This window comes from Melanerpes formicivorus, unplaced genomic scaffold, assembly GCF_026170545.1.
Source record: "Melanerpes formicivorus ecotype bairdi unplaced genomic scaffold, bMelFor1.0.p_v2 SCAF_3, whole genome shotgun sequence".
In the NCBI taxonomy this organism is placed as follows: domain Eukaryota; kingdom Metazoa; phylum Chordata; class Aves; order Piciformes; family Picidae; genus Melanerpes; species Melanerpes formicivorus.
Window position 1 is genome coordinate 23358721 of NW_027142355.1, and position 144179 is coordinate 23502899.

A 144179-nucleotide genomic window follows, 5' to 3' on the forward strand; every position below is an offset into this window, starting at 1 on the left:
TGAAATAACAGCTGGACGATGTCTGGGTTTTGCTTGCTCAGGTTTTTTCCTTAGTGTATGTTTTGTCTTAGTAGACTCTTATGATATAATACAGCCTGTTCCACACAGCATCTCTCATAATCCCAGTCCCCAGTGACATTATCATATTAAAGATTACAGCAACAGGCAGCATTATTGCTTCATACATGTGCAGTCATTTTCCCACAATGAATTCCGACAGGTTTTTATTGTGAGGGGCTTGCTCTGTGTGTGTGAGGCTGTTGGATCTCACAAGGTGTATGATTATTCTTAGTGCATTTGACCAGGACACAGGTGTGGTTTCAGTTTCCACCGTATCTTTACTGACACAGCTGTGAGCAGATGAGTCCACTGTTTTGTTGGTTTTGGTTTGGTTGGGTTTTGGTTTTGTTTTTTTAGGTTTGTTTGGGGTTTGGGGGGTTTTTATTTGTTTGTTTGCTGTTTTTTTTTTTTCTTTCTTCTCCAAATACTTCAGTTCCTAAGCCCCATTAATTTCAGAGCTCAAAAATCATGTAAAAGTTAACTTTTGAGCACAGATTGAATTTTAAGCACCTACTTTGGGTGTGCTTTCCTAAAATCACTCTCTGGAGCTGAAGAAAATAAGTATTTTCAGAGGGCAGCAACACAAGAGTTCATTATCTCCTTAGTCTGTAGAGGTGCTTTGTACACCCAGTATGCATCTTCAGTCTGGTACATAACGTTAAATGAAAAGGGGCCTATGTATCAGAATTCATCCTACCTAATTTTAGATATCTGAAACAGGATGTTTGAGGATGGCTATATATCCTCAGCTCCTCCTATTTAGTCAGCTGTAAAGAATCCAGCTACATGGTAATTAATAATTGATTAGGATCAGCCAGAGAAAATTAATAAGACAAGTACACTAATCCACTCAAAAGCTTCAATCTGATGATGTATAAATATCATCATAGCATTATAGAATACTTTTTGTTGAACAAGACCTTTAATATTCAGTCCAACCACTATGTAACTCTACCAAGCCTGGTGTTAAAACATGTCCCTTAGCACAACATCCACAAGTTTTTTAAATACCCTCAGGGATGGAGAATTCAACCACTTCCCTGGGGAGACTGCTCCAGTGTTTGAGAAATATTTCAGGGAAGAAGTTTCTTCTAATATTTAACCTCAACCTCCCCTGGTGCAACTTGAGGCCATAAATACACAGAATTGCTTGTACTGGACAACGGACAAAGTTACTGAGATGACAAAGTGAAGAACGGAGTGGGGCTGAGGGCAGGAAGAAGTTAATGGGTATATCTGAGATCTAAAGACATCTAGTATAATTATACCCACTTAAACAAATGAGAATCGTTGCTGAGAAACACGCCTTTGCAAGCCTTTATTTTGAAACCTAGATAATGATTTTCATATTCATTGACAAGCTTCATTAGCTGGAATTAGAAAGTATTGGTATTAGAGCCCTTATTGTATCCTTCCAGTACTTAAAGGGGCCCCGAGGAACGATGAAGACGGTCTTTTAACAAGGTCTGTTGTGACAGGACAAAGGGTGGTAACATAAAACTAAAAGAGGACAGATTTAGACTAGATCTAAGAAAGAAATCTTTGATGCTGAGGGTGGTGAAACACTGGCCCAGGTTGCCCAGAGAGGTGGTAGATGCCCCATCGCTGGAAACATTCCAGGTCAGGTTGGACTGGGGTCTGAGTGACCTGCTGTAGTTGAAGAGGTCTCTGCTGACTAGAGAGGTAGCTGTACTAAGTGGCCTTGAAAGGTCCCTTCCAACCCAAACCATTCTATGATAGCATTTATAACATACTCCACTCTTTCCTAGTCCCCACTATAATGTCAGGAAACAAAAAGGAGCAGACGTGTTTGAAATGCCTGTGTCAGCACTTTGATGGCAAGAACAAAAGTATAATTTCCATGGAGAACAAAAACCACTGCAAAAGCTTACACAAACAATAGCAAACACCCTATAAAACTGAACCAGAGAGAAGAAAGGAGCATACAGAGATAATTTGTGTGTGCGTGAGAGGGTGAATTTAGCTCAACTGCAGGCAAAAATCAAAGACAATCTCTGCATTAGTCGTAACAGTAAAGTGTGCACTCTGTCTAATTACAATCACTTTGGGGTTCTTTCATGGGGCTGTTTAGCGAGCATCCTGTCCTGCTGACAGATAGTTTATGCGATCCCAAAAGCGTCTACTTAGGGGAGGGCTTGCAAAAGAGATGAGGAGCCAAACGCTGAGTAAATGTTTGCTGCCCTCCTGTGTACAACCGCAAAAAGACACAGGCAAGGACGCAAGAGCTCTGATTTTATTTCTCAAGACTTTCAGCTCCTGGGAGAGTGTCTGTTATGTGTTTACCTCTGATTTGTGTCAGTGAATCATCCACAAGTTGATCCAGATTTCTGCTAATGGGTTCTGGGCCCTTGTTCTCCCACCATCTGCTTGTTGTATCCATGGCTTGTTGTATATTTTTATAGCATTTGTTGCTCCATGTGTGTAGTTGGGAAAGGGCTGCAGGTGGAAGGCTGTTCCTCAATTGAGCTCTGTGAGAGCAGCCACGAGATGGATCAGTTCAGAGCCAGTCCCGGAAGCTTCTGAGCTGTCCAGAAAGCACTGTGTCAGGCATTGGAACAGGCTGCCCAAGGAGGTGGTGGAGTGTATCAAGGGAGATACAAGGCCATCCAAACTTGGTTTTGTATATTCTCCTATTCATCTTTATTGTTTACCCTTGTAAATCCCCCGTTATTAATATATATATGTGTGTATATATATATATATATATATATATTAAAAATTTGCTTCTATTTCCAAACCAACTTCACATTATTTTTTGGTACATTTACCTCCAGTCTCTTTGAGGGCTGGGGCAGGGAGGATTTTCTCAGTTTCTTGCCACCATCAGAGCTCTTAACTCCAGTTAAGGCTCAAAACACCACACCCTTCTATGTATTGAAAGGCTGAAATAAGGTGTCCCAGGAGCCGCCTTCTCTCCAGGCTGAACAATCCCAACTCTCTCAGACTGTTCTCATATGCCAAGGAAAATGCCAAACCCAACCCTTCAAACCTTATTTAATCTATGCTATGTATTCACTTTCTACACAGCACACGAGTTATTACATTTAAATGTCATTCTCAGTGCCTGTGCAAGTGGCCTTTCTCAAATATGTATCTCTGCTTCTTGTGTTTATTGTTAAAAATTAACATCTTACTAAACAAAAAACCTCACAATCTAATCAAAGGATATTGGAGCACAGCAGAAAAAAAGTCATTACAGACTTTCCAGGTAATAAGTGAATATTTCTGTATCTGAGTTACACATAGAGCCATTTTGGAAGAAACCTGCAAAATCATTGAGTCTAACTTGTTAACACTGCTAGATGGACCCTAAATCACAGAATCATAAACACACAGAATCATAGACACATAGAATCATAGAATCATTTCAGTTGGAAAAGACCTCTGAGACCACTTAGTCCAACTATCAACACAACACCACCATCCCAAAATGCCATGTCTGCACATTTTTTTAACACCTCCAGGCATTGTGACTCCACCACCCCCTTGGACAGCCTGTTCCAATGCCTGACCACACTTTCAGTTAAGATAGCTTTTCCTCATATCCAATCTGAACCTCCCATGGTGCAATTTGAAGCCATTTCCTCTCATCCTATCCCTTGATACTAGGGAGAAGAGACCAATCCCCAATCCACTACGACATGTAGCTGTCGAGAGCAATGAGGTCTCCCCTCAGCCTCCCATTCTCCAAACTAAACAATGCCAGTTTTCTCCACCTCCTTCACCAGCTTCTTGTAGTGAGTTCCCAAATCTGAACACTCAAGGTGTGGTCTCAACAGTGCCGAGTACAGGGGGGAAATCACTTGCTCTTAGCTCAACACAAGTGAATTTCCTCAGACTAAATTGTCCTTTCTTACAATCTCACAGAGCTGGAAAATGAGGGAAAACACACAAAACATGTATGTACAGTATGCAAAGCAGATCTCTTCAGTTCATCCTTTCTTGAGAATAAACGTCTCCCTTTTGTTTACTGAACAGGTGGGGAATTCATTTTATTCAAGACAGGTCCCTCCTGCACAGTTTCTGTTTTGCAACATGAGCAAGTTTTGAACCCTTTGTTCTCAAGGTCCTGTTCGTGGAGTGTGAAAGTAAATGTTGTTTTCATCTGTGCCATCCTCCTTGGCTTCAGTTGATTAATTTCAGAGGGAAAACACATCACACAAATGACACAGCCCAGTAAAAAATTCCAAAATGACCCTAACAAGGTTGACTAGTAAAAATGACTTGCACATTTGGGGTCCTAAGTTTTCCTGTTTGATTCTGTGCAGTTAGGCTCAATGCAAGCATTTCATCACAAAGTTATCTAAAACAAATAAAAATAAAAATAGAAACAAAAATTAAAAACCCCACCCATTTTTGTTTTGGGGTTTGGCTGGGGTTTTTTTGCAGGTCTTGATGGCTACAGGCTCTCCAGGAGAGACAGGCAAGGGAGAAGGGGTGGAGGGGTGGCCCTGTACACCAGGGAGGCTCTAGACGTCATGGAACTAGAGATCAAGGATGATCAGGTTGAGTGCCTGTGGGTGAGAATTAGAGGGAAAGCCAACAGGGCAGACATCCTGGTTGGAGTCTGTTATAGACCACCCAACCAAGGTGAAGAGGTTGATGAATTATTTTATAGGCAGCTAGAGGCTGTCTCAAGATCACCAGACCTTGTTCTTACGGGTGATTTTAACCTGCCAGATATCTGCTGGGAACTTAACACAGCAGAGAGGAAACAGTCTAGAAGATTCTTATAATATATAGAGGATAGCTTCTTGTCACAACTGCTGTGTGAGCCTAGCAGGGATAAGGCTTTGCTTGACCTTCTTTTTTACCAGGAGAGAAGCGCTGGTGGGGGATGTGGTGGTTGGAGGCTGTCTGGGATCCAGTGACCATGAGATAATTGAGTTTTCAATATGCAGTCAAGCTAAGAGGGGCAGCAAGAAAACCTCCACTCTGGACTTCTGGAGGGTGGACTTCAGGTTACTCAAGGAACTAACTCAGAAGGTACCTTTAGAAACAGCCCTTAAAAATAAAGGGGTCCAGGAGGGTGGGACCTACTTGAAGAAAAAATTCTTGAGGGCACAGGAACAGGTTGTGCCAATGTGCCAGAAGTTGAGCTGCCAGGGCAGACGACCAGCCTGGATGAGCAATGAGCTTCTGAGCGAATTAAGGGTAAAAAGGAGGGTGTATCATCTTTGTAGGGAAGGTGAAGTAACCCAAGAAACGTTTAAGGATGTTGCTAGGTCATGTAGGAAAAAAAAAAAATTAGAGAGGCAAAAGCCAATTTAGAGATTTTACTGCACAAAGAGGAGGTACAGCTTGTGCCTTCAGTTGTTGCTCCATGACCCGTGATGTGGCCTGAAAGCTCTGCTATGTACCATCTACGGAAGCCTTAGGGACCCAGAGATAATTCTCCAACGCATCTCCGGCCCCAAGGTGGTCCAAATGATGGACCTTTTGGATGAAGAAACAGGATGAGTCATTAGCTGTATGTCAATCAGCTTTCAAAATTATGTTTGTCACAGTCCACTGTGGCTTGAGTCTTAGCTTAGAGGTCCAAATATCCTTATATTAGTAGTATTTCTGTGTTGTGCAATGTAAAAATTCCCTTTCTCTACTTCATCAGAGAAGGCTGAGCAAAACATTAACCACTCTGATGTATTGTAGGACTTCTAACACAGCTCACCACTGGCTCTAAACCAGCCCTGTGAGTAGTGTCTCTTGGAAAAATTTCAGTAGTAACTGCCAGCTGATGGATTGCCTTCACTACAAGACAAACCCAGCTGGTAGTGTTGTCCTGGTAGAGCTTTTGTTTATAGCATGAACAAAAAATGACTGTACCACAGGAACACAAATAGTGTAAATTAGTCTTTTCCCATAGAAGTCAGCAGAACAATACCCATTGAGAAAGTTTGCATCCTCAGAGGGATCATTTGATTTTGAACTTGGAGTTGCCTGCAGGTTGGCAGGTTGTTATAGACCTTTTTTTTTAAATGTCTAGCAGATGGAGAGGGGACAGAGTAAAGACAGGACACCTTGGAGCTGTTATCTTTTCCTACGGTCACAGCTCTTCAGAAATTTCTTATTACGACCCTTTGTCTGTATTCCCAGCTCTATGGTCTCTTGTATGTTACTATATGCCTTGTATGTCATCACTGCACAAAAGCATGAAAAATAGGGAAAGCTGAGATGAGGAAGGGGAGGTCATCCCCACTCAGCCTTAGTGCACATACAGAGGCATGGATGTGAGCTTTGCCCCAGCATTCCCTTTCTGGGTGATCCTGGGCAGGTTACTTCACTCTGTCAGTCCTTACTTCTAAGGTCTCTTCACTGGCTGGAGAGTAAGAAAGAAGTTTTCCCATGAGCATGGCTATTGGGTGAAAAACAACTTCAGCATCCATCCCTCTTAAAAGGGGTGTTAGTCTGAGAAGGAAACATAAAGGAGCATTTAGAGCGATGGGAACAGCAAAAACTGAACTCAGTCCCAACCACAGGGAGAACTCAAATTACAACCATGTGAGGTGCAAGCTGTCCAGATAGATTTTTCCACTCATGTTTGTATATATTAAAAAATGCATCAGCAGAATCTTATGGGATATTTCTCTACACTTCCCTGAATTATTTACAACACAACTTACCACATTCAATCCCTGCCTTGTGAAGTGCTTCTCCTTGGCTTTCTCTCCAAGCCATCAGTGTTACCACTCCTCTGTTGAGAGAAGCCCAGTATCTTTGCACACAGCTGTAAACATTTTTCCAGAAGAATTTGCCTGAATTCAACTTGGAGTACAGCAGAGTGAAGCAAGCCAGAAGACTCCAATTTGGTTTTTTAGGTGTGATACAGAGCTCAAATTGCAATTCTACTTTGAGGGAACCTGTCCTTCTGAAGAAAAACTGTTCCATAGTTGATGTGCAGACTTGAACAAGGGAAGAATTGAAGCATTCTTTTCTTGTCTCTAAAGAGAAAAATGTTCGTGGGGAGTCTTCCTTGGGAAACAGCTTAACTCCAGAGAGTAAAATATCGTATTCAATGTGCCAGCACATGCAACGGAAACTGGGGTTGTTATCAAGGCATTAGAAATGGTGATAGGACTTAAGCCCTCTTTATCAACCAATTTGGGATACTACTGAAGGATTTCTTAAATGTCTCAAAACGTGACTACAGAAATAAGGTGGTGGGTTGCAGCTCAGAAAGGGACCTTCTTATTTTTGAGAGTAGTTTAGTACACATCAAATAGAGAACCTCCGTCTTTCTCTTTAAAAGTGTCTTTTTCCCCAGGAAAAGGAAGCCCCTTGACTCTTGGACTGGTGTAGCATATCTCAACATGACAGGAAGGATTTTACCATTTTGGGAGTGATGGAGCAAAGATTGGCCAGGTTGTTCCACTCACAGAAGCACAACAATGGGGAAAAGGCAGAAATACAGACCCAGGATGAGTCCTGAAGAAATGGAGAGCCCTGAAGAAGAGACTGAGGGTATATCCCATTAATGCTCATAAATATCTAAAGGCTTAATGTCAGGAAGATGAAGCCAGTCTCTTCTCAGTGGTATCTAGTGACAGGACAAAGGCAGTAGGCATGAACTGGAACGCAGGAGAGTCCACCTAAACATAAGGAAAAAAATTTTTCACTTTGACAGTGTCAGAACACTGAAACAGTCTGGCCAGAGAGGTTGTGGAGTCTCTGTCAGCAATCAAAACACACCTGGATGTGTTCCTGTGGTTTACTCTAGGTGATTCTCCTTTAGCAAGGGGATTGGACTAGTTGACTTCAGAAGTCTCTTCTAACCCCTACCATTCCATCGTTCTGTGATTCTGTGGATGGTTTCTTACCCCACCCCTGTGCTATGGGCACAATGATTGCAGCAGTGGCCACACTCATCAGTGGTCATCAGCTCAAAGATCCTGGATGTGCCTTCAGTAGTGGCTGCTTTCCTGCCTGCTATCCCCAGTGTCCTAAACCAGTTCTCTTAACACCTGACACTACTAGTTTCCTTTATTTCTGGTAGAGCTGGAAATACGTGTATATGACTCTGCCACATCCACCAGGGACATCCAATGAGGGTGAGCTATAGGTGAAGGTTATTCAGATACTCAACAAATCAGCCAGATATATAAAAACAATTCTCTACATGTTTTCTGAGGGTAACTTATTCTACTTCTATCTCTACTGTGGCCTGAATAAGAAAAACTTGCTGACCAGGAGCCATAGGTGCTGGCGTATGCTGGTCAAGCATCAGAACAGGCTGTCTGGAGAAGTGGTGGCACCACTGTCCCTGGAGGTGCTAAAAAAATGTGCAGACATAGCAGGTAGGGATATGGTTTAGTGGGCGTGGTGATGTTGGTTTGACAGTTGGACTTGATGATCTCAGAGGTCTTTTCCAACTTTAATGATTTTATATTGATTCTATGATTATATACTCCACAAATGATGGAAAGCGGTGCCAGCATCTTCTCAGCAAATGCCTTTTCCTACACATGCAGCTCACTCTTCTGACAACTGATGTCAAATAGGGTTTATTGCTCAATGGCTTGCTCAAGCAGGCATTTAACAGGCTTTAATTCTTCACCAAGCTTCACAGTTCCCATTCAGGAAATATTCCTCCTTTTCACCCCCTATCTTTTCCTATGTTAAAGGCAGGACCTCACAGCCCACAGCGTCTGAAAGCATGAATGAATTGTTAACATCCTTCCCCACTATTTCTGGTAATGTATGCAATACTTCTTTTAGCTTAAAGCAGCAAAGTTATTAGTGACTATTCAAAACAGCCTGGCAGATGCTGTGTTAATATCACTTAGCCAGGGCTTGACAGGTGTGAACTTTGTAGCTTTCCAGTTGAACTGGAAGAGGTGGAGAAGGGACATAGTCCAGAAATAGAAGCAGCAGCGTTACAGCAGTAACTATACATGCCATGGTAATTTGTTTGAGTGGAGAAAGGTTACACTATCCAGTTTCCCACCAGAAAGGTATGCCTACTGCTGTCTGACTTTTATCAGACAATCAGGACAGTTACTTTACAAGCATAGTCATTCTGTGGTCAAATGGGTGCTCATTATCACCCCCAAATGCTTTAAATCACTATTCTATGCTGTCTGCCCCTCTCCACTGAGTTTGCAAAGCCTCGTTGTCACCTATCTTCTCCTCATTTGTAATTATTTTATTGCATTACATCCTTCAGATCTGCTTCATGCTGTGGTTGTCCCCTGTGTTGTTTCTCTCCTGATCAACTGTGCCTGTGGGGCTGCTGAGTCCAGGCAGCCTGAGCTGAGAACTTGTCCGGGCAGCAGTGGGATGAAACCTACTAAAATTAGTTTTATATTGGCTGACATCCCTTTCAACAGTCTGCCATGCATATTTGCAAGGTTACCATGTCTCACTTGTTGAGGACAGAACTAGTGTGATGTTCCTTCTCACTGCTCCTTTGTGGCTTCAGCCAGGTCTCAACTCTACCCCAGCTTTTCTCTGGTCTGGTGGCTACACAGACTTGGCTTGACCAGTGACGCAGCAGGTTGAGCTGTCACACACTGGGACCCTCAGTTATAAACCCCTGGTCCTGGCATTCTGACTGGAAAAGCTAGCCTGGAGTCAGTGAGACATCCCAGCACTGTGAGAAACCTATATCAAACACACCAAGAGCATCTTCTAGCATGTATTTTGAGACCATTGCATAACAATTGTCTCATACATCAAGAAAGGAGTAACTCAAGAAGGTTGTTTTGCCAGGGAGGGACACCAGTGCTAAACTGACCCTAGCTAAGGAAAACAGCATGAGAAAAAGTATCACATAGGTTCTTATTTGTTCCTGAGTGACTATGCAAACATGACATATGACATACTAGAAATCAGAATCTGATCAGGGATTATTCTGGCTAATGAAACCTGATTTCTTACAGTTTTGTGTGTCATTGGCCTCACACACTTCTCCTTTACAGTCATCCAGCTTTTTGTTCAGTCCTCTTGAAGCCTAACTTGGGAAAGTTGGTACTTTCATTTTCTTCCTACACCACAACTTGCTCGCTCTGAAATATCTCAGCTACCCTTGTGTCCACCAGCTATTTAGTTGTGAAGACTAAGTGTGTTGGCCTGGGGATGTAAAGAAAACAGATAATTCAAAGGGCTTGGATTCTTCCTGCTGTCTTCTGGGTGACTTCTCTGCATCCACATCCCTGCTTGCAGGATTTGTGGGTAGCACCTCTGAAGCTGCTGTTGTGATGTGAAGCTTCAGTCCACCTTGATGGACTGGGGATGGGATCAGATGTTTTCATAGGAGGAATGACAGCAGATATGAACAGTGACAAGCAGAACGTGCTTCCAACCACATTTCTGTCATAAATACATACATTAAAGGACTTTAATTCCTCTAGGTGGTTTCTGTGCAAGAGACACTCTTAGCTGACCTTCAGAACCATAAACTTTTGTTTCTCAGACCTTCAATACTTCAGCTAGATGCCTGGTCAGAAACATTTATGCTCCCTAGGATTTCCTTGTACATGGGAAACATTTAAATAGTTTGCCAAGAGAAGAGGCTGGGAGGAGTAAAGGAAGAAATTACAAGCCAAAAACTTCTGATTTATTTTTTTTCCTGGCTGTTTTTTAAGCTGAAAACCAAACCATCTCAACAAAGCTTGGGTTCCACCCTCTAATAAAGCACCTGAGTGTTGGCTTCACCTGTGCTTTCACCTTGAGTGCTGGATTTATCAAGGCTTCATGAGGGCAGTGCCTCAGGTTTAAAGCTCTTGTGCTAGAGCATGGTGCCAACCAGCAGCTGAACAGGGGATATCTAGAAGTTTTCTTACACCCATGGTGCCACGCACAGTCTGCACTGCAGTGCCCTGGCCTCTTTCCTGTGGCATGACCATAGGATGCAATACATCTGATCAGAGACGCATGGGTCAGGATGAGATTTGGTGCCAGGTTCAGGAGGTCATGAAGAAGGAAAGCAGCAAGTTTATCACAAGAGCCATGAAGCTCTCCATTTGTCATGTTCCACATTGGATCTAGACTAGGTCTGCAACTAATTAGTCTCCCTCAGCAAACAAATATTGGGCTCTCCTGAGCTCAGTCACAACAAAGTGAGAAACATCAACAGAGCTATTTCTTAAGCAGAAACAAAATTGTTGGTGTCCATTTCTATGTCCATGAAGGTCCATCTCCTTTGTGCTGAAGGACAGCAACACTAGGTGGCACTGATTTCATTACGTGGAAGAGACCAAAGACACAAAGATGGACAGAGATGCTGATGGGGTGCTCTTGATAAATGACTGTTGACTGTTGACATTTGGACTCCTAACCTCACTGTAGTGCCTTGTAGATAGCAGTGCCAGGAGAACAGAAACATTTTCTTCTCTTCCTGGGAGGATATAAATTATGTAGGAAAATCAGGGCTTTGTTCTTCAAACACATTTGTCTTTAAATGCTTGGTGAAGCCTCATAGATTCTTCTTTTACATGCCCTGTCTACTTAAAGCTAATAACACATGTGACTAATTTGTTGATAAATGTCTCACCCAGACTACACAGTGTTAGGTTTCCTGAAGCCCTTTGAGGTTTTGTATCACTGAGGACTTCGATATGTCATCTTCTATATCTCTGCTTTCTGTGGGATCAGGTGAGGTGGTTGCGAAAGAGCTTACACAGCTACTGCTGCATGTCAGGGTAATGCACTAGGAGGAAAACACTGCTTCACAGGGCATAAACTTCATCTGTGCTTTGGGTACAGACTCTATGTGATGAAGCAGCATGAAGCCATATGGGATAAGAGTAAAGGTTTGCTTAGCCGAATTCTAACTCCAGCAATGGCCAACAGACAGTGTATGAGGAGGAGAAGACCGAAGGACATCCTGATAATTTGTGGCTCTGGATCTTCAGCAGCTACCAGGATGATTTTAAAGTAATGCCCTGAATGGAATTTTCTTCTCTGGGTATGTTCTATCACTTTTTAAAAGCATGTAAGTGTTGACATCCCATGTCCTTTGGCAAAGCGTTTCACAGACACACTTCACACTGCTCCAAGAAACAAGTCTTCCTGGGTTTTTTTCTGAACTAACCAGACAGTAATGCTATTTGATGCTCCCCCAGGGTTTAGTATTACGAAAATCAGAGTTATTCCCTCTTCATGCTTTCTAAGTCTCTCACTGATTTATATCAGATATGCTCTCAGCTACCTTTATCCAGACAATATAATTCTTCTGTATGTTCAACAAAAAGAAACAATTCTACATGTTAGCATTTTGTCACTTTCCCACTGTTTGCAGTTGCAGGATGTTGCACAGCAGTACAAATACCTGAGCATCCATTGAAGTCACATGTTGGCACTTGCACTCTAAAGATGAACATCTGCATCTCTCAGGGTACTAAAAATATATCCCATTTTGTTCTCCATATTATATTTGTTTGCTCTTCCAGTGGTTTGATATTATTCCATCAAGATTTCTACATGAGGAAAACAGTCTTTGCTGAAGCAAAAAATTCTTCCTTCCAACACACAGACAAATCCCCTCAATGCTGATGCATGGTTTATGTGACAAAGTAAAATTCTCCTGTGTCACTGTTTACACATTAATATGAAGTACAGGATTAGGCTATAAAATGAATGTGCTGCTTTCAGTGTCTTTTTGTCAACGGGGATAAATTACACCATATGTCAAGTAGTGGTAAAGCCTTGGTGTAGAACATTAATGGAACCACCCTTTAAAACCCAGATACCATGGCCAAGAGAGAATAAACATTTGCTTTTTGATTGTAGGGCATTGCTTCCCAAAAAAACAACAGCTGGAAATTAGCAGAATTAATCGTGCTCAGAGTAAGTGTTAAAGGGAACCACAGGGACCAAATGCAGACTGAGATTTTAATGATATTTTCAGCTTCCTTCTTTTTGTGTGTGTGTGTGTAGGATGTGCAATCCAAAACCAGGCTCTGTAAGACCTGACATCAATCTCCCCTCCAGCCAGACTTGTGACACTGGCTCTTATCCACTGTCATATATATACTCCAGTCTAGTTCTAACACTCCTAGTTAGGGGTGAGTCAGACATTTTCAGTACAAGGTTTTTCAATAAGCATGAGATATGCAGGGGAAGACATATACTCTACTCTTAGAAGTCGGCCTAACTACCACAAGTGTACCAGCACATAGAGTAGCTACCAACAAGATGGAAACTCCCTTTTTACAAGGAGTCACATGGAAAAGACAAGGGGTAATACGTGTAGATTACTCCTGGGGAGATTCTGATTTGGCTTCAGAGGAAAATTTTACACTATGAAAACAGTTACACATTAGAATAATCTCCCAAGGGAAGTAGTGGATTCCCCTACACTGGACAGTTTTAAGACTCAGATTGACAGAGTGTTGGGCCATTTCGTTTAAACTATACTGTTACCTTGAGAATTTGGACCTGATGATTATTCCAACTTGCAGTCCTTGAAATTTAGTTCTTGCTAAATCAGAAATAGATTTCGGTTTGTTTGTGGGTTTTTTTCCTAACAAAAACTCCATAATGAGTGACTCAGCTTTTCTAAATTATTTTAATAATTTATTTCTTGAACATCAAAATATTGCTTCCAAATTTCAGGGAAAAAGCTCAAAAGACAATCCTGAAAAATAATTTTTTGAAAGAAAATATCCTCAGGAAATCCCAACAGACCAATTGTGACCGTTTGAGGCTGTCCCCTTAAGAAAGGGAATATTGTAGTTGGATGTTTGTAAACGAAAAGACGGATCTAAACTAATTTCATTGGTAGATTGGGAGGAAGCACCTTCTGAACTGGGAGTGCAGCAGGGTATCCTGGACATTCCTGCACTTTTCTGGTCAGTCTGTCTTCCCCTCCTCCGGTGGCTTGCAGCTCGCAGCTCCTGGGCTTTCGGCCAAGCCTGACCTTGAAACTGATAAACTGCAAGGCCTGTACTAACCGCTTTCCAATTAACACATAACTGCTTTCAATTTTTTTTCTCTTTTCTCTCTTTCTAACCCTCTCTGGGGAAAGGGGGAGAGAAGGGGAAGCAGAGGTGGGGAACCCCCTCAGCAGAGGGGGGGAACTCTCATTTCTGTGCTACTTTATTGTATATTTTTGTATATATTGTAAATATTGTAAATCCTGTATATTCCCCTGCATATCCTATATTGCTTTGTAAATATACAGCACCTACTGCTTTGCTAATTCAGCTGTGAGGTTTTTTTTCCTTTCATTTTCCGGGGGTAGGAGAAGGCGCTAGCCTTTCCCTTCCAACCCCTCGACACCAATAAGCTTGATTATTTTTTTATTAAATGTTGACCATCAGGAAAAACTACTTTTGCTTTGGAAACTGAAGGAACTGGATGGAGCTGATACCTGCACTGCAGTGAGCTGCTCTTCTGGATGGAGCCCTCAGCCCTGTGTCAAAGCCTGTTGTGATGCTGACCTCAGCATCCCACAAGCAGGACTGTGCTCTTCTGTTCCCTGCACTCCCCATGAGTGGAGGAACCATGAACCTGTTCTTTGCCTGAAATGCTGGGGGGTTTTCCAGCTCCAAAACCACTTCAAAGGACACAAAACACAAAGGGTACAGGTGGAAATAGGATTTTATTTTGGTTTATGTTGGTTTGTGTTATTTTATTTTTTTTATGCTTCATTGTCCTGGGAATCTAGAAAGATTCCTCCTCCTGTGTGTCCATCCCAAAGGCCACCTCTGCAGAGCATGAGTGATGGGTTCCCTACCCTGGGTCTAAAGAGCTTGCCTCCTCCTGCATGAGCGGCCCGAAGGCCACGTGTGGAGCACAAGAGTTCCCTCCCTGTCCTGCCATGGTAGATGGCTGCTCCCTCTGGATGGGCGGCCCGAAGGCCACCTTTGTGGAGCGGCCCGAAGGCCACGTGTGGAGCACAAGACTTCCCTCCCTGTCCTGCCATGGTAGATGGCTGCTCCCTCTGGATGGGCGGCCCGAAGGCCACCTTTGTGGAGCGGCCCGAAGGCCACGTGTGGAGCACAAGACTTCCCTCCCTGTGCTGCCATGGTAGAAGGCTGCTCCCTCTGGATGGGCGGCCCGAAGGCCACCTTTGAGGAGGAAAAGCAACAGGCACCTGGCTAGCTAGGGTGGTCTAGAGAGCTTTCTGTCACTGGCTCTGCAGCCTGAGGGCCACCTTTGAGAGGGACAAGCAGCAGTCCCCTGGCCAGAATGGCCCCAAAAAGGCCTGGCCAAGGGAATGTGCTTAGTGCTGCAGAGGAAGGCAAAAAAACCCCAGGGACACTTAATAGTCCCTTGTGAGGGGAAAAAAGCCTTCCTGCCCTAGCTGCAGGGCATGAGAGGCCATCTTCCTGGTGCATGAGCAGCAGGCAGTTACCCAGCCAAAAGGGAGCGGAGGAGCCCTGGCAAGTGGTGATGCTCAATGCTGCAGAGGAAGGCAAAAAACCCCCAGGGACCAGGGCCAATGTGCCCCGGGGGAAAAAATTCCTTCCTGACCCCAGCGCTGGCGATCGGCTACTCCCTGAGCATGTGAGCAAGACCTGCTTCCTCCTCCCACAGGCTTCTCATGCCTCCCAGGAGATGCCCAAGCCCTCTTCTCCCTCAGCCTGCAGCTATTCTCTCAGGGGCTTCTCAGAGTAGCCAAATGCCCCTGGCCTGATAGGCCTTGAGGACAAAAATCCTTCCCCTGCCTGCTGCCACTGCCCCTGCAGGGGGTGAAGATGGTGAGCTCTGCAGGGCTCCTGATAACACATTCCCTTCGTCTTGCTATTGCTACCCAGCTGAAAAAGCCTCAGGCAGCTCCAGCAATTGGTGGTTGTTCTCATCCTCAGCAGCCTGGTCCAGCCTCTGCTCTTCATCTCTCAGTCCTTACCAAGTCATACCACCTGCTCCTCCGGGACCTCCTCTGCGTCTGTCTGCAGACACGGGAGGATGCTCCCTTTTATACTGTCTGGTGGCATAGCACTGCCGTTGCCAGGTGGTGGCCCTGTGACATCAGGTGACAGCTCCCCATGCACAGCCCTGCCCACCAGCGCCCCGCCCAGCGCCTATCTGCCCAGCATCCTTCAGAGGAATCAATCCTTCGGGGTGCCGGCCCTGAGGCAGTCCCCGTGTCCAGGGTGCCCAGGGAGCTTTCCCTGCCCCAGGTGGCCACTTGGCACAGCTGCTGGACATCCCTGACATATTCTTTGCTGCTAGGCTTCAAGGATGTAGCTCATGCTGCTACTTTTCCCTCAGGCTGTGGCAGGAACCACCCCTGCATCCAGCTGCTCCTCAGCCCTTGAAGATGGGCTTAGAAGGGCATATTTAGTCAATCTCCTCTACCGAGGAGCAAACAAAGCATAAAAGCAATGAGAAACTTGGTTGTGATGGCCAACAAGATGGGCAGGAGATTGTAGAGCCATGGAATGCCATTATCATCCAGGCTACATAGGACCCCCAATATGGAGAAGAGGAGACTCAGGGCTGACCTTATTGCTCTCTACAACTACCTGAAGGGGGGTTGTAGACAGGCAGAGGTTGGTCTCTTCTCCCAGGCAGCCAGCACCAGAACAAGAGGACACAGTCTCAGGCTGCACCAGGGGAGGTTCAGGCTGGAGGTCAGGAGGAAGTTTTACACAGAGAGAGTGATTGCCCACTGGAATGGACTGCCCGGGGAGGTGGTGGAATCACCATCACTGGAGGTGTTCAGGAGGAGACTTGACAGGGTGCTTGGTTGCATGGGTTAGTTGATTAGGTGGTGTTGGATGATAGGTTGGATGCGATGATCTCGAAGGTCTCTTCCAACCTGGTCTATTCTATTCTATTCTATTCTATTCTATTCTATTCTATTCTATTCTATTCTATTCTATTCTCCACAAAGTTCTCCTTTCATATGATGATCACTAATATTCCACAGGCTCGTTCATATTGTGGTTATATTTATGGCAATGCAAGGGGCACAAGACTTTTAAACTTAACACCAGCCTTGTCTGAAGTGCATGGATCCCTTGTTCACATTATCTACTTTTGATTTCATTTACATGAAGAAGCACAACTATGCATCAGGGATGTTCTGTATGCTGTCTCACTATGACACCTATTTTGTGCCAAAACAGTGAGTTCATGCAACAGAGTTGAATAGATGGAGAAAAGTCAAAAAGGTTGCCTTAAGTTAAAAAAATAAGCAATGTGTTAGGAAAAAAAAACTCTTTATACTAATGCTCAGGTGAGTTCCACACTCCACTTGAAGCCTCCTTTTCTTTGAGAACATAGAATCATAAAAACACTTTAGTTGGAAGATGCCTTTGACATTATCAAGTCCAGCCATGAACCCAGCACTGCCAGCCCACCAGTCTAATGACTGCCATTCTCCAACTATGAGTAGAATCATCAAATCATAGAATCATCTAGGTTGGAAAATATCTTTCAGATCACCAAGCCAAATCCCTAACCCAGCACTGCCAAGCCCACCACATTTACATTTCCCTCCAGGGATGGTGGCTTTACCACTTCCCTGAGCAGCCTTTTCCAGTACTTGACAGGTTTTTAGGGAAGGAATTCTTTTTTCCTAATGTCCAACCTAAACCTCCCCTGGTGTAACTTGAAGCTATGTTTTCTTGTCTTGTTACTTGGGAAAAGAGACCAACCCACGCTTCACTACAACCTCCTTCCTGGTAGTTGTAGAGAGTGATAAGGTCTTCCCTGAGCTTCCCCAGAGATATTGCAAGTATCACCATAGGCAAGACAAAGATTATCTATGTGAGAATAAAAGGAAATGTCATTTGCTGAATTGTGTTGTAAGAATCTGTAATTTTCTACTCTTAAGATCAGAGATGCTGACTCACACCAGCCACCCCAGCTGCAGACCTTGGTCACCCTCCACAAGTCCTTTGGTCTGAGGCTGGATCTGCCTTTCCCGGTGACACAGTGCACCAAGTAATCCACATTCAACTCAAATCACAGCTTAAACTGTGCAGCCCTTGGGGCCAAAACTACTTAAGGAAAATTGATTCCTGGTGCAGCTTTCCTTTGCTCTTCTCTTTGTGCCCTCCCAGAATCTTTTAGAATTAAATGCTTCCATTTGACATAATCCTTTCATCTTTTAGAGGATGAGACCCTGCTATTACCATCCTCTGCTTGCTATATAATTATTATAACAGCTCCCTTTGGACTCAAGTTGTTATAACTGTCTTTTGATTAGGTTTTTGTCACTAGGTCTTTCAAACAATGACCGCACCCTGCACACAGAACATTATGTTAATTTATTTCCACAAACATCCAAGTGTCTCTCCTCAGCTTGACAGTGACTTGATCAGGTTTTGTGTTTGTTGTTTTGCACCTACTCCCTTCTTCTAACTGATGACCAGATGGAAATGATGATCCCATGCCTGATCACATTTTTATTTGCAATTTATGCTTATCAAAAGGTCCGACACATGCATTTAACCTACACTCCTGGTTCAGAACAGGTTCCTCAGACATCTGTATAATCTTAAGATTAACATTTAGCAATTAATAGTTTTCCCAGAAATTTTTTATGTAAGGGGGAAAAGAAATTCTTCTTGCTCATCTCTGAGCTCAGTGCCCATTTACAGGATGTTTAAGTCTGCCATTGGCTTCAGTGAGTGGCTGACAACTCTTGCAGCTGGGACCCTCAGCTCTGATGGAGCCACACCTGGAATATCTTTGATATTGGTGGAACACTGGAGCAAAGAGGTGTTGAACACTCCCTCTCTGGAGACATTCAAGGTCAGGCTTGATGGGGTTCTGAGCAAACTGATTTAATTAGGGTTGTCCTTTCTGACTGCAGGGGGGTTGGACTAGATGACCTGTAGAGGTCCCTTCCAACCCAGTGTGTCCTATGATTGTGTGAGTCTATGTTCTGCAAGTAAATCACACCCCATTCCTGCATTATCTTCTGTTATGAATGCTCATGAAGAGATTAATATGTTTAAGAAATGCTGTTTTCACTTACATCATCTTAAAAATGGTTAATCTGCTACATTCTGACCACAGTCACTTGAAGGTTGCATATTATTCCTTTATCTGTGTTTGATCCTATTTACTAAACTAAGATGACAAGTCTCTAACAGGTTTTAGCTGTTGTCCATCAATAACTCCAGGCTGTTGCAAGAATTTCAAGGTGGTTCATACTCATATTTGCACTTCAGCTATTCCTGTCTGGTGAAGCTTAGAAGAAAATCTCAAACAGAATCAGAATCCATATCCTAGACTTCCCAAGAAACCACAGAAAAAGATCTGTCTGAATTGGATGTGGGAGGTGGATTGAAGAAGCCTTTACTGCACCCCATATCAACAGTACTGTGCTGAGCCATGCTGCATACAGCATGGATCCAGGCTTGGCTGAGCCTGCAAATCTCTACACATTACCCTCTTCCTTCGCTATAAATACAAGTTCTTGACCTGTGGGAAGCAATCATCAGGTCTGGTCCTAGGACATGAGCTGTTGTGGTCACTGCATTTCGTATCACATTTTCTAGTCAAGCAGCTGTTATCATAGAACAACTTGGATTAATTTTCCCCAATAGAAGAAAAATAAAAGAAATTGCACTAATATCCTCCAATGGTCACTGCACAGTCTTGCAGCCCAAATCTCTTACCATGCCACTGTGACAACCACAGCTTGGTACAAAGATGATAGAAAACTAACCAGATGGTTTGGACATCTGGTGTCATTTCCACCAATGGAAAATTGCTTGCGAACGACTCAGTGACTTTGGAAAGTCAGGAACTCTCCAGCCACTAAAAAGTTGACATTCCCCTCACAAATGGCTGGAATGGATTTGCTACTTTGCTGTGCCTTGCACATCCAGTGCTGCACCCCAGAATCACAAACATTCATCTGTCAGGTGCGTTTGTCTTTGGTTCCACAATGTGCAAGCACACTGGACCAGAAAGGGAGGAATGTAACAAGGACATGCAAAATGGTCCTTGATAATTTTCAAGCCCTTAAAGGGCTGAAGAAAATGGTTCTTTTAACTTTGCTCACTGACTTGGATGAGTGAGGCGGCAGTTGGGAGGGTTTTTGCGATCTGCTCAGCTACAGAACAGAAATTGTGGCTGCTTCCTGGAAACGAACTATCTGCTGAGGCAAAACATGATGATTTCTTCCCACTTCAAACACTGCCTGCTCCGTCCTGCAGCTTTTGTTTTCAGAGAATCAATAGTAAGTCAGGTTGAAATAATTAAAAAAAAAAAAAAAGAAAGAAAAAAAGGGCTAATTTTGGTTTCATTGATATTTGGAAGCAAAGCTTGTCTGCATATTGGGCATCTCCACCAGTCACCAACATTTTCTTTGTAAAGAAAACTTTAAGGGTAGGAATTGTCCTTCCTTCTGTGTTCTAAGTTATGTAGAGGAACCAAGCAGAGGGAAAGGTGTAAAAAAAGCCCTAAAATGCCAAGAGGACATACAAGTACCTCTAGCAGTGAATGAAGTGTGTCAAGACCCCCTCTCTATCCCCAAGATCATTGGCATGATCTGTCTAGTGTCTAAACCAAGACAGACACACTAAGACAGACCGACCTTTCACATGCTAGGCCAGCATGGAGAAGTTACATTTGGAACAGTGAACAGATCTACACAGAGCTTGTGGTTAGGTACTGGAGTGGGAAGAATGCTTTTCTAGCCTATGAGTGAAAATTACAGAAAGAGCATGCCCATGTGCCTCTTCCCCATGGTTAAAAGTGGCTGCATGCTAGATCATGTTTACTTATCACACTCTGCTTCATCAGGGAGTTGAACTTCAAACAAACAAACAAAAATACTGAAGTCTCCTTTGTCTTAAAAGCACAAATAGAAAAGTCTGATTTTCATTGAGCTGCTTTACTCATGTTGTCTGTTTTACTCCTCCAAAACTGTAGGCCACACCCTTACTCTGCTGCAATTAAGGGGAGACCCCTGCAGCCCCCAAGGTTGAAAAGCTCACAAGTGTCTTTCTGCAGGAAACAAATAGCTGCATTTGGGTGTTACATTTTTCCACCTCAAACCAACCCTTGGTGGACCCAGAAGATAAAGCTTTGCCACAAGCTGTGATGAAGCTCATGTGACAATTTTTTTCTTCTGAGGATTCAAATGCAAACATTTGACACATTTGGCTTTCTAACCACAGAGACAATATCTTCTTCCTCTGGTCTCCGTGGGGAGGCAGAGGATGGAAGGTTTCTCACTCTTCCCTCACCTCCCCTGACTTATTCACACTCAGAGATTCCCAGGAAACAGGAAAATATATTAGAACAGAAACTTCCTGAGCAAGTAGTTTCCCAACCAGTCTCAGCTACACCTTAGGCCCTTGGTCAATGGGGCTCTTGCATATTCCCCAGGTATAGCCACCCTCAGGCTCAGTGAATCCAAAGCTAGACTCTATCTACTTTGCCCAAGTGAGGCCACACCCAGATTATTGTGTCCAGTTCTGAGCTCCCCAGATCAATCTGGATGGAGAACTACTGGAGAGAGTCCAATGGAGGGCTACAAGAATGATGTGAGGGGACTGGAGTATCTCTGTTATGAGGAGAAGCTGAGAGACATGGGGCTGTTTAGCCTGGAAAAGGGAAGACTGAGAGGGCAACTCATAAATGCTTATCAGTATCTAAAGGGTGGAGGTCATGAGGATTGGGCTGGGCTCTTCTCAGTGTTGCCCAGTGATAGGGCAAGGGGTAAAGGGGTACAAAGTAGAAAATAGAAAGTTTCATTTAAATATAAGGGAGAACTTTATTTTGAGGATGATGGAGCACTCAAAAAGGTGCCCACAGAGGTTGTAGAGTCTCTCTGGAGACTTTCAAAACCGGGCTGGATGTAACCCTGTGCAACCTGATCTAGGTGAACCTGCTAGCGGGGCGGTTGGACTAGAGGTCCCTTCTAACCTCTACCATCCTATGATTCTATGATCTGCTGGTTCCCATCTTCCCTCCAAATGCCTTCGCTGCAGGGAAAGGTAATGACGAAGACTGTTGGGGTCTGACAGGTGCTACTGAATCATCAAAAACAGGGTAAAAGGGAAACAATAAAAATGTGCACCCGTACATCTATTCTCTTCTTTTTTTTTTTCTTTTTTTTTTTTTCTTTTTCACTCATCACAGGAAATAGGCATCAAAGAGCTGTTCTGAGGCACCCAGAGAGAAAGGTGAAACAGAGCTGCTCTCACAACCAATTAATGCACTTTGTGATTCCTAATCTTCCACTTTCCCTACAAGGAAAATCAGATAATTATGGTACTTGTTTATGAGATGCTAAAGAAAAAACACTCTCAGGGAGGCCTTAATAATAATAATAATAAAACAGGTTGGAAAAGACCTTCAAGATGCCTTGTTGGATGATTTCAGCCCTGTGGGAAATTCTGTGATTCAGAGCTTTCCTCAGACCTTCAAAGATCCAAAACCTTTGTTCCAGATGTCCAGGAGAGGTGCAGTCTCATTAACCTACAAACAACATATGGGAAGACCATTCCATCTTATATTATTCTGTGGAAAGAAACAGTAGTCTAAACTCTCTTTGGCTAGCAAAGAAGCCAGATAATTTATCACTACAAGGTATTAACAACCATTAAGCCGTCATGCCCAAATCAGCTGTTGGCATACCACACAACCAGCTTTTGCATGCTCCTTGCAGAAAGATTTCACTTGGTTCTGGGAATTGTGCTCCCAGGGGAGTCTGGCAGAGCAGAAATAAGCGATTGCCATCACAGGCAGGATACTGACTCTCATTTTCAGGACCAAGTTCCTCCAGATCTTTACAGCCACCAAGACAGGTGGTATCAGTTCAGCCAAGTAGAATAAGAAGTAGTGACCAAGCCTGGTGGAATGGGGTAGTAGAAGATAGGTAGATGGGCTCTGGGTGATGAGTGAGAGTGTGCAAGGAAGAGGATGAAAGGAAAAATTGGGATAGCCAGGAATACTGAACATCTTGGACAGGATTCATTAAAGAAACTCCTTCCTCAATAGAACAGTAAAAATGTTATGATGTATTTCTGCCTTTTCAAAATGAAGCATTGAGACTTCAAGCAATCTGTTTCCTCTGAGAAGTTGAGCTAAGTGTGAACACTAACAGATGGAGGTTAAATACAGGGGAAATAAAAGAAACCACTGAACCTGGGGAGGAACAAAACATTTCAGCCTCACTTAAAGACACCTTCTCTGGGTGACTTTGTTGATTTCCAAAGAATATCCCTCCAAGAATTCTTCCCCTAAACTAATTTCTTAGTCCTTCTCCCCATTTTTTGTTTTATTAATTTCAACTAGTTTATGACTGCTTTCACAAATTTATGACTGCCTCAGTTCTGTCCAGATCTTAATTCAACTCAAGCTCCTTTTATTTGCTGCTGGATATGAAGGGAAGCAGCTGGGAGGTGAAAGCTCTCCTGCACCCAAACCTCAGTTCTCAGAGAGCATGAACAGGGGAGCAGCTCCCTGCACCTTCAGCATGGTACCTTACTTGGTAGAGGCTGGGTTTGGTTGCAGTTTCATTCAGTGTAATGCAGAGCATGTTCCTTGCTGCTGCACTATGTCACCGCAAGCCCTCCAAAGACATGCTTCGAAGAGCCAGAGTTAGCCCAGAAAGCTTTGGCCAAGGGTCATGACTGTGGAAGTCAGGTTTGGTCAAAAGAGATGTGGCTTATCTGCAGCAATCAAAAGAAACCAGAGACAAGACATCTCTGAGAGGTTCTTGGAAGATGTTTGTTCAGTAATGACTCAGAGCTAAGTAATCCAGCAAAGGCCTAGCTGCTTCAGGTCCTGGCAACTATTGTGCTCTTGGATCCACCAAGGTCATAAAAAAACCTCTTAGAAACACAGTTCTTCACGTACTCCTGTACCACACCCATATGTCCATAGTGGTAATAGAAGAGGAATAAGAGTAACAATAGTCAATGCTAACAGAAAGCGGAATGTCAAGTTCTAAGTATTACTGAACTACTAAGGATTGGTTGAACAGTTCAGTGACATTCTGGAGTCACTGGAGATTCCAATCTCCTGTGCAACAGCTGCACTGTGGTTGATAACAATATTGTTAAATAATTGTATTGTAAGAGTCAATGCATGCAGTTCTCCTCATGGGATGTGACAAATATTGAAAAGTTACTGGTATGCAAGAAGCAGCCAGACAAAGTGGTAGAAAAAAAATCCATAAAGAGGTATTGAATATAAAGACACAACTACAGGAAGTCTTGCTCTGGCCTACTACTGATTTGACTTGAACTCTTGTTCTCATGCATCTTCTTGGAAGTATTTAGGGGCATTTTAACCGTGTTGTTTCTGGATAGGTAATACTGGGACTCTATAATGAATCTGTTCAATTTCTGAAAAGTTTTGCAAAGCTTTGCACCCTGTGTTGGTTAGATGCCACTACAGGCTAACGCTCCACTTGCTTATTCCAGCTGCTTGATCATGTCTGTGGAGACGTTTATATATGACCTCAAGAATGAGCTGATTTGCCAACATGCTGATTTTTCACAGGTGTTCACCTAATTTAATATTACTGTACCACAGGATTTGTGTAGGCATGTGTATAACACTCTTTGAAATCCACATAATCCCCGTGGTAACCTCACATGGGGTGCTTTTTGGTAGTATTTGGCCCCAGGGACAACCTGAAACTGCAGGCAGGAATGGAAACTTCATTTAGCACCAGTGTGGATGGCACTAGAAACTTCTTACTACATACTCAGGTGTGCATGGCACTTCATGACAACTGTTCAGGTGTCACAGTTCTGACTGTGCTCTGAAGGAACTGTCTTCCAGTTTTTTCTTACTGAATGCTAACCACATTGATGAGGGTTAATCCTTAGTCTGCCAAAACTTTCTATTTCTGACTTTTTAGTTCCTGGTTACCATCACACTCTGATCTTCTATCAAGGGATCTAGCCTTCCACAAAGCAAGAATTTCTCTTCAGTCTTATATTGGTCATAAAGCCTTCTATGTTTTCAGCTTCTTTTGATAATAACTGTTTTAAAGTATCGCTCTCACATGTCTCATCTTGATGTGGAATGCAGTGCTCCTTCCATCCCTATTGCATGCTTTCGTAGTTAGCTTCCTCTGCCTGAGTTAGCTGAAAAACATAAAAAGCATAAAGTGTTTTACAGCCAGCTGCTATCAGAAACAGAGCAACCTTCTGACTGGTTTCCTTTCTGTGGCATACTTAAAGTGGCGATACAAAATGAACCAGTGGCTCTGCTCTCTGCTTGAAGAAGTAGGTTCTTTACAGTTTATAACCAGGGTCATCTTCCAGGCAGTGCATTACTGCTTTTCATTAGTTTAGTTTACTCCTTATACCATGAAATGTTCATCAATCACTCCCAAGGATTGTGGCAGGGTCCCACTTCCTCCAGGGTCTGTTTCATTTATTCCATGTTGTGGAACTGGGGTACTTCCAACACATGAGAATTACTCTGAGTGTTATAGAGTCATATAATGATTTTGATTGGAAAAGGCCAGTTTAACTCTTAACCCAGCACTGTCAGTTCACCACTAAACTATGTCCCTAAGCACCACATCTTTTTAATGCCTGCAGAGATGGTGACTCCAGTGCTTCCCTAAGCAGTCTGCTCCAGAGCTTGACAAGCCTTTTGGGGAAGAAATTTTTCCTAATACCTGAGTGCAACCTGAGGTTGTTTCCTCTTGTTCTGTTCCTTGTTATCTAGGAAAACAGAGTGGCCTCCAACATACTACAATCTCCTTTCAGGTAGTTGTATAACAAGAGGAAATGGCCTCAAGTTGCACCAGAGAAGGTTTAGATATTAGAAGAAACTTCTTCACTGAAAGGGTTCTTAAACACTGGAATAGCCTCCCTAGGGAGGTCACTGAATCACCAAACCTGGAGATGTTTAAAAGGCAGAGATGGGGGGGGGGGGGGGGGGGGAGGGGGGAAGGAACTGACATGGTTTAGACTAGACTAGAATAGAATAGAACAGAATTAACCAGGTTGGAAAAGACCTTCGAGGTCATTGAGTCCAACCTATCATCCAACACTATCTAATCAACTAAACCATGGCACCAAGTGCCTCATCAAGTCTCTTCCTAAACACTTCAAGTGATGGTGACTCCACCACCTCCCTGGGCAGCCCATTCCAATGGCCAATCACTCTCTCTGTGAAGAACTTCTTCCTAACATCCAGCCTAAACCTCCCCTGGCGCAGCTTGAGACTGTGTCCTCTTGTTCTGGTACTGGTTGCCTGGGAGAAGAGACCAACTCCCACCTGGCTACAACCTCCCTTCAGGTAGTTGTAGAAGGCAGTAAGGTCTCCCCTGAGCCTCCTCTTCTCCAGGCTAAGCAACCCCAGCTCCCTCAGCCTCTCGTCATAGGGCTTGTGCTCCAAATCCCTCACCAGCTTTGTTGCCCTTCTCTGGACACGTTCCAGCAAGTCAACATCCTTCCTAAACTGAGGGGCCCAGAACTGGACACAGGACTCAAGGTGTGGCCTAACCAGTGCAGTGTACAGGGGCAGAATGACCTCCCTGCTCCTGCTGGCCACACTGTTCCTGATGCAGGCGAGGATGCCATTGGCCTTCTTGGCCACCTGGGCACACTGCAGGCTCATGTTCAGCCTGCCATCAACCAGTATCCCCAGGTCCCTCTCTGCCTGGCCACTCTCCAGCCACTCTGACCCCAGCCTGTAGCACTGCATGGGGTTGCTGTGGCCAATGTGTAGAACCCAACACTTACATGTGTTAAATCTCAGGCTGTTGGACTCTGCCCATCTGTCCAGCCTGTCAAGGTCCCTCTATAGAGCTCTCCTACCCTCTAAAAGATAAACACCTGCCCCCAGCTTGGTGTTGTCTGCAAACTTACTGATGATGGACTCAATCCCCTCATCCAGATCATCAATAAAGATATTGAACAGGATGGGGCCCAGCACTGATCCCTGGGGGACACCACTAGTGCCTGGCTGCCAGCTGGATGTGGCACCATTCACCACCACTCTTTGGGCTCGTCCCTCCAGCCAGGTCCTAACCCAGAGCAGAATGCTGCTGTCCAAGCCACGGGATGACAGCTTGGCCAGGAGTTTGCTATGGGGGATGGTGTCAAAGGTTTAGCATCAGACTTGGCAAAGTTAGATAATGGTTGGACTCAATGACCTTAAAGGTCTTTTCCAGGCAAAATGATTCAATGCTTCTAAACAGTAATTGCTTCAAATAAATTGTCTGTGTTGCTTTGTTTTTCAGTTCATAGTATCTTATCATAGAAGAGCTTGCCAAAAGCAAAGTTCTATTTTACCCTTTATTTAGGGGTAAGCTAACTGAACCTACCTGAGGGGTACTGATCATATAAGGTGGTTTTCAGTAAATGTGATGTGTCTACCTCTCTGTATTCATCCCAGTATGTCATGAATATTGCTTCCAGGATAATAGCTCCCATTGCTGATGAAAATAAAAGTAAAAATGTAAGCCACTTGGTATCTTGATTGGCTTGTTACTGTTTTGTGACATGAGATGCATGACATGACTCCTGTTGCTACATATAACACACATGCACATGAGATTGCCCCTGGAATGATGTCTAAGCTGCCTGCCAGCCCTGTCAGTCAAAAAAAATCAAGGCCTGAAAACCTCTAGAAAGTTTGCAAAGCTGAGGACTTGTTTCATTCCTTCAAGTCTCTTCCAGTTCCTCAAGCCCTATGTAGCTACTCTTTGAAAGGATTCTAGCACATTGTCCAAGACCAGGTAAAGTACCAGTGTTTTGTGAAGCTTCATTTTTGTGGACTCAACCCAGGAACTTCTGTAAAGCTTTGGTTTTGGGTGCTCAACACAAGAATTTTCAGAAAGCCTCACCTTCAGGGGATGACAGTGAGGCTTTTTTGATGTTTGTCCCTACCATGCAATTTCCATGTGGACACAAAAGCCTATCAGCAGCTCCAAGGGATTTCTGGAGGTCCCTGTCTTAAGATGACTGATAGGATTTCCTTCTTCTTGTCTTGAATTTCCAAGGTTTGAACTCTTGCTCTCTAGACATGTCCAGAATGAAATAGCTTGTCTTCAGGTGAACTTGTCTCTGACATTTCATGGTCAATTTATTTCAATGTCAATTTAAATATGATCTCAGTGCTGGTGACTGTGTCTATTTAATGTTGTCACTTCCTCTCCAGTACCATTTCCATCAGATGCCATGTTGGCTGAAACCTTAAGTCCATCAAAATTGGATAGATGTTTCTCATCTAATGTAATTGCTCTTATTTGTGCTGTTCAAAAATGCTTACAGAAAAATATAAAGCTAGACTTACAGGTGGTGTGAATTCAGAGAAAACATAGAAACACAATAAAATAGGATTGCAAGAAACTACTTCCTCCATCATCTGTCCCAGGCTGGCATCAACTCCTCAACTTCCCACGAGGTTCTGTAAATGTGCAGATTCACTTGGCTTGTTCATAAAACAAGTGATGGACCTTATACAATAGCAACCTGTTCAGAGCTTCTCAGTCACAGCTGATGAAGCATTAACCCCATTGTCTGCCCTAATTCCTCCTTGTTCCAGTTTAAACCCATTACTGCCAGTCATGTCCCTGTCATAGTAGCCAGTGAACATAACTCACAGTTCAGTATTTTAGGATTATAACTGCCTTCAGTATAGATCTTCTTTTAACAACAGTAGAACACATAAGGCACCACTTTTTCCTATAAGTGCTTATTATCCAGAAGGGAAAAGAAGGAAAGATTTAGTCCAAGAATGATGGAACATGGAAAGACAGCAAGGTAGTCTACTATGCTATATTACTTCTCATTTAGTTAATAGCTCCATCCTGCAAACACTTGAATGAATTTATTCCAGTAAGCTTGTGGACATATAAATAGTGGCATCATTTATTCACAGAAACATCTTTCTTTCTTTTTAAATACTATGAGGTATAAATAGGTTCCAGGACTGATTTATAAGCTCAAACAGCTGAAGTCTGAATTTATCCTCATATTTCCATAGAAATATGCTGAGAAACAGCCTTTCTTTGAATTATTGCATTAAAAATTAAATAAGAAGTGTATCCACGCTTATTGAATACTACCATGAGTAATGGGTTACCAGAATTGCCATTGTCCAGTCAATTTTAGAGATTGCATCTGTTTTATCTGGCATGTCATGCTGTCAAACAGTCCTAAAAAATTCACATTTGACATCTGCCTCAAAAATAAATTCTCTTTAAGTGGTGCATTTCAGGAACTTGTCAAATAAAACATGGTCTAATGTGTCCCAGTGATGTTCAAAATTATGTACATGCACATATACATGCACACACACATACATATGTGCATCTGCATACATATATAGAATCATAGACTGGTCTGGGTTGGACGGGACCTCTGAAGGTCAGATAGTCCAACCCCCTTTGCAGTAAACAGGGGCATTCTCAACTAGATCTGTTTCATACATATATATATGTTGACTTGCTGGAGCATGTCCAGAGAAGGGCAACAAGGTTGGTGAGGGGCTTGGAACACAAGCCCTATGAGGAGAGGCTGAGGGAGATGGGATTGCTTAGCCTGGAGAAGAGGAGACTCAGGGGTGACCTTATTGCTGTCAACTACCTGAAGGGGGGTTGTAGACAGGCAGAGGTTGGTCTCTTCTCCCAGGCAGCCAGTACCAGAACAAGAGGACACAGTCTCAGGCTGTGCCAGGGGAGATTTAGGCTGGAGGTCAGGAGGAAGTTTTGCACAGAGAGAGTGATTGCCCATTGGAATGGGCTGCCCAGGGAGGTGGTGGAGTCACCATCACTGGAGGTGTTCAGGAGGAGATTTGACAGGGTGCTTGGTTGCATGGGTTAGTTGGTTGGGTGGTGTTGGATGATAGGTTGGACTCGATGATCTTGAAGGTCTCTTCCAACCTGGTCTATTCTATTCTATTCTATTCTATTCTATTCTATTCTATTCTATTCTATTCTATTCATATATATATATATATATAAAATTTTTTTGTAGTTTGAAAGCTGGATTAAGCCCCTAAAAACTCTATTCACTGTTTTTCTGACCGTAATGGAAGAGATGAGTCAATCACCAACCCAGTGCCTGGCCATGAATCTCTTCTTCCAGAAGCTAGCACAAAGAGAAATGAATGATTTGGAGTTATACCAACATGAATGCAGTGCAACCGAGAGAAGAATAATATCCCTCTGTCCATGAAGCTGAATAAGCTTATTTTAGTTTCCTTTATTCCCAGGCTTTTCAGCTGGGAACACTTTTTTTTTTTTTTCCCCTTGAACTTCATATGGTACAACTTGAAGCTACTATAAAAACTTCTATTCTTTTGAAAGTCAGGCCTCCTTCTTCCTTTGTAACATCTGTAACCCTTGACTCTCATGAAAAATGTGTTCCTCAATGGTTCCTCACAAGGATGATTAATTCAAAGCTGGTTTTTACTTGACTTTGTTTTCTGTGACATGGTATATAAGCAGCATTGGCCTCATCTTATTGAGGCACCACAAAACAAACAAATTGAAGTGCATTATTTGCATTTGCTGCAAGCACCTGTGATTGCCCATAAGATCAGATTTATGGATTACTTGTCTTCATATCCTGCAGAAACCAGGGGCCAAATCTTTTGTATAAGCTCAGCTCTGATTTATCCAGCCTGTTTGGATCCAGTTCATCCTATGGCAGCCAAAGATGCCAGCAGATATTCAGAGATCAGCTCACTCTGATCACTGTTTTTTATGCTGTACATTAGCAATGTCCACTGATGCCTTCCTCCAGTTACATCCCTGTATCTCTCAAGTCTTTTTCTAAGTGGTTGAGATATGCCCACTATGTGGACCATATGCAGCATCACATAAGCTTATCTCAGGGAGGACACATAGAATCATAGAATCAACAAGGTTGGAAAAGACCTCAAGAATTATCAAGTCCAACCTGTCACCTAAGACCTCATGCCTACTAGACCATGGCACCAAGTGCCACATCCAATCCCCTCTTGAACATCTCGAGGGATGGTTACTCCACTACCTCTCTGGGCAGCCCATTCCAAAGGCTAGCAATTCTCTCTGTGAAAAACTTTCTCCTCACCTCAAGACTAAACTTTCCCTGGCACAGCTTGAGACTCTCCCACAAACCTTTGCTGTGTACCTACAAAGACCCTTCAAGCATTCACATTATGTTGGCTTTATTGGTGTCATGATGGATCTATCACAGAATCATAAAACCAGGGAACAGTTTGGGTTGGAAGAAACTTTTTAAATGATCAAGTCCAACTGTTAACCTAGAACTGTGAAATCCACCACTAAACCTTGTCGCTCAGTACCACATCTACACACATTTTAAAACCCTTCAGGGATGGTGACTCCACCACTTCCCCAGGAAGCCTGTTGCAAGGCTCCATGAACCTTTTAGTGAGGAAATTCCTAATATCCAACCTAAACCTCCTCATGCACAAATTGAGGCCATTTCCTCTTGTCCTATAACTTGTTCCCTGGGAGAAGAGACTGACATCTTTCACTCTCTCCTCCGTGTCACAGTCAGCACATGGACCAGCTGACACTATTTGAAAAACAAAAGTTTAAAGAGGACCTGGAACAAATTTGAAGCACATTCAGAAATGCAGGACAGGCTTAAATGACGAAAAAGATCTTTTCACAATCTTATGATGCATATGTCTGGCAGTTGGTGCGCCTCAGGAGCTGACTCCCAGGCTGTGTCTGGGCTGAGCCAAGGAGACATGGAAGAGGAGACTGGCCAGCTGCACCCTTTCCACCCCATTTGAGCTCAGATACATAGCACATCAGACACAGGAAATCATTCCTCAAGAACACAAAACAAAATATACACAGCTGTTTAGTTTCACTTTAGCAGTCCCAAAAGGCACCCAATTATTAAAAGTGTACCATCTCAAAGGCTGGAAAGAGGAGGTACCTTTACAAGAGACAAAGTTGGCAGGAGCCTAGTAGATTATGTTCTCTGTCCCTCTATCACAAACCTAGATCAGTCCCACTCAGCAAACATTTGCCCATATTATTTTGAAAAGAGAAAGAAATCTTGGAGTTCCCATCCCTTCTCCATGAAAAATATTCCAATGCATCAGTAGTCCTAGCATTAAAAAGCTTTTTTCAATGTCTAAACTAAAAAAGATGAAAAGTTTAACAGGATTTCCCAGCCACAAACTCTGCAGATCTTTTCCTGTAAAAATTCTTACCAAAATATATTAATTATTGTTATTTAAAGTCTACTGCAATTTGAAGATTCAAGTTAGGGTCAGGACAAAACTGAAGCAAGCCATCAGTCCAAACTATCAGTCAAACTACAGCCATCAGCCAAACTGAATCAATCTAGTCTTCTTGGGATACCCTTCACTCAAAGGCAAGGTCAGCCCAGGAATTCTCTGGGGATATCTTTCTTAAAAAGCAATGATTCATAGAGAGACTAGAAAGTACACCCAAATTTCTATTGCAACCAGCCTTTCCTGCGATTTCAGGACGAAATATCTTGCCCTCAGCAGACTCAGAGAAAAGATACACCTCTTTCTTTGTCACTGTTGGCTTATTTGAAAGCTGTTGGCATATTCTGCTTTGCTGCTCACTTCTTTTGATATAGCATCCTCAATGAGTTCCACTACACCCTGATCCTTGTTACCATCCTCTAGCCTCCTCCTGAAAAAACCTTAGAGCCCAGACGGCACTCAGTGAAGTCAAAGAGAAGATGACATCTAAATGGTCCATCCTTTAAATACAGGTTTCCCAAGCTGCATTAAGACAGCAGCTTTTCCCTTCACATGGAGTCTGTTCTCGGTGGGACTTGTCCATTGCATCCAGTCTGGCTGTATTTTTATTGTTCAAGCAATAAACCAAGCTTTGGTTGAAAGCATCTCCCCAATACTTTGGCTTCCTCTTCAGTTCTTGCCACCTTGTTTTCTTTTGTTTAACTAAATATCTCAAGATGATTCAGAAACTCACAGGAACCCAAGGGGATTTTGACCACTGAGATGTATTCGCTGTAGGAGTCCTGGAAAGGGCAACAGCCTTTGCAGCAGAAAGCATGAAGCTGTGTGTTGCACTGTGTTTCAGATTTTGCTATTTCTTCCTGCCTGCTGCTCTGTTTCCAACAGATATTCTCATCCCTGGAGCAGAGTTGGCAGAATTAATTGCAAGACTGGTCCTGATCCTATGAAATAAGACATCTGTACTATTCTAGCAATCCCTTTAGTGAAAGTCACTGGTCAGATGTGGGGCAAGGTGTTGAAAACAGCAAGAACTGTTACCTTCTGAAGAAGAGTCATATCACAGAATCATATCGTCAGGCCTAAAGTTTGTTAGCATGAGGACACCACTATGATGCTGTTGAAGGTGCAAAGTGGAATCAACAGAGTAAAACTAGTAACAGTTTGCAAATGCACATTCTTATTTTGATGCAAATGATACTTACATGTAGGCTAAGTCCATGAAATCACATTAAAGAAAAGCCAAAATACATCAAACTCTCAATGAAAGAAATGCATCTTCCTACCAACTTGTCTTGACAAGACCATATTAGGTTAATTAGCTCAGTAGTCAACAGCATTGCACATCCTTTAACTTTTGCATTGAGCTTTTCAGTCATCTTTTCTCTCTTCAAAAAACAAAAAACACTACTGGGGGAAGATGTCAGATCTTGTATGACTCCAGACATAAGTTACATAGGTGACTTTCTACTTACAAACCTCTCTCTCGAAAAGACTTTTAAGCTGGTCTTCTATATCCACATTGTGGGTTTTGTTTCCCTCCCTAAAACAGTCTTCTGCTCTAATAAAAGCATTAACTCTCACTACAAACCTTCCATTACTTATATCCTCAGGACAGAAGGGTTACAGAAACACTCCTCTTAAAGAGTCAGATGAATAATACATTAAAGAGGACTTCTCTGTAAACATGTCTTTCATGTCTTGTGTTTGCTTACTTGTAAAGAAACATGAGAGAGCTTTGCTTTACAGCTCAGGAAAGGTGCAGAGAAGGATGACAAAGATGTGCAAAAGTAGCCTGAGGAGGAACAATTAAATACCCTTGGACTCATTTCCAGGGTGAAGAGGTGGCTAAATGAGTATGAGAAAGGTCAATCACATTTCTATCCCTCACCTAAATGATTTTCTGGCTTTTGACATCAAACCAAAGAACCACAAAGAGAATTCCCATAACTGCTCTCCTGGCCCTGAAGATTTAAAATGGAAAAGGGACAGGAAATAAGCTCAAGGAATGAGCAGCTTCTTGCAGGTTTCATGCCCACCAGCATATCCTCATCTCATATCCCAAGGTATAAAACATTTGCTTGTAAGGTTCCTGCTCTGAAGCATAACTCTAGCAGACTTCTTTTTGTGACCTGAACCTGGAAACAAGAAAGTAAATGTATTGAGATAATAAAGAGAATGCAGATAACCATGAGAAGAATCAGGGCCAAGAGCAATGTAGTCTGGATGTAGCAAGGAACCAATCCCAGGAGGGACAACTGGTGTCTGTTTTGATTTAGCAGTCTAGATATAGACTGTGCACCAATTTGAGACATATAATTGCCAGCTATGTTTTCATGGGAAAGTTGCTGCAGGAGGTGGTTACAGAGAAGGAGGCCCAAAAAACCCTTTCAGCAGCTTTCATGCAGTCTTCCAGCATCTAGACGTCTCACTGCTTCCTCAGTCTAAAACAATTCCTCTACCAACATCAAATATTCATCTCATTGAGAGGGAGGGAGGCCAGCCAATGTGTTTGGGGAGAGGAAGAAACCAGCATACTTGACTAGAACATGGGAGGTGCCGAATCATGAGAGGTCATGGTAAAAGTCATCAGTGAAAACACAAAAGAAGAAAGGATGTTATCTCCACTAGACATAATTAAGAGCACTGCTTGGATGTCAGAGAAACCATCAACTTTTTTTTTATTCTTTTTTTTTTTTTTGCATTTCAGGAGGATTTTGCTGCAGGATTTTGGCTTATACCTGAGACAATAATCTTATTTCTAAGGGCAAGCACAGACTTGGAAAGTGGAAGGGAACCCAAACCATATCTTGTATTTTCAGTGAGAATCAGACAGTTTTTTGAGTGAGGGAGTTTGTGTGATTCCATTCCACAGACTGTCAGAGCTGAAGACTAACAGACTAGCTGAAGACTAACTGCAGGCTAGAATCAAAAACTGTGAGGAAATACCTAGGGATGAACAATTCAATTAAGAACATGAATCATATCTTAATCGACCTCTTTATTTCTGTACTTCAGTGGAATGCTCCTAAAGCAATCATTAATCAATCAAATTCTCACGAGGAAGAGTCAGGGCTTGTTTCACTTACCTAAGTGAAGCTTAGGTGCCTGGAGACATCTGAGATGGCCAGGGTACCTGAGATATTCAGATAAGACCCATGTCTTTCTGTATGCATGGCTAGCAGTTGAGCATGATAGCATCATACTGAGGCAGGTCTAAAATTGCACTAGGCACAACAGAGCCACTGTCTGGCACCCTCAAAGTCCAGGCACCCTGCTACAAAATCAGTTCCATTTTCTGTGAGGAACATGACATTTAAGTGCAATCCAGCAAGTGCTAAGCCTGTAAATGCCAAGAAAAGTTAAAGAGCAGTCTGGCACTTCACAGACAACAGGCTAGTCCCCAAAAGTAAAGTACTTTGCTGACTTTTATTTTAAGCTTTTCTTTAGCAAGATTAGCATGTCTGAATGTCTGTCCATTTTGTGATTCTGTGGATACAAATTATCACAAAACCAAGACATTAAGATCCCAAAATACTTCAAAATAACTCTCTGCTTAAACTGTTGTGTGTTTTACATGTTGTTTCCTTACAATTGTATTCCACTCACTAAAGGATTTTAGAAGCGAGAGAAGGATTCTATGGAAGGTATTCATTGGAACATAACATCTGCTATAAAATGTAGCTGGGGTGTATTAGAAAGTGTCCTGAAATAAATGTTCTTCATTAGACCTATGCTAATTCAGAGGATCATATAATTTTGAAGCAAGAAATTACACTCAAATAATATCTGTCTTATAACCAGAAAATGCCTCCAAGTCTAAAAATTTGGGTCTGGATCTAGATTTTACCATCCGTGAGGTGTCAAGAATTCCAGACTTGGGATCTTGATGAACAAAACATCAGAATCCTACATATTTGAATTACCCCAGGCAAAGCAGGACTGCCAGCCTTCCATCTTCATCATAGAGTCTCCTGCTTGGAAAATACCGTAAGATCATCAAGTCCAATTATAACCTAACATCTCCGTGCATCAAAACTTGAAGGTATTGCTTTCAAATACTAGCTTTTCCTACATAATCTTTGAATGTATTGCCAAAATTGAAGGTATTGCCTTCAAACACTAGCTTTTCCTACATATTCTTTGATGCCAAGCACACATAATACCAATTTGGCTCCTGTATGTTCTTCTGACTATGCAAACTGTGTGGTGAAGCTGCAAACAGTGGCTGTGCTCTGTCAGGTCATGGAGCAGAATGCAAGGTAAGACACTGGACTGTGGTGGGAAAGGATAGCACCACTGAGTTTCTTAGTGTCCAGCAGAGCCCTGTAACAGATATTTTTCCCACTGACAGTCTAATGTTGTGGTTCTGGCCACCAGCATGTTTCCTCCTGTCCTAGACCTCCAGGCACTTTAGGGATCTACAACTGGCCTTCTCCTCTCCCAGTTTTCTTCAGTACATTTTTCTCTCTGAGCTTTGCCTTTTAGGTCTTCCTTAGGGAAGCCAGAAGCCCTCAAACTCTATGAAAGGTGAGGCCACTGACTTTAGGATGACTAAGCTCACCAAAAATTACATCCATGGTAGAAATGACTAAAAGTGTACCTTTACTTTGATAGGCCTCACCACATCAGTGAAGACACAACCAACTGTCAGCAACAATGACTTACCTGGATTCCACAGCCCAGAACCATGTGAATATTTGGGCTCCTCAATCATAGCTATATTAAAAACAGTAGGAAGATGAAACCTCAACAGTTCCATGTCCATGATCCCTCATGGAACTGATTCCATACAATGACTATGACTAGTTCCATATTGAATGGATCATTCATCACCTCTCCATTCCTTCTAGGTATCTTTCATTATCCCTGAATCTAATTAGCTAGACCTAAAGAAATGCTAAAACAGTGAATATTGTCCCCTCTTAAATCTATGTACCATAATAAAGAAAATTAACTTGACCAGACCATTTAAAAGCTATGCTATTGAGTTCAGCACAAGTCCAGCTGATATGGGAAAACCTTTATAACCCAGTACTCTCTGCACCATCAACAATTATCTCCTAATTAAACAACAAAGTTCCCTTGCAATGCCCCAGTAAAGCATCATTGTTAAACATTTTGCCAACACTTAGTGGATTAATGTGGCTAATCAAACAACTTCCAGCTTGGAGTCAGGATCATGGAATGATACATGAAATAAGGAGTGCAGATCTCTAAAAAAATATTGAAGTCAAACCTGCTTGGCCCATACTAAAAGCAAGGCTTACTCTAATAGTCCATAGCTTTATCTCTAGTGCTTTGTTTTGTTTTGTGTTTCTCATCCCAGGGGAATAAAAACAAACAAACAAAAATTGTTTACAAAATCCAGTAACAATTGCCACTGAAAATTTTGGCTTTTCCATGAAAACATCTTATTGTACAAAGTTTTCAGGGGAGTGGTTTACAACAAGAGCTTTATCAAAAATCTCCCAATAAATTTTGCATCGGTGATGAAATCTGAATCCTCCAGCTTCACCTATGCAATGACTGGGAGGGCTTCAACCCATACTGAAGGTCAACTTCATCTATAACAGAGAATTTCTGCTGTAAGAGTTCATATACCATTACGTCCAGTAGAAATTAGAGATTATTTCTTTCCATCAGCAGGCTAACATGCTGCTAGGAGTGACCAAGCCCAGGTTACTAGTGATGTGGTTGTATCAATATGCCCAGATCCAGTCTAAGTCCAAGAAACTTGTGGGTTTGCAGGTTCAACCTGAACAGGGACCAGATTGGCAGTTTGTGATGCAGCTGTCACTTTCCAGTTGTTTTTTCAGCCAACACCCACCTTGAAGGATCTCCATCTGTATCATATACTTCAGATCAACAGCTATGGAAAGATGTGAAGGTCCGTTTAACCTAAAGAGAGAAGATTCTGAGCTGCAAATCCAGACTACATGTGAGGCCACTCATAGTGCACCTGTCTGTCTCCACTGACCCTGGATGATTAGCTGGAGTTAGATATAGCATCATAGAGTTGTTTCAGTTCCAAAAGAATTCTGAGATCATCAAGTCAAATCACTGACCTAACAACATCTAACATTCCAATTCTGGAGTAAGAAATTTCTTGTAACTCACAGCACTAAATACTATGGGTCCCTAATCCGCAGTGAGGAGTACATCACTAATAAAATGTTTATAAACTTTAAAAGAGGAGCCTCACCCAGGGCAAAGCATAGCATTGCATTAGTAGCAGGGTTGGACTATATGACCTCCCTAGGTCCCTCACAATCCCCATTCTCGTGAGTTTGTAATTGCTATTTTCTGTTTAGAGCAGCTGAGAATATGATAAAGCCTCTTTTAGGACATCTGAGATCCCTTCTTGGAACTGTGCCAGGGACTGTTCACATGATCCCTGATGACTGTGTTGACACTGAAACCCATGACAGCAAAGGGCAAAGCCAAATCACTGTTCCTCTACCCCAAGAAGCAGTAAACCAACAACCTGCCAGTGAAAAGGAAACTTAGAAAGAGACAATTAGGTGGTACAGCAATAAAAAGCATGCTAAGTGTTTTCATGTCCTAAGCTACATCTGAGGATGTGCAGAGGGTTCAGATTTGCGTTCAGATAAGGCAATCACAGCGAAACTGAAACTCCCTGCATGATAACTAGTTCTTATTAATGTCAAGGATGTTGTATGAATTATTATGATACCTCAGACACCTACCAGAAGCAAACATGTCCCATATTATGTTGCTTGATGCACTCCAAAAATACTCATGGAACTAGGGCTTATGCGCCCTAGGAGGTAATCATTAGATCACTTTTAATGTGAAGCAGGTGAAGACCTTGACTTTTCAATTCACCTTCCCCAGTGAGTTGAGCAATGGCTGCTCAGAGAATCACATAATGGTAGGGACCAGAAGGGGTTTCTGGAGATCATCTAGTCCAGCTCCCAAGCTCAAGCAGGGTCACCCAGAGAAGGTTGCCCAGGATTGCACTCAAGTGAACTTTTAGTATCTCTAGAGGAGGATTCCACAACCTCTCTGGGCAGCCTGGTCCTGTGCTCTGTCATTCTCAAGGAAAAATGAGGAAAAGCTCAAATAACTTTTTCTACATGTTTGGATGGAACATGCCTCACAGCCCCACAGTCCTTGAAGCAATAGCAAAAGCAAAATTGTATCGACTCTGGTTAAGTGGCAAGTAAATGGCTATGTAACATCAGCCTGGGCTGGTGCTGTAGTTCCCAATCCTCTCCACCTCCTGCTCCACATATTCAAGAGTATCTCCCCAAATAAAGACATGCAACGTTTGAAGGCTATGCTAAATTGTCTTTAGCTGCACCTCTGTCCCATCTCTGCAATATTCTTCATTTTTCCCTTGTGTCCATAAGTCTTCTCAACCAAGGGGCTGATGGTGACTCAGAGAAACTACTGAGGCACTGAAGCAAGGATTAAAGACTCAGGCATGGAAGATTCATTCTGCTCACTTCCACACTTCTTTCACATTAGAGAGGAATAAAAATCTGTGCAGGTGTAACATCCTAAAAGAGCTTCTCTAGCTCAGTCGCATCATTAGTACTGCAAACTGCGTCCCCTTTCTTCCGATATCTAGGTAAGTGCTATAAGAATAGTTGCAAAACCAACAGTGAGACTGGTGCAGAATACAAATGTTCACTTGTATAAATACTCACATAGGCAGATGGGACACAAGACTGTTCTGTTACTCTAGATCTCCTTTGTCATCTGGGCATCTCTTTTTATATCTCTAAACTGCTGCCACCTCCTGTTTGCCCTGCTGCTGCAGATGACAAAGCACTCTCTTTGGTCTTAGGTGCAAATACCTGTGGTGATATCCTGGGGTGTCTGGGGGTGTGGCATGTGTATGTAAGTGTGTGCCTATATATATGTATATATACGCAGACACATATATATACATATATACAGGTATGTATATATATACTTTATAGATGATGCCACTGCTAGAGCCCTGCAAATAAGCATTTCTGCAGATTACACATGGATATGACTTGGCAGTGTCAGGTTTATAGCTGGACTTGGTGATCTTAAAGGTCTTTTCCAACCCAAATATTTCTGTGATTCTATATGTGAATGCGGATCAGTGTCTTGCCTTTTGTTGCTTGTATGCCTTTAGAATAATGCACAATGGTTTTCCTATTCAAAGTTTCCTGGCTCTTAAAAAGCATACTTTTTTTTCACTAAGCTCTTGTGTTATGTTACTCTCTTAGCAAACCCCAAACAAAGACCAATGTATGTAACCCCTGGTTCCAACTGTTTCATTACCTCAACTCCTCCCACGAACATATTCCACCTGTCCCCAATGACTCAGAAGAAACAACCCCTTTCACTGTCAATGAACTAAAATAATTCAAGTATTTCTTCTGATCCAGACTTCTAAAGTGATTTGAAGTCTGTCTACTGTTGTTTAAATGAGCACAAGCCTGCTCAAGTCAATGAACTTTTTCTGATTTACAAGGAGCTGTCTCTTCTGCTTCTCCATCTTGACAAGCTGGATCTGAATTAGACTGCCAGTTCCTCATGAAAGTGAAATTCACCATGAATTTTCTAAGCCATAGTTAAAACTGTTAGAGGGAATATGTGCTGCCTTATCATCACAGTTACTGTTTAGCATCCATACTTCACTAGCAAACTGATAGCAGCCATGGTGAAAAGCTATCACGCTAGAGCACATTCAGATCTGTAAAAGTGACATTTGGTGTCCCAAACAGCTAAAGATTCAAATAAAAAAGAACTGAGGGATTAGTGGGACACTACTAGAATCAAATTACAAAGCCAGATGTAAGTCTTCAATGCTAAGTGCACTGACATCACAAGAAGACAGGGCCCCGTGTACTGCCTGACCTTCCAGCTGCAATATGGAGCCGATTGCCCATTACTGACCTAAGAAATAATATGAAATGAGAGTTTGTGCAGTGACATTTTTAAACATGCATTGACTTTTAGAGAAAGCCCACAATGAATATTAAACAAGCCCCTACATTTCCTAGGGTTGGTGGGTAGAACCTGACTTTCCTTTCTCAGTTATGTGTGGTGACCTTTTAAAATCATTTTTGCCACTGCACGATTCCTCCAGTTCTTCAGCCTTATTCATTTTGGGACTTGAAGAGAATTAAGTCTCTAGCATTGCTAATAAATAGAGCCTTGGACTCTCTCACCTGGAAAAGGACTTTTGACTAATGCCGCTGTGCATGGAAGAGTGCTCAGAAATTATATGAACATTTGAGTACAAACCAGAGGCACAAATGAAAAGAATTGCTGGTTTCAATTGTTATTTCTGAGGTATTTAGTGTTATAGCACCTTGATGCCTTATACAACACCTGGATTAAGTGCAAATCTGCAGGGCTGTACTGAAAGATAAACCACAAAGCCTACTTATTAAGTAAGTCCTACTTAAGCCTTCAAAATAAACTTCAAGTACAACTACAGACACTTAGCTCTGCATTGGGGACCTTCTGTGATATAGTTGTTTAATTTCAGGGTATGTTTGAGCTTTTTCTTAGATATCCTGAAGGAACTCACAGGATAAAGCACTTTGGATCAGACAGCAGAAAAGTGATTGCAGTTTTGTTTATCCTCTCCATCTTTTGATTTTCCTTTCATTAGCAGGCACTTCTGAGTAGGTTTCCGGCCATCTAATTCTTTCTAAAGCTCTAAGAATCAAATGAAGCCAGATGTTAAAAATTATCCATATATAGTCACATTCATCACTGTCTGGAAAGTGGAGCATTCAAACAAAATGCATTAGAGACAAAATAGCCAGAGAAGCTACTGTGATGACCTGCTTTTAATAATAATAAGTAAATGTTCCATGACTGGGTAGTTGGAATAAATGTGTGAGGCCCTTGGAGCATGGCTAGGAGATCATCTACAGGGAGAGATGCTCTAGGGTCTTTTCACCCTTTTCTAAACAGAGATATGACTAGATCATAAAGTACTACCACAGCTTTCAATTGTTTGTCAACACACAACAACACTGAAGATGCAGCAGCCCAGATTTATTGTATGCCAGAGGTCCAGAGGACTTTCAGCCAGTTGTAAGGTTATTCTAGAGTTGCATTTTCACTGCTGTATTGATGAGGACAATATATAAATAAGATTGTGATCTAATATACACATACTGCTTTCTTGAGGTGATCAATCACCCCTTCCTTCCACACATCTGTACTGCCATAGAGAAACTCCTTGAAATAGATACAAGAGCTTGTTTCAAATTAGTTCAGGCATTTCCACACTGTACTGAAAGTCAGGCAGCAGAACTGACATCCCTCAAACCAACCCAAGTGAGGCAACATCCTCTACATTCACACCTACCCAAAGCAAATGTCTTCACTGTGTGCTGTCCTGAATCATCACCACACTGTACCCATGCTCTTCCTGTCCCTCTATCACAGCCCTCTCATATGCCTGCACTTCATGGCTTAGGGTACTCAAGGTCACCTACAGCACTACTCTCAGTTTCTCTCTCTTCTTTCTCCTCTGGTCTCATAATGTGAGTGTGGAGGGTTTAGTGCTTCTCTCTACCCTGAGAGACCCCTTGATGACAGTGAACATAAAGATCTCTCAAAATAGAATTGTATTTCTTAAGTGTTGATGGAGTGGCCTTCACTCATTCATAGGAAAGTAGTAATGAACAGTGAGCATACAGCCAAGCCACAGCCATGATATATTTGGGGATCTCCCTTTTATTTCTTCCCTCACTGAAATTCCATTTTCTACTCCTGCTAGCAATGCTGCAGACACTTGGGTACCTTAGTGGGTTATAACCCATTGACTGTGGCCAGTGACATAACGAAAAGACCATTGCTTATCTTACCTTCTTGATCCAAGTACCTCCTTCTGATCCTAGCTGAAATCTCTTTAGCATCTACCTCTGAGAAGCAGCTCTCCTGGCTGCCAGAGATAGCCTGAGAGCATTTGGTTTCTGAAGGGAAGCTATCATATTTAATGCCATCTAATCTTGTTCTCTTTCACACTGCTGAAAATCGAGTCCATCATGCCTCTTGCTTGGTGCCCAAAGCTGAGGCCATTGATGTTTCCATGAGCCATCACTGATGGTAAATGAAGTCACACCAGATATTCTCATAGCACCGAGAAGAAAAAATTTTGACATTTCACCTTAACCACTAAAAGAAAGCAATCCAGCAAACCCACTCCTCACCCGAAATATTCACCACAAGGAGGTCAGGTCTGGAACATTACTGTCAACAGTCTCTCCTCACCCCAACTCATGCTAACTCCACAGCAGAGAAGACAGATTTCAGGGGAATTTAGAAGGAGCGTGCACACCACAGCACCCTGCTGAGTAATTCATTATTAGTAAAATTGCACTGGGGAAAAACACTTGCTGCTGGTGGCCTTGTTTCTTGTGAACAGGCCAATTCAAAACTGTTAGAAGGCCAGACAGCTCACATGAGAAACAGTAATAGGACAAGGAACAACAGTTACAATCTAGAACACAGGATGTTCCACCTCAACACAAGGAGACACTTCTTTACCGTGAGGGTGATGGAGCACTGGAACAGGCTACCCAGAGAAGCTGCAGAGTCTCCTTCTCTGAAGACTTTCAAAACCCATCTGGGTGTGTTTCTGTGTGGCCTGCCCTAGATGATCCTGCTTTGGCAGGGGGGTTGGACTCTATGATCTCTAGGGATCCCTTCCAACCCCTAATCTGTGATTCTGTGAAACACAGGGAGAATTCAGAGAAATAAAACAATGACCTTCACAGGTAATTTTTTGCTCACGTCTGCTCATGGATCTGCCTCAGATAATCTGTGCTGTTGGGCTTTCCTCCCCCAGACTGGCCTGTGCAGAGGAGGGTCTTTACTGCTAGAAGTTGGTCCCAAGAGTTTCCTGCATCATATACTCTGCATTGTACACTCTGAAGTCCCAGTGGTAAATTGCTTTGAGTTACTGCAGGGTATAACCCAGAATCAAAGTTATCAGGCAGAACTCCTCAACTCCTTAGCATTACTTGAGACAGCTTTAATTTAAGATCCAGTTATAAATAATGATGCTTTATTGCTTGTTCTGACAAACTATTTTATTTGACTAGTAGGAATCTGTGACTGTCTGGTGAAGCTGCACAAATAACTAAAATGAGACCATTTCTGGATTCCTGTGAGGAGGGTTTAAATGTATTATGAAGGCATGATCATTAGATCAAATGCAAAAGCCCCTACAGCTGGGCTGCTGGAGCCCATTAAGTTGAAGGAGATGACTATGTCTCCAAGGAGAACATCTGCCCCACCCTGGCATGCATTGTAAACATCTTGAAATCAGGGAATCATCTACCCATGATATTTATTTCAGATTTCACTTACAGGGCAGTTTAGGTGTTGGTACAGACACCAGTCATGAGAGGACATCATGATGGAAGTTGTCAGCAGCAAGGCTCAAAACCCAGACAGTCAGATCTGAAATTAAAATAATAATAATAAAAAATAATCTCAAAAATTAGCACAGTAGAAACAGAAGATTGGTCAACCTCCCAGTCATCTTGTTTTTAGAGTACTTTCTAGATGGGTGCAAATTTCTATTCTGAGTACCAACACTGTTACCAAGACAAACGTGAGCCCACTTGAAATCCTGCTGATCTCTTAACCCCGGGCAATGACTTCTGCTAACCCAAACTGAATTTAAACTGAAGTCCTTTTGACTGGAAGGACAATAAACACAGAGGGTATACATTACTAAAAGACCCCAGTGCCATATGGTTCTCTAAAGAGATTGTGGAGTCCTCATCCTTGGAAATATTCAAAAGCTGTCTGAACATGGTCCTGGGTATCCAGCTCTAGGTAGCCCTTCTTGAACAATGAAGTCAGACAAGATGATCACCAGAGGTCCCTTTCAAGTTCAACCATTATGTGACTGTGATTTCAATGACTGCTACTAGATTTTGATTCAGATTTACCTGTGGAATTAATTATTTTTGTGAAAGGAGCTAGGAATGGCAAAAATGTGTGCCAGCAGTCCTGCAGTCCCCAAATGGAGCAGTTTATCTCCAAGGGCAGTCAACAGCTAATGCCCAAGCATAGGAAGAGGCTAAGCTTGGAGAAGGTTTCAACGTCCTCTATGTCAGAAACTTACTAGAGATGTTGTCTTTGTGCAGAAGTCAGTGAAGGGTCATTGCTCTCAGACATGCAACATGGAACTATTCTCCAGGACAGGAGACAACCTTTTGCACATAAATGACTTAGTATTTTCTTAGCAGCTTGAAAGCACCACATCTCTCATGGAGTGTCAGCTAAAGCATGTAGCTACACACCATAAGCCTTTTTGCCTGTGGAGGTGACTGGGAGGTTTTCACCCACTCCCACCCCCTCCACCTCTTTCCCACCACTGCTCCGTTCACTCAGCCCCTCATGTGGCCATGCCCTGTGAAAATGATGCTCATTAGAGGCAAAGGGCAACCCTTCTTTTTTCTTTCTTTTCCTTTTTTTTTTTCCAGTTTCACTTTGCTAGTTTTTCTTAAAGGCAGCCAGCTTTGCTACTCTGACTGAGAGCTTGGTGAGATGGTAAGTTGAGTCAGCAAAGCGAGGAATCCATAACCCGGCATGAAAAGGCAGGACACAAGCAGGAGGGAGGCAGAGTGTGGGAACCATTTTATGCATCTGCTTAAATTGATTATTTTGAATGTCACCAGGTCATGGCTGCTGACAAACCATAGTATTGAGCCCCAGATGACTGCATAGAGACTGAGAAAAAGCTTTGAACTTTTATAAAATCACAGTCAAACAAATGTTTTGGAGTGGGAACACACTTTGAGTCACATGTTTGATTGATACTTGTTTTGAGACTAACACTTGGAGGATACTACAGCAACACCAGTGAGAGGACCAGCATCATGATTTGTTTATCCTTTTAGCTTGAAAGGGACAATACATATCTCCAGTCAAAGAGTTTCAAGAAAGTAAAAACAGGCTGGACCCTGTAGAAAGTTTCTCCCATAATTATTCAACCTTTTCTGGTGAAGCCTAGGATATATGTACCAGCACACTGTATTTTGCAAGTGGTTTAATTTACTCACTGTATTTCCTGTCTTCTCCTGTGGAGGCCAGAGATCTCCCAAGCTGGAAATATGAGACAGACAGGTGGACAGACAGGAACTGATGGTTTGGGGACTGTGAGACCTGATGTGTAGTAGAAAGGATGAAGTGACATTTCTGGTCCTTTCCAAGCCCTTTTTAAATGAGACTGAAATGTAAATTTCATGTTAACATACAGTGCACACTTTGAACAAAAATGGAAAGCTTGGGGGGGGGGGGGGGGGGAGAGTCAGTTTTATTGTTATTGTAATGCCAAAAATGACCCAACCCCAACCTGCTACATTTTCTTCATTATTTTTCAAGCTCATTGACTCATTAACTGAGTTATAATTAATTCAAGGCAAAGAGGAATATTTCACATCCTTTCGCAGTAGTTATTAAACATGTTCCCTTTTTATTCTTTCCCCACACTTCCTCTAAATGAACAATAAATCACAAATAATCACCCTCCCAAACCAGCAAGAGAGGTCAAATATTTTGAGACTGAAACTCTTCAGAAAGACCCATTGCCCAGGCAAAACACTCAATCAGTTTGATTATTTTTTTTGTTTCTTACTGAAAATGTGGGTGGTTTTCAAATACAGGAAAGAAAACATGACAGCTTGTGGTGATATTTTCCACCAGAAAGATGCAGCTTTAAGGACTTTTGGTTTCCAAATACCTACACCCACAGGAGTGGCCTTGTCTGTTGTAGAAGACAATGCCTGATTAGATGTACTAGGCAAATTAAAGGACAATAATCATGTTGATGTGTGTTCCAGTGGAAGCACTATGTCAGCTGGGTAATTAATATGGCAGCTGCCTCCCAGGCTACAGTGTTGTTGAGATTAAATATGCAAAAACCTGCTGTGAAAAAGGAGGAGAAAACCTGTTCTTCGTGCTCCTGGTGGATAAGATCCAGCTAAATATGTCCCTTTTCATTGAAGGGGGGCTGGATTAAATGACCTTTAAAGATACCTTCCAACCCAAAATATTCTATGATTCTATAACAAGGAGGAGGGATAAATCACAGTGAGAAAGCATTCATAGAATCACAGGATGGTATGCAGGAGTTAGAAGGAACCTCTGGAGACCACCTAGTTCAACTCCAACGCTCTTGACAGAGCAGGTTCACCCAGAGCAAGTTGCACAGAAATGCATCCAGGTAGATTTTCACAGTGTCCAGAGAAAGAGACTCCACAGCCTCTCTGGGCAGCCTCTTCCAGAGCTCTGTCACCTTCACAGGAAAGAATTTTTTCCTGATGTTCAGATGGAACTTTGTGTGTTCCAGATTGCACCCACTGCCCCTTGTCCTGTTGCCAAGCATCACTGAATAGTCTGAACCCATCCTTTTGGCACACACCTTTTAGATCTTTATCAGGATTGAGAAGATCCCCTGTCAGTCTGCTCTTTTCCAGGCTAAACAGGCCCAGGTCTCTTGGGCTTTCCTCATCAGAGACATGTTCCTTTCACCCCATCATTTTAGGGGTACAGGTTATATGTATATATGTGTGTGTGTGTGTTTAGGTTATACATTAAGGAAATGCTTTGTGGGACTGAAGGACAGCTTTGGAACAGGTTGCGGTAGACAGATGTGGATCTGTCACCAGATATCTGGGTGGACAAGATGAGTAAATGCCCCTTTAGAAAGGGCTTCTGTTGAGTTTCCTTGGGGCAGCATCTGGAAGACAGAATTATTTAGGTTGGAAAAGATGCTTAATATCATTGAGTCCAACACTTACAAGGTGTCCTTATCTGAGACCTTGCCATTGCACAGTTACATTTTTTTGCCAGGAGATGACACAGGCTAAAGCATTTTTTCTGTTCATATGTTGGAGGAGCATCCCAATGCACTGTTTTGTGAGTGATACTCAGAAAGTAATCCTGAGCCCAAATATTTGCAGACCTGTAACATTTCCCATAGGCAAAGTGATCCTCCTGTCACCAGCTGCTGTGTCATTCTCTGTCACACAGGTGGGATCTAGTGCATGTGTGTGGGGGGAGGAAAATGAGGAAGAGATTGTGGGGGTGCATAGCAGCTAGGGATATGACACTATGATGCCTGAAGCTTGCACTCCTTCAGTCTAAGTGCAGGTGGATATGATGGCCCTCCAAACATCGTGCTTCTGTGCAAATTGTAGCAACAGCATCGGCAACCATCAGAGCTGAAAACTTGAGCTTGGAATGCGAATGTCTGGGACTTTAATTATCACCATTGCATGGGGTGAAAGAACCTCTTCTGCATGCTTGCAGTATGAACACCACATTTCTTGCCTCTCCAGTAGAGCAAACTTTGCTGCAGACAGCAAGGGTGGATATCTAAGATAATGGTGTGTGAGCAGTTAACAATGCAAAATCATTTGCCTCATGAAATGTCTTTTCCTCTCCTGACGATAAGATGAATTGTATTATACTTGCCTCAAATTGTTCTGGAAAATAAAGAACAACTCTTTGAATGCAGATAGTTTCCCCTGGTTTCCAAAATTTCAGAAGCCTTTCCCTTTGCCTTGCATTCCCTTTCTCTATTTGAACTCATACTTTACATCTAAGGGATCAGCAGCAAGGACGAACAGTCGAACCTCAGTGTATTCAAAGAATCATCCCAGCCTGCATGAAATGAATACTTACAGGTTCTAAAATTTCTATACACCTCATTTGGATGATCTTAAACAAACCCTCTCCTTTACAGGTCTGGCAGGTCACATGTTCTGCACCTCTAATGATATTTTGACCTTTTAGGGAAATATCATTAAAGGTTCTTCACCAGAGCCTTAGGATCCACAGAAGGTACTTGAGCATGGCCTCATGTCTGGCATTTCCTCTTCCTTCTTGTTGCTTCTCTCCCTGATTCCCAGGCCAGTTTACTCCCCCAGAGTCCACTTGTCCACAACCCCCATCATCATACCTAGTCTTACAGCACAGAAGGAAGCCACAGAAGCAGAGTTGCTGAGAAGGTCTCTCAGGAGATGTCCCAAGCAAAACTCCCGTCTGACATCCTAGAGCCCTGAAAGGGGTGCAACAAAAAGGTACCACCTGGCCAGCTTTTATACAACAACCTGGTCCAAGGTTGGCCTGCCTGGAGAGAGATGTTTCAAGCACACATGGCCAAGAATACAATATGATGGTACAGGTGAATGAGGAAAGCCTCACCAGTTGACTTGCTGCACCTGGTTCAGAGCAGTCCCTGGTATTGATACAGGCTGGGGGATGAAGGGATTGAGAGCAGCCCTGCAGAAGAGGACTTGGAGGCACTGGTGGATGACATGATCCAGCAACATGCACTCACAGCCTGAAGACTAGCTCTGTCCTGGGTTGCATCAAAAGCAACGTGGCCAACAGGTTGAGAGAGGTGATTTTGTCCCTAGGCTCCGGTGAGGCTTCACCTCCAGTGCTGTGTCCAGCTCTGAAGTCAAGACAGAAGGAGGACATGAACCTGTTGCAGCAAGTTTGGGGTGGGGGGGTGGGGGAGGCACAAAAATGACCAGAAGGATGGAACATCTCTGTTATGAGAAACAGGCTGAGAGAATCAGGGTTATTCAGCCTAGAGAAAAGAAGGCTCCAAAGCCTCCTGTGGCCTTTCAGTATTTAAAAGGCCATATAAGAAAGATGAGGACAGACTTTTCATCAGGGCCTATGGTGAAAAGACAAGACTAAACTACGAAGAAATTCAGACTAGATGTAAAGAAGAAATGTTTTACACTGAGGATGGTGAAATGCAGGCACAGGTTGCTCATAGAGGTGATAGATTCCCCATCCCTGGAAACATTCCAGGTTGGGTCGGATGGGGCTCTGAGCAACCTGATCTAGTTGAAGATGTCCCTGCTTTATGAAGGGTGGTTGACTAGATTAGTTTTAAAGGTCCCTTTCACCCTAAACTGTTCTATGATTCCCCTCTGTGCGCTTCACCACATTTCCTCTGCCAGCCATAAGAAGATCCTGTAGCATAGGGGGCGGGGTGGGGGTGTGTGTGTATATTAAAAAATCAAGTTCTTCATATTTTTTCATACTTTTTGGTGAGCATTTCTTTCCAGCCATGATTTCACTGTATGCAAAGGTCCCTTGCAGGACTGAACCCAGTGCTCACCTCTCAGCCAGCGCCAAGCCCCGGTGATCGGACCGTTTTGTGGACAAACCCGGGAGGAGCTCAAGGGGACCAAAGGGGTGGAGATGGCGACGCCGTGGAGCAGGGTGGTGCTGAGAAGAGGCGGTGAGGGCAGCCCCGGAGGGGCGGGGGTGGTTGTGGAGGGCTGGGCTGAGCTGAGCCTGGCGGGAGCGGGCGGAGCCGAGCAGAGCCGGGCTGAGCTAAGCTCAAGCAGTGCCAAAGCAGAGTTGAAGTGAAACAGGCTGTGCAACTGAACCAGGCTGTCTGGACTGAGCTGAGCCGAATCGAGATGAGCCGAATCAGGCTGCGCCGAACCGAGCTGAGCTGAGTCGAGCTCAACTGAACCAGGCTGCGCCGAGCCGACCTCAAGTGAACCAGGCCTCCTAGAACTGAGCTAAGCCGAACCAGGATGTGGCGAGCCGAATTAAACTGAACCGGTGTGGGCCGAGCTGAACTGAGCTGAACCGAGCTGCCCGGGCAGCAGGTATCACCTGCGCAGCGGTGCGGGGGATGCGCGGGTAGGGCAGGGCAGGGCAGGGCAAGGCAAGGCAAGGCATGGCAAGGCATTCAGCGGCGGGGCTATGGGGAGGGGGGCTGGGGAGAATCCAGCGAGACCCTTGGCTGCAGGAGAAGCCCAGGGTAGCGAGGAGCTCACAGATTATGTGCAGGGCAGAAGGGACACCCTGTGCCCAGCGGGACAGCGACAGTGATAAAGTTTGGGGCGCTGTTTGGTGCTGTTAGTATCTCGTTTTACCTGGGACGCTTCTCAGGATGCTCTGCTTCAGCTCTTTTTCAGTTATGGGATTTTGAAGCTTTCATCTTGACATCTAACCAATGAGGGTTTTGATTTGGGTTGGGTTTTTTCTCTTTTTCTTCTTTTTTTTTTTTTTTTTTTTGGTATTTTTTTTCCTTCTTTTTTTTTTCTTTTTTTTTCCCTCCCCCTGCCTTTTTTTTTTTTTCCCTTTTCTTTCTATTTTGTCTTTTTTTTTAAAATTTTCCCTTCTCAAGAGTTTGAATTCGTTCAAGCCCTACACCTGATATCCTTTATGAGAGTTTGTGGTTTCATAATCACATTTTCCTGCCTTTATAAAAGTGTTGTTTTTCTCCCATGTGCCTTCAGGCAATACAAACAAGGGGAAAATGAGAAAACTAGTGAAAACCAACTGTAACCAAAGTGTTATTCAATACAGTAAACAAACTGGAAAACAGAGAGGGAAAATACTTTCCCCAGTGAGGTTGTATGATAGTCGTTGGTCTTTCTCAGTTACAGCAGTAGACAATAAGACCGACAGAAGTTTGCCATGCTGACAGTTGCACATGAGGGTCTTAAACGTCTTTTCCAACCTAAATGATTCTGCTGTTCTATGATATTAGTTTTAGAGGTGATACTGATGTTTGATGATTGGACTTGGTCTTAGATGTCTTTTCCAACCTCGATGATTCTATGATTCTCTGATCTCAGGAGCTGGATGTCTCATTCTCAGATCAAGTTTGTAATGTTCTACCAACTAACTCTGTGCTGAGCTTGTAAGAGAAATGAACTTTCTCCATCCCTCCTCCACTGCATTTCCTTCTGAAGGAGAGGACTCAAAACCCCAGCCTAGCTACTCTATCTTGAGACATGTTGAATACTAATGAAGTGAAACTCTTTGATGTAATCAGATCCTTTTAAATAGTAACTACAATGCAATTAACGAACTTCTCAGCTGCACTTTAAACTCCAGTAGTATGATACTTTGCAGGGGTAGAAGCTTTTGACAGACTTTTTTTTCCCCCCTTTCTTTCTTTTTCTACTGATAAACCAACAGTAGCAAAGAAAATTACTTCAGCAGCTGAAAGCTGCTCAATTGAGTTAGGCTAATAGCAGATTATTTAGTAGGGTTACCAGGGCAGGAAGAGATAAAGTTTCACTGAACTTGCTATTGAAAAAAAAAAGAAAGGCAGGGGGAGGGAGAAACAACTCTGTGGTGCATAGGGAAATGTTCTGACTTTGGTGTTTTTGAACAGCCAAATCCTTCAGGTCCTGGACTTGTGTGTTGGTTGTTTCTTGTTTTTTTATATTTCCTTTTTTATCTTCCTTTTTGATTGAAGAAAGGACTCCACATCCCAGCTGAGGCCCCCAGGTGTTTTTTATTTTTTGGGGTGTGTGTTTTAGGGACCAGCAAAAAGCATCTGCTCCAAGATGTTTCCTGTCCCACCTGATTAAAGTGGAGCAGGGCTGCATTCTCAGACTCACCAAGCTATTAGCTGAATGTCTGATATTTGAGATAAACCTGGATCTTAGTGTGGCTTCCACGTTGTTGCCTCTGTCTCTTTTTTGGCAGCTAGACTGGACATGGGACTTTGACATCTACCAGCTTTACTTGCCAAAGCTCCCAGAGTTATGTGGAATCCTTCATCTTTCTTTCATGACTTTTTTGCCAACCCCTGTGAGAGCTTGCAGTGAATGAAGCAAATAATTCTCAGTTTGTGCAGAGGTTTCCACCTTAAAAGACTTCTTGCTTTAAGAGCATGTCCCAAAAAAGGCAACAAGGGTGGTATGAGAAGCAGCTGAGGAAACTCTGTTTGTCTAGCCTGCAGAAAAGGAGGCTGAGGGGAGACCATGTTGCTCTCTACAACTACCTGAAAGGAGACTGTAGTGAGGTGGGGGTTGGTCTCTTCTCCCATGTTACAAAAGATAAGACTACAGGAAATGGAATTCAGTTGTGAAAGGGGAGGTTTAGGTTGGATAGTATGAAAAATTTCTTCCTCTACAGGGTTGCTATGCCATGGAACAGGATGCTCAGAGAAGCAGTAGAGTCACCATCTTTGGAGGGCTTTGAAAGACATGTAGAAGGGATGTAGCCACAGTGGTGGACTTGACAGTGCTGGGTTAACAGTTGGACTAGATGATTTAAAGGTCTTCACCAACCTAAATGATTCTCTGATTCTATGATAAGAGGATGCTACAGTTGCACCGGCATATGCAATGCAGAGTTTAGGAAGACTTACTCCCTATATGTCCTTGTTCAAAGCCCTACTGAAGATTCAGATCCTTCTCCTGAACCTACTTTCTACATCTCATCATCCCCCCTGTGCCCATGCTGTTTTTGTAATCATACTGCTACTTGGGCTAAAACTCTTAATTTTTTTCATGCCAAGGAGAGCTGTGAGCAGAGGGTTATTAAACTGCCAGGGTGGAGATAACTAATTGGTATTTTTCCTGGCTTGGGTAATTTTTCCTCTCAAAGAAAGTTAGTTGACCCTTAGAGCTTCTCAAGGATGCAGTGTGTGCCTCTACTCTACATCAGAGATGGAAATTTCCAAGGAAAGGCTTGGAGGAAGAGATGAGGAAGGAGAGATGGAGGGAAGGAGAGTTCCAGCAGCTTAGCTTTCCAGTATGACAAGTTTTATTTTTCTTCCTTTTCCAGGTTAGTTTCTGTTTGTCCTCCCATTTTATTCTGAATAGGTTGATATGGTGAGTATAACTTCTGAAGGCAACTTCTTGGTTTATTCTCTTGTTGTCTGGGTTTAACTACAAAGGGCTTTGCAGCAGCCTAAGAAGGAGAGAAGTGCTAACCACCTTCCAGGCCTTTGTCAGGAGGGCTGCTCTATAGGAGCTTCTGCTTGCATTTTGCATGTGTGTTTGTGGATCTAAGTTAAAGAACAGGGCTGCAAATTTTGCTGTTGCTTCTCATGTTGCTGAAGCCAGGATTTGTGTAAGCAGATTGCTGTTCTTTGCCTGAGCTTCAAAAAGGAAGAGAAAGTCATTCAAGCAGTGTGAACATCCAAAACCTGTATGTGTGAAATCATCTGTAGGACTAAGCAGAGCCTTGGTCCTGTCATCTTAGGTACCCTTAGCTTCATGCACACGTCCCCTGCAGGGTTACTCACATGCAATCTGCCTGTTCTCACACAGAAATGTTCACCGGATCATGCTTGTGGTTGACATCAAAAGGCTGTTAGCCTGTGAACTCACTATGATCATTTATTTCCATACCATGCTGTTGGTCTTTGTTTGCCTAAACTTGCATCCTGACCAGAGCTTCTGACTCCTGGATGTAGGCCTGGCTGGAAGGAAGACATTAGCAAAGGCAATGTGAACTGCAGGCCCTTCTCTGTAGCCAATTGCAAAGTGGTTTTTATATTGTTTTCTTGTTTCTGTTAATTTTGTGGTTTATCAGGCCTGTTCAAGATATTTGATTTGACACCACAAACCAGATGACATCCAACAGCAGATGTAACATTTATTAGCTTTGATATGTGGGAAGTTTAGGCTCAAGGTGAGGAGAAAGTTCTTCACTGAGAGAGTCGTTAGCCATTGGAATGGGCTGCCCAGGGAGGTGGTGGAGTCACCATCCCTGGAGGTATTCAAGAGGGGATTGGATGTGGCACTTGGTGCCATGGTCTAGTCATGAGGTCTGTGTTGACAGGTTGGTCTTGACGATCTTTGAGGTCTCTTCCAACCTTGGTGATTCTGTGAATGAACAAATGTGTCAAATGACACACTTCTGGTTTAGCAACAGAGAATGTCCCTGGGTTGTATCTCCTCCCCCTCTACTCTGCCCTGCTGAGTCCACATCTGAAGTATTATGTCCAGTTCTGGGCTCCCCAGTTCAAAAGAAACAGGAAACTACTGGAGAGAGTTCAATGGAGGGCCAAAAAGATGCTGAGCGAACTGGAGCATCTCTCTGATAAAGAAAGGCTGAGAGACCTGGAGTTGTTTAGCCAACTAGAATACAGGAGGATCCATCTGAATATTAGGGAAAATGTTTTTACTATGAGTGTAGTGGAACAGTGGCCCTGGCTGCCCAGAGAGGTTGTGGAGTCTCCTTCTCTGGAGACTTTTTAAACCATCCTGTATGTGATCCTGGGCAACGTACTCTAGATGAACCTTCTTTAGGAAAGAGGTTGGACAAGTTATCTGAAAGTTCCTTCCAGCCCCCACCATTCTGTCATTCTGTACCTTGTAGCAACATCATTCCTTCAGAGCATATTGCTTGGGCAAAATGATGCCAGCTCATTTGGGGATATTTTTAATTCCACCTGTGCATAAGGATTGTCATAGAATGGCTTAGGTAGGAAAGGACCTTAAAGATCATTTACTCCAGCTTCCCTGCCATGGGCAGGGATGCCTCTCAAGTAGACTTGACTACTCAAGGCCTCATCCGACCTGGCCTTGAACACTCCCAGGGAGGAGGCATCCACAACCTCCCTGGGCAACTTATTCCAGAGTCTCACCACCCTTGTACTGAAGAATGTCTTACTAAGATCTAGCCTAAACCTACTCTTCCTCAGCTTAAACCCGTTCCCCTTTATCCTATTGCTAGACACCCCTATGAGGAGTCCCTCTCCAGCCTTCCTTTTCTACCTCGTGTTTGCTCCTTTTGGGCAAAAATGCTGACTGGAAAAGTGTACAGTTATATAGGGTGTACTGACGGCAGGATGAAAAGAACACCTTTCATGTAACTGTGTCTTGTCTCTCCCACCACAGGGCCACACGCATGGTTCAGGTGTACAGTTCAGTTGTCTCTCAAGTAAATTTCTTTATGTTCATCTGAATTGTAAAGAGCCCTGAGATTTAGAGATGCTGAGCACTACAGAGCATTTTTCTGTGGTGCTTTTTTTGGTTGGTTGGTTGGTTTTGTTTGTTTTGGGGGGCTGGTGGCTTTTGTTGTTTGTTTTTGTAAATGGTTATCTACACATCACATTTGACCTGTTTTGGGCTGGTTTGCTTCTCATTAATTAGCTGCCTTGATTGTTATGAATGTTAATATTCTTTGCACTAATTCTGAAGTAGTGAGGCACCTTTTCTTTGCTGTTGTTTTCAAGTACAAATTTACTTCTTGTCACCAGGTGGTGCAACAAGATGGTCAGAGCATATGTGTAGGAAATACTAACTCTAAAATACCAAAAAAAACCCTAAAATTTGCAGTTGGTAAGCAAATCAGAACAGGGACATTATGAATCTTGTGGCCATCTCTGTCTCATACTCAGTCTGATTCTGGTTTTGCTATGAATTATGTTCCATCTACTGAACTTATTTCATTGGAGAAGTGAAGGGAGTCTTGATGCTGAGACCATTTTAGTGCATCCTCACCCTGTCAGGTCAACAGGGAGAGGTTTGGTGGATACAGCTCATTATGTGAGCACTTTGTGCTGTGTCCTCTGCAGTGTTTTTCCTGCATGGTCATGTGTTTTAACCTACAGGTGCTTGACTAACACATTCCACCAGTGATATTTCTTTCCTTTGTTGGACTGTCTTTAGCATTAAGTGAAGGTCTGTGACCTGCTGCCCATTCTTTCCAATGGGGCAAGACACAGATCCAACTGGCAGCAGGTGTGGGCCACTGGATGTGCTTCTGAGATCAAGTCTGTCCTATTCTTTATTGTGAATCTGGAGTTACTGGCTATGCTACTGAAATAACATGGCTGAGCAGCATGCTGCAGTCAGCGTGACCATTTAAGTTGACACTTAGTGTGTGTGGCCAGCGCTCTGTAGGCACGCTTTGAGCAACAGTGTATGGCAGAGACTGTTCTCTGTAGGCAGGATAAACGAAGATCTTTAAAGGAAGAGAGATATAGCTGAGGGATGGATGTACTTTTATTCTTGAAAGCAGAGAAACTATCTTGGTCCACTCAATATAGGATGTGTTTTCCATGCACTGCTGACCCCAGCAGTACTGGCTTCACTTCACGATATCACACTGCCTAGTTTGAGTTTAGTAGGATCTTTGTGACTGTCATGGGGCAGGAAGGAGATATGTCATTGCCTTTCTGAAGAGATGGAGCCAGAAAAGGGTAACGAACTTAATGAATTGTCCTCATGTACTGCATATAGCAGATTTTGGAACTTGGCAGAGAGGATGAGAAGAAATGCTTCTCCCTTGTCACCAACATGGGCCTGCTTCTCGTTGCTGTGTCTGGGCCAAGTGTTGCAAGACTGTATCATAGCCCTAAAAAGACATCCATGAGGCATTGATGAGACTCTGTATTTTACCTTGGTAAACATGAGGCATTTAAAAGATTCAGTAACAGCAGCAGACAACTTATAACTAAGCAATACCTCTAATTCAAACAGATTCCTCGACTGTTGTGGATGAAAAAGTTAATATGAGCTGGCAATGTGCACTCACAGCCCAGAAGGCAGGTGTATCCTGGGCTCCATCAACAGCAGCATGGCCAGAAGGTTGAGGAACGGAATTCTGCCCCTCTGCTCTGATCTAGTGACACCCCACCTGCAGTGCTGGGTCCAGCTCTGGAGTCCTCAGCACAGGAAAGACATAGACCTGGTGGAGAAAGTACAGAGGTGGTCACAAAAATTATCAGAGGGCTGGAACACCTCTGTTTTAAGGACAGGTTGAGAGAGCTGGGGTTCTTCAGATTGGAGAAAAGAAGGCTTCAGGGAGACCTTAATGTGTCCTTCCAGTAGTTAAAGAGGGCCTATAAGAAAGATAGGGACACCTGTTGTGACAGGGAAAAGGGTGATGGTTTTAAACTAAAAGAGGGGAGATTAAGACTAGATCCAGGGAATAACTTTTTTGCACTGCAGATGATGAAACCCTGGTCCATGTAGTCCAGAGGGAAACATTCAAGGCCAGGTTGTTTGGGTCTCAGAGCAATTATACCCCTGCTCATTGCATTTGGACTAGATGAACTTCAAAGGTTCCTTCCAACCCAGAGCATTCTGTAATATTCAGGGACACCACAGTTATCAACAGGATGGCTATCACATTAATGAAGATGTCAAGCTTTGAGATCATTTAGCACTATAAATCCTCATAAACATTGCCCCAGACTTATGCATGTGCATTGGGAACAGAAAATCAACTCTTATTTCAGGACTAAACTTGTACATAGTTAATTTTTCACTTGGATCCATTCTGAGGAGGTTTTTCATGTAGTCATTTGATTTGCTGTGAAGTTTCTATGTGCTGGTGAGCCTGCTTCTCTTGTGATGTAAGTCAGGAGTAGCTGTGGTGGGGGGAATAATCAGTCTGAGTGAAAGAGGAGGCATTTTGGGTCTGATATGTTGAGAAGAGAAAAAACAGCTGAGGCTTACAGAGATTTGTTCTGGCTTGTGAGTGGGATTTAGGCAAGGTCATACCCTACTTATCCATGGAGACCAGAGAGACAAATGCTGATGCGGGAGTCACTGTTACTTGTCTTGAAGTGCTGTGTACATGTTGAGAGCTGAATTCACCTAGATTTTCCCCTCCCACCCTTACAGTAACACTTACTATTTATGTTTTGATTTGTTTTGTTTGTGAAACAGTGAAGAACACACATCCTTTAGCTTCTGTTTTCAGCTGCACTGTCCCCTCCTTCCCCTCATACAAATGGAGGGTGTTTATCAGGACATCTAAAGACATTGTTATTAAAACATCTGAGTAAACTAGATAGAGAAAGTCTCTGAAAGCAATTCTGGATCACTGTCATCCCCTCCATTAAAGGAAGGTGGTTCTCTGAAATGTATTTTTGAGTGAAATTGGAAAGGATGGTGGTTTTACCACTTCTCATCATTAGAAAATTAATTTATATGGCTTATGTCAAGGTGTAGCATTGTTTAGCACAGGACTTAGAGAGTTAGGTAACGGTTGAACTTGATGATCTTAAAGGTCTTTTCCAGCCAAATTAATTCTGACTCTACGTCAGTTTTTTTCCAGTTCCTGGTTACTAGCATTGTCTTCTTATTTATAGACCAGATTCAAATCCCATAGAGGGTCAAATAAAGATTTCACGGAGTTTTGATTTAGAGTCTATTTAGGGCCTGTGTACTTAGACAAAACTGTAGACCATCATTGTCTCCTCAGGTAATTTGTGTGTTTCTGCAACATGTGGTAGTTCATTTGGGTCTTGATGCAGATGAAGACTGATAAGCTGGTCTCTAAACTTGTCAAACTGCTAACAGGTGAGACACCACAGCTGGGAGCCATCCACTCTTGTCTCAGATGCCTAGGTGCCGCGCAAGACATCTCCACCTAAACTAGCTGTCTGGCCTCTTTCAATTGTGAGACATTTGAAGGTCACCAGGAATTTGACCCATTTCAGTCAGCAACATGGACATAATGGAAATTGAAACTCCAGCAAGTCTCATTCTTTTTGTCATTTATGAAGAGAGCCTGGGGTGAATAGTCCATATGCAGTGTACATAGAGTAGGTAGTAGAGTGAAGTTCTAAAGCAAGGTTTCAGGAATCCCAGCTATATATTGGTTTCTTCAGGCAGTCTCATATGCTTATAGACCTCTTTTGCTAATCACACAGAGGAAGGTCCTGGTGACAGCAGCATGGTAGACAGGAAGTATGTGGAATGAGCTTTGGACCACAGTAGTGATGTGAGCCTCTGAATTTAATCCTTTCAGGGAATGCCATGTATGCTTCCTGAAGTCCTGGTAGCCACCAATGTGCCTCTTTGTGGTACAGGTCCTTTTGTCTCTGCAGTTGTGTATGGTAGACAACAGCAATGCTATCACTACTTTAGAAAAGACTTCCTTTTGGGAGTGGTGAAGAGGGAGTGGTAATTGATTATAGGCTTTGTCATTTCTAGAGCAAAACATTGCATTGATTTCTTTGGTCCATCCTTGCTTTTCTGATCACAGTAAAGGGGCCTTAATTGCCTAACATGAATAATCAACTGTTGCATCTTTGCGAATGCTGCGATGGTTGTAACTGGTGCCATTGCGCAGAGGTGCCATGACTTTAGAGCTAGTCCTTGGTTGGGACTAGTCCTTTTGTGAGGTGTTCAGCCTTACTGGAGCCAGAGCTCCTTTATTCGTCTAGAAGTGTAGGTTTGAATTGAGCTCTGGTCTGACTAAGGAAGAGGGAATGGTATGTCACAGTTTATTTAAGGAGGCAGCTTGAGTCCAGAGGCATTGGGAGTGGGGAAATCATAGAGGTTGGTATCACAATAGTGTTGATGAGAGAGGACACAGAAGGGAGTCCTGAGACTGATGGGTTTTGGTGAAGCCATGGAAGAAAAGACTGATGGAGAAGAGAAAATGAAGGCATAAGCTACAGCTCTGCCATCTTCTGCCATGCAAAATATGTGTTTCTGCTTTTAAGGTACTCAGCAGAATAATCATGAAGCTGTAAGGGTGTGGAGAAGGCTGAATTATCTAAAATATCTGCAACAGTTTTCAATGTAGAGTGTGAGTTGGACCAGGTGCTCTTGGGGGTAGACCTTCTTTCAAATTTACTGGAAGTATTGCAGGGCGAAGAGAAGGAGGTTGAGAGTGTGGATCAGAGCTTATGCTGTTGGTGTACCTAAAATGAAGTTTTCTGGCAGTCAGGCATCCTTTTGCAGTTCTTAACTGCTGAGCCTGATAGAAAATGTATGGATCTGGAGAGGAGGGAAGGTAAAACACTAATTCTCCTTAAATACTCAGGGAAGCTCTGGAGAAACAGAGAAAAATCCTGGATCAACGCTATTTTCTTAAAATACATCTTCAAAGTCCTTTGCGTCACACAAAGGTAAGGTGTGGGTGTCCAGTGTGGACTCCAGTTACAGTCTGAGGCTCCTCTGTGATAAATGCATCTGCGTTTCTGGGGAGTATGTGGTAACACCAAGCACACAAGAAGCTTCATTCCTGACAGATGGCTAGACAGATATGTCAAGGATGATATAGACATGTCTGCCAGGAGGCAGAGGGATGAGCAAAGTGTTCTTTTCCAGTCCAATATTTCCATTACTCCGGGTCCAAAAACCTTTAGCAAATTTTTAGATTAAAGACACTGAATACTTCTACTGCTGAACCAGGTTAACCATAACCATGAAACTGTTCCTGCAGAAGGAAGGATGTTAATATGTCTCATTATGGTACTTCTTTCCTCCTTCCTTGAAATGTTTTTTAAAGGAAAAGAAAGTAAAAGAAGAGGTTCAGATGTTGGCACTGGCAAAAAGTTCAGTGCATAAACAACCATACTGATACAAGATCTTGGCCTACACCAGAAATAGTGTGGCCAGCAGCTGCAGGGAAGTCATTCTGCCCCTATACTCAGCACTGGTCAGGCCACACCTTGAGTACTGTCTCCAGTTTTGGGGCCCTCAATTTAAGAAGGACATTGAGATTCTTGAATGTGTCCAGAGAAGGGCAACAAGGCTGGGGAGAGGCCTTGAACACAAGCCCTATGAGGAGAGGCTGAGGGAGCTGGGATTGTTTAGCCTGGAGAAGAGGAGGCTAAGGGGAGACCTTATTGCTGTCCACAACTACCTGAAAGGAGGTTGTAGCCAGGTGGGGGTTGGTCTCTTCTCCTGGGCAGTCAGCACCAGAACAAGAGGACACAGCCTCAAACTGCACCAGGGGATGTTTAGACTCATGGTGAGGAGGAAGTTCTTTGCAGAGAGAGTTGTTAGCCATTGGAATGTGCTGCCCAGGGAGGTGGTGGAGTCACCATCTCTGGAGGTGTTCAAAAAAAAGATTGGACGTGGCACTTGGTGCCATGGTTTAGTAGTCATGAGGTGTTGAGTGACAGGTTGGACTTGATGATCCTTGATGTCTTTTCCAACCTTATTGATTCTATGATACGATGGTGAAGTTCCACCTGTGTCATTGAAAAAAAAAAAAATACACAAACACACAGACAAAAACTCCCAGAACAAAAACAAGCAAACAAACAAAACCCCCAACCAACCAAAAAACCCCAAAACCACCATAGCAAGAAGTCTGTGAATGAGTGCCTAAGTCTTATAGAAATACAGGAAATGCTGGGCTAAGGAACAAGAGGCTAAAATGGAAAGGAGATATTGTAGCTACTTCAAGATACTTTTCTTTCCCTTGCTTGAAAAGCTCTTGGAGAACATTCTGTGTGCAGCGTTTGAAAAACTGTTGCTTCGAGTTTGCCCTGTGTTTGTTAGCAGGCATCTAGAACCTGAAAAGAGGGGTCAGATTTTAAAATGATAAATAAATACAATGGGGATAGCTGTTTTGAAACCATTTATGTTGAGGTTTGTTCCCATTAGGGACTTGGTGGGTCTGCTCTGCTTCTCTTACAAGTTTGTTGGAATAATGTGGAGTCTAGCTTTAAAAGTCTTGCCTTTCCAGAGGGAGGTAAATTCATGTTGTCTACTGGAAAATAAAAGGCATATCTGAGAGAGATTCTCCTTTTGATGGGAGACTTTGGCTCCTTTATATGAACAAATTAAGAAGTGCTGAGGTGTGTTTTGAAGCAGACCTTCTTTCTAGAGCAACTTTCAGGTCCTGAAGAGGAAGGATGTATGGGGTCCCCACACACAGCTGTATTCCACTGACAAATTTTCAAGTTATCATAACTGCTCAACACAAATGCATCTGCTCTCAGATCAAACCCCACAGTCTGGGTCCTTTTCTCTGGACATGAGAGCATCAGTGGTAGAACTTACGTGATTTTGAGGTACAAGTAATCATAGTGTGGAAATAGAAATTCTAGAATGGGTATGTCTTCATCTATTTTAGAAGAGTGGCCAGCAGGTTGAGGGAAGTGATTCTGCCACACTACTTTGCTCTGGTGAGATGCAACTTGCAGTGTTGGGTCCAGCTCTGGAGTCCTTAACACAGGAGAGATGTGGACCTGTTGGAGTAGGTCCAGAGAAGGGGTACAAAAAAAAATCAGAGGTCTGGAGCGCCTCTCCTATGAAGAAATGATGAGAGAGTTAGGGTTGTTCAGCATGAAGAAGAGAAAGCTCCAGGGAGACCTTATTGTACCCTTTCAGTGATTAAAGAGACATACAAAAAAGATGGGGGCAGACTTTTTAGCAGGGCCTGTTGTGATAGGACGAGGGCTGATGGTTTTAGTCTAAACCATTTTAAACTGGTAACTTTCAGTGTTAGGTTGGATGGGGCTCTGAGCAATCTGATATAGTTCAAGCTGTCCCTATTCATTGCAGGCAGATTGGACTAGATGACCTTTAGAAGTTTTTTTTTCTGATGAAAACCATGCTGTGTCTTCTTTAGGATGGGATAATGCACCCCTACAAGGCTATAATGGGAGCTGGGCTGATAGCCCATGTGTGTGCTGCAGTTGTCTGCATATGTTCATGTGAATCCACCCTTAATCTCTTCAGCAGCAACGAGACCATGATTTCCCAGTCCCTTTATACCAGCCAAAGTGCAGTTGCTGCATACCATTCCTCACATCACCATTCCTGCTTAGTGCAGGCCCATGCATCTGTGCTGGGTCGAAGGAGGAAATGGATGCAGCTGCAAACTCACTTATCGAATAAAGGAAAGAACAAGAGCTAATTTAGGAGAAATCTGTTCCCTGATCCCAAACCCTGCACAAACACTGAGCCATGATGGCAGAGGTTGGGAACCTGCAGTGTGAGATGGGCTGGAAAGCTGAACCATGTCTTTGGAAACAGTCTGCATTTAGGTCAGGTTAAAGAAATTGCATGAGGAAACCTAAGAATAGAAAAGCAGAAATTCTCTGTTTTTAAGACCCAGCTAGACATGTATGGTTGTAGATCCTTTCTACAACCAGAGATGTGATTGTAGATCCTGTCCTAGAGTCCATGGATGTATGCAGTAACCATTGGTATTTCCAGCAGCAACTTTCTGCAATTCTCCAGTAGGATCAATGCCAACTCTTTCACAGCTGAAAACCTGTTCACCTGCATTAACTCCATTGTAGCTAGATCATGTAAAAGATCCAAAAGACTTGAGGCTCTGGTCTTGCTTTGTGCACAACATGTACAACAGGAAGAAGCCATGTGAATTCTGCAGTCCAAGCAGCCATGTTTGTGGGTTATGTACAGGGGACATGGTCCTGTTAGTGATACACACAACTTGCTCTAGACACAACGTGACAAAATTAGCCACAGACTTTTAAAGAGAAGGGCCCATTCCTGTGCCTTCCACTGGCCACAAAAAAGTCTGCAAGCTTCATTTAATGTGGCAGAAGAAATGCTTTGCCTGGGTCATTTATGTCTGCAAGCCATAGGAAAGTGTGGAGACCATCACCTATGATACAACATCAAGCTGTTCTGTGAAGTTTTGGGAGGCTCTTTAGTTTCACAGAGTCTCATATTGTACCAGTCCCATCAGATGCTGCTGGTTCTGCCTTTCCTCACTCTGTACCTTGACTGCCTTTGTGGGATGTTTCAGATAGAGTGGCTGACTATGGAGAGAAGAAAATTAAATGGCTATGCAAATTGCCTTCCTTTTTTATCCTCCTCTGATCCACACCCTTAGAAAGTATGAGAAATGTTGGGTGGCACCCAGAGGGGTTCTGAACTTTCTCCTTTGTGAACAGGCTAGTTTGATCTCATTGCAATAACAGGTGATGCAGGCACCCAAAATGAAAGTCACCCAAACTAGTTGTTTAGCTCCCCATTCCCTTCTGTGTGGAATACAAGGAGAGAGCAGGCAGAGGTGGGGTCTACAGCCATAACTGGTAATGTTCAGTGTTGCTCTTGAAATCGGCAGGAAGACCCTGAGGTATGTTAACTTATGCTCACGTGCAGGTCTCCATCAGCTATATAAACAGATCTTTATGTGGTCAGGATCTGCTTTTTTGGTTGGGAGATGCCTTTTAGGGGGTGAAGGAGAGTTCATACCCTTCAGCTATAACTCCTGGTTCCTTTCCCTCTTGGTGATGCTGATCCTCAGATCATGAATTCATTTTGCAGGCACAGTTTTGCCTCAAAAAGGAGAGAGGGTTGGAAATATTCCTTCTGACCTCTAGAAAATGAGGGGTTTATTGTATCAGGAGAAAAGCATCTCAAATCTAGAAATACTTCCCCACTCCTCTCAGCTGGCCCTCATTCAGTACTTTGCCATCTTTCCTGCATCATAGATGCATCCGTTTTCATTCAGCAATTCAGAGATGACCTTTAAAGTTCCCTTCCAAGCCAAAACATTGTATGATTCTGTCAAATCCCCTGAAGGCAGCTGTTCTCAACACAGTTCTTCCACTGACTAAGAACAGGAGTTCATTTCTTCTTCCCTACTTAACCACAATTGATTAAGCATATTAAGGAGTTTATAACTCTTTCTAATATCTGGAATGATTTCCACGTGTTGCATTCTTCTCTGGAGTGGGCAAAGCTCCCCTGTACCAGAGAAGCAGGGTGCAGGATTACTGAACATCAATTGCACCATATTTTAGTGTTTTATTGGAGGAGAGGTTGCAGGTGGCCCTTTATAGAAAGATACATTTCATCCTTAATTTCCAGATACCTTGTAGTATCCTTTCCACTGGGAAATTAAGCAGACACTCTCCATATCTATTGCAGCTGCTTCTGATGTTAAATTAAACTGCTGCCGTTACAGTGAACCATTGCTGGAGCTGAGTTGTGCTCTTCCTTAATTGTTTATGCCTGTGGATGCTAGCCAAGCAGCAGTCCTATAGTGGCAAATGCTGGAGATGTGACCTGGAGAACAGATGTTTGGACCACAGCCAAGGTGGTTTCAGGAAAGACAGTGAGAGAGAAACAGGAAACCAGTTATCTGTCTGATTTATTGGACAGGGCGAAGGAACTCACCCCAGGGCAGAGTGCTCACATGGGGCTGGTACAACAGTAAACTCTGATTTTAGCTAGCTTGTGGGAAGCCCCTGCAAAACTATGTGTGCAGCTGTTGATTTGCTAACACTGGGTGTGCCAAACCTACATGTTGTGCAGCTAGGTATGAAATTCTAGCATGTTCCCTGATGGCTGCAGAACACTTCATGCAATGTACTGGTTTCTGCAAAGTTATAGAGTCATAGAATTGCTTCAGTTGGAAAAAAACTTAGAGATCATTAAGCCTAAGTGTTAATGCAACAACACCATGGCCATTAAACCACATTCTGAAGTCCCAGCATAAGTCTTTTAGATGTGATACAATGCAGGAGATTTTCTGAAATGTAATAGTCTGAGGAATCTGATCATGACTAGACATTCCCCTTTGCTTTCAGAGGAGAGAAATGGGTTCATCACATGCTAACAGAAGGGTCTGAAATGGGTCCAGCTCGTGATCTGAGGGTGCCAGTTTCTCTCTGTTTGTAGAGTCATTAAGACTGGAAAAGACTTTTAAGATCATCAAGTCCAACTGTCAACCCAACACTATCATGACCACTAAACCATGTCCTCTCTCAGGAGCCCAGCTAATCACCTCACATGGAGATGCAGATGCTGTAGACAACTAGGATTAGGTGAGATCTGTCCCACCTATGTTTTCACAGAATCACAGGCTGGTTGATCTTTAAAGGGACTTCTGAAGGCCTTCTTGTCCATCTTTCCTGTTCAAACAAGAACCACTTGCCCATGACCATGTCTAGATGGCTTTTGAATATCTCCAAGGACAGAGACTCCACAACCTCTCCAGGAAACTTGTTTGTGAAGTACATGATCACACAGAACCAAAAGGACATGTTATACTGTGAGGAAGGCAGGGGGTGTTCAGCATTTTAAAACTGAGAGAAGTTTTAAAGTCAGTGTTTAGGGAGCAGATCCACAGATCTGAACAGATGTCTTGTAGTACTTCCAAGTAATGGGTTTTGGAGCAGTGATAGGAGTCTATAGCAGGTCAGGTTTCTTTCACAGTTTTAACTGTGTTTCAGCTACATTGACTTCACTGGAATGTAAGGAATGCCACGTTCAAACTTCTAGCCCTAATTTTCTTTCAGTAGCACTTGAGCAAACAGTGTTGCTACATTTTAGTGCTGAGTCATCAGCACCTTTGGCTTCCTTTAACACTCATGTTCTTGGATGCCCAACATGTTGATTAGTCATTCTGGCTAACACTCTTGAGTTTTCAAAGGTGAATTTTGAAAGTCCGTGTAAGTGAGTTTGTAGACACCTCCCTGCACATCCTCCTGCTACTGTCCATGGAACAGCAGGTTCTCAAAGCCAGGGATGTGGAAATTTGGAACATGAGACATAATCTCCTTTTGCTTGGCAGTCACCAGAAGTATTACTGTGTGGTAGTTTCAGGCTATGCCTAGAAAATTTTCCGCAGATCTTGAACAGAAAGTGGTAGAATGTAAATAAATCATTATTGGGTGCAAAAAGGAAAATAATGATCAGTTCTAAACAATCCCATTGGATAGATTACAAACACAAGCTCTTTGTGCAGGCTAACTTCTTTTCTCTTTTTGGTTTCTTTGCTCTGGAAGACACTAAATTGTTTCTGATTGACTTTGTTAACCTTGGCTGTGTTCTTTGTTGTGAGTGAGTATCCTAACAAAACAGTACTCTGCTCTTTCTCTTGCCCCTTTGTGTCCAGGGGGGTAAGGAGGGGAGCAGGGAAGGGGAAACTATTAACTCCCCTGTTTTTGGCCAGGGGGGTTCCTGTTCTGTTTATAAATTGTAAATACCTGTAAATGTATGTAAATATTGCATATTTTGTACATATTCACTGCATTTCATTTTAGATTGTAGGATTGCTTGTAAATACAGCTTCATTTGCTTCCAGCTGGTCTGGTCTGGTAATTTAATATTGGGGGGAATTTTCAACCCACCACATTGTGGAATATGGCAGAGGCAGAGAGAATGCATCTCTGTTTGCATGAAGAGACATGATAGAGATGTTATACCTGTTGTCCTTACCCTTAGGCTCCTGACAGCTTTCCACACTGATGGTGCATTGTGCATACAGAACATGCAACTACTTGGATTCCCCTTCTGCTGCCAGAGATCCTTTGATTTGTTTTGTCTTTTGTCTTTAAACTAAGTAATCATCTTAATTTTTGAAGTGAAGGAAATGTCTAAATAATTGCATAAAACTAGGGGGCAATATATATATACACACACACATTTGTTTCCTTCTGTTAAAGATATTTTTCCCTACTTAATTTGATCAGATTTCTCTCATTCCATCAGTCAAGGCAGAAGTTTCAAACTTTTTATGTCGTGAGCCATTCACAAGCCATTCATTGTATTATTGTGCAGTCACAAAAATAGTCTTCCTTACACAACTACCTGTGCTTGAGTACCTAAATGCAACTGGCTTTCCAGAGCAAGTTCACCATGTGTTTTGGTAATATTTTTGAAACACCCTTCAGAGGGATGCTTTCCTCATCCAGAGGAGAACAGGATAATCCTAATCTCCTGCATCCAGACCCAGGCAATGCTTCGCCTTTCCCATTAACTTCTGTAAAATTTCAAAAATGCTGATGTTTTCACAGTTGAAGATAGAGCCACGTGCAGAAGTCCTTGGACAGTCTTCAGACGAGGACTGATAGCTACTGGTGGCCCATGATCCCTGTGTGACTAGGGATAAACTGTAGACAGGAATCACAGCATTTTTTTCTCTCCTCCTGTCCTATCCAATCTTCCCCAGCAACCTGATGGCTTTCTTCTCTTTTAAGTACAACATCCAAGTGAGTTTGAGTCTTTGCTGTTTTCCTGTGTGTCTGCTGACATATTCAGGAACTCAAACAGGAAGGAGTATCTTCCTAGGCTTTCCTTGTATAGATTTACCTTATGTAGGGTAAAATATTGAGGGAAATCTCCTGGGAAACCTCCTCTGCCAAAATCTCTCTCAGAGAAGAGGTGCAGCTGCTTATATGGGCTATCAGTGGGTGTTTCAGTCCCAGTGCTAACTGCAGCTGTTTCTCTTCATTTCATAGAACAGGAAGAAGTAGAAGATCTCACCATATCCAGCTCACAAGCAAAACAATGACCTGCTGTGACCTGGCCATGCCATAACAGAAAGGTATTCTGAGTTTTACAGTCACACTAGACTTCTGCACAGGGGCTTATGGAAGCTAATCACTCCATGCTGCTGGGTGAGAGAGAAGATGCTCAAGAAAAAGTCTACATCTTAGTTTCTCAAGTTTTCCTCTCTCCTTGATGGTAGTGCCATCTGTCTTCTTGAACAAAAAGGCCATGTTTTAAAGTCTGCCCATCAGAGGAGCAGTTATCCCCATTCTTTCACTGAGAAAATCCTTTCTATGTTGCCCATGAGTGTGATGAAAAGAGAATCCACTTTTTCTGTAGACTGAACTTATCTGTCAGGAAAATACCATTTGCAGGTAAGTAAATGCCACTCCCAGCAAAGAATCTGGATCTTCCTCCGTGTGAGGCTAGAGAAGTTGCTCTTGGATAGAGCATTTTATGTGGTACAAGAGGAAAAGACTTGGGATGCATACCACACCATAAGTCATTCAGCTTTTTGTTGTTGTAGTTGAACAATATACTGTTGGCAATATATTTGACAGGAAACAGCTGGTGATAGGAGTCACATCTTTTAACTTTGGTGGTCCAAGACACTCAGTCTGCAACTGAGTTCAAAGTGCCTCTTGCACCTCATTGCCTAGAAGGCAAGCCAGGAATTGAGACAAGCTCAGAAGCTGACCCAAAGGTTGGGTGGTAAAGCCCAGCCTTTGGGTTCAGATAGCCCAATGATGGCAGCAGTTAATAATTTCTGGTTTCATTAAATCTTCTTGCTGGAAGCTTTGAAAGAGGCTGTAGAGATGGCCAGCTAAAATGCTTTGTTGTGCTTCCTTACATCTAGACTTTATGTTTCTGTTTTCAGCTGCTTAAAGTTACCCTGAGAGCTATATTTTTTTTAATGATATTTTTTCCCTGCCCTACTCTCTGTACAGTGTGGTTCATATGAGTTGAATTTTCTCTTTATAGCTTCACTCACGAATATGGGTCAGCACCAGGCAGTTGCTGTATATAAATAGTACGCAGTTATTTCACAGTTTCATGTTCAGCTTGCAGGCTTCCAACAGCCTTGTATTCCCGAAACCCTTTCTATCCTCATAGCATTTGGGTTCTTGAACGTGTGACTCAACGTTACAGAAGAGGGTATTCCAGCCAACAAAGTCCTGCTTCGGCTCCTGCATCTTATCATTCTCATTCCTGACGGCTGGTGTCCACTCAGAGCTGCTGTTGTGGGTCTTTCTGGCCCTGTGATGAGTTCAGCTACGTGGTTACGCCAGCAGCTGAGCTACATTACCTTATGCACGTTAAACAGCACTTGGTCAGTCTGTCTTCTTGCTAGACAGTGGAGGAAGTCAGAGCGTCTCCAGTTGGATGGATGACTAACGGCCAGCGTACCCCTGTCCGACGCAGATAAGAGGCTGGTTAAAACCGAGGAAATTTTTAGACTCTTCCCAAATATTGCCTGTCTTTTCTTTGACACAGGACTTGTCATGTCTCCCTTTCTGCGTATTGGTTTATCCAACTATGACAGTGGCCCTTACCTGCCATCCCAAGGGGAGGTGATTAACCCTTACTGTGCTGTGATGGTTAAGGAAGCTGTGGAGTCAGGTAAGTGGAGAGCTATTAAATACGCATGTGAGCTTCTATCAGACATACATGCACCTTACTGTGTCACTGCTGGTGTGTAGGAACCTCACTGGCAAATCTTTATAAGGATTTGAGGAGTGCTTCTTGTGTCTCAGCACGTTGCAAGTTTGGTTTTGGCATGATGTGCAAGACCATCTGATTTTAAGATGATGCCAAACAAGTCTATGTCTTTAATTTGTGGTTATTATCAACTGAATTGCAGGTCCTAGCATGTGACGGAGCAGATGAGCTGAGCTATATTTGGTTTCACTTTTCTATGAGCAGTTGGCTGGTTTGTCAGTGGGACTCCAGACAGATGAAATCTGGATGTCCTAGAAATATCCTGGGAGGGCTGATCTTCTTTGTCACATTTTTTTTGAGCAACTGACAGGTCCAGTGACTTTCATAATTTTTTTTTTTTAAATAGCTCTCAAGCAGAGAGCTGTTAATTGACTCTGTCTTTGCAGAGACTTAATTTCTGTTCCTAATTGCTCTACTATGTAAAATGTTTGAAAGTGAAACCTCCTGTTTTCTGTGTCTGGATATATGGGTTGCTGCAGACTTCTCCTAACTGAACAATGTCCTAATAGGGAAAACATTTCTCATATGTCTTGTGCATGAAAGTAGTCGCAGTGAGAGGATGAAAGAACCATGAAAATCAAGACCTTCATCATATTGGCTGTTACTTATTTTAAGTCTTTGATAAATTCTTATTTTGACTGCTGTGACTCTTGAAAAAATTAAATCAACTCAGAAATGCCTTTTTATACCTTGGGAATCCCCTGCACTTTAGTCTCCAGGGAATGTTAAACTAGTTCAAGAAGAAAGATTTTAGAATTTTAAAAATAATTCAGTCTTTCACTGGGGAGGATAATTTATTTGTTACTTTCTCCTTTCTTCTTTTTCTTTTTTTTTTCCTCTTTGGTGTTTTTTGTTTGATCACTTTGGGGCTTTGTTTGTTTCTTTGCTTTATAAGAGTGAGCGTTTATCACTTTGAACTGCAGCTTGGCTTCAGTGATATTGGAAGATGTGGTGACTGGTAAATTCAAAAGGAAACGAAATACTGCATGACAAGATAGCCCTAAGATCTCTTTCACTAAAAATATGTCCTCTTTTAGCTCTGTGCAGGGTTTGGGTATTTGCTTTAGTGAGGCTTTGGAAAGCCATTACTCAAATTGAAGTCTCAGTCAGTTCAAAAGTGAATAAAATTAATTTGGTCAGAACAGACCTGTATTTATTTGTCTCGAGTAGATCTGGAAGTATTTTCTGTCATCTAACAAACACAGATGTGCAAATTAAGAGATATAATTTTTGTGCTCCTGAGAGATTATGATATTATTATTAATAGTATCAGTATTATTGGTGCTATTATTATTATTTAATAATAAAACCAACAGTAAGTCTACCAACAGCAATAAAAAGACAGCAGTGTTCTTGAGAGAACTGTTCTCCATTAATGAGGTTTAACTATAAGAAAAAATGCATCTTTCTATTAGAAGATTCCTGTTTGATGAGGTGTATTTGCACTCATCTAGCCATTGCTCAGAGCATGGTGGGACAGCCAAAGGGACGTCTCATAATTTTAATGATAGTATCAGGAATCACCTAAAACTGATTTACCTCAGGTTTCCGTCTTATGTTGGGTTAAACCACTCCTGGGGTGTATTTGTCTTCTGCTGGTGGAGGGTATTTAAACATGTAGATGACTAACCTTACCTTAAGATAACTAAACCAAGATGAGGCCACAGTGGGATCTATCTCCCCTATAATTCCATTCTTCTGCAAGGATATCAATACCTGATAAAGTCAGCTACCTTTGCATTACAGCCCAAGGAAAGAAACAGGGGTTTCTATGATGGGATTCATCTCACCTTGAGGAAGACATCCATAATGCATCTGATGAATCATGTTCTCTCCAGTGACTCCAGTTTAGACAGTCCACTCAGAGGTACATGTCTGATGCTCAGTGAGATGAGCCTGACTCCAAATACCAGAAATACTCTCAATATGACCATCCTAAGAAGCTTTTGAGATCAAACAGGTTCAAAGAAAGCAAAAGCAATGAAGGTCTCAGAACAAACATTAGTTGACTGTATTTGAAATTGCTGCATCCTTTCTTTGTGATATTTTTTTATCATGATTTGCTCTCTAGCTCCCTGCTACTTGATGGTAATGGGATTAAAAAAGCAAACCAAAACAAAAACTGTATTAGTGCTGTGGTATGTAAATTTTAGCTAAAGTGGCATGTCCAAGGAGCAGGAGTGGATCAGCTGCAAATCTGGTGAGAGATGAAAATAATCCTGCCTGCTAGCCTTGTGCTCTGATATATGGCCATTAAGATTTCTTCAGGGCAAATGACTGATGTGTAGCAGTGAGTGCAAAATGCAGGGCAGGACATGCTTAAATCCAAAGCTGAATCCAGGATAGATCCAGTCCCAAATTCCTGCAAGATCTCTGCTGGAACCGATTTGGTAGATGACTGCTCTCTGGCTTTTGCAGTGTTGTGTTATGACTCAGATGTGTACCACGTGTGGGATTAGCAAATCCGAGGAGGCTTGTTTGTTTGTTTGCAGACAGAGCAGTGGTAGATGATAAATATGTTCGGTTCCCAGCAGAAAGAAGTTTGACTCTGTCCCTTTGTCAACCAGCCATGATGAATACGTCATTGGGACAGAGTCCCCAGGGTTCTGAAAGTAGTGTACACCACCTGTGGACACAGAGGTGTCACAGCAAGGCACCCTAAAGAATTTCAGAAGTTCAGGATAGATCTTGGGCAGCCCTTTTCCCATTTGCTTATATTGCAAAAGGGACTCTGGAATTTGAGTCATAATCTTTAAAAAACAAAAGCCCCCAAATCTCCACATAGTTAAAACTGTTCTGGGAATTTATTACTGATGACAAAAAAGTTCAGAGGCACCTCTGAGGTATAAAAAAATCTGCCCTTTAAAAATGGCTTCTGCCTCCACAAGCCACCTGGCATTGTGCCATTTTACCACCTGTCTTGGTGACATTTGCTTCTTGAAATATCCTGCTCTGTGTTTGAACTCAGCAAGCCACCAGGAGAAATGCTCCTGGCTACAGTGGAAGCTGCTGCCCGGGAAAAACAGATGCTGTTTTATTCTTCAGGAGCTCAGGGTTAGATTAATCCTTGGCAGCATTCCACAGACGTCAGCAGGGATGCGCTGGGGAAGACTGGCTGGTCCCATATATTAGCCAGTTCATTCACATTCCAGGGTTTGTTTATTTAAGCCATATCTTTTGGAGCCTGATGCCAACAGCACTTGTTTTGCAAGTGCTGTGCTTCACACCTGTGGAGCTTCACTGATGTGGGAAAGAAATAAAGGTCTTTACTGAGATTTCTGTTCTTTGTGATGCCAGGAAGTTTACGTCTCATTTTTACGCCTCGTTTTTATGTCTTGTTTTTATAGTTTGTGTGCTTTTGTTGAAAGAATGCATTGAAAATATATTTGCAAGTTTGATGGGAATCATAAAATCATGGAATGATAGTGGCTGAAAGGGACCTCTGGAGATCACTGAGTCCAAGCCCCCTGCCAGAACAGGATCACTCAGGCCAGGCCACACAGAAACACATCATAGAACGGTCCAGGCTGGAAGGAACCTCCAAAGGACATCTAGTCTGACCTCCCCACAGTCATCAGGGACATCCCCAACTAGACCAAGCTGCCCAGGACCTTGAATATCTCCAGGGAAGGAGCCTCAACCACCTCCCTGGGCAACGTGTTCCAGCACCCTCACAGTGAAGAACTTCTTCCTGATATCCAATCTAAATCTGCCCTTCTATAGTTTGAAGACATTGCCCCTCATCCTGTCACTACAGGCCCTTGTAAACAGTCTATCTCCATCCTTTCTGTGGGCCCCCCTCAGGCCCCACCCCCCATCCAGGCAGGTTTTGAAAGTCTCCAGAGAAGGAGATTCCTCAACCTCTCTGAGCAGCCTTTTGTAGTGCTTTGTAACCCTCACAGTGAAGAATTTTTTCCTCCTGTTGAGGCAGAAATTCTTGTGTCCCAGTTTATGTCCATTGCCCTCCATCCTATCACAGGGCACCACTGAAAAGAGGCTGGCCCCTTCTTCTTCACACCCACTCTTCAGATATTTGTAAGTATTAACCCTAGTTAGTTATGAGCCATTACCATGAAAAAAAAAATAAGGAAACAACAGTTCTGGATTACTGCAACTCAAGATCTCCTCTCAGTGACCTCAGAATACGATGCTTAAATCTGCGTATGTGAAAAGCCAACCCCACTTGACTAACGGAGACCAATTCACCTTAGTTTGAGGTGCTTTAAACATTGGGGAAACTGAATTTGAACCTAAGTTTTAACTGCATAACCACTTGTCATACTGGGTAGGAAAAGCTGAGAAATTGTCTTATGCTGCAGAAATGATCTCCACTCTGTTTTGAGATGCAGATCAGTTCTGATGGTCAGAGCATACTGCACCTGAAAGCAAGTTTATGTCTTTGAATCAAGTGCAAAACTACCTTGTGAGAGCCTGGTGTTGGGTCAGCTAAATAGTGTTGGTTGCAGCATCCTGCATGCATATCATCAGGAAGGTACTGTCTCAAGCTAAATCTGTCTAGTGAGTAGAGTTTATGTAGTGTCTCTGGCAGTCATTTCTCCGGTGTAAGGGGTAGTGAAGGGAGCCTTTTGCTACAATCTCACAGCCCTTGTGTTTCCTATTTCTCCCTCCTTATGTCCTGCCTCCAATAACTCTGGAGCTTGTTTACCAATTTTAATCCATCCTGGAGGTATGCTACAAGCCTTAGAAATCCAGAAGTTTCTCTCTGTGTAAATACAGCTGAGTGGAGGAAAGAGACCTGAATTAGTCCTCCCATCTTGGAAAAAGATGTTCTCTAGCACATGTCATGTGCTTTTCCAGCTGAACGGGATGCAGGACAGGATGAGATTGTTGGAAATAGGAGCAGGGTCTTTAGGAGAAAGGAGTCAAAGGTCTGCTGCTCACATGACTGCTTTTTATTCTCTTATTCCTCCAACTTCAGTGCTTGATGAGTTGAAAATCTAGAGATGGTAACTATGAAATAGAATTTACCTCGAGTAAGCATCCAAGCCTTTTACAGGGCTGAATGAAATTAAGTAGGCTGAATTAAATGAAGTAGGCTGTATGAAATAAATAAAGCTTTCTGAGGCTCTTTGCAGAGAAAACTAACTAGAGAGAATTCTCTGCAAGCTAATGCTAAGCCTCAGAAATATCCATTTGATATCCATCATCATTTCAAGATGTGTCTGCTATGAAGGAAGAGTAATTAATGCATGAGGAAGAGGTGCAGGAAAAGTTTGCTGAGTTGAAAACTCTGCACCACTGAGGATGTGGCTGCAAGTCTGCTAGACAGTTCGTATATTAACATCTCTGAGTTAGCTAAGATGCTGCAACTGAGTGGATGTGCCTTCCACCTGAACCTTAATCACAGAGTGCACCTAGCTTTTGGGAGGTTTTCAGCAAAGCCCTTTCATTTTAGATTGTTGTGGGACAGATGATACATGTAGCTGGTTATCTGTGATGAGATTAGATGTGAGTAAATGTGTAGTGTACTTAATCTGCTTAGCAGACTTAATGGAGTCAAGGGTGGAAATTATCTTTTCTAAGGTAGGTGCCTGTATTTGGTCAAATGAACATACACAAACTCCATTGGTTTATATTCTCTTCACTGGCTCTGAGTGGAGCCATTGTTCAGACAGCTCAGATCTGGATGTACACAGTGTAGACACCTAAAGTGAGATAAATCCCATCCTAGTTTTCACTTCACATAGTAAGCTCCTAAGACGCTTGAACATGGTTTATTATACATTGTATCAGAAGAGAGACATTGAAGTGGATAAGTAACACAGATCTGTCTCAGGGATTATAAAGTGGTGGTCTCAGTACAGGAGAAAATTAGATCCAGTTAATCCAGACCACTTCTTGTTGACAGAAAATGGCCAAGTGTACGTGCAGAAGAAGCCCACCATGTACCCACCCTGGAACAGCACCTTTGATGCCCATATCAACAATGGCAGGGTCATGCACATCGTCGTCAAGGACAAAAGTGCTGAAATGGTTTCAGAGACCACGGTGGAACTCAAGGTGCTGGCAGAGAGGTGCAAAAAAAGCAACGGGAAGACAGAGATATGGGTAAGCATTGTTAGCTTCTCTTTCAGGATGTGATGGCAGCTGCTGTGGGGTAGGGCAATGCCTTGTGTCCATGCCAGGCTGTGACTGCAACCAGGAGAGCAGAATAAACTGGTTGCCATCTAAGAAATTATATTTTGAATCTACTTGAGTATGACTCAAAGGGAAGACTTCCATGCATGATAATAAAAAAGAGCCTGGCACTTTTATAGCACCTGCTGCTGTTATATTGAAACACGTGCCCTCTGTTAGCAAGGATTCTGGTCCAGGTGAGCCATGCCTATGTATCAATCTTCACTTAGAAAACCCACTGGGGACAAGTGCTAATGTAAGTGGCTACATGTGAATTATTTTATGTGCTCTGGGGAAACAGTTTTTAAAATTTAATCTGCTTTCAAGTACCTGATTTATAGCTGCCTGACTTTGGAGTTATGTCAGAGAAACTCTTTTAAAGCCATGGGAGGAACAGTGGAGTAAATTTGAAGTAACAGCCTTCATAAGGATGCCAATTGTAAAGTTTTGTTCCCTGATAGTCCAAGCAAAAAAGCTACTGATAACAATCTTTAACATGCAGTATTAAGTAGCTATACTATGAATGACAACAAAGTGTAATGATACTGGGGAGGGGAGGGGGAGAACTGATTTTTTTAATTTTTTTCTTTGTTTGGTTTATTTCTCATGTCAGTGGAGATTTACACATTTAACACATAACTTGGAAGGAACTGAGATACTCAGCAGAACTCCATCCCTAGGTTCCAAAGCCATGCTGGCTGAAGAAGTCTTTGAATGTATGTCTCCTTATTCCTAGGCAAGTTAGACTTGCAGGACCAAGCTTCTAAAAGATCTTAGTATCTTTCAGAATCATAAAATGGTTTGGGTTGGAAGGGACCTTAAAAATCATCTAGTTCAAACACCCCTACCTGTGGCAGTGACATCTTCTACTACACCAGGTTGCTCAAAACCCAATCTAAACATGGCCTCGAATACTTCCAGGGAATGGGTATCCATATCCTCTCTGGACAATCTGTTTCAGTGTCTTGGCACTCTCACAGGGAAGAATTTCTGCCTTACATCTAATGCAAATCTACCTTCTTTCAGTTCAAAGCCATTACCTTTTGTCCTATCCCCCTATGTACTCTTGTAATAAAGTCCCTCCCCATCTCTCCTACTGACCCATTTAGGTACTGGAAGACTGCTGTAAAATCTCCACAGAGCCTTCTCCAGGCTGGACAACTTAGCTCGTCTTCATAGGCCTTTTCAAGCATCTAACTGGAGTTGGTTGATTCTTTTAGAGATACTCCCACTTTTCCCTTGCAAGGTCCTCTGGGAACAAGAAGTTGTCTCTATAGATATTGCTGGATCTGAGCTGGTATCTGAGCTGCCTACAGATTCTTTGGTTTAGTCACATTTTTCTCTTCTATCATGCTATTCCATGAGTTTGTTAAGAGGTGGTCTAGCTTCTCTGTAGTTGCTCCTATCCTGCCTTGTTGCCCCACATGAGTATGAGGTACCTAAAAATCAGCATTAATTTACATTCATCAATTCCCACTGGGAAAAGGAAATAGCTTGAACCATCTGAAATGATTGTTAGTTCTTTAAATGACTGTTTAATGGTTTCACTGGTCTTTTTTTCTTGTTTTTCACTTATCTCAACCAGCTAGAACTGAAACCTCAGGGGCGAATGCTGATGAATGCACGCTACTTCCTGGAAATAAGTGGCAAGTGATTTTGTTTCTTAATTGATAGATGTGATTTCTGGTTATGTGGGCAGACAGGGTGTCTTCACTGAAAGGCATGTCTGTGTTACTACTGATCCATTCATAGGAACTATCATAAATGCACTAGAAAAGTAATTTTTATCATATGGTGAGGATGAAGATTGAGTGTGATTTGCAAGGCAGATTTTTGGCCATTTCACCACTACCATGATAGATTTCCTCATTACACTAAGCAAGACAAAATAGATAGATATGGAAGTGGCTGCTTGCATGTAATATGTCTTGATGAGCATTTTAATGCAGATATAAAGGCTGGGATACAACGTATGGTTGATAACACCCATACATGTTAGTTGCGCTTCAAGATCAAGAGCCATCTAGCCAAACCAGAAAAAGAACTTAGAGAGTGATTCATCTGATCAAATGCAAGTGAGCTGAGTTGTTCACTGAGCTCCATCTCCTGGTCCATCTAGGCCTCCAGGGATGTGACAGAAGCTTAGTCACCCTGGACAAGGGACACACAGTCATTTGTGTTTCATCACTGGGAAACAAATCTCACTTGCAGAATCCAATACCTATGTGGAATGCATTTTGCTTTGTTGAAGAAAGTGGGTTTGTAATCCAAATGCTTGGTCTTATCCACCTGTCTTTGATGCCACCTTCTTACTGTCTTTCACAGATATTGGGTGAAGCTGTAAGGTGTAGATATCTAGAATGACCTTCCATTTCTAGAAGCATGGATGTCTTAGAAGCAGCTAATAGCATGTCCATACTGATATTTTCTTCATCCATTCCTACCAGACTATTATTGCCTCATTGTATACCTTGTCATAGAGGCTAAAGCATAGAGAATGCAAGTTGTGTCTATTACAAATATCAAGGTCATCATCAGATCACACGGGGAGACAGTTTCCACAGAAGACCTATGTAACTTGCTGTGTAAAGCATGAGTAAAACGAAGCAGAGTGAGAGGGAAATATGGTGTGTATATCTAGTTTTGTAGACACAAGCACATACCTAAGTGGCCATGTGTACGTGCAGGTGTGGTACGGAATTGGTTCCAAAAAAGCTTAAATGTGAACTGTGAATGATGGCATGAACACAGAAAACAGCAAAACAGTTGTTGGCATAGAGAAGAGCAAGAAAAAGAATATTTTAGGGTGCTTACCCACATGTATGTGCCCAGGTAAAAGATTCAGTTAAATACCCACAGAGGTAAATGTATACATGTGTATTTGTGTGAATGTGTAGGTAATTGTTAGTTTATATGTAATATAGTATTTATTAGGGCATGGTTCTTCAGTGCTATACAAAGTTAGAATTTTATATTTAGCTACAGACTATCTTGCCTAGGGAAATTTCTTGCCTACATTTTAGAAGCAGCATTATAAATATTCAAGGGAGTGTAGAGTCCCCCAAGTTTAAAGTCATTTTAGTGTCCTTGTAGGAATGGTAGATTAAAAAAGCATCCAAATAAGCCTTGTGTGGGTTTCAGAAATCACTATTTCATAATATTCATTCCCATGAGTGAATCATTATCTAGAGTCATTTAGTATTTTGGCAGCTGCATCTGGTGATGGGTTTATGGATGGACTTGATGATCTTAGAGATTTTTTCCAACCTTAATGATTCTGTGATTCTATTTTATGATTCTCGAGGCATTTGATCAGAACAGAATTCCTTAATAAGTCTTCTGTTTTCCTTCCCCCCAGATGCAAAGGACCTGCCTGACTGTGAGACTGAAGGCTATTTCTCCTTGCACCAGCGCAGGGGAGCCATCAAGCAGGCCAAAATCCACAATGTCAAGTGTCACGAGTTCACAGCTACCTTCTTTCCACAACCTACCTTCTGCTCTGTCTGTCATGAGTTTGTATGGTAAATTAAAATAGCTCTAATTCATTTTCCCCTTTTAACATTAGGCACATGGTTCTTAGAGACATGATTTAATGGTGGTCTTGGCACTTTTAGGTCTACGGTTGGACTTGATGTTCTTAAACATCTTTTCCAACCTATATGATTCTATGATTTTCTGATGAATACCTCTTCTTCTGCTGTCAGTCAAGGCAGCAGGACAGGACCATTGACATCTTGCTTGTGGAGTTATTGCATCACTGCAAGCAAGTGGTTCACAATTGGAATTCCAGCTGTGACAATTCCCTTCACTTTTAGTTCATTTTTCATAATTTCCTTTTTTGTTTTTCACCAACCACACACAAAGATGTCTCATGAGCCCAGTTTCCTATTTGAATAGTGCAAAATTCAGGATGCGAATCTGTGCTGAAAATGCTGTGAAAACCACAGAGAATCGCTCCACAGTTGGATTTAATGAAGATATTTACATTACAGCAGCTCTGCAAAGACTGATAAAAATCAAAGCTGGTTTATTCTGTTTCTTTCATAAATGTTGTTTCCTTTTCTTTATCAGGGTTTTTAGATAACTCAGAATTAACCATTTCTCTGTTTATTTCAGGGGCCTGAATAAACAAGGCTATCAATGCAGACGTAAGAAACTTTTTTTTTATATATTATTACTAGCATTACTTACTTGATCCTGTCTTAAGGAACTTTAGTAACACCATGACACACTTGTTCTTTCAGAATGTAATGCTGCCATTCATAAGAAGTGCATCGATAAAGTAATAGCTAAGTGTACAGGGTCGGCAATCAACAGCAGAGAAACAATGGTATGTGTGATTATTTGGCTGCTTTTGGAAAACTTGGGTGTCCTTCAGATCCCTCCTGCATTGCTCTAAGGCTTCTTAGGAAGCAAAAGGTGCTACTGAGCTAAAGGCTGTGTGATCTGATCTGTGCCCTGTGTTTATTATATTCCCAGTGGTTTCATTGCCTTCTACTTCTGATTCACTCAAATGCAGCCCTTGAAAAAGGTGAATCAGGACCAACATTTTTCTAATGTATGAAGTACAGCTCAAAGGAAAGTCATGAACATGAGTTGGAGATGTCTCCTTTTCTGAGGGCATTCAAAAGCTGTCTGAATTAAATCCTCTGCAACCTGCTCTAGGTGAACCTAATTTAGCAGCAGGTTTGGACTCCTCCAAAGGTCCAGATCTCCAGAGATCCCTTCCAACCCCTACCATTCTATGATTTACCAGAGGAAATTCTTCACTGCAGTATATTAGACACAACGTTACACTGAGTTTTCATAGCAGCACTTTAACATCCCACTCTGTTATCTGAGATTACCAAATAGTCAGCTGTAGATCTAGCATCTCCACTAATTTTTATTTTATATTTCTATTGCCAATTTATAACAAATTTCCTTTTTTGGTAGTCAAAAGTGGAACTTCAATTCTTGATAGACCTATTCCTTTTTTCTCAGCTGTGTCCCACAGCTTCTCTCTGCTTTCAGTCCTATCCTGGTTGCTGTTTTCCTTTTGCTTCTTTTAGAAATGAGATTCATTTCACCTGTATTCTGACATCTCTAGGGTAGAGTGTCTCTACTTTGTCATCACCTCTGACTCCCTATAAACTAAAAGAGTCACTCCAAAGTTTGATTCATGACAAACAAAACTGGATATCCATTTCAGGATGGGATGGATAATTTTAGAAGTACCTTTATTTTTCCATTGAATATTAAGGGAGTTATCTGGTCAGATAAATCAAGCCCAGGGCTTAAAGAACCCAGTTCCCACTGAACTGCATGGATCTTATGTGTATCTGAATGATAGTTACAGGTAGTGTCGTCTTGGTGGTCATATGCAAGGATAAAGAGGCAGTAGATATCCCAACTACTGTACTACAAGCCTGGGTGCTGTTGGTTTTCCATGTACACAAGAGTGAACTGAAAAATGTCTTTTCTCCTGCAGTTCCACAAGGAGCGCTTCAAGATTGACATGCCTCACCGCTTCAAAGTCTACAACTACAAGAGCCCAACTTTCTGTGAGCACTGTGGCACGCTCCTCTGGGGCCTTGCACGGCAAGGACTGAAGTGTGATGGTGAGTCCCCAGTGTATGTTGCACAAGCTGAGCCTGGGAGTGGGCCATTGTCTTTAGAAGATTACAATCTAAAGAGCCAAATCTCATTTATCATGCTTCTCCCTGAAACCTCTCTGAGATGGCATGTAGGGTGGTAAAAAAGTGGTCAAGAGGACTGTTGTTAAAGGAGGATCATTCTCCAAGGAGGGTGGAAACTGTCAGTACACAGAAAGATATGTGGTCCATGAGGCTGAAGAGTTACTTCCCAGGGAGGCAAAGAACATCTCAATGACACTGCTGATCTCCCAAAATCACACCTAGTATCAACTTGCCTGCTCTTTTTCTGCTGTCAGACAAGATACTTCACCATCTTCATAATCTTATGCCAATGGGGAAAACCTGTTCTATGGTTACAGGTTCTCTCTGAGTTCCTAGACTGTAGAGTTTTGGTAGCCTGTAGCTACAAAGGCTGATGGATGTGGGAATGCAACCTCTTACCCAGAAAATAGAAAAATTCTTCATCTCCGTAAAGAATCAAAAAGAAAAATGTGCCTAGGCTTCAAGCTGTTTATGTGGCTGATCTCTGCCCTTGGCCAACAGCTGCACATGTTCCTGCCCAAGCTGATGCCAAGCCCTTTACAGTCTAGCTATCCTTTGTTGTCTTTGACACCTCTTTTTCTTTCTTTCAGAATGTGGCATGAACGTTCATCACAAGTGCCAGACAAAAGTAGCAAACCTTTGTGGAGTTAACCAGAAACTAATGGCTGAAGCTCTGGCAATGATAGAGAGCACCCAGCAGGTAAATACATTAAATCTTGAGTGAATTCATTCAATGTTTGCTTCAGTGCAAGAAGTAAAACCATTGATAGGGGCACTGTGTGTAGCAAGTTTAAAGATTAGGAAATAGATCCTTCATGGAATACATAGTTTTAAGTCCATCTCAGCACTTGTGAAGGTTAGAAGTTTTCATGGATTCAAGTTACAATGTCCAGTGTTCATAGCAGAGAAATCCATTCAAGAGTAATAAAATTAATTTTGCTAACAGAAAAGCATCGAGAAAAGCATCTAGAAAAATCTCAAGGTCACATGCCTCTGGAGGAAGGGACAATATTCTGAGAAGATGACTTTGCATGCCTACACTTCTTATATCTTTACCTGGTGTCTGTTAATGTCCACTGCAAATGGGACATGACTGAGTTAGAATCTAGCTCTGATCCAGTACAATTGTAGTTACATTATGTTCACAACTGAGGTTTTGTAATATGGTCCAAGGCAGAGTGGAAGGAACTTGGTTTGGGTTCTTTTGCTGTCACTACCTTGCTTCATGCTTGCGACTTAGTGGTTTGTCCTGTGATGCTCTGATCTGTTTGCAATGAAAATCCCCAGAGCATGGACTCTCATGAACAGAAGTGGACCTTGAGGAGAGGATTTAGATTCCACTGTCATATGAACAGAGAAAACTGAATTAAAAGGAGAAAAAGTAGCTAATCACAAAGCAAATACTGTAAAAAAATTGAGATTCTCATTCAAAATCAGAATTCTTAGGATGCCTTTCAGCTATTGAGCAACTTCAGAGAGGGATAAAATCCATAGGTACCTATTTCTCCACATTTACGTTACTCAAGTGTCCAAAGGCAACATCTTTATCCATACAGCAGGTGTTTTTCCTTTCATGAGGAGCTATCTAATAGGTTTAGTTCTGCATGTTTCTCACCTTTATGTGATAGATTAGTGCTGCCAAACCTCCAAAGAGGACTCTTTTCTGCTCTTTTTAATTTGTTCTCTCTAAAGCTACTTGCACTGTATACTTGTCGTCACCATTGAGAGGTGAAGAGGGCCAGCACCAAATACTTCCCCCAAAATACTCTTCTGATCTCCACAAATTTAGGCTTTGGGAACTTCTTAAGCTCTAGGTGGAGTTTTACTGTTAGTAGCCCTCAAACGATTTATCTTTCATGCTTTTGTGTGAATCCAGACAAACTCTTACCTTCTGCAACACCCTGATGCATGTTCTTCAGGATGGATGTCCTAGGCTGGATGTTAGGAAGAAGTTCTATACAGAGAGAGTGATTGCCCATTGGAATGGGCTGCCCAGGGAGGTGATGGAGTCACCATCATTGGAGGTGTTCAGGAGGAGACTTGATGGGATGCTTGGTGCCATGGTTTAGTTGATTAGGTGGGTTGGATTGGTTGATAGGTTGGACATGATGATCTTGTAGGTCTCTTCCATTCTATTCTATTCTATTCTATTCTATTCTATTCTATTCTATTCTATTCTATTCTATTCTATTCTATTCTATTCTATTCTATTCTATTCTATTCTATTCTACTCTAAATCCAGACACTCTACAGAGATGAGGCTGCAGTGTATTTCAGCATCTAGTATTTTTCCAGAGTCTGTTCAATCAGACTATTGGAGAAGTTGCTCATTAAAAAGGCCTTTGTGTGGTAAGCCAAGGCCTCAGACTCTTGTGTAAAAGAGGGGATGCCTATATTAGAAATGCAGAGACTTATTAACAGCCACACTCATCTCACAGAAGGCTGTGGTTTCCTCTAGGTTACCAAACCCCTAAGTATTAGATGTGGAGATGCTTTTCTCCTAAGCAAAGGCATCTTCTAGATCTTGGCTTCTGTGGCAGTCACACTGAAGAAGCTACAGTGTCCATAAGCCCAGAACATGACACCTGGCTGCAAAGTCATTTGCTGTTTTCTGTAATTCAGGCTCGCTCTCAGCGTGACACTGAACAGATCTCCAGGGATGGACCTCTAGAAATTGGCTTCCCTGTTCCTGTGAAGGAGGTAACTCCACTTCAGGCATTGCCAGCACCTACAACAGGAAGAAAAGGTAGTTTCCCCTAGTGATATTGCACAGCAGGCTTTGTTCATTTTGGAGGTGTGCATGGCTAGGCGAGGGTGACAAGGATGGGGAATTTATCAACCACTGAATCTTTCATGCATCTCTCCAGCCTAAAGCAAGACATACCTTTTCTCATCCCAGGATATCAACAGCTCTTCCCAGTCACATCTTTTGGGCACATCATAAACCCTAAATCTCAGCCTGGACCCTTCCCTTCCTATAAACCTGCATGTCCCTTTCATCCCAACTTCTGGTGACATGAGACATCAGACACCACTCATTTGGCTAACTCCTAAATTCTCTGTCTGACCCAGTGCATGAGTTCAGCTCATACCTCCATTGGCAAGAGTGTGTTTATTCCCTTATTGGGACTCATGGACTGTAAAATCAGAGAACTTTAAGGATAAACCAAGCTCTAAACAGGAAATTTGGAGTCCTTTTGATCACCATGGCAAATTCTTTTTCTGATTTCATATTTTTGAGTGGGGGGTCAACATCCAGTACCTTCAAAAACCACTGACAGGTCTCCACTTCATTTATCCAGGAGCTGATACAGGTGTCACAGCCCTCCATGATATAAAAGCAGACATTTAGAGGGTGAATGAGAGACTGGAGAGGAGCACTGATTAACAGAACTTCAACAAAGCTACTGGGGGCTCAGTAGCCAGAAATAAAAATCACAGTCAGCTGGGGAGATCCTTTGTGCTCGGGCCAAAAAGTTCTGGATATTAGGAGCAAAAATGTCACCATCTTTCATTTAACCCATCTGTCCCACATAAAAGACCATTTCAGGACCCTTCCAGCTGCATGGCTCATGGTACCCCTCCAAGATCTGAAGTGCAGCAGCAGACTTATGATGGCACTGACACAATGCTCTTGTGCCTCCCGTGATCTTAAACTGCATATACCATAAAGGAGAGGGGAAAAAAGGAAGAGTGTTAAGTGAATCAATACTTAAACCAAGTAAGGACTGGGACAGTGCATCCTCAACTCCAACTCTAAGCAAAATCAAGCAGAGAGCCCAGGCCCCACCATCATTTATTTTCTCAATGAAAGTTAATACTGCCCTGGAAACTGGACATAAAACAAGATGTCAGAAGACACTGTTTAGATAGCAGCCACATTGTACCACTGCTCTGGGTTTGATGCAATGCAGCACTGGGTTACTGAGTACCATCTGGTTTTGGCACCATCCGAGCTAAGTGGATAGTGTCCTTTGGCCTCCAAGGGGAAATACATGATGTCCCCATCTGTGCTTCTTTCTTTTGTACAAGTAGAACTGGCTATGCTGATGTGAATCAGTGAAGCCCCAAATGGTTTCAAATCTGGTTTAGTTGTGGATCTCTTTAGTTGATGAGTAGTATTTTTATTCTTCATCATTTTGGGACAGTACAGCGAACATGCACTTGAGTACTGGGATAAATCCAGTAAGAGACAGAATCTCTTGATGAGTTCACATACATCCAACTGAATGTAGTGTTGAAGTCAGAGTTGTTCTACTGTAGGACAGCTAAAGTACTTAATCAGAGATTCATATCTGGAGCAGAGACTCAATATCAAAGTGCTATCTCCCATCTTTTCACATGCTAGCTTTGGCAAGGATCTTGAAAAGGGCTGCAAAAATCTGACTGCATCAGAATTGCAACCAGCAAAAGGAACATAGAATGCAGGCAGCCAGAAATTTTGAATTTGGTCATGTTTTACTGCCATAAAACAGAAAAATAAAAAGTTTGTAAAGTGGAAGTAATGCCATTGAAGAAGATGGAGTTACACAGGAGTAAAATTTCCTCTGGAGAGAAAGCAAGGTGGTAGCATTCATTAATGCAACTTCATTAATGTGGCCATCACATTTCCACCTGTAAGTGTTCTGGGGATTTTCTTCTTGTTTCCAGAGGTTTATTCGAATGCTTTGATGTGTGTTGCAGAGCCACAGGGCATCTCCTGGGAGACTCCAGTGGAGGGTACAGTGAAGGGGGAATCTCTAATAGAGTCAGACTTTGGAGAACAGCCCCAGGAGCAGGAAGAGCACCAAGTGCAGCTAAAACTAACCATTGAAGATTTTGTCCTGCACAAGATGCTGGGGAAGGGCAGTTTTGGCAAGGTAAGCACCAGGGAACTAGATGCCACCACACAGGTCTGCATGTTGCTTGTTATGGCACTAAACAGCTTGTGACTTGAAGGCCTCTTAGGAAGAAACATTTCCAAGCCTTCAAAGAATCCTTACTCTGACATGGTTGAGTCTTGAACTCCATCTTCTCCTTGCCTAAGACAAAGAGCTTCCTTGCCCTTCACTCTGCCCTCTTAGTTTTCTGTCTCATGGGTGCCCATGGCATTTGAGGAAAGCAGCCAAGTGGGGCTGCAACTTCCTCTCCATGCAGGTTGATGTGTCCTGGGCATCCACACAGAGCTGGTGTGAAAGACCTTTGTGCTCTCTACCTTCATGCAGCTACTTCAGCAGACTTAGCTGAGCAAGCTCAAAGGGAGATAGAAGCATTTTCTGCAAAGTGGAGCATGGATCATGTCCCCTTTGCAGAGCAGCAGGTCCACAGCTGGGAACGCTAACTGCTCTTTCCCAGCTCCAATCTCTGCTGGAGCGTAAAGGAAATTTAGCACCAGCCAAGAATTTTTGTTGAAACAAGAAGCACCTGTTTTCAGGGGATTCATTAATCTTGATGAATTGTAGCTTGTTCCTCCTTCTTGCAGATGTCCCCTGGAAGGGCACTTGTGCTATTCAGTGCCAGAACAGAGCTGTATGAAGCAATTTCAGAGGAACTCACCATTGTATTTTCACAGCCAACAGGGAGAATGAGTATCATTATGCATCACATTGTTCAGATCCCTTGTCTTTACAAGGTGGAACACTGTGCTTTAAAGAAAGGCTGCTTTTTGCTTGCTAAGTGAGCTGGAGCAATTGCTACAGCCAGTTCTTAAACTGGTGAAATATTTGCTGTATTTGCTTTCCATACTTGAAAATACTTGGAACATCTACAGTTTGCACAGGAAGCAGAGCTGAGACATCAGCATTAGAGCTAAGCCAGAATACCCCCAAATCCATAGCCCAGCCTAATGTGGACTCAAGTGCACAAATGTCATAGAAACATTTATGCTGGGAGGGATGAGCCTCTGGAGGTTACCTAATCCAACATGTTGATCACAACAGGAGGTGGAGTCACCATATCTGGAGGCATTAAAAAAAAAAGGTGTAGATGTGGTATTTTGGGATGTGGATAATGGCCATGATGATGTTAGATCTACAGCTGGACTCAATGATCTTAGCAGTCTTTTCCAACTGAAACAGTTCTATGATTCTATAATAGATGAAGTTGCTCAGAGTAGTGTGAAGCCTTGAATACCTCCACTGAAGCACATTCTTGCTTCAGCACCTTGTGTTAACAGACTCTCCAACCCTGCAAGCATTTGCATCTCTCTACAGATGTGGGTGTGGAGAGCATGGGCTATTTCATGCCCTTCTGCAACAAACCTCACCCACAAGTTTCCTGTGTAGGTGTTGTTCCTGATGGCCTTATTTGCTTGGAGCAAGACTCACTTCCCCATAGAGGGGACAGAATGTGCAGATCTCAGTGCCTGAGGGCTCTTTGCTGCTCTTTGTGGAGCAGGTTGAGGCCAGGCCAGACTTGTGAGGAACCCCCTCTGCAAGAGATCTAGCATTGCCTATCTGGACCTAGGAAGTCACAGCATGAATCCAAATTGTGTTCTCCAGCTTCCCCAGGAGAACAGTGTCCTGCACAAAAACAGGGGTAAATAGGGTGCCTGCAGCATCAGCACTGTTGGTATTTCTGGTCACTCAGTGCAGAGACAGAGGGAGGCTCTGGGCTCTGCTCTCTGTCCAATAGTGCAAAGTGAAATGCAGCAGTAGCCAAGAGGATAGATAAAACTATTGTCAGGGCTGAAACATGTCTGAGCTTACTCAGCAAATAATATCTGTTAGAGGACTTCAAAGACCTCTTTGATGAGTCTTAAGTATTTATTTAGTCTATGGGAAAGTGTTGACAGGCTGTTAGCATAAAGATCAGCACTGGCACTGTCTTCCTGTAGAGACTTTTTTCCTCCATGGTCTCTAGAAAACCCTCCTCTACTGCTTTGTGTCCCATTTTCCCTGGCCATGAGGAGCAGCTGAGGGAACTGGAAGAAGAGGAGGCTGAGGGGAGACCTTATTGCTTTCTACAACTACCTGAAAGGAGGTTGTAGTGAGGTGGAGGTTTGTCTCTTCTCCCAAGTAACTAGTGATAGCACAAGTGGAAATTGCCTCGAGTTGTGCCAGGGGAGGTTTAGATTGGATATTAGGAAAAATGTATTTACTAAAAGATCAATCAAGCATTGAACAGGCTGCCCAGGGACTGGAGGAGTCAGCATCAACAAACAGGTAGACATGGCACTTCAGGACATGGTTTAGTGGGCGTAGTGGTATTGGATTGGTAATTGGACTAGATCCTAGAGGTCTTTTCCACCCTTAATTCTTCTATGATTCTAACTGCTCTGGGATGTGTTTGCTAATCTCAGAGTAATTCTGTAGAGGCATGGAGGACTCAGCCTGTTTTCTCAGGCCTCCTACTAACTGAGAGGAAGGGAAGAAAGTCACTTCTGCTATAGATCAGTTTAACTGCTGCTGAGGATCTGGTGCAGGGCATTTGCATTTCACACGTTGACAAACCAATATTCTATGTTTTGTTAGTTGAAGTCAGAAAACAGAAAATGTATCTCATGAGTATTTGCATAAAGATGGTTTCTGGTATGAGAAGTGCTTGGCGCTCTGACATGTCCATACTGGCATGTTGCCTCTGCTCTTGTAGTTGCCAAAACCCCCTAATCCTTCATAAAAGCTTCAACAAACTCCTCTGGGTGTGAGGAACAAACAAAGCCTACAACGTCTTTACAATAAAACTGGGCCTTAAACATCAGCTTTTTTTAAGGTCTGCTCTAGTGAATTCCTTAGAGCTCATCTCCCATCCTCCCATGGCTGTGCTGCCAGCTCAGAGAAAATCATCACTTTTTCTGAACAGCTGTTTCCACCTTAGGTGTTCCTTGCTGAGCTGAAGAGTACTGACCAGTATTTTGCTGTGAAAGCACTGAAGAAGGATGTGGTGCTGATGGATGATGATGTTGAATGTACAATGGTGGAGAAGCGAGTCCTCTCCTTAGCCTGGGAGCACCCATTCTTAACTCATGTCTTCTGTACGTTCCAGACCAAGGTAAGACAAGAATCTATTGCCTTCCTCCATGGGCTGTGGCTGCTTTGCAGAAATACAGATACTTGGTGAAGTGCTTCAGTCTACTGGATGTTAAGGAATAGCTTGGACATGAGGTGGTGATAAACGAAGGAATCATCAGGTTAACCATTTGGAAGTGGCTCCAGAAATTCCATCTACTTTCTCCACACTAACCTGGGCAAGTGCTTTTAAGGCCTGTGGCATCCAAGGCTAATTGAGGTGACGATGCAGATCTGCTATTAAAATCTGCATCCTGGTACCCTAGGCCAAGGATATGCAAAAGCCACACCAACAGCCAGGATGCAGACATGCCCACACTGGTGTTATGTGGACATCTTGGATCCTGCAACAGTATGCTGCAGTGACTAACCTGGATTAGAGCTAACTCAGGAAACTCTAGTTATGGAGAATAAACCTGCTGTCATTCACACTTTGGGACTCTTCTTTGCTCCCAGTTACTGTTAAGTTGCATCAGATTTGTCCTAATTTATGTAGGACCACTGGTGGTGAAGGCTACTCTTTAGAGGGGTATCACAAAGCATTTCCACCTGAAATCCCATTTAAGACTCCAAACCAAAATTGAAGTGACATTTAAATAATATATATATCTTCATAGCCCTACATGGCACCAAACCACCCACTGATTAGTTTTCCAGAGCCTTTTCTACAGCCACAACCAACCATCTAAGAACTAAAGCATATAAAAAAAGAACAAAGCATAGAAAAAAAAATATGAAAGAAAATTAGAGATTGTCTTGTTTTTACAACCTATTCAAACCACAACTGAGAGATGCTCAATATCCCTAAGCTCAGATTCAGAACAGCCTCATTCTCTGGAGGCTGCTTTTTCAGGGATTTGTCAGGATGCTTCTGTCCCTACTTAGTCCTAGGTTTTAGTGACACAAAACACTGATCAGTGTGAGGTTACGACCATCTCAGCAAGAGGCTTGCTACTTCTGCAGGGTCAGGAGAAACAAATATAACCTCTGTGGTATATCCTAGAGGGATGCAGCACCTGTTTAAAGACAGATTTAATTCATAACAGGGAGCGTCTGGGAACTGCTGTAGGCGATGTGACACTGAGCCCAGATATTCAATGTTTAACCCCTTCAGGACTGTCAGTGAGGACAAAATGTTCTGGGAATGTTCCTTGCCTGGAGAGGAAAAGAAATAATTCCCTTTTTGAGTGGGCTAGCTTTCAAAGGATAAATGACCCATCCTCAAAAGCAAACAAAATCAAGACTTAATTAAAAAGATGTAATATTCACAACAGTCACAGCTCTACAAGGGAGCTTCTACACCAGGTAGAGCTGCCTGCAACTCCAGATGGCCCAGGGGATGCTGGCTGATGCCAGTGGATTACTTACATGCAGCAGCAGAACTCTATTTTCTGTGGTGCAGCCCTGGTCTGGAAGCTGGAGGTCAGGTTTGGGATAGATACAGAAGTGACAGCCTGCAGCTCTGTTTTCAGACAGTGAATGCATTCAATCATCCACTTCCATCAGGAGACCACAGCAAAAAAAAATGAGAGGCTAAATGGAGTCACACCAGGAACCAGATGGGATTTGCTGAACATTTCAGAAGGGTATTGTGCTTCCAGTTGTGACTGAGACAAGGAAGACCTGCAGGATGGAAAAGCAATGAGTACTTCAAAAAATCCCTCTTGGATTCCAAGCTCAAAAAACAAAGTAATCTTTTCATATACTGTTTTACAGGCAGCCTCACAGTATTGCCTTTTTTGACATATATAGAATGACTCTCCATCCATCCCATCCTAAGTCAACATTGCCACTTTAAAGTTATTTGATATCTCCATTTTGCCCTCAAGTTCACAGATCGAGAAGCTGGAATGTGGCTCCCCAAGCCCAAGCTGCTCTGGGCTGTGATTGATTTCTAGCTTGTTTTGCTCCTCTGACCTCCACAAGCCAGGCAACAATCATTCAACACATGAAAGTCGTTCAGAGCAGGGGAGCTGTGACAAGCCATGGCTCAAAGGACATCATGGTTCAGTCATAATATCTTTTGTAGAAATCATTATAGAAGCCAGGATACTGCTGTGTAGTCCCTCTGTGGACTTTAACACTGAAAGTTTGCATTTTCAGCTGAAAATTTTAAATTTTGGTGTGTTTGGGTTTTTTTTTAAAAGATTTCCCTGCATAGATAAGTAGTTTCAAACAGACCTGCATGTGTCAGTGCAATTCTGAATCTCTAAGGTTTTGACTTTCAAGGGTTCTGAGCTGCTTCAGGTACTGGGTGCCTCTGCAAAGGACAGTAAAACCAGGAATATTCCTACTCTGAAACAAGAACCTCAGTAGTCCCCATGTCTCCGTAGGGAAAAAAAGTCATAATCTTTTGACAGCTCTCTGAGATGAGTTTCTTCCTGGCCTCAACCCAGGTAATGAGTGAATGCTGAAACACAGGAAACTTGACAGCCCTTCACAGAGCTTTTTGTAGGCACCAGGCACCTAATGCTCATTTTCATTAAATGATTGGTGCTTTCAAAGACCCAGAGTATTTGTCATGTTTTGCTACATAAGAATAAATTCAAGCACATGGATTATTTTTCACCAATCTGGTTTTGAGCATCAGTTTCATTTTACTGCAGCAGTCTTTGCATCCAGATATTCAACTGACATAATTACATGGTGTGAATTTTAACCACACACTCAGAGAGCTGTTTTGTTGTATTAGGTTTAAAGGGACACTGTTGTGGTAAAGAGGAGGAAAAACATGTTTATAGTTCTGTGAAATTCCCAAATTAGTCATGCCAAAACAATGACTAGCGTCCCAGTGCTTATGTTTTATTCTTTTTGCATTTCACTGATCTGTGATAAACACAGGCTTTCCTTTATTGCAAGTCACTTTGGTTTCTGGTGTTTTGGGCTTTTTTTTTTTAACCTCTTTGACCGAGTATTTATTCACACCCTTTACCTAAATGCAAATTAAGTCTTGAGGCATTTTGTCTTGGAGCACAAAATAGCAACCCAGAAGACTCGATCAACCCAAAAGGAGAAGTAACCTTTATTGCAATTTAAAACCAAATGCTGCAGATACATTTCTTTTCTGCTTTAGTAATATATTGCATCTTTTCAAAATCCTGGTGATGAGCCATTTTCACGTGCTCCATTGTTTTAATCTGTTTAATACTGACTTTAAAATCTCTTCCATCAAAAGGAAGGAGAAAAGTATCTTAAAAAGTGTGATCCTAACTCAAAAATACTGGGGCTCTGAAGTGTTTTCCATGAGTATTTTCAGGAGATACTTCATTAAAATGGGGAAACTGCAATTCCTGCAAAATTTTCTAAGTGTACTTTTATTTTTCTTTTATCTTTGTTGTACTGTTAAATGGTCAGGGCTGTGTTACCTGATCTGAAGCAGAGCGTGTAGGCTGGTACATGTGTGTTTCACACCCTTTTGATATTCATCTCCACTGCCTGGCTGTGCCACTGACCCTCTGAGCAGCCTTGGAGCAGGCTCACATGCCCCTCCCAGGCATTGCAGGGTCTTTTCTGACCACAACACAGCTGCAGGATGCTGATGCATTGCAGGAGAAGTCATCATGCAGAGTGGTGAGGCTGCGAGCCTTGACTGAACCACTGAAGCACAACAAAGTATTCATAGAATTGTTTAGTTTGGAAGAGACCTTTAAGATTATCAAGTCCAACTATTAACCCAGCACTACTAAGTTTCCACTAAACCATGTTCTTCAGGGCCACATCTAAATGTCTTTTAAATACCCTCAGGGATAGGCACTCCACCACTTCCCTGGGCAGCCTGTTCCAGGGCTTGATAAACCTTTCAGTGAAGAAATTTATCCTAATTTTGCACCTAAGCCTCCAATGGCACATATAGGGTCATTTCCTCTTGTCCTATTGCTGGCTATTTGAGAGAAGAAACCAACACTCATCTCACTACTACCTCCCTTCTGGTAGTTGTAGAAAGCAATGAGTTCTCCCCTGAGCCTCCTACTCCCCTAAACAACTCCCCTTAGCTGCTCCTTATAGACTTCTGTTCTAGACCTTTCACCATTCATTGCCCTTCTTTGGATATGCTCCAGCACCCCAACATCCTTCTTGTAGTAAGGTACCAAAAACAAACACAGTATTTAAGGTGTGGCCTCACCAGTGTTAAGTACAGGGGAACAATCACTTTCTCTGCTCCTGCTGGCCACACTATTCCTGATCCAGGCCAGGATGCTGTTGGCCTTCCTGGCCACTTGAGCACTTCAGCTGATTGTCAACCACTATTTCCAGGTCCTTTTGTGCTGAACAGACTGAAAACAAGCACAAACGTGGTATGGTGGTCATAAAATGAGAAGTCCTGTGATGTCAGACCAGATGTCTTTCTAGCCAGCATCCTGGTTTTGCTGTTGATCAGGAAGGAAAGCTGAAGAAGAGAGTATAGGGCAATGAAGTGATTTTCCCTTGTACAAACCTTTCCATGCCTTGGTGTTCAAACATCAAGAGACATGCTATTGAAGCTACCAGCTTTCTATGGCTCCATTCTCCTGTTACTTCTGGGAGAATATTTCAGCTTGGAAACCTCTGATTCAGGGCTAGTCAGCCAAATTTGAACCAGCTGATGGGAAAGTTGGGGAAGAGCTGGGAATTCCAGGGAATCTTCGAGGATTTTTGCCTCCTGCAACCAGAAGGCAAGTTTCATTCTGGCCAAGATTCATTCAGTCCTGGCCAGAATTTCCACTTGGTTCAGTAGAAATAACAGCAATTCAACAGAGGTTTGGGATTTCAACAAGGTTCTGCCAGAGAATGTGTGAGCAGCTGTAATTATCAAAAATGTGAAGTCTTTAAAAGACATTTCTGGGTGGTGTCAGCCCATGTGGTGTGAACAGGTGGAGTGTATTGGCAAGAAAAAGAAGGGGCTAGCTCACAAGCATTTTTTAAGTGATAGATGATTGACACACTCAATATACATCTTCTCATTGCCCTTCTGTTGTCCAGCTCCAAGGAAAATCAGCCCAAAATGCATTCAGCTTTGCCTGAGATTTCTAAAAGTCTGGGGTGCATCAAGAAAAGTGTGTCCAGCAGGTCCAGGGAGGTTCTTCTTCCCCTGTGGTCTGCACTGGTGAGACCACACATGGAATACTGTGTCCAGTTTGGCTCCCCAGTTCAAGACAGGGATCTGCTGGAGAGATTCCAATGGAGAGCCATGAGGATGACTAGGGGACTTGAGCATCTCCCCTACAAAGACTGAGAGACCTGGGACTGTTTAGTCTTGGTAAGAAAAGACTGAGAGGGGATCTGATCAATGTCTATAAATTTCTGAGAGGTGACATGCAGTCAAAAATGCTGACAGTGCACAAAAATCAGACTAAAAGGTAAATGGTGAGATCAGGGACTGGAATTAATTGTTTGGCAGCTGTAAGAAATGCTGCCATCTCCAGAAGATAGACTGATATTACACATAGGAAAAATAAAGTCGTTAAACCAGAGTACAAAAGTAAACCTGAGCTTACTTTAATCTGTGATAAATTGGCTTTACTCATCCCCAGATGGTGCAAACAGCAATGTTAATAACTCCTCTGGTCACCTACTAGTGTGGGGTGACCCTGTGTTAACTGTTCCTCAAGGGAGTAGACAGAGTGAGGAGCACAAGGATAGGAAGCTGTAATGGAATTGCAAGGTTTACTAAGTGATGGGTTGGAGAAGGCTGGGAGGCCTTTGGCTCCTATCTGTCCCATGAATTAAAATAGATCCAAAGCATGGAAGAACACCCATAGTAGGCTGGGCTGAGCTGCATGAAAATAAAAAGCAATAATTAGCTACAGGAATTGCCTTTCTCTTGGCAAGAACCAACCTAATGCAATGGGCATGCAGTGAGGTTAGGTGATTTAATCTGCATTGAGTTTTCTCTTCATGGAGCCATTTGTTAGGGTAATTGCTCCAAAAATGGATAGAGCCACACTGTCCCGCAGCATTAATTATTCCAATACTCATCCTCCTAGAAGCCCTGGAAAGAAGAATTTTTGCTTTTCAGTAAATGGTGTTAAATTGTGTATTTGTGTGTATGCAAGTGCTTTCACAGGCAAAGAAAACAAAAATCTGAAAATCTCTGCAGAAAAGTGCTCTGGAGGGCTTCCAGCTGGTTTGAGGATTTTAAGAGCCTGTTACAGGATGTACCTTCAAAAGATCAATTTAAATGCTGCCTGCTTTATACCCATTGTTTATAAAGTTGAAAGCGACTCAGATAGTGACTATTCATTCTCACAGCAGTTACACGCAGAACAGAAGCAGGTCTTTTTAACTCCATCCCTGCCATGTCCTGAAGAGGCAGTGGGAGCCCAGCTCTGCACAGACTGATGGGGCAAGAAGCTGAGTTCTGCAGCACTTGAGTCTTTCAGCAATGGGCAGGAGTGATTGTTTAGCAGGGTCTACGCAACAGGACAAGAGGCAATGGTTTTAAACTAAAAAGGAGAGATTTAAACTCAGTCTAAAGAAGCATTCTTTTATAGTGAGATCAGTGAAACACTAGCCCAGGTTGCCTAGAAAGGTGGTAGATGCCCATTCCTGGAAGAATTCATGATCAGTCTGGTTGGGACTCTAAGCACCCTAATGTAGCTGAAGATGTCCATGCTGCCTGCAAGGGAATTGGACTGGATGACCTTTAAAAGTCCTTTCCAATCCAAACTATTCTATGTTTCTATGATTCTAATATCTTGGCTAGAGAATTGTGTTGTTTTGTGTGCAGGATGCACAAGTTTGGCTTGAGAATTTGTTACCCAAGGATATTCTCATGGTGGGTCAGTAGGTTATCTGTCAGCTGTCTGGAAGGCAAATGAGTAGGGTAAAGGCACAGGGCTCTTTCCAAGCCTCCTTCAGAGCTCTGTAGGTGTCAGCACTGAGGAACAGCATTCCTGGTGATTGGTTAACATTCCTCGCTAGGACTAATCCACAGACTCTACAGGTGCAAGACTTCCAAACAGAAAACCTGCACCCATTTTATTTATTGTCCAAATTTGTATTCTTCCCCTGGGAGGCCAAATCTGGCCCTGTGTTTGTGGGATGACAGGTGAGGTTTCCAGCCAGACATCCCTTTAAATAAAAGTACAGTATTTAAAAGGATCTGGCTAAAGAAATAGCGCAAATTAGCACAGACAGCTGTTATCTGAAAGGAACAAACACTGTGGGGTTTCTAAATAGGCAGCTCTTGGCTTGCTGCCAGAGATGCTTACATTAGATTTTTACAGACAAAAATCTTCCTTTGACTATTAAAAATACAAGTCAAAACTCTATCCCCTCATAAAAAAAACCACAAACAAAACCAAATGAAGCAAACTAAAGATGGGTAAGACAAACCAAAGAGAAGATATTGACAAACTTTAACATACCCTGGAGATTACTGACTTCAGATGTCCACAGAACAGAGAGAGGCTTCTGAGAAAATAAAATAAAATAAAAATTACTGGTTTCCATTGCATTTTACACACAAAACCTGAGATTCCTGAAATGGAATTTTGAACCAGGGAGCACAACTGGTTGCATAGATAGCCTTCTTCCAGCATAAGGCCTCTGTAGGTGTAATTCAGTGTGATAGAGGTCGGTCTGAAACATCCTCCAGCTTCATCAGTGAACTGGAAGAAGACATAGATTGTGCCCTCAGCTAATGGTACAAAACTGGGCAGAATGGCTGACAAACCAGAAGGCTGTCCTACTACTCTGTGAGATATTATCAATATCTAAAGGGTGGGTGTCAAGAGGATGGGGCTAGACTCTTTTCAGCTGTGCCCAGCAGCAGGACAAGGGGCAATGGTCACAGACTGGAGTGGGAGGATATTCCATCTGAACATCAGGAAAGTCTTTTTCCGGTGCACTGGTACAGGCTGCCCAAAGAGGTTGCAGAGTCTCCATCTCTGGAGACTTTCAAAACACACCTGGATGTGATCCTGTGCAGCCTGCTGTGGGTGACTCTGCTTTAGCAAGGGGTTTGACTAGATGATCTCCAGAGGTCCCTTCCAACTCCTGCCATTCTGTGATTCTCTAGGGGTCTGGTGCTGTAGCAGTTATGTTTCATGAAGCAGCAAAGGGATCAAGAACCAGAAAGAAAGCCTTGATGATCTGTTCTGTTCTTTGTTCAACAGAGATTCCCCTTATCTTTCCTGTGTGCCAGAATGGGAGTTTTCTACTTTCCTGATAGAACAGCTGATAGTTGCATGCAACTGAGGACAAAGACTGGATCATTTTCCAACCTTCTCTGACTTGAAAATACTCAGTGGACATACAGAAATATGAATAATTCATTAATCTTCCTACCAGGAAGTTACATTCTGCTTTATTTAATAGAGCAGCTCCCAGGCTTAAAATCAAGTGTGTGCTTAAAACAAGTTGCAGCATCTGGCCAGACTCTCCAACAACTTTAAAAGGTCAAACCCATGTGCGTCCACAAAATATGTGCAGGAATGCAGGTTCCACCAGCTTAAGATCACTCCACTGGATGGATAATGCTGGAACAAGAACACACTTGCAACTTCCTTCTGTCTCTTCCAGTAGTCTCCCTGGAATCTTTTCCATCTGTCCTGTTAAACAGGCACTGTAGAGTTACTTCCTCTCTTTTAGTGAGCCTTGGGTTGTGCTGGTAAAAATGAATGGCACTAGATGGTTATTGAGTGGATTTGCAATGTTTGCTAATGCTGTGTATACAAATCAGAGCAGAGAGGATGAGTGCGGGCTTGGAGAACAAAGAGGAGAAATGAGCAATGTAGAAAAGAAACTGCTTTCTATCCCAAACTCTCACTGTAATCTTTTCCTTCCTCCTTTTTAATGCTTTCTGGGTGGATTTCTTTTTTTTCTACTTCTATGTTGCTCTCCCTCATCCCTTTTTATCATCTTGTCTTATTCTCTAGGAAAACCTCTTTTTTGTGATGGAATACCTCAATGGAGGAGACCTCATGTTCCATATCCAGAGTTGTCATAAGTTCGACCTTCCCAGAGCAACGTAAGATGTCATTGTTAACTTTTGGCTTTCAGGTCACACACATGGTAGAAGCAAAAGGAGCAGCTGCAGACACCAGGGGTCTTGATACATGCAGGTCATCACCCTGACCTAGTGATGCACTTGGAACGAGCCACTTCCTCTCACTTCCTTTCTCCTCCCACAGACGTTTTAAAGCCTAATCCACTCAGTTGATTTCAGTCATATATGGCCTTGCTTTGCATCCTTGGTCAACCGGGGAAAATATTTCTGTCAGGAAGCATTACAGACACTGCTACACCCTTATCAGCACTGCATCTGCCTGTAGTCTTATCCTTTAGCCTGCAAACCAGAGACCTTCTTCTAGCCTGCAACCCAGCTCCCTGCTAACCTCAGCACAGTCCAACAAATAGTTGTTCAGAGCCAGGATCTGAGCTAGATTAGTCACCTTCCAAGGACTGCAGATCCTCACAGAGAGAGGCTCCAGAGGGACCATTCAATCCAGTTGAGACCTTACTTCTGGAAGTTCTTCCACTCTCTACAAACAGCCTCCTCTGTGCCTAAGATCTTATTTGCATGGCCCCTGGGTGAGGATCCTTTCGAAGCAACCTACAGTTGTTTGCTGTGAATTACAGCAGCCCTGGGGCTGTTGTTTGTTGCACTTAGTGAATTCTTGTTCAGCCCATAGTTAGAGACCCCAATAGCAACATCATGCACTAATCTTCACCCTAGACATGCCACCGCCAAAGAAATCCCACAGATTAATTTTCAGCCCTCTGTGGAGCCAAATATCTTGATATTTTTCAACACTGGGTGGCCTGTAGCTAAGCTGCAGGACTTGCTTAAGCTAAGGTTCCCATCCAGTAAGCAGAGGTGAAGCTGTTGTTTGTTAGAAGTAATGGGATTTTCTCTTTTCCCCTGTATGGTTCAAGGTGGAGGGGGGAGAAAGACATAATACCTATCAAAAGTGCAAAAGGTAAATTTAAACAAAAAATTAACACACCAAAAGGGAATTAAAAATTTATTGAACTTTGATTAAAGTAAACAAAAGAATTAGACTACATGAAAAGTGCTTTTAATCCTTCTGCAAGCACAAGTTGTTTTGAAAGTCAATATTGAAGCCACTACAGGAATTAATTTTTATTTAATAATTAAAAAAAAAAAATTAAATCAGTGTTTAATTTGATGATTTTTTTCATAAGTATTTGCATGTTCAGAATTAAGAGTCAATGCATTGAAGACCAAGGGAGCAGAGCTGAGCATTTAACAAGTCCAAGTGCCGAGTGCTGCACTTTGGACATGGCAATCCCATGCAGAGCTACAGGCTGGGGTCAGAGTGGCTGGAGAGCTCCCGGACAGAGAGGGACCTGGGGGTGCTGATTGACTGCTGCCTGAATGTGAGCCAGCAGTGTGCCCAGTTGGCCAAGAGGGCCAATGGCATCCTGGCCTGCATTAGGAATAGTGTGGCCAGCAGGAGCAGGGAGGTCATTGTGCCCCTGTACTCTGCTTTGGTTAGGCTGCACCTTGAGTACTGTGTCCAGTTCTGGGCCCCCCAGTTTAAGAAGGACATCAAAACATTGAACGTGTCCAGAGAAGGGCAACAAGGCTGGGGAGAGGCCTTGAGCACAAGCCCTATGAGGAGAGGCTGAGGGAGCTGGGATTGTTTAGACTGGAGAAGAGGAGGTTCAGGGGTGACCTCATTGCCCTCTACAACTACCTGAAGGGTGATAGTAGCCGGGAGGGGGTTGGTCTCTTCTCCCAGGCAACCAGCACCAGAACAAGGGGACACAGTCTCAAGCTGTGCCAGGGGAGGTTAAACTCGAGGTGAGGAGAAAGTTCTTCACCGAGCGAGTCATTCGTCATTGGAATGTGCTGCCCAGGGAGGTGGTGGAGTCACCGTCCCTGGAGGCATTCAAGCGGGGATTGGACGTGGCACTTGGTGTCATGGTCTAGTCATGGGGTCTATGCTGATGGGTTGGACTTCATGATCCTCGAGGTCTCTTCCAACCTTGGTTATACTGTGATCCTGTGGTTGCATTCCCTTCTGGGAGGGCCCTTCCATTGTGCAGTGATGCTTCAGCCTTATGCTAACTCTTTGCAGCAGGATGTGGTGTTGTCCTGTAGGCCAACGTGTTGAGAGCAGAGATCCCAAAAATACTCCAGAGAAAGACCAATGAGCTGTCAGCTAGTTCATGTCTTGGATAAAATTTCATAAAGAAACCATAAAAGTCTGTTTGGCAGGCCAAGGAGATTGTGGCCCTCAAACTCAGATGCCCACTTGCCTGTCCGATTACTGGAACCACTCCACTGTTCATGCAGTAGTTACTGAGCATGGCAGATTATAGCTGCTCTTTTGAGGTCTGCAGCATAGATAACACCTGATCTGCCTTCTTTGCAACAGCTGATGCAGAGTAGGCAGTGGAAACTGGTGGTGGTTTGTTGCTCCACAGCTATTCTGGAGACATCCCTGGGTACTGAAGTACCCAAGTGCCCAAAGTTTGTTGCATATTAAAAAAATGAAGCTGGCTATGCAGTGAGTCTTTCACATCTGTAAGGATGAGGAGGCTCCAAATCTCCACCATTTCACAAAATGTCTTCAGTGGGAGCTGGGATACTTAGATTTGTGGCATGGTTTGGGGAATCTCACATCATCCATCAAACAATGGATCTAAAACCCAGTTATTCCAAGTCTTCTGGATACTTTCCAATCCTTCTGAGAACTCAATCAAATTTTGACTGCCTCAGAGACAATCTCCATCATTTGGGGTCTGGTCAAAAGCTCCTGTTGGGAAGCAACCATTCTAACTTGTGCCTTCTATTACTCAGGTTTTATGCTGCTGAAATCATATGTGGACTCCAGTTCCTCCATTCCAAGGGCATAATATACAGGTAATTTTACTCTTTTGTATCAAATATGCTAAATCTTCCCTACTTTCCCTCCAATCTCCAATGATAAATAAGAAAATATTGCTTGGATGTACTTAATGTTAGTGTATTTCTATGCAGATTTCTGTTTTATGGAGTCTGTCTGTTTTCTTTTGAAGACTAGTATAGAAAAGGAAGTTTTGAACCCTTTTTGGGAATTCAGTCCTGTTTCAGTTAACATTAAAACAAGTCCATTGATGCCTTTACACTGAGTCATTCATATAGCACCCAACCAAGGCCCCCAATTTATGCTTTCCACGTATGAAGGCATAAAAGATCAAGTTAGCCATCAGAAATTTGGTATAGCTGCTGTGCTGATTACCCTGTGACAGTGGTGACAACCTCATCTCAAGTAACAACAGCAAGAAGACAAGGATATGCCTTTATTTTTGGATTATTAGCAGTTCCATTATGCACAGTTTCATGGTGAGATGGGATTCATCTCACCTACCACCACGAATCTAAGCTTTTATTGTAGTGAATAGAGAGAAGCATTTTAAACTTTGTCAAATGTGTTACAGAGGTTATGAGGAGTGTCCATTTCTATTAGTGGGTTCTACAGGGAGCTGATGGGGACTGTAGAGGATACTATGGCAGCTGCACTCAGAAGAGTTCCTTCCAGAGTTACTGGTATGAACTTAGTCACAGAATCAGAGAATGGTTTGGGTTGGAAGAAACCCATAGGCAAGGACACCCAAAACTCTATCCAGCTGGTCATCAATCTTTCAAATCCCAAGGAGAAGTTCTCTACTACAAAACTGCCCATTCAAGCTTTTGCTTGGCCTCCTTAGGAGCTTCAAAGTTATGCATGGATGTTTTAATTTAATGCACATTGTGCTTCAGTCTTGTATAAACAAACAGAGACAAGATGGGAGCAAGAAGAGCTGCAGAAATGAGGCCAGGGTCTGCTTTCCCATGGTCAAAAGGAGTAACTGAAATTCTAGGGGGCCCTAGTCCAGATGATCTTCATAGCATAAGTTAGTTACTAGGCTGCAGCTTTCTATAAAAGCAGGAAGCAAAGAGCTTGTCACAAAAAAATGAGAAAGCTCACTAAAGCAGCAATGTTTGCTGAAACCAAAATGAGCTTATTTCAATGTTTGCCATGTAGTGTGAACATTAGAACAAGCGCTAAAAGTGGATGGCTTGTTTACAATCATCTTTCCCATTAGAACACAAGCTTGGATTCAAATTAACTCACCTAATTATTCATGATTAGTAGTCATGTGGGAGCCATTTATAGTCTTTATTGACCAATGATGGTGATTGCATAAACATGATATTAATATCTGTGGCACTAAGCTAAGAGGATCTCTGGGGTCTCAGCAAGTTTCTGGCTCTAATTATTGTTCTGGACGACTAAAGGGAAACATTTTCTGAAGTGCCTAAATCACTTAGCCATGTCTGTCATTTCTCAGAAAATTTGATTAAAAATATCTGCAGGTCATTGTGAGTTTGTGGCAGCATTGTTCATGCTGATATTTTGTTTTTAAGTCACATTTTTATTGGAATTGCTACACCAGTGACATGTCAGGGTTTGGCACTAGTTTCCTCATGAACAGAAACAGACATTTAGAACCTGAAGCCATGTGAAACATGGACAAATGGGGATAGCTGGACAATGAGTAGCACAGTGATAGGAAGTAACAGCTCATTCACAGGGTCACAGAATCATTCAATGGCTTGATCTCTAAGGGCCCTTGACACTTCTCTAGTTCCAAACACCATACCACAAACAGGTGCATCTTCCACTAAACCACATTGCTCAAAGCCACATCCAGCTTGGCCTTGAGCACTTCCAGGGAGGGGGAATCCACAACTTCCCTGGGCAGGTCTTCATATATAAACTTCAGGTCGTCTTATATCAGCATCATGTTGTCTTATATCACAGTATCACAGTATAGCCAAGGTTGGAAGAGACCTCGAGGATCATCGAGTCCAACCTGTCACCACAGACCCATGACTAGACCATGGCACCAAGTGCCACGTCCAGTCTCCTCTTGAACACCTCGAGGGATGGTGACTCCACCACCTCCCCGGGCAGCCCATTCCAATGACTAATGACTCTCTCAGTGAAGAACCTCAGGTCATCTTATATCAACCTCTATCTTGTCTGTCAAGCTGCCATTGCTTCTCTGGGCACTACATCTGCAGGACCAGTCCATATCAGAGGACACTGCCATTGCTGGGAGAATGATGCCTCCCATCACAGATTGGGACAGACACAAGCTGTTGTGGACAAAGGCATGATGGGCCATGGTCTAAGCCACAACAAGGGGCTGCAGAAAGAGACCCAGATGGCCACTCTGCAGTAGAGGAGAAGGAGGAAGGGCCACTGCCCACTCATTACAGTGATTGGAAGAAACAGCTCATTCATAGGATCATAGAACAGCTTGAGATGGAAGGGACCTTGAAGTTCATCTAGTTCCAACTTACTGCCTACTGCCATGGGCAGGGGCACCTCCCACTAGACCAGGCTGCTCAAGGCCTCATCCAGCCTGGTCTTAAGCAGGAAATGGTGAGGAATTGCTTTGGCTATCGAGCTTTGAGAGGAAACATTTAACCAGTCCTACTCCTTTTTTGTTTTGGGGATTTTTTTATTGAAGACAATGACAACAAGGTCAGTGGAGAACACACAGACATCAGTGTCTCTGCCAGAGTATGGCAGTTTTGGGCTGTGCCTAGGAAATTTTCCAAAAATCTTGAGTAGAAAGGAGCAGAATGTAAATAAATTACCATTGGATGTAAAAAGGGAAATAGCAGTAAGGTCTAAATAATCCCTTTGGCCTGATATCTAGCATAAAGTTAGTTGTATACACTAACTCTTTCTCTTTTTGGCTTCTTCGCTCTAGCTGATGCTTCTGCTAGCTTGCTGACCTTGCCTGTGTTCTTTTGTTATGGCTAAGTTCTAATAGCTACTCTTTTCTCTTCTTTCTCTTGTCCCATGGGAAGGAGGGGAATCCCCCCTGGTTTTGTCCAGGGGGATTCTTGTGTTCTTTATAAATACATAGAAATATTGTATATTTTGTACATATTCATTGCATTTGGTATTTCTAGATTGTAGTTTTGCTTGCAAATGTAGCTTCATTTGCTTTCCACCGAGCTGGTCTGGCAATTTTGCTTTGGGGGGAATTTCAACCCACCACACAGAGCTAACAAAGCACTCAGAAAAGAGAATAGAAATTAGTTTTGAAAGTACATCACTTGCAATGTAGTAAGAATAATGAATCCAGCTGTTCTGTATCATGCACTCATGTTTGGAAATGTTGGCTGAAATTTTAATGAATGAGCTGAGATGTTTTAGGCAGAAACTCCAATCCCTGGTGCCAGTGAGTTTGAAACTCATCAAAATAATGAAAGTGAACTGTAGGTGATGGGATTTTTTTTTTTGGTCTTGCTTCAATCTACCAGATGAGTGAAAGCAGTGCTGGCAGCCAGAGATTGATCTCAATGGTGTAACTAAAATAAGTCATTCCAGCTGGAAATTGTGACAACACGAGTGTCTGCCATTTGGAAGGCAACTGTCTTGGTTGTCTTTATATTTCTTTTTGACTGATGATTCCCACTTTTTCTTGCACCTTATTCTAGCAGCCATGAACTATTGCTCTATGACAACAATTTAGTGTGTAGATGCTACGAGGTTCCCCATCCTGACTAGGACCTGGCTGAAGCAAGACAAGTTGCTATGCACAGAGGGAGTCTGAATAGCCTTTTTTCCTGCAGTTCATCTCAGGAGCATCATGCATTAGAAATTCTCTCCATAGAGTCAAAGCCATTTCTGGGGAAAAAAGGAAAAACAAAACCACCACCACCAATAAAAAAAAAAACACTAAACAAAACCCACACTGCAAAACAGTTGTCACAGGGAGGGTAAATATATGGCAGCCTCATGGTTAGGACTGTTGCCTGAGGTGTGGAAAATGTGCATAGGCTCTAAATCAGCAGAGGTTGGAAAAGTCCAATTCTATCCTCCACTGTGGGCACAAGCAAATGTTTCTAGGTGCTTTGGGAACCCTGAGGAGGAATAGTAGTTGATAGCACAGGGTAGACAGTGCAGGAACATGGGTCTCTGAGACGAGGAAGCTCAAATTCTACCTACATGCCAGGTGAATTGTCGCATCAGTGAACCAAACATCTCCCCAGGCCACTATTTCAATAGAAGCAAAACTTTTAGGTAAGGTATAAGAAGTTTGACACAGAAGCCATGCTGCCCTTCCATTCTCTCTGCCTTTTTCTTTCTTTCTTTACATTCTTTTCCCTCCTTTCAGAGGTTGTTCCCATGTGAGGACCCCTTTGTTCTCTGTCAGTGGCTGCAATTCATCAACGTGCTTTAATTTCCTTCTCTATGCAGTCATCTTTTTATTCATTCTGTGCGCTCCTTGCTTTCCAACAATAATTCAGAGCCTGAAACCTCTGACAGCAACTCAATGCTTTTGTGTGAAGGGCTTTGTAAATCTCCAGGGCTCAGATCATGCATCCCACCAGTCAAAAGGTGGTGAAGTTCTGATGATAACCTGGGATTATTCTGACTCCTTGCAAGCTATGCAGGGCTTGCAGGTCCTTACCTCTTCCAGCACTGAGAGGGACATCTGGCAGCAGCTTCTGAGACAGTACTGAGATTCCCAGGGAAGGAGAAAGTCAGCATTAGCTGATCCCTTCTTGCTGACCTTCTCCAGGCTGTGTTAGGGCAGAAGCACTAGCTGTTGCAAAGTACTTTCTAGTTTCACTTTCTACTTCCTCAAAGGAGGCATCTTTAAGAAGACTGTAGAATCATAACTGTTTTGCATTAGAAGGCACCTCTGAAGGTCATCTAATCGAAACCCCCTGCAGTGAGCAGGGACATCTTCAACTAGATCAGGTACCTTAGAGCCCCATTCAATCTGCCCTCGAAAGTTTCCAGGGATGGGACATCTACCACCTCTCTGGGCAGCCTGGGCAGTGTTTCACCACTCTCAGGGTGAAATATTTCTTCCTTAGATCTAGTCTAAATGTGCCTCTTGTCCTATCACAACAAACAGGTCCTGCTAAAGTACAACTTGGGTAAAGTCTTCTCCAACAGTGCTGGGACAGGAGGAATAAGGAAGAAGTCCGAGAGAGCAGTTCCTCAGTCTTCCTTTGTAATTGCAACATGAGGGCACTACATGGAAGCAGATAACAAGTTAGTTAGTGTAACCTGCTGAAATAACTCATGTGGCTTTGTAATGCTTTAAAGGCAGATTTTCCTTCTTTTTCTCCACAGAGACTTGAAGCTAGATAACGTCCTCTTAGACAATGAGGGGCACATCAAAATTGCTGACTTTGGGATGTGCAAGGAGAACATGTTCGGAGATGCAAAGACAAGTACTTTCTGTGGAACTCCTGACTATATCGCTCCTGAGGTAGGTGTGGATTGTAAAGAGGTCAGCAAGCTGCTGTGGAACAGAGAACATGTCTTAAGACATGACTGTCAGTCAGTGGTAGAGCCTTCAAAGAGTAATAACCTGCTTTTGAGCAGTTCCAGGCTAGAAACTGGATTTCAATTTGACTCAGAGTCTGCATTGCTGTCTGTCATTGCTTATTTTTGTGGATAATTAATCTTTTAGGGGCCTTGGAAGCAAGTGGTGCTTGGCTTAGCCAAGAAACGCAATCCTTAATGGAAATACTGTTTGTGCCTTTGGACAAGAAGCTCCAAGAGGTACCTCCTGCAATTCTGGGAGAGAAACAGCATGAGGAATGGGAAGTATGTTCCCTAGTAGTCTTCCATGGCTGTACAGGCTCCTTGATAGCTGGTAGGGAGCTATGGGCACTTCCAAAGGGTGATGTCATTGCAAGCTGAGAAAGAAAATAGAAAAAAGTTGGACAAAATGCTCACCTGGAGCAGATTCTCCTTCCTCATGGATTAACCATCTTTTAGCTAGAGAAGGGAAGCTGAGGTTTGCCTTCCATCAGGGATATGCTCTGATGCACCCATAAACTTGGACTTCTCACTTACTCAGACAAGTTCTTAGCTGGCTGCAAACACAGCCTGCATCACAAGCATCCTCCCAGAGATGAGTAAGGCACTATATGATCTGAAAAGATTTTGCCTTCAGAGCATAGGTTTCAAGGTCTTAAACTTAAAACTGAGCACAGACTTGAAGGTCTGTCTCGATAAAAAACAACCAACGACTGTTTTTAAAAGGGATGCAGATGCTTGGAGACATAAACATGAGAGTGGTCATACATCCCAATTTTTCCTCTTTGAATGTTAGCAGTCAGAGGAGAGGCTGTTGCTGTACAGAGGACAGCTGAGAGCTAACCTGCTAACTATGGGCTCTGGGCTACCTACTTCTCTGCTATGGCTGTGCAGGGTAACCAGAGCACCTCATGTCACTTTATGAATCCATTCCTGGAGAACATGTCGCCACAAGTTGCATCCTGGTGAAGGAGGCTCTTAAACTAGAGATAATGGAGTTGTATCAGGGCTAGGATGTACTTAAGCTCATAAGGGCATGGCAGAGCTTGTTGCTTTTGTTAATTAAGGTTCTGCTCTGTCCCCTTGACTTAGTAAAGCTGGAGCTCACATGGAGAAAGGTGCTAAGCTCCATACAAAAACATATCAACAGTTCCTCTTCTCATAATGAAGTTGATACCTACTTTTGCTTGGCGGAGAAAAGGTGGGTCTGACCTCCACATGCTTATGCAATAAAACTGTGTGGTCACAGACACCAGACTCCATCTTGCCCATAGAAAGATCCTTTTCATTTCCCCATGTTTCTTTCTATGTTTTCTTGTGTAGAAACTTGTTCTTTTTTAATGTTTTTTTTCCTAGAAATTTTAGATAGTTTGAACTAGAACTCTCCAGAAAAAGAGCAAGCTTTCTTAACCTGATGACCTTACACAATGATAGATCTTGTTGTGGAGAGGCTTTGACTAATTAGGTGGCAAATTGGGACCAAATAAAACATTTTTCAGCTCAGAGAAGAATCTACAAGTCATCCATGCATCATTTTCGATATTACTCTGAAATCCATTTAATTTCCTTTTGAGATCCCATTTCCTGATTTTAGTCATTTCTTGATGGATATTGGTAATTTACAAATAGCTTTTAAAGCTTCTGGATTATTTTTTTTCTCTTTCACTACAATTCATTGATCTTTCACAGTGCACCAAGGGCTCAATTCTGATCGAGGTTACACAACTGCTGACACAAGAGCTGGTCTCTTGAAATCAGTTAGATTTTTATAGTCTAACACCAGATGCAAGTGTGCTCTGCAATCAAGCTGTAATTGCCTTTTATTCCCCTTCAATATGCTTTTATTTAATAAAGGAAAAAATGTTATTTTCTGCCTCTAAAAAAAGAGAGCTCAGTAATAATCCATTATCTCTGATTTTACTTCATAGAAAAGAGGAAGACTAGAATAGCTGAGGGTTTTATTTCTGCACCATCATTTATTTTAGAGATTGAATGAGTGCATATGAAATACTTTACCTCTAAATTGGAAGCACTGCTATAGTTCATGGATCATCTCTCCTCCCAGAGGCAGGGGCACTGGACTTCTTGTCAGTATTTCAATGGAGATGCTAGTACTATAATTTGTTACGGATCCAGCGCCTTGGTTACAGCCATGAAAAAAAAGGGGCTTTGGGTCAGTAGGCAAGTAATTCATTTTTTTGTTAAAAAGAATAAAAAAGACAAGAAAAAAATATAATAAACCTGAAATGAATTTACTGAGTTTATTTATTTTCCCAGAAAACTTCAAAGCTTAGAAATCTTTTCTTTGACTGCCATACAACATTTAATTTCAATTTCAAGACATTTTGAACTTCAAAAATTAAGTCTTCTAAAAATAACATGCCTTTGCATAAGGAAAGGTTGGGATGGTTTTATTTACAAGGGATCCAGCTGTAAGCCCAGGAACAGGCTGGAACAGGGAGGCGGTGGAGTTACCATCCCTGGAGGTATTAAAATAACATGTAGGTGTGGTGCTGAGGGACATGGTTTAATGTTGACTTGACTGAGCTGGGTTGGACTTAATGATCTTAAGGGTCTTTTCCAACCTTAATGATTCTATGATTCTATAATTCTGTAAAATATACTAGGGGGGGGTCTTGCTGAGTCCTTGCTTTTTTAGCTCTGACTGAAACACATTGTACATATTGCATCTTATATTCAAATACTTTTTTGTCCTTTTCCTATCTCCTCTTTTGATTTTGGGGGACAGATGTGGGTTTAGAATTCTGACATCAGGATCTTGCTTTGCTAGATGCCACAGGTATATGCAAAGGGATACTTCTCACTTAATGTGTGAAAATTCATCTAAAAATGAAGCATTAGACAACTTTATAATGTTGTATAAGGATTAGCATCCCAGAAGACAAGTCATGCCTTCCTATTTTGCTGTGTAAGTCACCTTTAAATTGCTCCCATTGCCTATAAAGAGACTCTAGATAATTAAATTATTAAGACACATAACTTCTAGGGGATAAGATGAATCCAGGCCCACCCACTTCCACTGTACCTCAGAGACAGCAGTAAAGATAACCTCTCTAAATCATAGTTTTTCAGCTATCAGCAGATTCAGTTGTTTTCACTGGTATTAAGCTACATCCAGAACATGTCATTGTCAACTACTCTGTAGTTATAGCATAAGGAATTATGTTGCAATCAAGCCATGGGCTCCAAAGTGAAGATTGTGAATTACAATGAACTATTCACCTCTCCAGCTCTAAAATCTTGATAAAGATCCTAGACCTCACAGTCACCAGAGGTACCTTTAGACATCTGCAACGTAAATATCCATATATAAGCAAGTTATCTAGGCTCCTTGATAAACAAAGGAGATGAACAGAGAAAGCACCAAAGAAACCTTATAGCAGCCTTCTATTACCTGAAGATCCTTTCCAACTCAACCCATTCTGTCATTCTGTAATTCAATGATTTTATGACTCTGTGACTCCTCTCTTTGGGCAGATATTGCTGGGGCAGAAGTACAACACCTCTGTTGACTGGTGGTCTTTTGGTGTCCTACTGTATGAGATGCTTATTGGTCAGTCTCCGTTCCATGGCCAAGATGAAGAGGAGCTTTTCCAGTCTATCCGTATGGATAACCCATTCTACCCTCGCTGGCTTGACAAGGATGCTAAGGATATTTTGGTGAAGGTAAGAATTGACATCCATTGATCAAAAGGGCTGTGGGGTTTTTTGTCAGAACTGTCATCTTTGATTTGTGCAGCTTCAGCTGTTGTTTTGAGAAACAAATTTACTCTGAGAGGACCAGAGAGTGTCACTTTCTTGTCTGTCAACCTCAAAACTCACCTAACTTATGACAAAAGACCATCTTTAAGTATTATTTCTCTTGAGTTGTGATGATGGCTTCTCACCTACAGTAAGTAGGATCACAGGGTATCAGATACCAGCAAAGATCAGTTTCTTTGCAGAGCAGTCACTAAAGTGTAAGGTGTGTTAAATCCTGCAAGAGATATTCTGCCAGGCTTCACACTAAGGTTTACAGTGACTTCTGTGATAATTATGGCTTTGAAGAAGTTCTTGTGCCTCAGAGATATGAGGACATCTAGGGTAGATTTCTTTGGTATTCCATTTGATTTTCAGTAGAAAATATTTTGCATCTTTGCACTGAGCTAAAGAGCAGGAAAACAAAGCCTGAGCTGTGTCCTGAAGTGGTGGAGCTACTCAATCTAGTAGCACCATGTCATCTGAATTTTTTGCCCTTTGAATCTCCTACATGGCAACACACAGTGTCCTTTCTGAGTGGACTACTCTTGTGATTCCCTCTAATTAGCATCCTCCTCATCTTTTAGGTTCCCTTCCAGGAATACATTATTTTTTTCATTGCTTCCTTCTCAGCTTCATGCCATTTAGCATCATAGTCTTTCTGGCTTGGGATGCAAATTATTCTAGAATGGCAAGATAAAAAGAAAATGAAGTCACAACTGGTCTAACAAGTTACCTCTCCTCAGCTGGGCTTTGGACTGGTGTTGAACAGGATCTAAGGCATATTAACTCAATATGGAGCATGTTAAGATAACACACATGGAACATGTACAGGGACTTACAAATGCTCAGCTGATCAAAGAATCATAGAATCACAGGATTATAGAATGTACTGGGCTGGAAAAGCCATCTGAAGGCCATCTAGTCCAATCCCCCTGCAGTCAGCAGGGACAACCCCAACTAGATCAGGTCATTCAGAGCCCCATCAAGCCTGACCTTGTATGCCTCCAGGAACACAGCCTTCACCACCTCCCTAGGCAGCCTGTTCCAGTGTTCCACCATCTTGATAGTAGGATGCCCAGGAAAGAACCTCTTCCTAATGTCCATTCTAAATCTACCCTGCTCTAGTTTAAAACCATTTCTCCTGTCCTAGTGTTACAAGCCTTTGGAAATAGTCCCTCCCCAGTTTTCTTGTAAGCCCCATTCATTTACTGAAATGCTGCTATATGGTCTTCCTAGAGTCTTTCCTTCTCAAGGATGGACCATCCCAACTCTCAACTCTCTCAGCCTGTGTTCATAGGACAGGTGTTCCATCTCTCTGATCGTTTTTGTGGCCTCCTCTGGATTCTAATGCAAGGGGGGGGGAGAAAAAAAAAAAAGGAGAATAGGAGGTTATTGTAGCATCTATGCAGGACATAGATGTTTAGGGATCACTAAAAAATGACAATAAAGAAAATCACAAAAATCAAAATTACAGAATCAGTAAGGTTGGAAAAGACCTCAGAGATCATCAAGTCCAAGCTATTACCTAACACCTCATGTCTAAATCATGGCTTATGTGCCACGTTCAATCCTTTTTTGAACACCTCCAGCCACCCACCAGCCCTTCTCTATTGGAGAACAGCAGGTCAAGTGGGGCCTGACACTCACTTAACAGCTGCATCAAGAAGCTGAGCTCCATATACTGTAAGAACCTTCTGGATTGCCTCCTCTCTTCTAAGTTCCCAGCAGATGTCTGGCAGATTAAAGCCACCCACAAAGACAAGGTCTGATGATCTTGAGACAGCCTCCAGCTGCTTATAGAATAATTCATCAACCTCTTCATCCTGGTTGGGTGGTCTATAACAGACTCCAACCAGGATGTCAGTTTTGTTAGGCCTCCCTCTGATTTTAACCCACAGACACTCAAACCTTTCATCCTCCAGCTCAAGTTCTGTGGCATCAAGAGATTCCCTATAACTAATTTGTTCAGGAATGCATATCATAGCAGAGTGAGATTTTGAACATCTGTGTCTGGGACACATTCTGCCACCTCTTTGCACAACCAACCTGTACTTCTGTCAGGATTAAAGACAGAAATCATCTTAATACCAATCAATACATTTCCTTGTTTAGGAAAAAAGCCAACATTTCCTCTGTGATGGGCTATTCTTACTGCCACTGACTCTGGATAATTATTTGTTCCACCCTGTATTATCACCACAGTCCTGGCATGTTATACTGAGGATCCAAACTAGTTCTTCATTGAGAAATGTAGTAAGGTAGAAGAGACTTCACACGTTCAACCAACTGTGCTTGAGTTTGAAGTCTGAGACCCTATCTGGTAGGACTGTCCTGTTGAACACACTGCTGTTGATAAAAGATTAAGGTGTGTCTTCAATATTCTAGCTTTTTGTGAGAGAACCCGAGAGGAGACTGGGAGCAAAAGGGAACATCCGCCAGCATGCCTTTTTCCGGGAAATAAACTGGGAAGCTTTAGAAGAGAGAAGGATGGAGCCTCCTTTCAAACCAAGAGTGGTAAGGATGCATCTTCTTTCCATTCTACCCATCTCGTGTCTGTCTTTCCTGAATCATTCATTCCCCAAATATTTAAAGCCTCCAGCACACGCTAGCAATAAACCAAAGCCAGGACCCACAGTAATGTTATAAAGCCATCTATTTAAGGATGTTATCCAAAGTCTTCAACATCAGAGACCTTGAATCCTTCTAGATTCATGGAGTCAGTATTTTAAGGAGTGGTAAATGTCATCTTCACACTAGAACTAAGAGTTTTAGGCACCAAGTGAAGGCTTTCAAAATGTCCTCAAATGTCCAGGGTTATCTTCTGGAGCTGCTCTGGACATGTGGTCCCTGTGTAACAGTAGATGAAGGACCTTGGTCTCCTGTCTAAAAGTAAATGGAGGACCTTTTTCTTGGGCAGTCAGAATGGAAACTGTTGACTCTTACTTAAATCTCTAAATGCAGATTAAATTTGCCACAGGCTGTTTGGTCTGTTGTGTACATCAGAAGCAATCAGCTGGACACATCTACAATTTGAATCTGCCACAACTTCACTCGTTGCATAGGTGTGGGAAAGATAATTATGAGCTTTGTGCATCTGGTGGCTGGGCTGCCTAACCTAAACGTCATGACTACTTTGTGATGGCTATAAGTCCAAGTCTAGCATGCCCAAACCTAAGATACTCACTTTCTGAGTTATCATAGCAAGGGTCTGGATGCCATTTAAAACACCTTCCCTTAACTACATAAGTGCAACCTACTCTGTAGGGATTATCTTTCACTGCACTGCAGAAACTAAAGGAGCAAAAGAAGTTCAGGTAATGAGCTCATCAGGATAGTCCTGACTATTATTAACAGTCCTGTTAAACTATTAAAGTCCTATTAATAACAATAATATAATTTCATTTGACAAGTGCATGATATATCCATTTTACAGTTCTTCACAAGTGTTATTTAATTGATGGGTCTAGTCCACCCTGCCTGGCAGAATTCATGGACCACAGGCTCAATGTCTCCTATATAATATTTATTCTCATTACTACCTCCATAGATGATATTAAGCAAGGGGCTACCACTGGTTACTGGGTATTAAGAGCTCACTGCAGCTTGACATGCTTCTGCGCATGGTTTGGGCTAGAGTAATAAATCATTGTGCAAAAAGACAAGAGCAAAAGCATTGTGGGTTCCCTGGCTGAGATGAGCTTGTTCCCAACTAGCTGAGCCGTGCCCACAGGAAGCAGCCTGATAGGGCCAGTGCCGTTGTAATGAAGATCTGAATGTTCATAGTTTAACATCTGTTTTTTCCTTTCCTTTTCTTGAAGAAATCCCCCAGTGACTGTAGCAACTTTGACAAGGAATTTCTAAATGAAAAACCCAGACTGTCCTGTGCTGACAGAGCACTGATTAACAGCATGGACCAAAATATGTTCAGCAACTTCTCGTTCGTGAACCCTAAAATGGAGAAAATCTTTTCCTGAGATCTGACTTACCAATTGTCTGATGGGACTCTCTGTGTTGATTCGAGTAACACTTTGTCAACTGAAGACTATGCATGGATATTTTTATCAAGAATCCACCAGAAAAACACCTCAATGAAAGTTTGTGCCATGCCTGGAGGCTTCCAGTTTATATCAGTCCGTAGTAGATGCCAATCAATCTCCCCTAATGATGAAGTTTCTTCATGGTATCTTTTGGTCTCTCTTCTCTCTTTTCCCAATGTTCTTGAATTTGAGAGCATCTGAAAAAAATGAAAGTGACAAAACCTGTTCCCCACTGCTTGTGCACACAGTCAAAGGGTTTCTGTGTAAGAAAAAACAAGTCTGAGCTTCTTGTGATGTCATGCCCATTTCTGCAATTCTCACCTTGACCCACCTCCTCCTGAAAGGCAAGTGGTTTCCTCAAGGCCTAGGGGCATCTGGGAAGACTGCAGGCCAGGTGTTTTGGTAACCTCCACTTGTACATGTGCAGAACTGTGCATATGTACACAGGAGTTTTGAAGAAACAGCTTTACTCCCTGCATGCTTTAAAAGCAATGTTCACAGGTGTTAGGATTCAATTTTGCTCCACTGGGACAAAGAGACTTTGCAGGTGCTAATTCCAGCATTCATACATTTCAGTCAGAGTCCTGGAGCTAAGGACTCAAGCCTTGAAGGAGGATTGTGCCAATGCAAGTGTCAAGTTTGATGCAGAAAACCAGTGGTTTACATTTAGTACTTGATCAGGAAGGATGGGAAGTTGCAGTCCAGCAGAAAGCCACAAGAACCTCTGTTCCAAAACTCTTAGCTGTCCTCATACATGCCAGACTCAGGGCAAATTCTAAACTGAGCTTTCAAGAGTTTTATCCTAAAACCACATGAGAAAGATGGAGGAGGTTTCCTCAAACCAGTGTTTAAAGTGTCCTAAAAACAATCTTTCAGTTATAGCCTTGGGATATTTTACTTGAATCACACAGTCACACCATGGTAGGTGTTGGAAGGGACCTCTAGAGATCATCTAGTCCAGCCTCTTTGCTAAAGCAAGGTCAACTACATCAGGTTGCACAGGATCACATCCAGGCAGGTTTTGCATATCTCCAGGTAAGGAGACTCCACAACCTCTCTTTTCCAGGTAGAATAGAATAGAATTAACCAGGTTGGAAAAGACCTCTGAGATCCTCACATCCAACCTATCACCCAACACCATCTAATCAACTAAACCATGGCACCAAGCTGGGGTTGCTTAGCCTGGAGAAGAGGACCCTCAGGTGAGACTTTATTGTTCTCTACAACTACGTGAAGGGAGGTTGTGGACAGGTGGAGGTTGGTCTCTTCTCCCAGGCAACCAGCACCAGAACAAGAGGACACAGTCTCAAGCTGTGCCAGGGGAGGTTTAGGCTGGAGGTTAGGAAGAAATTCTACACAGAGAGAGTGATTGCCCATTGGAGTGGGCTGCCTGGGGAGGTGGTGGAGTCACCATCATTGGAGGTGTTTAGGAAGAGACTGATAGGGTTCTTGGTTGCATGGTTTACTTGATTAGGTGGGTTGGATGGTAGGTTGGATGTGATGATCTTGAAGGTCTCTTCCAACCTATTCTATTCTATTCTATTCTATTCTATTCTATTCTATTCTATTCTATTCTATTCTATTCTATGCTATGCTATGCTATGCTATGCTATGCTATGCTATGCTATGCTATTCTATTCTATTCTATTCTATTCTATTCTCCTCATCCAGTCTCTTCTTAAACACTTCCAGTGATGGTGACTCCACCACCTCGCTGGGCAGCCCATTCCAATGGCCAATCACTCTTTCTGTGAAGAACTTCTTCCTAACATCCAGCCTAAACCTCCCCTGGTGCAGCTTCAGACTGTGTCCTCTTGTTCTGCTGCTGGTTGCCTGGGAGAAGAGACCAACCCCCACCTGGGTACAACCTCCCTTCAGGTAGATGTAGACAGCAATAAGGTCTCCCCTGAGCCTCCTCTTCTCCAGGCTAAGCAAGCCCAGCTCCCTCAGCCTCTCCTCATAGGGCTTGTGCTCCAAACCCCTCCCCAGCTTTGTTGCCCTTCTCTGGACATGTTCCAGGTAGTAAAGGCTGATATCCTTGCAAAGGCTGGTATGCTTTCTATGAGATGATGACTCAATGGTTTGGCATTCTTTTACATGAAACTGGACTGTTTTCTATGGTTGGAGAGATATACAACCACCCACTTACTTCTTGTCACTGAGATACCAGTTAAATACTGGGTCAAAATTAAGTCAAAGCCCTGGGGATTCTATAATAACTTAAACTTAGGCAAGTAAGCCAAAGTAGTGTTAGGCTCTAATTGAAATGTATACATTTGGAGCTTTTTTCCATCAACCCCTTCAACTCCTGGGGAAGTTCTCACCCAGAATGAGATTCCCAGAATCAGATTCCCTTCAGAGTTACCTTTCTGACTGTGCTGGATGAGGCTGTCAGCTTGAACCTTTCAACAGGATGAATGCAGCCTTGCAGGCAATGCTGGGACATCTCTGTTAGAGACTGCAGGCAGCAAATCCTTCAGCACCAAGAGCAGAAGTGCCCAGCATCTAGAAGAGCAGCAGGGTGCCCTCACAAAGGTTCAAGTCCAGTGACTCACAAACACTGGGGGCATTTGTCTTCACAGTTTGTGCAGCTGGTCACCATGTTGAATGAGAACAGTGGACATGCTTTTTTTGAATTCCAGTGCTGTTTGTACAGTTTAATAAAATGTTGTGTACCATTGGAAAGTGGCCTTGAAGTGATTAAATATGGACCAAGAACAGGAAGTGCTTAGAAAAGCCATTAAAATGCACCTGTGCTTTCTGGGAGATGTTCCCCAGGGGAATTCCAACCCATAAATACCCAGGATCAGCAAGGATTTGAACAACTGTGACATCTCCATAGGTCAGTATCTAAACCAAGGATTTGGTGCTGTGCAAAGGCATCTAAGAAGACAGTAAAATAATTCTTTTCACTTCTGTGGTGATGTAGTTGTAAATGGGGTCTCGTTTCTCAAAGGGGTTGCAGAGCCAGATGTGTAGAGCTCATTACTACTGGAATCATAAAATCATTTTTGTTGGAAGAGACCTCAAAGTTCATCAAGTCCAGCTGTTACCCAGCACTGCAAGGTCACTACTAAACAATATCCCTCAGAGCCATATCTACATGGCTTTTAAATCTTTCTGTGGAAGGTGACCCCACCACTTCCTGGAGCAGCCTGTTCCAGGGCTTGACAACCTGTCCCTGGAACAACCTGAGGGCGTTTCCTCTCGTATTGCCTGTTACCTGGAAGAAGAAACTGATCCCCACCTCGCCACAGCTTCCTTTCAGGTAGTTGTAGAAATCCATAAGATGTCCCTTGAGCATCCTTTTATCCAGGCTAAACAACCCCAGTTCCCTCGGCTATTCCTCACAAGACTTGTGCTCTAGACTCCTAATCAGATTTGTTGCTCTTCTTTGGACACTCTGCAGCACCTCAAAGTTCTTGTAGTGAGGCGCCCAAAACTTGTTGCAGTTTTCAACATGCACAGAGAGTGATTCAGGTTGTCTTCCTTTGAGGCTGAGTCAACCAAGTCCTTGGAGAGCTTCATCCACAAACTATGGAGTCTGAATGGTTCGATCCAGACTAATGCATTTCCAAGCATTTGAAGATTGACAGTATCCCACTCTGAATGACTGTTAGGGATATTTTTACTGCAACAGTGCTTGACAGCAATGTAGGGACACCCCAAGAGTGTAGACTAAGGAAGGAGGGTGCTGAATCACCCCATTGTGGTTAGGTAACTGAAAAGTAACAGTTTAACATTTCTCTGACCAGAGGCAGGGCTCTCTGCACTCTAGCTGTGGTCCCATATAGCTGAAGCAGCCAAAAATACAATAGACTTGTAAAGGAGGATGTTTGAGTAACTGCTAGAGAAGGCACAATGTTAGAGTTACTGTAGAGCTTTTGATGCAAACCACAAAAGCACATCTGCTTCTCTCTGCAAGGCATCTTCAGCTCAAAAAACAAAGAAACCCATTGAGGATGGGGGGAGTGAGACAGGGAGAGGTCGGTAGAAGCCACCACATAACATTCATGCTGTACTTCTCATCAGTGCCACAGCCTGAAAACCCTCCCAGCTGTGCTTGTGGTGTGGAAAGGCTGACGTGGTAAGCAGCAAGCATTTTCCTGTGGTGACAGCGATTGAAAGATAGGAGCTTGTGAGGGCTGAAAGCCAAACATCAGCACGGAAATGAGCAGGAGCTCAGGTACTCATAGAGATGCTCCTTTGCCTTGGCTAAACCTGGTATCTCCTCCATACCCATCTTGTCTTTTCTTCTTTCTTTCTCTCTCTTTCATTCTTTTGTTGTTTTGTTCTTTCGTTCTTTCTTTCTTTCATTCTTTCTTTCTTCTCCTTCATAGAATGTTCTTTTTATGGCATAGTAGGAGAGGCTTGTCAGGTTTGGTTATTAATTCACTGAAGGTCCAGTCCTGTTCTGGAGGCCCATGGGATCACAGTATTGCTCTGGGAGCATGGCACCTGCAAACATCCCAGTCTGACCTCCAGCACCACCATGTTTAGCTCAAGTTTTGAGAGTCCTCACCATCCAACTTCTTTCCCAGTCGTGTTGCTTCACTCAACAAATGCACAAATTCCTGCCTGTTATTATTCACCAAACCAAACCTTAGTCTGATGAACAGGTCAGGACAAGTGAGACTCACCAGTGAGTGACTGCCCTGATTTCAGATCTCCTGCAGAGACTTCCGAGGTGCTTCCAGTGGAAGTTGGTTGGTGTCACAGCTCCTTAGTGTGCAGCCCAGGGGAATGGTTGTTTCTTACACAGAGATGATCAAGCTTCATCCTGCACTCCACAATGCTCTTTGTTGTCTGTGCAGAATGGAAAGGCAACATTGTTCAGTGGTCACTGCAAGTAGGTATGCTCCTCCTATTACTATTTGTAAAGATATTTGTACTTTGGACACTTAAAATCCAAGAGAGAGAGGACAGCTGGTACCTAAGTTATTCTCTCACTCCAAGAGATGCCAGGCCAGCTAGTGTGTCATCTACAGCAGCTAAGATCACAATCAATATGTTACCCAAAACATACTTTGTAATATGAAGCCAGCAGAGGTCTCAGTTCAGACCACAGGAAGTTTTTCTACCTTCACTTCTTACAAAGATGTTTTACCTTTGCAGCCAAGATAGCACATTCACCGCTGGTGAAATACAGGAATGAATGTATTTCTGGCTCCTCTGGCACTGATTGCGAGCCAGTGGTCCTGTACAGCTCAGTGACTATAGCTGACACAATGAGGTCTGTTCTGTTTGATTGAAAGAGTCTAATAGTACAATTCATCCTATCCTAAGACAGGAAATCAGATTTGTTCACTGAAATTTCTTTCCCCCCTCTTTCTAGAAAAGCAGGTGAGTGCTGCCCTGTGTGTATTTGTGAACCACTTCTGGGTTCAGTGGGGCCTTACTCTCAGGTAGCTACAGTAATGCCATTGTATAAATAGGGAGTGCACAAAAATACCTCAGCTGGCTCTGAGTGAGGCTTGGTTCTCCCAAGACTCATGTCCTATCAAGTGATAGGACAAAAAGAAATGGCCTCAAGGGAAATTTAGATTGGATAGTAGGAAAATTTTCTCTACTGAATGAGTGGTCAGGCACTGGAATAGGCTGCTTAGGGAGGTGCTGAAGTCACTTTCCCTGGAGATGTTCAAAAAATGTATAAACATGGCACTTCAGGACATGGTTTAATGGCCAAGGTGGTGTTGGGCTGATGGTTAGACTCAATGATCTTAGATGTCTTTTCCAGCCAAAACAGTTCGATGATTGTCTGATTGAGTATGGTATATCAATTCTCCCTTGTGGCACCCTGGTTTAATAACTAGAGCTAGGAACAGCCAAGGGGTTGATCCACCTCACCATCCACCTAGCTAGTCTAGACTTCATCAGTTTGTCTGTAAGACTGTCATGGACTTCGTTGAAAGATTTACTAGACTCAAAATAAACAGCATCAACTGCTTTCACCAAGCTAAAAATTTCATTTGTCCCTAACAAGTTTGGAAATTGCTTCCCAGAGAATTTTCTCCATCAGCCTTTCAGGGGTTGAGGTGAGACACATGAGACTGTAAACCCCTTAGCCTCCATCTTGCTTCTCTGGTAAAACAGGAATGACATTTGCTTTCTTCTACTCCACACTCCAGTTGGAGACCAGGCTCATGATATAGGTCTGAGTCATTTCATAACATAAAGCTCCTGCATGTCTGTCAGTGTGACTGGATAGAGGCTGGTTGTAGTCTGCCTGCAGCTTCACTTAGAAAGCCACAGACATTTACCACAGTCCATTGCCATAAAGGAGCTGAAGCCCTTTTACAAATATTTGGTAAGGTCTTGTGACAGTCACTGGTGGATTTAGATCTAGCAAGACTCTGCCTGCATTGCCTAAACAGAGACAGGGTCCATGCTAACATGGTGGGTGGGCTTGGGCTCTCCAGCTTCAGTGCACCTCAACCTGTAACTGCAGCCAGACATGACTCTGGGTAGTGAGTGATGTACTGATGTTTAAAGCCATCCAGGACCCCAGCAAAACTGATGTTTAGCACTTCAGAGTGAGGTCGATCATTTCACCTGAGATTTCTCATCAAAACAGTGATGTTGCCTTCAAAGCTCAAGGGGGCTGAAAACTTAAATGAGTATCATAAGAGATGATCAGTTGAGATGAACCTACAGGGATGCTGAGGGGCACAGGCTCTTTCTCATTCGACATTTTCACATGTTAAATTAAAAAATTCTCAACCTCTGTTCCAAGAGGCAACTGGATTCTGTCACTCAAGCCATGCTCCTCTGCTGCCGAAATATAGAGCAGCTGGAGAGGTGAATCGTCGTTTTAATAATCACCCAGAGGAAAACATACTGTTTGAGTGGAGAGAAAATAAAAATTAAGCATCACATTTAATTTATGATGCAGCCCTTTATTTTAAAGGAACATAAACAGAAAATATTCAGACACCAAAGGAAGAATCTTAGCTTGCACTTCTGAATTCTTTTTTATTATTGCTGTTAGCCTCCCAGTAGCAAAGGAAATGAATTCTCTGGTAATCATTTCCATTTAATTTTCAGCTCCTTTCTGTTGATGGCATTGTGCATAACCTTTTTTTTCCCCTAACAGTTACTTCAAATTGTGTACTTTGATATTCCATTCAGCTGGTGGGGAAAGAAAAATCAGTTCTAAAAAAGCCATTTTATCTCTGCTGTACACGAGCTCAGCAGGGTAATGTGATATCTCAGAGAGTATACTTCTTTTAAATCATTGGTATTTTCCACCAGGGTGAAATTCTTCAAGATATAACCTCTCATTTCCCCTCTTCTTCCCCCATAAAATGTCATGGGGCCAAAGTAGTAGAGAAAAAGGGACAAAATATCAACCCTCATTCAAAAGAAACAATAATCCAGCCAGCAAATCAACTCAGTTCTGGTCATAGTAGGCAAAATGAAAAGAGTAAAAAGAAAATGACAAAATGGTGAAAATGGAGCATGCCGTTATCATCAAGGTAATAAACCCCAGACCACAGTGGCATTTTTGAGGTAGTGAGATAGGAGTCAGCAGTGACACAAAGTGACCTTTCTTGGAAAAGATGCTGTTAAAACTTAATAATGCATTTTATTTCTTCAGGAGATCCAGTGACAGCGAATCCAGAGATTCAGGTGGGAAGAGGAATGTTAGCTGTTGCTTTGTGCTAGGCTGTCTCCACTCCAAATCATACACTTGCTTCTCTTTCTTAGGGTGGACTGACAAGAAAGGAATTAATAGAAAGTCTCCACAAAAGACCACAGCAGGTTTGGCTGGAAAACATCCGTCTCTGTGTCAAGAGTAGGGCTTGAACCTCCTAAAATGAGGCATTGCCTTAAGATTGCCATTAAATAATCTGTCTGAAAAACAGCAATTTCCCATATTTGTGTGGGCTAACAAATAAAGGGAGGTTGCAGTATCAGCTCAAGACAGTTTTTAACAGCTGCAATCACCTTGAAGCACTTTTCATGTTCTAAATGGACAGACTTCAGCCAACCACTTGTGGGCTGTGGTGTGGTCCTTTATCAACACAGGAGCATATGGGCAAATAAGTTCTTCTACACCCAAAGTCTGCCAAAGTTTTGAGTCTAGATATACCTGAGAAACTGATTAGGAAAGTTCAAGATACAGGCTGGAGCTGCAAAGACTACTGCAAGAGAAAAGACCTGTTTGTTCTCAGTATAAAAATAATAAAGTCTGATTGCTAAGGTGTTTCTCTCTGAAATGTTTGTTTCTTCTTTACCATCAATACTCAACCAAACAGTGACACTGAATAGTAGTGAAACTATGATCATACTCTTCAGTTTTGGAAGAAATCACTAAGCTTTCAGATGGAGGCAGCCTTCTACTGTGTCTCACCACAGGTATAACTTAGTGTCCCTAGCATGATGCCTGATTTACACCAGGGAATTAGACCCAAACATCTGTCTGTTACTATTTTTTGGATTAATCTTGTGCTTCTTCAATTGAGACTGCTGCTACAGAGTGACCTTGACTAGACACTAAAACAGGATGGTGGAACAGCAGCCTGGAAAAATGTTTTTTGTTTGAGTGTGTCTCTGCAGGGAATGCGAACCTTGCTTAATATGATGAAGACTCCTTTTCTTCATGGTCTGTAGACTTGAGTTTAATGTTAGGTCCTTGGAATCCATTTTTGGTGATAACACTAGCCATATTTGTCTCACCTGACTTTAGCTATTGAAATGCTGGGGTCTATTCTAGCAAGACAAGTAGTTCCCCACTTAGTCAGTGGAGGCACTTGTGTTTTATCCCATGTCAACAAACAAGTGGAAAGAAACATGCTCCAGATTCCTATAAGACTAACAGATGATAAACAGCCTTTCAACACCAAGACCTGGGTAATACTGTCTGTGCCTTTGACACACTTGCAGTCCAGGTAACATGAAAACAAGTGCCATAGAAATCAGATCTGTGATTTATAGATGTACCGGAGTATGTGGTATAGATGTTTGTACCTGAACAAGCAGAACCTCAGCTCCCTCTACAGTCACTAAGGACTAGTTATTACTGTCAGAGAAATTTGTAACACAAGTAAGTAGATACTCACATATTTTGTACTCTAGAGTTCATCAGTTGCTTTGAGAAGGTGACTATTACAGGTTCAGGAGTGCTATCTCCCATATAGGGGACTAAAGTCAAGTCTCTTCAAGAGTTAGGAGAGTCCCCTTACAGGTGAGATCAGAATAATAACATCACAACCTGTGCTAATTAAACAGGAGTCTGTAGAGACAGCAGAGTGATTTTATGAACTTTACAGTCCATGTGGGCTGACTAACCCTTCCTCTAAGCATTACATATTTATTAGCTAAATAGCAAGTAGCAGAAATGCTGTGAGGTAAACACAGCTGCTGTGATCTCTGCACTATCTCTAGCTGTGTTTTTGATGATAACACCAACAGGCCAAAGATGTTACCCCAATCCCTCAATTCCTGGGCCTATGGTCTCTGAATAAGGGAAAATCAACCCATCCTGAAGTGGTTTTGTCCACAACCTTTAGTGTTCCATTTCAGATTTGCACCACTATAAATTAAACCAGAATACTTTTGTCCCCATCGTTTTGCGTATCTCCCAAGACCTTGAAAATGGCAGGGCAGCAATGGACTGGGAAATCTTCAATTTGCACCACCCATCTAGACTAGATATTATTAAGAAATTCTTTACAGTGAGGGTGGTGAGACAGCAGAACAGGTTGTCCGGGAAGGTCATGGATGCCCCCTCCCCGGAGGTGTTCAAGGCCGGGTTGGATGAGGTCTTGAGTGACCTGGTCTAGTGGAAGGTGTCCCTGCCCATGATGGGGGTTGGTTTCAACTACATAATCTTGAAGTCTCTTCCAACCCAAACTGTTCTATGAATTTATGGGTCTGTGCATCTGCATCCTTCTCCTGTCTCTTTCCTGCAGAGGAGGAAGCAGATGTTCATCTTCGTCTCACCTTTCACCATGAAAAGGGGTGATTTCATCTGGAAAAAAAAGACATCAGAATTTACTTTGTGTCAGTCATACAGCACAGGGGATGGTAAGATTAAATAGACTAGATACAAAGGTTGAAAGACTAAGACTATGTATAAGAAAGATTATTTTTTTTACAATGAGGATGATGAAACACTTGCACAGATTGCACAGAGAGGTAGTAGAAGCCCCATCCCTGGAAACGGTCAAGGTGAGGTTGGATGAGGCACGGAGCAACCTGATCTAGTTTGAGGACATCCCTACTCACTGCAGAGGAATAGAATTAGATGACCTTTAGTGGTCCTTTACAACCCAAGCCATTCTCTGATTCTGATTCTATGAATCTATGATTCTATGAAATGCCTAGAGAAAAAGCCTTTTGGTCTGTTCCATGCCAAAGTCAAAATGCCTCCTGAAATCTCAATAAATTGATTGTAAAGAAAACTCATTCAAGTAGCTTTAAAGGCTATCAAAATACTCATCTTGTCAGGGATAGAAATCACTTTAATCTAATTCCAGGCAAGTTATCTTCCTTCACTGCTCTCAGTAATGTCCTCAGCAAGTTCAGGACCTGGGTCTACAATTCCTGAATGCTTGGCTATCTTTGGACTTGGAGATTTAGTTCATATCAGTCTCTCTTGGGCTCTTTTTCTCTCATTCACTTGTTGTGTTTAAATTATTCCTTCTTTTTTACTCGGTCAGCAGAGAATTGAAATCTGCTGATGTCAGGATCTCTTAACAGATGGGAGAGCAGTATTGATTATGCAGTTGAGAGTAGGACATAAATAGCTTGTTAAAAATAAATAATAATAGTTTAAATGCTGTGTACAAACCTTTATAAAACCTAGTGAAGCAAATCAAGTAATCTTTCCAGAAATCTATCTGACTTTTTAACAAGATGATGAAATTCAAAAGCCTTTTTTCACTTACTTATGTTAATGCTGATATAAGAGCTGATTGAATTAACAGTCTGGAACTGCTAGAGATGAGCCTGCCTTCAACATCCCAGCCAAATGAGATGTTTGCAGCTGATGTGTGAAAGAGAAAAGAGAATTGATGAGGGAGAGAGAGCAGAAGGACAGGAGCTGCAGAGTGCAAGCCAGGTTTTTTTCAGACTAGAAGGAGAAATTTATTTTTCATCATAAATTCAGAGTCTGGGCCCAAACTCACTCTGTTGTGTGTGACATTCAAATTGGGCTGTAAGGCAAAGCATGCATAAAGCCATGGATTAAATATATCCTTCCTGATTTTGGTTCAGGGTCGATGTGTATAAAGTCCTTCTGAAGTGAGACCATTGTGAAGACCATGCGTAAGATCCATCTGCCTCTCCATCCCTAGTACCTGGCTACTCTAGATGGTCATGACTCTGAATGGTCACATTAAATGAAAAGACAAATTATAATTTTGAGGTTAGGAAGCAAAAAGGAGATTTGAAGAGAAAGTACTTTGAGCTGTTATTACCATCGGTCTAAATGCACTCAGAATCATCGCATGGTTTCAGTTGAAAGGGACCTTAGACATCATGTGGTTGCAATGTTTCTTCCATGGACAGAGACACCTTACCCTGGAACAGGTTGCTCCTGAACACCTTGAACACTTCCAGGGATGGGATATCCACAGCCCCACTGGGCAACCTGCTCCAGTGTGTCATCACCCTCATAGTAAAGAATTTCTTCCTGACATCTGATTTAAACCTACCCTCTTTCCATTTAAAATCATTACTGCTTTCCTGATTTATGTCTCTGCTGATCAGTCAGAATCATGCAGCAGGGCCTGAGTCAGTCCATGAGACTTGTTCAAAATGATAATGAGATAATGATAGCTCAGGCTGGGGAACAGGATATTATAAATAAATAAATAAATAAATAAATAAATAAATAAATAAATAAATAAATAAATAAATAAATAAAAGGTCTTTCAAATTATTTGTTAGAAACCAGAATTTTCCTGGGGACAAATTCCCTGTTATTTTCACACTAATCTATTTTAGTTCCAGTTCAGCCAACAACCAAGAGATAGTTAGAAGCACAGCCAGGTTTGCAGACACTCAAGCAGGTGCACAAGGACATGCATCCATGCAGATGCATCTGTGCACCCACACTGATGCTGCCATCAGGGCTGGCCCTTTGCCCTGAAAGGCTCAAGATGCCTCCTCCACAATGATGTTGCTTCTCTCAGGTCTTCATCCCTGCTGCTGCAAAAGCAAATCATGGAATCATAGAATAATTTGGAAGGGACCTTGTAAGGTCTTCTAGTCTAATTCCCCTGCAGTGAGCAGGGACATCTTCAACTAGATCAGGTTGCTCAGAGTCCCATCTAAGCTGGCCTGGAATGTTTCCAGTGGTGGGGCATCATTCACCTCTCTGGGCAACCTGAACCAGTGTTTATCATCTTCATTAGAAAAAATAATCCTCCTTAGGTTTAGTTTAAATCACTTGGGTTTAGTTTAAAACCATCATCCTTTGTCCTGTCACAAGATGCCCTGCTGAAAAGATCGTCCCCATCTTTCTTATGGACCCCATTTAAATACAGAAAGGCCACAATAAAGTTTCCCTGAAACCTTCTCCAAGCCCAAGAACCCTCAGTGTTTCATCCTTTCTTCATAGCAGAGATACTTCAGTCCTCTGACCATTTTTGTGACTTTCTCTGGACCCACTCCAACAGGTCCATGTCTTTCTTGTGCTGGGGACTGAAAGTTTTCAATGACTGATTTCAGAGAAACTGAGGCACCATAAACAGATCCTGCTGAGATGTTTCTGCTGTTATTTCTTACAAATTCGAGGTGCTGTGTAAAAACAAACAAAAAAACCCCCACAAACACCACAAAAACTGAAACAAACATTCAAAGAAAAAGCAAGAGATCCCAAAGAGTGTCTTTTCAGCAGATTCACCCTTCCTAGTGAGACCACATCTGGAGTATTGTGTCCAGTTCTGGATTCCCCAGTTCAAGACAGAGATATATTAGAGAGTATCCTATAGAGGCTTACAAGGATGATGAAGGAACTGAAACATCCGTCTCATGAGGAAAGGGTGAGAGACCTGGGGCTGCTTAGACTGGAGAAGAGCAGGCTGAGAGGGAATCTGACCAGCGTTTAACAGGGGTGGGTGTCAAGAAGAAGGAGCCAGTCTCTTTTCAGTGGTGACCTCTGTGAGAGACTAAAAGCCTGTCTCTCCTGGTGTGACTCAACAAAGATAAAATCAACTGTTGCTTGCCCAGACAATAGCTGATATGTGTTGGGCAGAGCCACTGGAACGACTCTTGGAAGGTGCAAAGATAACATTGCTCACTGGACCACAGCTGGCCTCACAACAATGGACCTAGGCCACCTTCGGGAATATGCATAAAACAAGATAATCTCCACCCATCAAGTACCTTGGAAAGGGAGGATGGTGAGACAATGGATTCACCACCTGGCCCCTGATTTCCTGAGGGACAATACTTGGACACACACCTAAGGACTAAAAACTGTATAAAAAGACTTGAGCAACTACTGGCTCAGAAGAAGGAAAACGGAGATGAAGGAAAACACAGGAGAAGGACCATGCCACTGAGAAGGAAAGCATGAGAGAAGGAAAAGCCTGGGACAATGCTGCCCTGGAGAAATGAGGCCATGGAGCCTGGAAGAAGCAGACTGAACCTTCTCTCTGTGTCCTAAGATCCGCCTGCTGTAACTCATGGAGCTGAAGAGGCTGCCCAGAAGAACACATCTCTTCTCCAGCCAAAGCCTCAGCATCCTTTCTCTACAGACCCAACATCTCCTGCAGCACCTTTCCTCCATAGACTCAAACTGTCTTGGGGGGGGTGGAGGGGGTTGTGAGGGGGGGTTGTGAGGGGTGTGCTAATATAATTCCTTTCCTCTTCTCTCTCTCTTCTCTCTCTCTCTCTATTTCTCTCTCTCTCCTTCTGATCCATCCACCTTATTTATGTAATAAATAGTCTAGCTGTTGATATTTTGGCCTCGTTTGTGCCTCTCATTTCACAACACGGGAATATTCAAAAGAACTGAGTCTCTTTCCCTCTCCAGACCGAGACACCCTCTGATAGGATGAGGGGCAACAGACACAAATTGGAACACAGGATACTACACCTTAACAGGAGGAAAAACTTCTTTACTGTAAGGGTGACAGGGCACTGGAACACGCTGCCCCAAGAGGTTGCAGATTCTCCTTTTCTATAAATTTTCAAAACCCACCTGGATGCATTCCTGTGTAGACTGCTCTAGGCAATCCTGCTTTAGCAAGGGGTTTGGACTCAATCTCTGGAGATGCCTTCTGACCCCCACCACTCTCTGGTTCTATGTCCAATGCAGAGATAAATATCTGGCCACAGGACTTTCACAGTATCACAGTATCACTTAGGTTGGAAAGGACCTCGAGGATCATCGAGTCCAACCTATCAACACAGACCCCATGACTAGACCATGGCACCAAGTGCCACGTCCAATCTCCTCTTGAACGCCTCCAGGGTTGATGACTCAACCACCTCCCTGGGCAACCCGTTCCAATGACGAATGACTCGCTCGGTGAAGAACTTCCTCCTCACCTGGAGTCTAAACCTCCCATGGCGCAGCTTGAGACTGTGTCCCCTTGTTCTGGTGCTGGTTGCCTGGGAGAAGAGGCCACCCCCTTCCTGGCTACAACCACCTTTCAGGTAGTTGTAGAGGGCAATGAGGTCACCCCTGAGCCTCCTCTTCTCCAGGCTAAACAATCCCAGCTCCCTCAGCCTCTCCTCATAGGGCTTGTGTTCAAGGCCTCTCCCCAGCCTTGTTGCCCTTCTCTGGACACGTTCAAGAAGCCACAACCTAGGAGTCTGAGATATGAACAGGCTGGAATACAGATCAGTGCAATGAAGCAAAAATTCCTACACACTCTCATAAAGAAAAAAAAAAATCAATTAAAAAGTTTGAAATAATTTTGCATGCAATGAATACCTAACTTGTTGATTGTGATGCTGAAGGATGGTACAGAGTCTAACAGCACACCAAATGGTTTAGCTATTTTTAGTGAGACATTTGTGGAACAGAAAAATCAAAAGGTGAAAACTCATATCTGGGTCAGATGGCTAGACCTTCAACCATGGCACAGGGAAAAAAAAAAACTAAAAAGAGAGAAATTGTTCCAAGTTTTCCTCTCTTTCACTTCCAATCATAAAGAGGGCATAAAATGAACAATGGAAACATTTTGTAGCAATGGCAATACAGGAAGAGTTTGGGGGAAATTCCCTTTCCCAGATATCTGATGATGATGATCTCAGATGATCTCAGCAAAGGGCAAATATGACCTTGGCACACTTCCTTTCCTATAAAAAAAAGAGAGGTTACAAATCTTCTTTAAAATGTAGATGTGGTAGGTAAAGAGCCACAACACTTTGGAGATGCTCTGCTAGTATGGTGATGAAAAATACAGGCATTCAATAAAAAGTTCAGTAAGGGAAAAGGTAAGTCACGCTACTCTTGATTCACCTCAACTAAAGAAGGCAATTCTCACAACTGGGCAGAGAGATGCTGTGTAACAACCCCAGGGCATCACACCAATGTTAAAAGGAATTGCTGCTACAAACAACTTATTTGATAGACTGAGAATCTTTTGTTTGTTTGTTTGTTTCAGAAATGGGTGGTAGTTCCACTGAGTTGTTCTTTATTCAAAATAGCTGGTGTAAACACAGTTTTGTCTCTCTTATAGCAGGACAGCAGTGTTCTCATCACTCCTTCCTGGCTATATGTGCCACGTGTTGGGTATTAAATCACATAACAGTACTGATCACTGTGCCATCACAGCAATCAGCTGTCTCTGGGGTAGGGGAGGAAAAATATGAGGGGGGAAAAAAAACAAGAAAGAGAGAAAATAATAAAGAAGAAAAAAGAAATAAAAGGGGGGGGGGGGGGGAAGAAGCAAAAGAAAAAAAAAGAAAACTTTCCTTTCTTTTTTTTTTTTTTAATGTTGGCAAATTATCTGCAAAAAGCTCAGCATTGTTTGAATAATAAAAAAGCTTTTACAGATGGCCACAAAAGTGTTTGCAGTGAAAGCATTCTCATGAATATTTATTCTCACCAATTCTCCTGACAACTTCACTTTCTGCAGACATTCTTACAAGTAAACACTTAAACACTCTCCAAAAACAGGCAGATAAAAAGGTTTTGCACATAAACACAAGAACACTCACAGATTATTTATTTTGCAGCACTAGCCAGAAATCTCACCCAGAAGAAAAGCCCTCTTGCATTCCACTCTCTAGATGCACAGATCAGAAATTACATCCATATAGAATCATAGAATTGATTCAATTGGAAAAGATCTTTAAAATCATCAAGTCCAACTGTTGACATAATACCACCAAGACCAGTCAACAGTGCTCTGAAATGTCACATCTATGCATATTTTTTAACACTTCCACAGAGAGTGATTCCACCACCTCCTTGAGCAGCCTGTTCCAATGCCTGACCACTCTTCCAGGAAAGAAATTTTTCATAATGTTCAACCTAAATCTCCAGTGCTGCTACTTGAGGCTATTTCCTCTTGTCCCATCACTTTATTCTGTGGGGAAGAGATCAATAGCCACCTCACAACAACCTCTTTTCAGGCAGTTGTAGAAAGCCATAAGGTCTCCCCTCAGTCTCCTCTTCAGGCCCCTCACCAGCTTCCTTCCTGAAGAGCTGGGTCTAAGAGGACAGAAAAATGACATGATACTGTTCTCATTTTACAGACGTGGCATTGATATTGACCAGAATGGAGGCACTAGCTATCAAATGGCAGAATCACAGAATTGGCCTCTACTCCTTCTGAATTCCCACCCTTGCACAATGTTCAGGGGTTTGTTTGTTTGTTTGTTTGTTTGTTTGTTTTTCACCAGCCAATTATTTAGGAGCTTTTTAGAATGTGGACTTTGGGTCTTACACTCCTTTTGAACTCCAAGCAACGTGCTACCCTATACATGGTACACTAAAACATAAGGAAGAAATCTTTTACAGAGAGTGGTGAAACACTGGTACAGGGTACCCAGAGAGGTGGTAGATGGAGAAACATTCCAGGTCAGGTTGGATGGGACTCTGAGAAACCTGATCTATTTGGGGATGTCCCTGCACACTGAAGGGGAGTTGGACTAGATGCCCTTTCAAGGTCCCTTCCAACACAATCCATTTGCATTCTATGACTGTATGATATAACTACTTTCTAGTTAGGGTCAATACTTTATATCCTCATAGAGGAAAGAATTTAATGAGCTCACTTTAATGAGCATGGACTATTTTACCTCAGCCAAATTCCATGTTCATTATATGATTTTTAAAACCAAAGCACAATGACTTTTATGGATTTCCACAGTAAATAGCATTTGAATAGCATAGCACATTGAGTGCAAGGCAGAGAGGATAGAGATCTGGAGGCTGACGTATTCAGCTGAGATACTTCTACCCACATGGTTCTTTTACGTGGGTTGAATCACTGCAGATTATGTCCAGTTGAAAAGAAGCAGTATATTCTGTGGTGTTTAAAGATGTCACACTCGTTGCAGAGCTTTTGGAAACCAGTGAGTCAGCAGGAGGAACACAATGCTGGTTCCAGCTATTAGGCAGTTATTTAAAACAAAGCAAACAGAAACAAAAAAAAGCCACTTGTGAATTCAACAGATGCAGTGAATTCCCTGATTTGCAAAGGCTAAAGTGTTTGCACAGAGGAAAGGGGCACTTTTATTAACATAAAGGTCACTGCAGTTCAATTATTTGTTCAAATGTATTATTCAGTATTTTTTTTTAATCTCATTAAATGTGGATGTCCATAGACAGAATCTGAAGATGCAGAGAAAATCAAAGCAAAAAGCATGTGCAGAGATGGAAAAGCAACAGGACAGACACCTTGTGGACACACAAAAGAGCACAGACAGACTTTTAATCCAGCCAAGGAAATCTACAGGAGGGCTCAAAAAGCCAACTGATTTCCTGTGAACTGTGTCAATTCTCAGGTTTCTTGACTTCTCTGTTCATGGCTGCCTTGTTGCAGTTGTGCTCCCAGCAGTCCTTAGACAATGGAACAGCCTGTGACCCACAAAACCCACCACTGGAACTTCTAGATAGTCAGGTTCCCAGGTGAAAACAAGAATGAAGCCACTCAAGCAAGAATTAACTTGAAATCCTCATCAGTCCATGGGGTTACCATTACCCAGTGGTGTTTCAAACCCTTCAGAGATGCTGTCTGGTCAGAAAGGCAACCTTTCATGGAAATAGGTAGAATTTAGTTATTAGACCATAACTCATTACTCTTCTCTTTTTTGGTTTTTTTTTCCTTCAGAATATTGAGATGCTTAACTTCCTGTAAGTGGAACCTGGAAAAATGAAGACATCTTAAATGATAAGGCGAAATGTGATTACTCTAACCTCTCAAGCACAGATACAGTCCTAGAATAGAATGGAATGGAATGGAATGGAATGGAATGGAATGGAATGGAATGGAATAGAATAGAATAGAATAGAATAGAATAGAATAGAATAGAATAGAATAGAATAGAATAGAATAGAATAGAATAGAATAGAATAGACCAGACCAGGTTGGAAAAGACCTCTGAGATCATCGAGTCCAAACTATCATCCAACACCATCTAATCAACTAAACCATGGCTCCAAGCACCCCATCCAGTCTCTTCCTAAACACCCCCAGTGATGGTGACTCCACAATCTACCTCCCTGGGCAGCCCATTCCAATGGCCAATCACTCTTTCTATGAAGAACTTCTTCCTAACATCCAGCCTAAACCTCCCCTGGCACAGCTTGAGACTGTGTCCTCTTGTTCTCTTTTCTGGGAGAAAAGACCAACCCCAACCTGGCTACAACCTCCCTTCAGGTAGTTGTAGACAGCAATAATGTCTCCCCTGAGCCTCCTCTTCTCCAGGCTAAGCAACCCCAGCTCCCTCAGCCTCTCCTCATAGGGCTTGTGCTCCAAACCCCTCACAAGCTTTGTTGCCCTTCTCTGGCAAAACTCAAGAGTCTTGGATGGACTCTCTGGATATAACTAGAATTTTTGAAATAATCACATAATGACAGAATAATGGGAGTTGGAAGAGACCTCTAGAGATCTTCTACTCCAAATCTCCCTGCTAATACAGGGTTGCCTATGTTATGGTGCACAGTATCATGTCTAGGTGGGTTTGGAATCTTTCCAGAGAAGGAGACTCCACAACCACTCCAGACAGCCCAGCTTAGTGCTCTGCCACCCTCAGAGGAAAAATGTTTTTTCTTATGTTAAGATGAATTCCCTTGAGTAATTTGAAGTCCTTCCACAAACAACACTTTCCAACTATCACAAACTCAGGCTGACTGTTAGTGTAGATGCCGTGAACTCATCTGATGCCATTTGGTTGGAAATTGTACTGACTTCATGAGTTTCCTGTAAAGGTTTTTAGCAACATTGTTTGGGATGTTTTGTTCTGTTTGGTGTTTGTTTGGTTTTGTTTGTTTGTTTAATGAGAAAATTAGGGAAGTTAAGGGGAGATTTTATTGCTCTGAGTGTCCAAGCATGCTGATTTAGGATCGCTAGCTGGCCATCCATCTGAGACTGTGAGTCCGACTGAGGCAGGTCACAGTATTTTTTATTGTGCCCACCTGGGTGACTGTTGCACTTAGAGCATACTTCCAGCATGCTGTATTTAGTGCTTGCAAATTTGAAACCTGCTTTCCTAATGAGTTGCTTTAATTAGCTCTTTGAGTGGAATTTCCTGCCAGCAAACTCATTTGCTAAAATACACATGGAAGATAAATGCAAAAGAATATAAAATTTGAGTGTGTGTTGAGTGTAGAGTGAATATCTAGAGTACTTATTTGGCAGTAATTGCCATGATGCAGTTAATCTGGGGTATTTTTACACCTGGAACTGTGATTCCTGAGTACTAAAGATGTCTCTCTGTTATATATATCCACTTCACTTTGAGAGATGCTGAATGTAGTTGAGCTTGGACATGAAAGAAAGTCATTTCCATCTGATACCCATTTGTTGGTTTAAATTAAATGAACTGGCAATCATAGCTAATTTCCTGCTGCTGAGAGACCATATCAATAATTGCCAACTCTAACCAGAGAAGCCCAAAGCTGGTGGGTGAGGGTGGTTGCTTTACAGACCCATAGTGTGGCAATCACACATCCTCCCAGGTCACCTCTGAGATCAGGGGTAGCGAGAGCTTCCACTCCTGCTAAGGCCAGGACAACAGGGTGTTCACACCCCTCTGAACTATTACATGATGATGTGCTCTGATACAGAAGGACCACGCTGAGCCTTTTTCCCCTCTGGAACTCCTCTATACTGCCTGGCAAGAGCTGTGTGGCTGAGGATTACTACAATGTACTTACATTATAACCCTATCTAATAACAGCACACACTCCTGGACCATAAACCACTACACCATCCTCCTTTTCCCTAGCTGCTGATACCACATGTGAGCATGACAACAGCAGTAACAGCAAGAGAAAAACCTCTTATCTCTGTCCTCTGGATAGGAAAGTCTGACTTCAGCAGAAAACAAGTGGTAAGATTCATGATAAATGACGGCAGGTTGGAAGCAAAATCATCAAGTTTTGCTATATTGCCCTAAAAGGGGTCACAGCCTCTCTTATCATTGGCTTGTCGATTGCACCCTTGTCTTCCAACAGCCTGTCCCCTTTCTGCTCATCCTTCCAAATTATAGAAGCATAGTATCATTTTGGTTGGAAGCCACCATTGCCATCATTAAATCCAGCTCTTAGTTTAGCTCTGACAGGTCACCACTAATTCATGTCCCTCAGCACCACATCTATATGTCTCTTAAATACCTTCAGGGATGCAAACTGTGCCACTTCCCATTGGAATGGGCTGCCCAGGGAGGTGGTGGAGTCACCATCTTTGGAGGTGTTCAGGAGGAGACTTGATGGGGTGCTTGGTGCCATGGGTTAGTTGTTTAGGTGGGTTGGATTGGTTGATGGGTTGGATGCAATGATCTTCAAGGTCTCTTCCAACCTGGTCTGGTCTATTCTATTCTATTCTATTCTATTCTATTCTATTCTATTCTATTCTATTCTATTCTATTCTATTCTATTCCCTGGGCAGCCTGTCCAAGAGGTTGACAACCTTTTGGGGGAAGAAATTATTCCTAGTATTAAACCTAAACCTCCCCTGGTAAAACCTGAGGCTATTAGTTCTTGTTCTATCATTTGTTACCTGGGAGAAGAGATTAACACCCACCTCACTGCAGCCTCCTTTCAGGTAGTTGTAGAGAGTGAAAAGGCCTCCCCTGAGCTTTCTTTACTGCAGGCTAGGCAGCCCCAGTGCCCTCAGATGCTCCTCATCAGTCTTGTGCTTTTACATAGCTCTCAGATAGTCTTTAGCTTCAAAAGCTTTCCAATCCACTTTCCCCCTCTCCTTGATGCCTCTATAGCATCAAACTCCTACGTCAGTTGAAATAGTCTCCTTGCCACAGACTTACATATTGTCCTCATGGATATAGTTGTTTAGCCCCAACCTCAACCGCTGAATTCCCTCACTAAGCCCAAACTCATTCAATGACAGTTCTCAACTCTGTCCTGGGAATTTGGTGGCAAGTCTTGAACATGGTTGGTAAATAGTTGGTACAATTTCAGCTGAAGCAAAACCAGCAGACAGAGATTTGGGTATTTAAACCTAACCCTAACTCTGTCCCTAGTTTAGAAATAACTGAAGGTCATTCCTACCCAGTGCCCAAACCATGTGGCTGGGAATGAAAGGGGAGGCTTTAAAAAAAATGCTTTCCAGCTGCATTATCTTCTCTAACAGTGTCATGGCCTGATGGACAACAAGATCAGTGACATCAATGCAGCCAAGAAGGGTAGTTTGCCTCACTACTTGCTGGCCAAACTCTGCAGAGGTTTCACAGCACTGTCCTGCCACATGAGGTTGCCTGAATGGCAAAATGAGCAAACTGTATGCACATGTGGTGGTAAAACCAGACAAGTTTGGTTCGGAAGATGTATCTATTTATCATGTATCTCTCATAGGATGAGATTTCTGACAAAGAATAAGACAGACTAGAAAGCCAGAAATTATGCAAAGAAATAAGGACGAGCACAAGATCATTCTCAGAACAGGGCTGCCATTTGCTGTATCAGCCTCTCCTGTTTTCCATCTGGATTATATCTCAGAATGATGGGAGTTGGAAGAGACCTCTGGGGATCCTCTAGTCCAGCTTCCCTGCTAAAGAAGATACATCTAGATCAGGTTGCACTGAATCACACCTAGGTGGGTTTTCAAAGTCTCCAGAGAAGAGTCTCCACCACTTCTCTGGGCAGCCTATTCCGGTATGTTACTGTCAAAGGAAAGGAGTTTTCCTTGTGTTTAGGTGGAACATCCTGTGTCCCAGTTTGTGCTCATTGCCCCTTGCCCTCACTCCACTGGGCACCACTGAATAGAGACTGACCCCATCATCTTGGCAACTGCCCTTTCCAGTGCCCTGGGGTTAAAACTGTCCATGCTAACAATCTAAGCATACCAAGGGATGCTCTTATGTACTGGAACTGCCTTCCATGTCCTGGCTTGACTTTGTGCTACTGACCTGCCAGCTGCCAAAGCAAGGCTGTAAGCCAACTGACAGCTGGGAATAGTCCCTGGACTGGACTAAATGTGAAATGTGAGAATGGTTCAGGGGTAACTTTTAGTAGAAATAGGTCAAATTTCTGCCAGGGAGTGTTCTAACATTTCACAAACATGGCCAGTGTCCAACAATGTTCCGAGCATAACTGACTGGTTTTTATCTACGTAGCTATAAATGGAGGGTATATCTGTATTGGTCTAGATATGTCCAGGGGAACTTGGTTTGTTGTGGGAATTCCAAATTGCACCTCAAAACAGGTCATATAACAAATGAAACAATATAACGTGGTCAATCTTATCACTGTTTCCATACCACGGTCTTTCATCCTGCAGTTTTCACAGGCAGCAGTTGTGACACACATCTTTTGTAACCAGCAGCAAGCCTGTCATTGCTTCAAATCTGGCCAAATGTCACCTGGTTTCTCTTCAAATGACTCCTGCAGGTCTAGGTCAAAAAGATGAGCGTGGTAGCAATTGCTAGAATTATTGTTTTCACACATATAGGTTCACTGGGCAAGACTTACCCTGGCAGTGCTCCACTTTTCTGGCCAGTTGGTAAGTACTTGCATGTCTTTTCCAGTGCAAAAGGTTGCTTGTCTGTGAGGCCCAAGGGTGGGGAAACAGAGCCCCAGCACAAGGCTGAGTCTTGACAAGTTCCTCTGAGTAGAGGCCTCTAAAAGCTGAGGGCATTGTAGTGACTCTTGTCCAGCTGGTGCAGAGCTTTGCAGTGGTCCCATTTCTTCATGCCAGCAGACAATGTGTTATGCGGACATACTCAAACGAGCTTTGGGCACCTGGTCTCCAGGAATCTAGAAAACTATACACTCATTCTCTGTCATCAAGCTCTTTCCTACCATCATTTCCCCCAAATCTTTTTCTCTGAAAGATTGGTGATCAAAACACTGAGGTGATACTGAATACCTCTTTGACCAGATAGGTCAAATCTCACACTCCAAGGAGATGGCTCTCTGCTCCCTCCTTGTGTTCTGTTTTCCAACACACACTGAATCATACTATCATCACAGAATAGTTTCAGTTGGTAGGGGCCTGTAAAGGTCATCTAGTCCAGCACCATTGCAGGGAACAAGGGTCATCTTCAGCTACATCAGGTTGCTTAGAGCCCAGTTCAATCTGACCTGGCATGTTTCCTGGCATCTGCCACCTCTCTGGGCAACCTGTGCCACCCTCATTGTCACCCCATTCACATCTCACTCTCTACATGTCTACATGTCTACATGTGATTTGGACATTAAAATTTAATCATCTTGGTGCTGCTCTGCAAATGAGTGGGAGCTGACCCTACCTGTGGGGAACCTGGAGAGAGGAGCTACACAGAGGTTCCAAACTTGGTGGAAGAGACTTGGGAGATCTATTCAAACATACAAATGCAAAATAATAGAGTCATTAATTAACCTCATTGTACCATATCAAATGCATGGGGTAGATGATTTCATATAAAGTTCCTTCTAGAACAGTCTGAAGTCATCTTTAATTGTTCCAAGAGCTGTCTGGGGGGGGGGGGGGAGGAGGAATTGCTGTCTGGGTTTAATAACATGTAATCATCAAGTCCAGACACTGCTCATGAGAGTAGATAATGCAAAGTTTCTGTGCACTGAAACTCTACAGGGTGGGAAAATTTCTCAAATGCCTCATTCTAAAGGGTGGTCATAGTGACTTGCTGGAGCTTATGTGATAGGAATGAGCAGGGAACTGAAGTATCCCTCGGGATACAAGTGGCACACACCTTTAATCAGTTCTGATGTTCAAACAAAAGAAAAGTGCTGACTGGAGACCCTGGGTGTGATGGAGGATGGAGCTTGGCCCAGGCTTTATGCCTCTGCCTTGTGTCAATCCAGGATTTGCCAATAGCTATCATTTTTTTTCAGGATAGTTGCCAAAGAGATGGAGAATCTGTAGTCTATTCAGTGATGAAAACAATCTCTGTCCTTTGTCCAGAACTGAACACAAGATGGTGCTGCCATCCACCGATAGCCAGCCTTGCATACAGCTTTACACTCTATGCTTCTTAGAGTGTTTAAAACAAGCCCACTTTGGATCCTGTGTTGATGAAGCTTGCGAGAAGCTCTGGGCTACTGAGAAGAACGTGCTGAGAGGTCTCTGGCAGCCTGACTCAAAAGAGCATGGTTAAATCTGTGCTGCACAAGAGCTTCAAGCAAATACACCACAATATACTTCTCAAGGACTCATCTAAACTCTGGTCCAGGGGAGAAAATTCCCCAGGGGACAATAACAACCAGTTTTCTCCTGTGATGAGTCTCTATAGGAGATAATGGCTACCACGCCTTGCCTAGATGAGCTGGGTTAATGCCACGACACCCAGTGAAATCCTCATTAGTCCCAGGCAGAAAATGCCAGATGGCAAATGCAAATACGAGCTGAGCAAAAACTAGCAACAAAAAAATGCACTGTCCAGGATTATGCTGTAACCAAATTCAGATCTGCTGTGTCTGCAGTGTTCCCACCACAGTCAGTGTTTGGGAAAGTCTTCTCAATCCACAGTGGATGCAATGTAAACTCTCAGGCCAGATATTTACCCCTTTCTAAGGAAAAGCTAATGACTGATCTATATGAGACTTGAGCCACTGGATGTAACCAACATCAAAAAGAGCACATGACCTCCTAAAGAGATGGAAGAGACAGCAGCTCACTGCTCCCAGAGTCAAGTGATTGTATGAGGAAAAAGATGCGCTGGACTAACAAATTTTAATGAAAATACTGAAATCCAATTCCTCCTAGATTCAGAAACCTTCTTTGTCTGACTTCTGTGGCTAAAGCCTGTGGGGCCATGACTGAGATGTTTATGAATCACACAGTTGTGTTCATTGCTCTTTCATGGGGCTTCTTTGTGCCCAGTGACTTTGCCTTCCTCCCTTTAGAGGCTCTTAAAAGCCCTTAGAGACTCTGCTTTCCACCCAGTCACTCACTTGCAAAATCCATGGGAATGTAAATTCCTGGGAGATGTTCCTCTCTCTGCTGACTGTGATTAAAACCAGCCAAGTGATTCAACAGTTCTTGGTGGGACATGCAGCATTGCTTAAGTCTCTTTCCAAAGGAAACAAGGTCAAAGGGAGCTTTCTGTCATTGTTGGGGGACTCACTTAAAAAGTGTAACACAGATGCCCTTTTCATAGGGAGGGAGAGGGCTGCTCTATGTTTTTCAACTCTGAGGCTCTCAGTGACTAGCCTTTTCCCACTCCTGTTTCCCTGGCTTCCCAGTGCAGAGTAGATAATTCACACGTGTCCTTCCCATCTTCAGCAGGGGATTGTCGTGGCTTGCACAGTTGTGGCTTCAAGATTTTCCTCAGGTGGTTTTTTTTTCCATCAAAAAAATGAGTATTTCCCCCCTCACATGGCTCTTCCATTGAATCAGTGGAGGTACCTTGAGTTGGTATCCTGGTAGCATCTGAATTGCAGTCCAGGTAGGTGCCAGTGATACAGTGAAGCCTTGCAAGCTGTTCTTGGTATTTCATACAACAACTTCATCCAAGCAAATCTTTTCCTCTCAACTCCCACAGACTGATTTTATACCATTCCTAGAAGTCTCCACTCCAGGTTTTGTCCTGGAGGCACAGACACACATTAGCACAAATCAGTCCTCTCCTTCAAGTGTCAATAATTCTAGGCTAGGCACTGAGAATCACTTGTAATTTGACAGTGTATCTAGATAATAGCTGAGTGGTTAGACCTGAATAAACCAAGGAGTAGAAAATTACAGTATGGCTCAGATGTGCACCAGTTCAGTTGTGGACCTTGAATAATATGGTCAAATCCTCATCCTTCTTTATATCTCTACTTAGGTACCCCATCCCTGCAATTACTTTGACTTTTGTTAAAGGGCAATCTACTTAGATCATAGAATTGAAAGCTTAGAAACCTGTTACCTAAATGAGATCATAGAATTGTTTAGCTCGGAAAAGACCTTTATGATCATCAAGTCCGTCTGGTAACCCAGGACTGCAAATCCACCACTAAGCCATGTCCCTAAGCACTGCATCTACATGTGTTCTAAATGTCTCCAGGGATGCTGCCTGTGCAACCTGTTCCAACGTCAGACAGCCCTGTGGATCATGAAATTTTTCCTAATATACAAACCAAATCCCCCCTGGTGCAACTCGATGCCATTTCCTCTTGTTCTATCATTTCTTTCTAGGGACAAGGGACTGATCTCCACCTTGCTGCAACATCCTTCCAGCTAATTGTAGGCAGAAATAAGGTCTTCCTTCAGCCTCCACTTTTCCAGTCTAAACAACTCCAGCTTCACTAGCCACCCACACAAGACTTGTGAACCAGACCTTTCACCACCTCTTCTCTGGACACATTTCAGCATCTCAATGTCCTTCTTGTAGTGGGAGACCCAAAGCTGAACAAGGTGTGGTCTCACCAGTTGCACAGGATGACAACCTGGTGCTGCTGACCACACCCTATCTGCTACAGGCCAGGATGCTGTTGGTCTTCTCGGCCACCTGAGCACACTGCTGACCCATATTCAGACAGCTGTCAACCAGCACTCTCAGGTCATTTTCCATTTAGCAGCTTTCCTGATGCTCTTCCCCATGCCTGTACCATTGCATTTTGTTGTTGTGACTCAAATGTAGGACCTAACAGTTGGTCCTGTTGAGCCTTATACAATGCACCTCAGCCCATGAGGTGCAGACACTCCTGTGGAGTCTTCCAACCCTCACTTTTTTGTGTTGGTTTGCCTTTATGGTCACTTGTTTGAAGAGACCTTCCCCTCCTGAAAGGGCTGCTTTGCCACTGTCACACAAACATCCTCCTTTCTGTCCATATTTCTGTGACAGCCTTTATTTTAAAATAAATATACCATGAGTAGGGGATTTGGTGAAAAAAAACCTTCCACAGGCAAACCCACACAGCTCACTAGTCCTAAAATTGGGATTTTTTAAATCACTAAGCAGCTGACCGGATTTTAGAAAGCAAAAAGTAGGCCAACAAAGCTGCTGAGGTACAAACCACACCAAGTCTGAGAACTAGGCTAAGAGACCATCTGCTTTTCTGGGTTACCTACTGGTACCACTTTAGCTTGTCAGGGACAGATGGGGAAAATCATGGGATGCTTGGAAACCTCCCATATACTGGCATTTTTGGTCCAGATCTGGAATTACAGGAAAGCTGATGCTGAAGCAAAAGACACTTAAGAAAGATGGTGCTGCAAGCAAGATACCATTAGTATGAGTCCCAAGCTGTGGTAATCCTGCCTCATACTGTACACACCTCACCTCACTCTCCTGTCAGTGTCACAGATCAGATAATACCAGCAAGGACAAATCCTGGATGGGGCTGAAATCAGTGGAAAGGAGGTAGCAAAAGTATGCATTTGAACTTTCAGTAATTCACTGTCAGGCAAAAAGACTGTAATTTGTGTCCTATGACTATGTCCAACCCTTCCAAGTTGAGAGAACAATCAGGCTACAAGCCTGAAGAAATTATCTGGTGATCCTATGAAACAGGGCTAAAACAGGGAAGCTCACAATATGTCTGATCAGGAAAAATTAATACCAGCTCAAAGACCATCTGGCCTACTCCCTGTCCTCTTGCCAATATTCATCTAGCCCTGCTTAGGTTGAACAAGACCTGATGAGGTAGAGAAAGAAAAAGGAATTGACCAGGAACTGGCACAGCTGTGAACAAGGATTGCTCAGAAATTCAGGTCCTAACACTGCTCATTTAATCTGCTTTATGACCAGTTGAAATCTCTGGGCCAGGTGCTCAGCAGGAATATGCTGTCCTTGTTACATCAGTGTCCACCCAAGTAAACTGAGGCATCTTTCCTCAAAGGTTAAGCACTGCTGTGCTCTCTACCATACACCTCAGAGGACTGCCAGCAGCAAAACTCTCCATCTCACGTGTCCTCTTGATTCTTAAAGAAAGACACAGAAGACTGACTCTGCAATGATATGGACATTGTCTGTCCAGGACCACACTGAGAACTGGCAAACTCATTCATCAGCTGCCTCTGTACAAATGGTAATAGCATGCACTCACCAGCAGCTTGGCAGGGGCTGGGAGCAGTGACCTAGAAGTTAAAAGCTCTTTGTTCATCACTAATCCCTGGAGCTATGCAGTCCCAAAGCCCTTCCCTTTCTGTGCAACACAAGACCAGCTTTCACAGCCGTACCCTGAGCCCAGTGAAGTCAATAGAAAGGCTGTCATTGTCCCTGGTGACCAATGCACTGTCTCTGGATTCTGCAAAAT

At 42.8% G+C, this 144179-nt stretch overlaps 1 protein-coding gene across 1 annotated transcript; it reads left to right on the plus strand.

The window, feature by feature from the left end:
- The first annotated feature begins 50507 nt into the window (after positions 1–50507).
- Positions 50508–118844, plus strand: PRKCQ (protein kinase C theta). Its single transcript, XM_068168852.1, has 19 exons — positions 50508–50753; positions 68774–68859; positions 70299–70424; positions 76393–76592; positions 78247–78307; positions 80020–80182; positions 80778–80809; positions 80906–80991; positions 82132–82261; positions 82930–83039; positions 84962–85085; positions 87023–87198; positions 90134–90307; positions 99183–99274; positions 102077–102139; positions 107412–107550; positions 111105–111293; positions 113754–113882; positions 115187–118844. The coding sequence occupies exons 3-19, from the start codon at positions 70307–70309 to the stop codon at positions 115340–115342; spliced, it is 2142 nt and encodes a 713-aa protein (XP_068024953.1). The 5' UTR covers positions 50508–50753; positions 68774–68859; positions 70299–70306; the 3' UTR covers positions 115343–118844.
- The last annotated feature ends 25335 nt before the right edge of the window (positions 118845–144179 follow it).

Coding starts and splice junctions, on each gene's coding strand:
- PRKCQ (XM_068168852.1), top strand. CDS start 70,307: ATGTCTCCCTTTCTGCGTATTGGTTTATCCAACTATGACAGTGGCCCT. Junction 90,308..99,182: donor TCTGTACGTTCCAGACCAAG/GTAAGACAAGAA, acceptor CTTATTCTCTAG/GAAAACCTCTTTTTTGTGAT. Junction 113,883..115,186: donor CTCCTTTCAAACCAAGAGTG/GTAAGGATGCAT, acceptor CTTTTCTTGAAG/AAATCCCCCAGTGACTGTAG.